This window comes from Aplidium turbinatum, chromosome 4 (genome assembly GCF_918807975.1).
Source record: "Aplidium turbinatum chromosome 4, kaAplTurb1.1, whole genome shotgun sequence".
NCBI lineage: Eukaryota > Metazoa > Chordata > Ascidiacea > Aplousobranchia > Polyclinidae > Aplidium > Aplidium turbinatum.
Genome location: NC_137475.1, coordinates 14,030,176 through 14,174,354, shown reverse-complemented (window position 1 = coordinate 14,174,354; position 144,179 = coordinate 14,030,176). Strand labels below are relative to the sequence as shown.

General features: G+C 38.7%; 3 protein-coding genes across 3 annotated transcripts; 1 reads left to right on the top strand and 2 right to left on the bottom strand.

Moving 5' to 3' along the window:
* Window positions 1–2,778: 2,778 nt before the first annotated feature.
* Window positions 2,779–3,968, bottom strand: LOC145768923 (uncharacterized). The gene is made up of 3 exons (XM_082580528.1): window positions 3,770–3,968; window positions 3,304–3,389; window positions 2,779–3,146 (listed from the first exon to the last, which is right to left on the bottom strand). Exons 1-3 carry the CDS (start codon window positions 3,966–3,968, stop codon window positions 2,880–2,882), a joined length of 552 nt encoding a protein of 183 aa, XP_082436654.1. The 3' UTR covers window positions 2,779–2,879.
* Window positions 3,969–16,646: 12,678 nt separating this feature from the next.
* On the top strand, window positions 16,647–70,329 carry LOC145768576 (histone-lysine N-methyltransferase EHMT2-like). Its single transcript, XM_082580101.1, has 30 exons — window positions 16,647–16,835; window positions 21,444–21,623; window positions 28,669–28,838; window positions 29,175–29,273; window positions 33,016–33,127; window positions 33,333–33,393; window positions 42,734–42,842; window positions 45,914–45,951; window positions 46,184–46,292; window positions 48,811–48,916; window positions 49,527–49,612; window positions 53,383–53,520; window positions 53,910–53,945; window positions 54,545–54,679; window positions 55,324–55,412; window positions 58,148–58,255; window positions 58,930–59,097; window positions 61,720–61,890; window positions 62,384–62,450; window positions 62,790–62,954; window positions 65,461–65,545; window positions 65,768–65,964; window positions 66,226–66,315; window positions 66,382–66,510; window positions 66,740–66,880; window positions 67,048–67,182; window positions 67,511–67,704; window positions 68,546–68,711; window positions 69,235–69,410; window positions 70,013–70,329. Exons 1-30 carry the CDS (start codon window positions 16,664–16,666, stop codon window positions 70,245–70,247), a joined length of 3,867 nt encoding a protein of 1,288 aa, XP_082436227.1. The 5' UTR covers window positions 16,647–16,663; the 3' UTR covers window positions 70,248–70,329.
* A 7,526-nt stretch (window positions 70,330–77,855) lies between these two features.
* LOC145768922 (uncharacterized) lies at window positions 77,856–143,833 on the bottom strand. The gene is made up of 21 exons (XM_082580527.1): window positions 143,751–143,833; window positions 139,854–140,011; window positions 138,185–138,273; window positions 125,033–125,108; window positions 124,167–124,308; window positions 123,943–124,085; window positions 117,767–117,852; window positions 112,201–112,300; window positions 109,924–110,072; window positions 104,357–104,456; window positions 98,697–98,772; window positions 98,457–98,605; window positions 97,694–97,779; window positions 93,336–93,435; window positions 88,536–88,599; window positions 87,212–87,357; window positions 86,753–86,838; window positions 82,519–82,618; window positions 80,699–80,768; window positions 80,247–80,405; window positions 77,856–78,045 (listed from the first exon to the last, which is right to left on the bottom strand). Exons 1-21 carry the CDS (start codon window positions 143,809–143,811, stop codon window positions 77,984–77,986), a joined length of 2,202 nt encoding a protein of 733 aa, XP_082436653.1. The 5' UTR covers window positions 143,812–143,833; the 3' UTR covers window positions 77,856–77,983.
* Between the last annotated feature and the right edge of the window lie 346 nt (window positions 143,834–144,179).

Sequence of the window (144,179 nt, the reverse complement as noted above, 5' to 3'; positions counted from 1 at the left end):
TTTTAAAAAGGTTTTCGGAAACTGCGATCAGCGACTTCGGCTTTGTTCGAGATTTTCTCTCGATCTTTTTAGTTTGTTTGTTTGCAAAAACACCCTAACCCTTTTAAAATGTTTGCGGAAACTCCGATCAACCCTAACCCTTTTAAAATGTTTGCTGAAACTGCGATCAGCGATTTCGGCAAACTCTTAGGATCATTACCGGAAATTTTAAAATGTTTGCAGAAAAACGGAAACTGCGATCATCGATGTTCTATTTTTTTCTCTCGATCTTTTCAGTTTGTTTGTTTGCAGATACCGATACTCCGATACCAAGCCTTAAAGCAGCCGTCAGCCATGACCGCTAAGTATTGCTTGAATGACCGCCTGTGCTACCTCCTCCGTCGGCCAAGTTTGGCCGCTGGTTTCTTTTAGCCAATTATTTAATTTCGCAATAGAATGATCGTGGATTAAATGTCGAAAATATGTAGTATCAAAGAGTGAGGCAGAATTAGGTCAGCGCGTCATAATCACCACTGTTGTATTGAATATATCCAGCTGCAATCACCAGCGCTGTAAGTCTTGTTTGCAATTTCCAATGTTTATTTTAACGAAGTGTTAATCCGAAGTGCTAATTTACATCGGCTGGCAATATTGTCGTTTTTATATCGATTCAATGTTGTCGGATATTGAATCGTTGTTAAAAAGGAGAACTAGGTTAGTTGACATCCGTGGGTAAAACACATGTCTTCATAGTTGAGAACGCTGTGGGTGAGTGACTTCACACCCTCAATGTTGACATCATAACGGAATAAATGGTCAGGTTTTATGAAAGGCGGTATGCAGTTGAAACAATTTACTGAGCTGCGAGCAGTTAAAACAATTTAGGGTCGTTAGATGGTCCCGCAATACCGGATATCAATCTCGATAAAGCATTTAATGCGTGGTACAACGATTCTATTGCAGGACATCGCCCAGACTTTAACAACGCTAAGTGATCATTTTAACATTGTTGCAAGTTTAATGCTATTTACTTGTGCTATCGTTATTGTATTTTGGCCTCCAAGCACGCAGATTTGGCCGCCGAGAAGGAGCTCTCGGTAGGCCACGATGGCTGCCGGAAAAAAAGACGAGTTTTAAGGCCTGCGATACCCTAACCCTTTTAAAATGTTTGGCCGGAAACTGCGATCAGCGACTTTGGCTTTTTTTAATTTTTTCTCTCGATCTTTTCAAGGTACGAACTGACGGTACGAATTGTTCATGTTACGAATTAGATTGCACCCATTTCGAAGACTGAAATTGGAAAATAATACTCTAGCGCCATGTGGCAAATAAAAGTTCCAAATAGCAACCGCTAGATGGCGATAGGAAATATCGCGCATTCAAGCAATTTTACCATTGCGCAAGAGCGTCCATGCTTTTATTATATCCGTTTTGATCTGGTCATGGAAAAGGTAAGGAAGTGTAATGAAGAGTTAGCCTTTGCCTAGGATGCAGATTGCAGATATATAATTCAGATATATGCATTAGAGAATGTAGAAACTTATTTCAACATGTAAATTATACAGGCTAGTGTGGGGGTGTTCAGAGTCGGAGGCAAATTTACAAATGTCAATCAATCAATGGTTTATTTGTCAGTAACAGGAACATAGCACATGTTTGAAATACGTTGCAAAATGTCCCGGATGATTTAAATCCCGACATCTCCATTTTCCCAGCATGTGACGTAATATCTGTTGCATCCATGCTGCCTCTTAAAGGCAACAAACGGCAATTCACTAACTATGATGCCATACCGATAGTACGTCTCGTGCGCACTCGTCACGCAGAGTAGGGTGTGGCTGGTCCCGACCAAAAATTAAATACTTTACTAAATCAGCTCTTCTTTTGGCATACTCTGTGGATGGGTGATACAAACTCACCTGCAAAATTTTAGCTGATTTCGACAACATTTAGGTGTAGCACACAAGATTTAAAGATTGCGCAATTACGCAGCACCAAAAATAGTCAAAAATTGCTTGTTTTTTAACATTTTTCAATAATACAAGCTGCATATTTTCAACTATAAAATGTATTATTGGCCTATGTCAAAGTAAGTATTGTTTGCATTATAATATTTGGGTATTATTGTGATAATTTATTTGCTTTTTCTCATAATTTCCATAAATTTTTGGAATTTTTTTTCGTCAAAGCAACAAAAAACTTCGATTTTTGAAAATTTGTCATTTCATACAGACACAGTACCGTGGGGAGCAAGTCTTTTAGGCGCAGACAGTTAGGCGCTGGTCTAATAGGCGCGCACACTGTGGCGTCTGGATATTTAGGCGCGGAGCACTGTGGCGCCCGGTCATTTAGGTGCTATTCCTAGTACAGTCTGCAGATTGTATCAGCTTGCCAGAAAATTATATCATGGCTTCCGTGAGTGAAACTGCTTAAACCGGCAATGCTTTTCACACGAAATGTTATATTGAACAAAAAAATATATTGTTGTTTTATTACGTGTGTTCGGCATTTATTTTTTGTTAGTCCAGGTTTGCGTTGGTGAAAGCTTTATCAATAAATTATTCAAGCTTCCGAACATTATTGGGTTCACTTTTAGTTAAGTCAAATAATAACTACACTAAACATCAGTAAAAAAAAACATACCGTAAGCGGGTGGTTAAAATTTTGGTGCGCAGTGCCTGACTTTGCAAGTAGGCCTAGGCTACAGCAAAGAACCCACAGCAAGCTCTTTTGTTTGAGAAGGTAGGCTACACGAGGTGGAAGGATGAACATTTTTATTAAACAATTAATAAATACGGAAAATGCGCAATCAAACACTGCAAATAAATAAAAAAACACAATGAACATAAAGAAGGTAATTTGAAATGTTAAGGTCCCATGTGGAAGTTGTGGCTCACTCCTCAAAGAAACTCCCACATTGTTTGACTGGGGCCGCCACTTCTCCCGATGAAGCGATTCACCAAAGTTAACAGCCTTTCGTCTGCATCTCTGTACTTTCTACGCTTTGCTGGCGGAGCATATCCAGCAATCATTTGCTCGTACTCCAGATCACGAGATTTTTGCACCTTCCGCAAACTGTCGATCAATTTCCAAAGTGTTGGGTGGTCCATTCCCAGCTCACTTTGGATTCTCCTGTGTGCGGCCTCGGCATGGTTGTTTGTTCGATCCTAAAAACCCACACTGCATTACCATATGAATGATGAGTCATAGTAACCAATTGTAAAGTGACGTAAGCTACTCTACACCAAGGCAGGACGCATTCTTCTGCATAAGTCTGTGCCTAAACCGCGAATCATATCTGGTTCAGTGGTCAGTGTAGCCTACCTGGTCATGAATCACTCGGTCGTGAACGTTCCACATTTCCAATGGAAACATGGGGTTTCGTCTCGCGCCACCGTTTCGTTGTCGGCCTAAACAAAGCAAGCAATGGTTACGGTGAATTAAGCTGTAGCATCAAGTAAGTTAGACTAATTCAAGAAGCAGTGTCGTAAAATTGCGTCGTTATTGCGTTACTATTATTGCTAGCGTGTTTCCTTTACTGTGCTTGTGGCCGGTTGATTACTACGTGACTCTGCTTACTCGATGAGTCTGCTACTCACACTAAAGTGCAGTGGCTAGGAAGCGTTGCATGATGTTTAGTATGAGCGCACCTTTTATTATCATTCTATTTTATGTTCCATAGAATTAAGTTTGTAACTAGCTTATTAAAGCCTTACAAAGGTTAACTTAAACTAAATGTATTTTAGTACAAACAGATGCAATAAATTACCTAAAGCAGCTCAATGCTCACCTGCATAGTTGTCTTCCAACCAATCGATCAGAAAGTGCAATTCTTGTGGCAAGTAATTTTCCAAAGCTGTCAATGCTTCTTCCACGCGTGCAATTGGAACGAAAGCCACCGCCACTAATGTTTTGCAATGGAGCGCGTACTCGGAGTCATTGCGGTAACGTCGAATAGCTCCTGGTATTGAGTTGAGGTGCTTTTGCATGTTATGGGTGAGATGATACAAGCACCCGAATATTTGCGTTGACGGAAATATGTCCTTGGCTGCCTGGAACGCCGCCGTTTCGAAATCCATTGAAATTCCCATTGGCTACAAAAGACGTCAATAAGGTCTAAGCGTAGATTTGCAACTGCAGTCTACAACTGTGCATGAGCGTAAAGCCAGTGGTAACTTAAAAATCAGTAAAAGCTGCAATAAGGCAATTCATTGGACTTACGTTTAGTGTTGGCATCAAATAGCGCATTACTTCAAATAAAGCTTGATAAGTCCGCCTGCTTTTATTAGGTAGTAACGCGTACAGCAGAGGCAGCACCCAACCTTGTCTCTTTACAAGAACCACGTAGAGCTATGAAACCATAAAAAGGGTAAGGATTTAAAAATGTGATTTTTCAAAATCTGATGTTCTGGACAACGCAACATTGACATAACAATGGCGTAATTTACTTTTACCTGCCTTGGTTGTACAGAGGTGGTGTGATGCTAAACGTTCCATCCATAAACAGGTGATTAGCATCAATTGGGTTGCTTGCCCATATCAGATTGCTTTCCCTTCCGAAAACTAGTATTCTCCGGCTTCCTGTAGCGGCACCCGTGTCGTGCAGTAAAAAGTTTTCTTCTAAAAATACACGATTTACAACTAGCTGCGTTGGCAATTCGCCTAGGACATGAAGTAATCAGCTATTAATTATGGGCCTATTGCTTTAGAGAGCAAGCTTACTTACCTCACAAACTGTGCACTGTAGCCCGATAGATCACTCGACCAATTACAGCTTGAATAAAAACCACTTTCATTTGCGTGTAAACAAAATTTTACATGTGAATTAATAGGAAAATTTATCTACGATAATAGTTTTTAATGTAGGCTACAGTTTTTCAGGCTGTAGTTTAATCGCTTTGGACATCTCAAGTTTGCGCACATTATAGCATTAATTAATCAAAGTTGTGGGCTTTTAAATATTTTGAAAGTCATTTAACACACAAGCACTGGTTTACTATTGACCTAGTCAAGAAAAGCATTTATGTTAAAACATACCTGAATGCACTATTACTTAGCGCTGCCTACTCCTAGAAGACAATTTCGCATCCCGTAGCCTAGGCTACTACTAGAAAGCCTTGTAGCCTACGCAGAGGTGGGCAATTTTTCGAAAGTAGCGGTAGAGGCGCTACTTTTTGCCTACCTCTGAGCCTACGATTGCAACATGCCTTCTTGCTAATAGACTACTATGTTCACAGCAATTTATTTAGTGATAGCCTACTGCTTAGCTTAAAATATCTTTGTTGATACCAATCATCTTTCAGTGCCTTTTGAAGAACAATTTCTAGGGAGAAAATTGCAACATCGATAAGACTTTGTTTAATAATAGTTAGGCTACGTAGCCCACGCCATATTACCGTAGCCTACCTCGTTTGTTGTAGTATCCGTGTGAATTCGAACTTTGCATCCCTCGTTTCGACCAACACAACGCCAAAACTTCTTAGTTTTATCGACACTCGTTTTATCAAATGTAGCCTATACATGAAGCCATCAGCAGCAATATTTTCACGATTACGTGAAGTTGAAATAGTCGAAGCTGCCATATCAATCTTTGCTTTATGATGTAGCAAACTTACCAAACTTTTCGGTGTAAATGAAGTGCTCAGATCCAACATGAGCTTATATGCAGGGCAATTGTAGCAGTAGACTACCTGATCTCCACAGGACACGTACTTCTGGAGTAGCAAATTACCAAACTTTTCTATGCACAAATGCAGTGCTCAGATTCAATGTCGGCTTATATGCAGGGCAATTAGAGCAGTAGACCACCTGATCTCCACAGGACACGTACCGGTACTTCTGGAGTAGAAGTTGCCGGTTTAAAGGCACAGCTTTGTGCAATCTGTTACCTTTAATAATTACTTCTACTTGGGACGGATAGATCGTGTGGAGATGAGGTGCGAGACAACGCTCTACTACTCTTGATATTAGCACATCTCTACAGGACATTTGCTATGCATCCTGAACACAAGTTGCAGCCAGATGGAACTTGACTTGATCTGTTATCTTTCGCAATTGCTTCTACTCGGGATGGATTGGCCATGTGACGAGAACGCGTAAGACGCTCTACTACTGTTCACATGAATACATTTCTACAGGGCATATAGGCTACACCTTAGCTACAAGTTGCAAGCATCATGGTGAGACTTTGCTCGTTATTAAACCTAGTCGGGGTTTTGACGGAAAACTAAGTTACTCTTCACTCAAGCCTACCACCCACTTGAATATAGGCTACGTAGCCTACGGACGGTACGGTATATTTTTACTGATGTGTAGTGTGGTTATTATTTGACTTAACTAAAAGTGAACTCAGACACGTTCAGAAACTTGAATAATTTATTGATAAAGCTTTCGCCGACGCAAGCCAGGACTAACAACAAATAAATGCCGAACACGCGCATTAAAAAAACAACATATTTTTCTGTTCAACAACTTATAACATTTGATGTGAAAATCATTGCCGGTTTAAGCAACTTCACTCACCGAAGCCATGACATATTATTCTGTTCAATATAACATTTTATGTGAAAAGCATTGCCGGTTTAAGCAGTTTCACTCACGGAAGCCATGACATAATTTTCTCTTCAATATAACATTTTGTGTGAAAAGCATTGCCGGTTTAAGCAGCTTCACCCATATATTTTTCTGTTCAATATAAAATTTTGTGTGAAAAGCATTGCCCTACCTACCAAGCTGATACAATCTGCAAACTTTACTAGGAATAGCACCTAAATGACCGGGCGCCACAGTGCTCCGCGCCTAAATATCCAGACGCCACAGTGTGCGCGCCTATTAGACCAGCGCCTAACTGTCTGCGCCTAAAAGACGTGGACCCGTACCGTGAAACCTTACAACTTTGCCCAGATATCATGAGTTAGCTGAAAATTATTTGTTGTAAATTTTGTTGTAAATGAGGTAATTCTTGTTGCAATGGCTTATCTGGTTTGCAAAGACATGTGCTAAAGCATGCAACAACTTAAATTATCAGAAATAATCTTTTTCATTCTTTTTTTTTGTTTTATTTTGCTGGGCAAAGTTGTCCCCAAAGTGGCAACTTTGCCCACACCTAGTTTTTTGGCTATATTTTACACATTTAGTTGTGGATCAAGCAATTTTAACATGGTATCATACAACTTTGCCCACAAGCAGTGTTTTTAAAAATAACTTACAGTAGAAAAATAACTTTCTGCCCAATTGGTAGGGACTTTATACTATTGGTTACCCTCATGGTCGCGATTAGCCACCCCAAGCTTAACGATTTAATATTGAAATCAACTTGTTTATTGAATAGAAATTGCTAACATAAACAGTAAAGAAATATGAACAACTACTGAACGACAGTATCATCAATCATGCACCTTTCTGTGACACAGCGGCAACAGTGGATGTTACAAAAATGAATTTTCGGATACCAACAGCAGAACGATTACAATACATGTTTTACAGTTTGTGACAAATTACACAGAAAAGAAAATATTGTTTCGTCAATCAGCGATTGGTTCTGGAAGAACGCAAGATATGGCATCAAAGTCCACAAAGGTCTGATCCTCATTCAAGGGCTATGAGTACTTGTCACAGACAAATTGTATGGAGGCCTTAAGAATTTGACTTCATAAACTGAATTGGAAACTTTTCTTGTGATTTGGCCTGCATACAATTTGCTATTGTCACCCGTTGTGTTTCGGGAGGTTGAACCAATATTAAATTCCACCACTACCCAATTAGACATCATTAATTCATCTTTGTTTGGTTTTGAAAAAGCTGCTGTTGTTTCCATGTCGGCATTGATATAGGTTCCCATATTTTTTTCTGCACAACGTCGTCAGATGTCATATAGTGCCAAAATGTGGTGATTTGGAACGTCAACCTGGTAGACAGCACTAGTGGGGGTCTGCTACTATTCGGCGAGTCCGATTCGGCGAGTCCGATTCGACTAGTCCGATTCGGCGAGTTCCCTATTCGGCGAGAGCCCTTTTCGGCGAGTGCCCTATTCGGCGAGTTTTTGAAAGGAAATTATCGGGTACCGTAGCCTAATTATAATTGACGTTTTTACATCGTTTTAACGTCGCTAAACGTTGAAATCGTGCAGAAAGGAATAAAAAGAAAATGTTTGAACTATTAAATTAAAATTCTTCATGTCAGTTTAGTTGTTTTTATTTTTGACCATCATATCAAAAACAATACACGTCAACATAGCAAAGGTAGAAGCGACAAAACGCGAACGTTTAAACGTGCTTGAATTCGTCATGTCAGTTCAGTTGTTTTTATTTCTGATCATGATATCAAAAACAATACACGTCAACATAGCAAAGGTGTAGAAAAAGGTAGAAGCGACAAAACGCGAACGTTAAAATGTGCTTGTGACCGAAGTAAGTTATTGAGTTGAAAGAAATTTGGCACGGTCGCAACACTTTCAGAAAAATTTAAGATATAAAGGGAAAATAACACAAAGAAAATGTTACAAAAAAAAAAAAGATCATGTTTATTTCTATAAGTTAGTACTTTTGAATAGTTAAAATGATTAGTTTGGACCAACAAATGTGTGGCCTACAGCTTAGATTGAAAGGAAGTTATCGGGTACCGTAGCCTAGTTATCCCGACCAGCAAAAATTTGTTCCAAGAACACAGTTCATTTTTACATTGTAGTAACAGAATGAAAAGGCTAAACAAATGTGTGGCCTATCGTGTTAACGTCGCTAAACGTTGAAATCGTGTAGAAAAGGGAGCTTTTGCTGACTAGGATACTTTGAAACTGAGAAACATTCACAGAAGCCCTACGATTTGTTCCAAGAACCCATTTAGCATAACATTTCATTTGTACATTGATTCAACGTCTGAATACATTATCTTAAAAATGCAACGTATCGTAGGGCTTCTGTGAATGTTTCTCAGTTTCAACGTATCCTAAGCACCCTTTTCTACACGATTTCAACGTTTAGCGACGTTAAAACGATAGGCCACACACTTGGTTAGCCTTTTCATTCTGTTACTACAATGTAAAAATGAACTGTTAGGCTAACTGGGTTCTTGGAACAAATTTTTGCTGGTCAGGATAACTAGGCTACGGTAGCCTAACCGATAATTTCCTTTCAATCTAAGCTGTAGGAGTGTAGGTCACACATTTGTTGATCCAAACTAATCATTTTAACCATAGGCGCCTAAGCCGTGGGGACCAGGCCCCCACGCATATTTCCGCGTGGGAGCAACTTTTTATGCGGCATTGATACATAAAACAATAGATGAACTAGCGATCGGCAGCAGGAAACATTTTTAAATGCAAACCGCAACAGCTTCGCAGTAAATAATCACTAGAACGAGTAGCGATGCTACAATCCCACCCCAGACAAAAAAATCTGTCATTTTTACGTTGATTTAACGTCTGCAGACGTTGAATCAATGTAAAAATGAATGATTTTGCTGCCTGTGACATAGCAAAAATCTACCATTTTGCGTCGATTCCATGTCATCAGATGTTGAATGCACTCAAAAACAACATAATTTGCTACGTTGACGCAGCGTGCGTTTAACTTAATGCGCTTGCAAACTGCCTCGCTGTCGCTTTCGAAAGTAGAAACCTCTGCAGAGAATTGTCGCGGCAGTGAATCGCTTGCTGTGAAAATGAACTTGAAGTCTCGGCCCGAGGTTACCACTAACCAACGTAACAAGGGCTGGTACAAACCGCATTGCCCACAGTCGCACAAGCGGCATAATCAACACAACAACGGCCTCGAGCAAACTGCATGGCGCACACACGTCCGTTGCCATGGAAACCCGATCAAAGGCGGGGAATATGCGCATCTTTTGTTTTCATCTTTACAGCGAATTGGAACTTGAAAGCTGGTCAGCCATAAGTTGCGATATTGTAGTGAAAAGGGAGCAATGTCAAGTCGAAAACTTAATCAAACGTCTCTCTGTAACTATTTTTCAAGGGCTGTTTACGGATGTCAGCAACTTTTAAATTTATTAAAGGTGACGTGCTGTTGAATTGATGCAAACATGAATGATTTTGCTTTCAACAGGTATATTTTCAAGCATATGATCAAGTTAGTATTTTCATTCCATTTACAGTATACCTTTTAGTAAACCTTTTCGTCTCTTGTTTCATGCTAATAAATCTAGTTCGTTGCTAAACTTTATGTTGTGCTTAGCTTAAAGAGTCGCAGTCCATCAACCGCTAGCCAACGCAGACGCATAGCATGTGTTTTGGTCGAGCTTTGTTTATAATAATTAACGGCAGGTCGAACGTAGCGATAACTCCGAGTGTGGCAATAAAAGCAATCCTAGTGTGACGACATAATTACGTCATCCATCTGCGGGACATTTCGCTGAATTTACGTTGCTGCTGATGAAACACGCTTTCGCCCCCACGGCCAATAAAATAGTTAGGCGCCTATGATTGTAACTATTCAAAAGTACTAACTTATAGACATATTATAAACATTATTTTTTTTCTAACATTTTCTTTGTTTTATTTTTCCTTCATATCTTAAATTTTTCTGAAGGTGATGCAACCTTGCCAAATTTCTTTCAACTCAATAACTTACTTCGGTCACAAGCACGTTTTAACGTTCGCGTTTTGTCGCTTCTACCTTTTTCTACACCTTTGCTATGTTGACGTGAATTGTTTTTAATATCATGATCAGAAATAAAAACAACTGAACTGACATGACGAATTCAAGCACGTTTTAACGTTCGCGTTTTGTCGCTTCTACCTTTGCTATGTTGACGTATATTGTTTTTGATATGATGGTCAAAAATAAAAATAACTGAACTGACATGACGAATTCAAGCACGTTTTAACGTTCGCGTTTTGTCGCTTCTACCTTTGCTATGTTGACGTGTATTGTTTTTGATATGATGGTCAAAAATAAAAATAACTGAACTGACATGACGAATTTTAATTTAATAGTTCAAACATTTTCTTTTTATTCCTTTCTGCACGATTTCAACGTTTAGCGACGTTAAAACGATGTAGCACGATTTCAACGTTTAGCGACGTTAAAACGATGTAAAAACGGCAATTGTAATTAGGCTACGGTACCCGATAATTTCCTTTTAAAAATTTCAAAAACTCGCCGAATAGGGCACTCGCCGAAAAAGGCTCTCGCCGAATAGGGAACTCGCCGAATCGGACTAGTCGAATCGGACTCGCCGAATCGGACTCGCCGAAACGGGCCATTCCGCACTAGTGGAGCAAGCTGTAGCTCTGAAACGAGAGCTGTGTGCAAGCTTAATATCCTAAAAGTTATAACTAAACAACAGAAAAAAAATCATAGCCATCAATCCAGCTTGTTTCTGCTGATTTAAAAAGTGCTAGCAATTAGAGATTTAGCTGAATGGGGTCTCATGGCTCATATTCATGATGCTATTTTAACCAATCACAGCAATGTGTCTCTTGGTGACCTGTAATCAGGTTCATGACCTTAGGTACAAACTTTATAAAAGTTATATGCAAGAAATAGGCAGCTTGTGTTCACTGGAGTGATCGTGAGGAGTGGGCAAAGTTGTACCCAAAGCACAAAATAAGGGGTCACAACCATTAAAATGCCCAAAAAAATATCAAACTTCTTTGAATTTAATAAAAACTCATTTGCACATACTCATGAATAAATATAGAAGCTTTGCATATGGAAAACACTCTGCATGGGTAAATGACCTTTGACCCCCATGTGAAATTTCCGACACATAGTTTTTGCATTTTTTTCCCTTGTATTTTCATTTGGAATTAACTTAATGAAAATAATCTTAAAAAGTTATTTTTTTCTGCTGAAACAATTGATAAAATATTCATATTTAACAATATCACCCATTAAACAAAACCAATAAATCATGAAAACCGTTTTGTGGTCGGATATACAAGTCACAAATTTTGGGCAAAGTTGTCCACCCGGGCAAAGTTGTAAGGTTTCACGGTACTACACAAACACAGTTAAAACCAATATTAAATATAATACACATTAGCATAGCAACAATGTTTATAATGTATACAGAAACCAGGTTTTTGAACTATCTCCAGAGAAACGTTTATGCTGGTTAGGAAGAACCTTTGGATCATTCTCAACAACTTGGAGAATGTTCTGATACTTTTCTTCAGTTTTGGAGTGATGTAAGAAATCAGAAGCAAGCTTCACCCCTCTTTCAGCAGTATCATTTGAAACGTTCACTGTTGATAATAGCTTTATACTTTGTTGATAAGCATCAGACTCCCAACTTTCAACGGGTAGTTCAAGGAATGCTGTATCAATTGTAAACAAATCAAAAAACATCCATGAATCAGCGCCGACAAATTGATCTAAAGAAGATGACGATGATACCTCCTTGAGAAACTGTGGTTTTCCATAACCTTTTTCAGCAGAGAAACCAATTCGGTTGATGAATTTTGTACCTTTATCAAAGCTCTTAAGTTATGTTGCAATTTTTTCCTTTGATGACAAGTTAACCTTTGAACTAAACAGGGAAAATGGTATCAAATCTTCTGTAAAGTACCAATGATGCTTTGCAAATGACGCGATTGCGATAGTGGAAATTTTTTCATCAACATCTTTATATGCGAAAAATTTACTTATTAGTTCCAGGTCATTGTAAGGTGCATCAACTGCAATTTGACAAGTAAACCACCATGGCACATACACAAACACTATGAAATTTACAAATCGTTTCAACTTTAAAAATTGTGATAATGACAAAATTACATTTTTTTTCAATTCAGTTTTAATCTTGTTTTCAAAAAGAACAATCTTAATTGCATACAAAACTCGTGCCATCCACCGTGCCTGATGGAGTGCACCAGGCTTTAACATCGTGTAATTATCAAGTTCCGCTAAGTTTGAGCCAGCGTATATCAATGAAAGTTGCAACATCTCTCTGTAGTCATCCCTGCACCGAAATCTCATATTTGCAGCCATCATAGAGGTAGCTGTTTCAATTAGTTGTGCTTTACAGTCGTATAAAAACTCTGCATTATTAACATCTTTCCAATTGAAAACATTTAATTCCGCAAAATCCTGATTTGTAATACTGTCCCAGTTTGTTTTAAAGCGATTAAATAAAGTGTAATTTGGTCCTCTAGATGCTTCAATTTTGAGTTTGTCATATACATGAGTTAATATGATTTCACCAACATGGTGTCTGCAAGCAAACCACAGTAAACCTTTATTCAACTTATCCTGAATATATATACAAGCTCCACTTTTGTGCCCGGTGTTCGATGCAGTTGTATCAAAAACCATTCCTGCAATTGAAGTTTCACTCACATTCCATGTTTTAAGGAGTGAATAGGTAACTTCTGCAATAGAAGGCCCGGTTTGGCCTGCACCTTGGTGTGTGTGCATTGCCGGCACACCAAGAAGTTTGGAATTTCCATTACCACTAATTAAAATTGGGATGCTCTCAATTGTTTTGTCCTCGTTGTTCAGTGTATCCATTAGCTTCCCGTCCCAATGTATTAATCCAACTTCTGGTGACTTCCATGTTTCCCGGATGCATTCTGCAATTTTCTTACTTGATGTAATCCTATAACGATACGACTGAGAACAGTGTAGATTGACTTTTTTGGGATTACCAGAGCAGGCAACAATAAATGACTCAAGCAGCGCAGATAAAGCAGTTGGAGAGATATTGTTGCGAATAGCAGTAGAATTTATTACTGGTGACTTTAAAACATCATGGGGAACAAATATGTTAGTTCCAGTTTTCACCGTTCTATCGTGAGACTTTTTGGGTTCTAAACTAACAGCCATGTCATGAATATCCCAATCATTATCCTCAGCTTCTGATTCCGTGAGTATGATATATAACATAGTGTTGATGTCGATGGTTCTTGGTTCGTAGCTTCAAAGACTTTTTGTTTTGATTCAGTTTGTCTCAATTCTCGCTTCTTTTCAATTTTTGTTTGGACTTTACTTATTCCGGCTATTGTTGCTTTTCGGTTTGACATCATATCCAATAGAAGTGCTATGTCTTCATGAAATTGGACATTTTCTTCAGCCTTTTTACCTACTTTAGATTTGGTCATATTAGCAATAGGGTTTTTTATCCAGAATGGCATATCAATGCACAATCAAGCTAGAATAGATAACAATTGGCTATTATGACATATACCTTAATGGAAATTTACCAAAGCACGCTTGTAAAATTCTATGTAATGAACTATTACCTGGGACATTGTATTGAAAAACTTAAAAATCATGTTTTTTTAATTAACTTGAAAAACTGAACAGTTGGAACTTACTTTGACGACAAAAAATCTATAAAAATTGAGAAAAAAACAAATAAATTATCACAGTATCACCCAAATATTATAATACAAACAATACTTTACTTTGACATAGGCCAATAATACATTTTATAGTTGAAAATATGCTTGTATTATTGAAAAGTGTTAAAAAACAAGCAATTTTTTACTATTTTTGGTGCCGCATGATTGCGCAATCTTTAAATCCCGTGTGCTACACCTAAATGTTTTCGAAATCAACTAAAATTTTGCAGGTGAGTTTGTATCACCCATCCACAGAGTATGCCAAAAGAAGAGCTGATTTGAATAACATAAGGGGACCAGCCACACCCTAACGCAGAGCGAGTCAAAATATTTGAAGACTTCGTTAAATCATTTTAATTCCTCGGTGTTGTGTTCGTGTTTCTTATGCCGTGTTGTTCATTTTAATTTCTTTAATAGATTTCTTTTTTTTCACTGTTGCGTTGTGTAATGGCGTCCGCCCCGATAGCTCAGTTGGTTAGCACGTCAGTTTTGGAACGAAGAAGTTTCAAGATCAAGTGGCGCTGGTTCGACTCTCGGTGTGTGCGCTTGAGCAACGCACGTTAAGGACTGCTCTCCATTCAGCGGCATCTAATGGATGGAATAATTTCCTGGCAACAAGACTTCAACAATCGGAAACTTCACTCTGTCAATCTTGATGACCGGGCCTGCGTCAGTGATTCAAAGCCTCTACAAGTATGCGAAACTGCCAGGATTAAGCTCTGCAAGAAGAGGATAAAGGACAAGAAGGACAAGAAGACGATAAAATAATTCATAGAGGACAAGAAGACGATAAAATAATTCGTGCTTAGGGGAATGACCATAGCTTATTAGGCATGCCCAAAGTAGAATAATTGCCTATTCTAGAATTTATTTTCAGATCTAGAATTTCAAATCCTATTCTAGAATCCTCGGCGTAAATTTTAACCTTTACGGTACTTTTTATTGAGAAAATACACATAACGGCATGAAAAAGAAGCTTTACAAAGCCATCATTTTAACAAGTTCTCATTCGTTTACAACAGTGATGAATTGCAATGTCTGGATTGGCATGCACGACGCACGTGACTTGCAGGCGTTTTGCAGATCGACGGAGCATTTTTTGAAAAAAAATTTTTTTTAATAGTTTTTTCCTTTTACCGTATTATTTCTGAATGCAATTACCTGATAAAAAAGCGGTTTTTAAATTCGATTCTGGATGGATTTGAATCTTAAGGATTCGAAATTCTACTTTAGGCTTTCCTATAGCTTATGTGACACAGTGTGTATGTCACTAGGCTACTCACTACCATATGTCATATGTTTAATGCAATACAATGTGATTGTGATACAATGTGATTTAATGCGATACAGGATTTACAGAAGGCGTCGCTGGATTTTCAAAAAATCTCTGTATATGGAACTCGCCGAAAAAGGCTGTCGCCGAATAGGGAACTCGCCGAATAGTAGCAGACCCCTATTGATATTGCCCTACCATGCTTTTCATATTCAAATATGTCATACTTTAATTTGTAAATACAGTGACATATGCAAGCAAAGAGCTTATATTTCACTAACAGATTGTCTAGGATACCTTAAACCTTGGTTAAGGTATCCTAGGCAATCTGTTAGTATTGGTATCCTAGACTATAAAGTAGCATTAAGTTACACGTGATCAAAAATGTCAAATGACATCGACTGCTCCCTCCCCCAGTAACAAAGTCCTGTGTATGCCACTGAACGCACCCTCAATATGCATGATTCACTGGGTTGAGTTTAAAGCCAATTATGTAAAACATTATAACATTATATTATAATAACGTATATAATATAATATAATAACATTATAACGTAAAACATTATATTATATGCAAGATGTCAAGAGTGTTGTGTCATAATGTTTGTTACAAATACAAAATCTATTCACATGAGTAACCTAGCTGTTGCGTAATCGACTGTCTGCAGTATATATACCATTAAGCACCTAATAAAATAGACTTTACTGGGAATAGCAATTAAATGACCGGGTGCCACAGTGCACTGCACCTAAATATCTTAACACCCCAATGTGCGCATCTAATTGTCTGCACCTGAAAGACGTGTTCTGGTTAAAGAGGCAGTTGCACCTTTAAAAAATCAACATAATATTGTTAACACTGAACAATTACTTATTTCAAAGTGGCAAAAACCTTTCCATGTACAGAATTTACCCACTGAACGACAATCAGTACAACTTATGTAGATATTGATTACGCAGAGACTCATGAATGCACAATTGCACAATGGTAACTAACTCCACTGAAAAGTATATTAAATTTATAAACTAAGATATATTTATATTGTATTTTTTGCAGGTTGCACAAGTGTTTTTCTTTAATTATGTCATCTCATATGTCTTTGTCGGTGCCTGGTATGAAAGATCAAATTGAAATATCATTTCGGACTGTTCGGCTTGGCACTATGCGCACTTTTCCCGTAAAAATTGATTCCACAAAATCATCAGCGTACAATCAAGATACTTCCAAATACAAACCGCTTTTACTCAGTGATAAAGGAATTAAACTTGTTCTTTCTTTAGATCAAAGTGAGTCTGCAGTCAAATATTGTGATTCAAATGTGTATTTTGTGTTTTGTTTAGTTGTAATAATGTAATAAGGCACTTAGGGATGCACAATACAGAATATCTGGCTATTCTAGAATATTCTAGAATACTTAATTTCGAATCTATTCTGAAATTACACGGCAATTTATTCCAAATAGTATCGAACAAAATTTAAAAATATTTGCACTTTATTTTGAATTGTATTAGTATCACATGTCAAACAGAGTACAACATATGATAAAGCAAGCATCATACGATGCATCATCAAGCATCATCATACGGTCACACGGAAACGCACTGCGTGTCTGCAGTTCTGATAACTGCGCAGTGCACAAACCCTATGAAGGAAGAAAAAAGTCGCTTGGAACAAACAGTCCATGAAGAAAAAAGTTGGCGCGCAAGACGGAAAATATCAACTTTACATTTGTTTAACGTCGCACACTGTTCATTAAACAGATTTATTTTCGAATCGTGGTATCCGAAAAGAAACTGCAAATGCGATTCGAATACATTGAGATTCGACTCTCTAAGATTCGATATTCTGTATTGTGCATCCCTAAAGGCACTACACCTATACAGAGAAGAGCGTCATTGTCTTGTTTTTGTGTGAATGGCACTAAAGACCAGATTGACTAAATGACTTTTTGATGTTCCAACCAAAGATTGGTTGCTTTGTAGTCACTTTACTTACAGTATGTATAGTCCAGGCAAATATTAAAGAAAAGCCTGGAGGTTCTGGCAGCATGTTATTAGCCATTAAAATATTTTACCCAAATTGGAACTCTGTAGCTTTCTAGTGGAAATGTTGCATGCCTTTTATTTGTTTGTGATTTTTTATCTTCTTCTTCGTTTGAACCTTCTTCGCCACTCCAAGGGTCGAGGCCCTCGAGGGGCTCTGTCTTTTACCACCCTTTGGCAGTGGCGGCGATGCGGTCTAGATGTTTGGGCAGGTGTCGAGCAGCCATTGAATTGATTTGTCATCCAGTTCACGCAGACCACGCACACCATTTGGCGCATGGTAGATGGCGCAATTACAAATGGTGTGGTCTACGGTTTGTTCCTCCTTGCCACACTCACAAATCGCGGATGGAGCCATCCCCCATTTGTGCATGTTGGAGCGGAATAGTCCGACGCCAGTACGCAGGCGGTTGAGCCGCACCCAGGCCTTCCTTGGCAAATGCATTCCGGTTGGGTGGTTGCTGGTGTCGGAGATGAAACTTTGGAGTCTTGAGGAGTTCTTCTTCCACTCTGAGCTCCATTGGTAGTCCGCCCAGGTAGCCGCACTGATAGATTGGTCTTCAGCAGTTTTCATCAGGAGTTGTGCGGCACGTACAAATGGGCGTCTCGATTTCAGTCGCTGAGGTTTCTCGTTCACAGACTCATAGAGACTTGAGTGAGCAGAGCAAGTGGTTGGGGTTCGTAGCGCGACGAGAAAGAGACAGGATAGCTTCTTCGCGACGAAGCTCAGCTGGTTGGATGCCTGCAAGGACAGGGAGATTTTCCGATGGTGTAGGTCGCAGGCATCCTGTCACGATACGCAAGGCGTCGTTTATGGCAGTGTCGATTTGATGGCAGTGGGCACTGCGGCTCCAGACAGGTGCACAGTATTCTGCTGGAGCATGAACTAGCGCGATGGTGGCAATGCTCAGGGTATCGACTCCGGCTCCCCAGCCTGAGCCGGCCAGACGCCTTAGCAAAGCTGTGCGTGTTGAGATCTTTTTGCGTAGTGACTCCAAATGTTGACGGTAAGTGAGCGACCTGTCCAGGACTACCCCTAGATATTTAGGGTTTGGGCAGAAGGGCAGGGTTTATCCATCGGTGTTGATCTTGAGCTTACGCTTCGCTTCCCGGTTGTTTAAGTGAAAGGCTGTCGTCACTGTTTTGGTTTCGCTGAGCTTCAGTCTCCATCTCTGGAGGTATGCCGAAAGTGTCGACATGTCCTGGTTTAGAGTCTCTTCTAATGTATCCCATTGATTCGACAAGTGTAAAATGGCCAAATCATCGGCGTAGGCGTACTTTGCGGATACCGTGATTGGCAAGTCGTGGATGTAGATGTTAAACAGAAGGGGGGCCAGGACAGATCCCTGAGGGACGCCATTCTTAAGGCGTCGTCACCTGCTTGGTTTACCACTTCCGGTGGTGAGGGTAAAGCTTCTGTTGTAAACGAGCTCCATGATCATGCAGACCATGTGCCTGTCCGGGAGTAGGCGGAGGAGTTTGCAGGTGAGGCCTTGGTGCCATACAGTGTTGTATGCGGCTGTGAGATCAAGGAACACAGCACCAGCCTTCTTTTTTGCCTCAAAGCAGTCTTCGATGTCGTGAGTCATGAGAGTGACTTGGTCTACAGTAGATCTTCCACGTCGAAAACCAGCTTGTTCCCGGGGCAAGAGTGGGTCTATAATTGGTTCGACTCTAGTGTAGATAAGACGTTCGAAGATTTTAAAAGGGATACAGAGAAGAGATATAGGTCGATAGCTCTTCAGATCCTCTTGTGGCTTATGAGGCTTAGGGATCGCGACTACTTTGGCTCGTCTCCAAATTTTGGGGATTTTGAGTTGGCATAAGCAGGAAGACAGGAATTTGCGCAGCCAAGACTTCATGGTGGTGCCAGCATGGAGTACAAGTTTGGGACAGATGTTATTGGGACCAGGGGCCTTACGGGTCTTAGTTGATTGTAGGGCAGCGGTGAACTCATCGGACGTAAATTCACCAGAAATGCTTTCCTCGTCTGGTGTTGGGATTTTCCAGAGATCAGACGTTTCCCTCTTTACAAGTTTGGAGAACTTGCGGTCGCCTATTTTGTAGGTCCCGTTTTTCACTAGTTCTGATGCGATGTTATTGGCAGTAACGAGGCATTGGCGGGAAGGGCGTGCTAGAACGGCCCTTAAGGTTGTTGACAGTACTCCATGCTATCCGGCTAGAGTGTGTAAAGTCGATAGTGTTGACGGTGTTTTTCCATTGCTCTAGCCTCCGTGAGTCCAGCCGATCAAGCAGTCTTGTTGCGGCTGAGATAGAGGCAGCACCTGGTGAGGCACGAATATAAGAGTGGTATAAAGTTTCGCACTCTAAATCCCAGCATGGCGTGTAGTTCTTTCGGCGGCCGCGAAGGATAGCTTGTTTAGTTGCGGATTTGATAGCACGGCAGAAGTCTTGGTAAGCCTCATCCACGTTGGCGGTAGAAGGTGAGGGTAGTTCCGCCGCGGTCTGTCAGGAAGAGAGCTGTCTGTATACATGCTTGCAAAGGCCAGGTCAGGGTTTGTGCCCGTTCCCCAGCGTCCGGACCAGAAGCTGGCTGGATCTTTTGGATTGTAAAGGAGGGCGAGGTTGTTGTTTGCAGCCCAAGCAGCCAGGCATTCTCCGTCGCTGTTGATGTACTTGTAACCCCAGTTGGTGTGCTGGCAGTTAAAGTCACCAGCATAGATACTGGGTGAGGGGAATGCGGGTATAGAGTTTGCAAGCGTCCAGTTTAAGCTCTCTTGGCAAACGTGGCAAGGCCATGCTTCCTGCTTTGGGTAAACCAGCTAGTGAGTAGTGTGGAATTACTAGCTTGTCTGCAGAAGTGCAGTGGGTCTCCTGGAGGAGGATGACAAGAGCTCGGTCCTTATGAGCGAGCTGCTCGATCACATCAATCTTGCTGGATGTGATGCCCTCAGCGTTCAGCTGTAAGATGGTGGGACGACGGTACTTGTCGACAGTGGAACTGCCGCGCTCTGAAAAGAGCGGTTCTCATGGGGTCCTGTGCTGAGCGTTCCGGGTCGAGGTTCGGTTTTGACAGTCTTCATTTCGCATTTTTTATGATGGTGCTTACAGGGGGGACCGCGTGAAGGTGACTGTTCTTCCCCCCCGTGACATAAAATTGATTTTTTATGATTAGTCCATTTAAATTTTTGTATAAATTCAGCGTTGTTGCAATGATATAACACATTACAAAATCATTTGTTAGTTATATATATTGTTAGACTGTCAAGCATCTCTAAAAGTGTGTTTTTAAAGTTTTTGCACAAAGTACGGTACAGTTTCAGTAGCTAGGCTATTCAATATTCAGTGTCACTTCAGACGTAATGTAAGATGATTAGATGAACCTTGCATGACATTCCTTGTCCCTGCAATTTAAGGTTGCTAAATGTTTTTCAAATTTTCAGCCCAATTGTTACCAGTACTGAAAAGTAGCCAAGTCGTCACAAGTCATGAAACAAGCCCAAAAGTCGCCCAAAATATGACAAATTTGAGCAAAATATAGTCAAAATCGAAAAAAAATTGATGAAAATGAATTAAAACCAAACGAAAAAAAGCGACTGGCGAAATATTTACTGCTACTGCTAAAAGTTTCTCACTACTCCAAACAGAAACTAGCCCATTTCCATAAAAAAATTGCAAAACTGGCAACTACTGAAATTTTCTAATTTCAGTAAAGACGAATGCAGATTTGGAGTAAAAATAAGAGTAATATTATAGTACGATGTAACTTCCATGATTTATTGAATTTTTTTTCTAGCAATTGAAATGTATTTTGAGTATTTGCCAAGTAAACAGTGGAATTTAACTTTTTATAGTTTATAACTGCTGAAGGTAACAAGATATTTCTTTCAGGTGGAACGGAAGAAGTTGTGATTAAGATTTCTGCAAAGCGTATTCAGTGTGTTCATGCATTTATGGGTCGAGGATGTCCTGTGCTCTGGATCAAACCAGATAGTATCGTAGCTGAGAGAATAAGAGATGCATGCAATATGCACAACAGAAGAGGTCCATACCTAGACCCTGATTCCGCAGGTAAGCATTTTTAGTGCCTTTGTTTATATTACAGTTACAGGGCTGTGGAGTGTGGAATCGGAGTTGTCAAAAAAAACGGTTGACTCCGGTTTGATAAAAACGATAAACAATAAAATTTTTGTTTGCAATATAGCCTACTTTTGTAAAATATTGTTTCTTATTCTCTGTATTGCGCTCCACATCTTTACCAAAAAATAGAAGTGTTGGTTTTTGTCAGTATTGTGAACCTTGTTTCAACATTGATTACCAATTTAATGAAATTAATTTTTTTTTAAATGAAGAAAATTCAGAAAACTTGGCAACACTAATGTCGGAGTCGTATACTTTTCGCCTGAACAATTACTTACACAGCCCTGTAGTTTGTACAATTAGTTATCAAATTTTAAAATGTTTAGGTAGCTTTATGCTGTTTTTGTCATTACATTATGATTTTTTTATGCTGTTTTTGTCATTACATTCAGCGCAAAATTTTTATGGTGTTGTCAAGTAGTATCCTTAAAAAATAATGAGGTTGTATTGGTATTGCAATGTGTTGATTAGCATAGGAGAAAAGCTTGAAACTTTTGTATACATGCACAATCTCAGAGGCCACAATTTATGACTCTGATGAAAGTAAATAGCTGACACCCTTTAACTACAACCCCTTGGAAATTTTGTTGATGTGATTGATTAATTATCAAACTACTTCTCTCTTTTACTGTAATTTTTCTTGGTGGTGCTTGTGATGGCAATTTATGCTTTGATTTATCTCCATTGAGTGCAATCTATTGCTTTTTCTCACCACAACCCTGCGCTAGAGGGTTTTTCAGTTACTAGATTATTTGTTATTAAGATAAAAATGTAATTTTCCGACTTGAGGAATGTATTAGGTGAAAACTTACAAAAAAATACTAAACTTACAAAGTAGCTGTGGAGTCGGAGGGATTTTGGAGTGTTAGCGTCGGCCAGTTGCAAATCGAGGAGTCGGAGTCGTATCTTTTTACCTGAATCCACAGCTATGTTAGGGCTGTGAAGTCGGAGGGATTTTTGACGTGTTCGGGGTCGGCCAGTTATAATGGAGTCGGCCAGTTATAGAGGAGTCATAATTTTGAACCCGATTCCACAGCCCTATTCAACTACTGTATACTATACATATCACTTGCCGACTATTGTATTTGTAATATCTTCATCTTCATTACCAGAGTCATTAAAGCCACCACCACGTAAATATTGTATAATATGGCCTTATTATACAACATTCAACAGATTGCATTTGCTATTTTGAAACAAATTGTTACTCAAACCTTACCCCAAACAAAACGTCTACCCAACAGCTTTTTCCAAATTTTTATCTTTTACATGAGATAGAAATAGATTGCGTTCAAAATTTAGGGCAGCTAGTGAAAAGCCGCATCAACGCATAGTTTCGTCCAAACTATTGTATGACAGGCCTCGAAATTCACGGCGGACACCGCGGACAGTGAAACTTTGCAAAGCAGAAAATAGTAGTGCGGTAGTGTAGAAGTTTCCCGACTCTTGCCCAGAGCATTGTGACGCAAAAATCCACACGACCTCGTTCGGTGGAAGTTAATCAGTTATGCGGCGTATTGCAACTACACGGCGCTTTAACTCTTCGAGCGCACGTCGTTGGTCTGATGAAAGCCTTCGCTGAAATTTTAAAAAGCCTTCCAAACCGTAGCCATAGCTCTTAAATGGCAAAGAATTTTCAAGATAAAGTGATTAAGCATGACGATCGACGCTAAAACTGGCGTGTCCGCCGTGAATCTTAATTTGTCTGCCGAGATAGCTGCTCAGACCGGACACGTTTGTCCGCCGTTAACAAAAACGAATTTCGAGGCCTGTATGATGTGCTCATCTAACAGATCTCGTCAGCTGCCTAGCCGAGTGGTGAGAGCCCTGGCACGGCACTTGAAAGGACGCTGGTTCGACACCGCTTACAGGAGCATACGGCTGTGTCTTTGGCAGAACACAGGCATGGGTGAACAGGAAGATTGGTCTTCTTGCCTTCCCATTTACCTAATCTGACTCTTCAACCAACGGGCGTAAACCTGAATATCACAACAGAGCTTTATTTTTTACATTCTTGAGAAAAAAACATATCATACACTGATTACAGCTTTTGCCCCTTTCTTGAATCAACGTCTGTGAATGTTAAATTAATGTAAAATTTAATTCTTAATTAGAATAAGCTGAAGATGCTGTTATTATAGCGAAATAAATTCTAAATAAATTACGCTAATGGAGTGAGATTGTTGTGCAAATGCCAGCATTTGATGAATGCAAAATAGCAGCACCACTTTAATTGGATAGAAAATTAGTAATTTCCTTCTCGAACATTGCTTTGACGACGTCTGGTTGTCTGGCATAGAAAAGCAAACTGGTTTTAAAGCTGTTTTCTTAAAAAAGTATGGAGCGTTCGGTCATTTTAGGTAGGCTATTGTTCTTGACCTTCAGTGAGCACGTTTTGGAAATTGCATCAATTTAACGTTTTAACTTGCAACATTTGGCAAAGTTACGAAAACTCATTAAGTGACAAAGATTAATTTGCACGAGCAAGCGAAAAGAGAAAAAACAAAATCAGTCCAAACGTTTTTTTTTTAGTCATCGTTTTTTGTTTTTTATTTGTTTTATTTGTCTTTTATACTATTTTGAATAGTTTCATACGTTTTTTCAAGTAATAACTATTTTCATTTATTATAATAAAAAACTGCAAAAATGTGTTAAATTATAACTGCTGAATATCTTTTTGTAAATTAGTTTGTTACATTTTTTACTAAGTTCTGCAAGTTAGAAGTGTGGTCGCATGCTCAGCAAATGGTAGCAATAAGCCACCCAACTTAAAGTGCCACAATGAAGAGGGTGAGGACTGTTCGCCTGTTCGGTCTCAGTGGTGACCATGTTAAAAGTCAACCCGATATGTTACTTGTCTTACTTTCTTTCATTTCTTTGTTCCATTCCTATAATTTTGTAATTTTTTTTTCGTTGCATATAGCTTATTATGATAAGTAGGATGGAGTATTATGATGCTTTTTAAAGTCTAATTGGTGAAATTTGCAGTCTAGTCCACTGATACAAGTTAACTTATCGACGAAAAAAAAAAGAGTACCACAGAAAATTGGCAAATTCAAGTTCTTTGACTTAATAAACTTGGAATTGCCTATTTACTGTGGTAGGCTATCTACTCTTTTTAACTATTTTTTCACACCACGCATCCTTTTGGATCATTGGTGAAGTTAAAGGAAGATTTTAATAAGAATTTAGTGACGAAGTTTTATTTTGGTGACTTATCGATGCTTTGATTAATTCAGAAAAAATATTTCAGGAAAGTAAAAGTATAAATTTTGCGGTCTACGACTTTATGCGCCGTCCGAATGACGCGAACCCCAGGCCCGAATGACGCAAGATTTGATTATTTCGTACTAAACTTAATTGAATTCGGTAGTAATTCCATTTATCACAGTAGAATTTTCAGTTTTCATTTTTTATACAAACAAAAACTATAAAAATTGTTTTTTTTGCTCAACAAAATACAGATGAGGTTTTTCTTTCTAAACTATTTTTTTTTATGCAGTAGTAATTTTACAGTAGTTTTTTATACAGTAGTAATTTTGTAGCAATTTTATTTGCCATGTCAATTTTTTTTCACTTAACAAAATAAAGACAAAGCTGTCACTAATTTATTTGTTATTTTTTAATCTTATTGGACACATCTGTAGGAAACTCTTACTAATCAGACACGCTTGGCAATGACAAACTCAGTGTAGGCTAAGCCTGGCTTCTGCAGTTCCTCGCTGCTTCAGGAACAACACTGGAGGTCAGTTACACTATTTTGTTTTCGAAGACCGCAGTCTTCGACATTAGCATATTTTACTTCGGCAAAAACGTTGCCGAGGCCAAACAGCAAAAGTTGAAATTGCCTCTGCAATTGCTGTGAACGCTTATTACGAAAAAAATGTACCAAAACATGTAAAACGAGAAAAGAAAAATATACTAGAGTAAAGTATCACGACCGCACTCTTTGATTTGTTATGATGTAATAATACCAAAGGTAGCGATAAAGCGAGCAACGCGATACGCACGCTGTTACGGTAATTCATGTTAAATAACTCACGGGGAAAAAAGTATGTTAATTTTAGGTTGATTCAACGTTCGAGTCAGCACAAATCGATTTAATTTTCCGGCGCGTTATATTGCGTAAGAACAATGCCCAATAAGAAATTTACGTTTGCTTTACATTAATTCGACATCTAGCGACGTTGAAGTATCATAAAATAACGTCACCCCGGTACCGGTAACAAATTAATAGCTCCCTGCGAGAAGATTGCCTCGATTTACGTATATTCACTAACATAATTTCGGCACAATTGGGATACTGCGACTCTGCGAGCAACGCAAAGTCTGTTTGATAAAGAACTAGTCAGAATCGGAATCATCAGATGCTGTATCGGAGGATAAGGTTGTAGTGTCATCACTGGAATCGGACACATCAAGATGCTCATCGCTTGGCTGTAAATCTACACTGTCTTTGCCGTTCGCATTGCAGCGTCCACGTTTTGCGGCTTTTATGCTTTGGTACCCACCCACATGCCTCTTTCGCAGAGCTCCATCAGGGTGTTGACTAAGGAACAAATCTATGAACGTATTTTTCGCTAGGTTAAGCTAGTTTTGGCTAATTTTGCTAGAAGTGGCTAATTTCGAAGACTGAGACCGATTAGAGGAGTAGGGGTGGACTTGCTGTCAAACAGCGCTTCGTGATTAAAACTACTTTCTCAATTTGCGCTTCACGACTTTACGGAAAGATACAGATTTTTCTGTCAAAATAAAACAACTCTGTGAAAAACATTTTAACAGAAAAGCAATAATTAACTCACCAAAATCAGATCTCTTCAAAAAGTCAGATTTTTCATGATAAAATTAAAGCAAGTACTGCAAGTAGTTCCAATATAGCTTCATCAAAACTAAATCCTGCTAAAAATTCGATTAACCACCACGAATGGGTTAGTTAGCTTCATTGCAGCTGGGATAAAATCCTAATGCCAAAGAAAATGTAATCTTTTGGAACTTTTAATTTTTGAAAGCTCTTAGTATGTAAAAATTGTGTATACAACGTGAAGGAACAAAGTTATTTTCCTAAAAAGAATAAAAAGTTGCAATTAAACCTACTTTGTTTGAGTGTATTCAGGAGGGAATGGCCCGTTTCGGTGAGTCCGATCCCTTAACGGGGGATTTTTTCATTTTTTTTTTTAAATTATCGGGTACCGTAGCCTAATTATCATTGCCGTTTTAGGGTTAGGGGTTAGGAACTCACTGAATTAGACTCACCGAATCAGACTCACCGAATCGGACTCACCGAATCGGACTCACCGAATAGTAGCAGACCCATTCATGGACCCTTCAATAATAAAATAGTTCATGGTGTATCTTTCAAACGCAATTCTTACAGTGTTTTACTTTTTACGAATGACCGGGCGATCATATAAAGTTAAATTTTGTTTTTCTTTCTAGCGGTTTATATTGCTTATTTTTTTCTGTATATTGTGCTTGTCTTTGGTTATTTTAAAATGAGATACATGTCTTAGTCAAATAGTTGTCTTTACACAGATTTCAAACATATTTTACGAATATTTAGTCAATGTGCTTGTTCTTAGCTCACGCAATGTGCTTCAATATGAGTAACACAGTGCATCCTGATTTTCCTTCCTGTCATTGTGGGCGGTTATTTTAATGCCACCGATATTTGACTGTTTTTCTGTTGAAGATTGTTAATAAATCCTGTGAGATAGGAAATTAGTATTTAAAAGCACGGTACTGCACAGTGCACACGCACAGTACCGTACGGCTTTTCCAACTTCTCATAGCTTATCAAAACTTTTCATTGGGCCTCATATTTGAATTTTCATTTTCTAGAATTGCAATTTCTTGTGACCATCATGCTTTGTCATTCTTTTTCAATGAATTGGTAACATTGATATAAAGAATGGGGTTGCTGTTTTATCACAAAACTTTCAATTCTCGGAGGATGTGTTATTGTGTATTTGGTATATGTAACAGGTAAATGTGCGTCTCAGAGTCCATGTTGAGCTTGGTTTTTTTGTCTGCGTAGTTCATATTGGTAGTTATGTAGTATAACTGAAAATGCTGGTGCAGTGAATTGTAGTTGCTTTTTGCATTGGTTCAGTTGCAAATCTAAACTCAGAGTAATGCGTAAGAAATGCTTTTTTAAATAGATCTTGAATCAGATGGCATTTAGGTTAATAATTTTTCTTTTTATCTGCCCACAGAAAGATGTTTTTACACCAACAAAAAAGATCTACACGCTAACCGAAACTAACAACCAGAAACAAACCAAGCTGCTTGGTAAAATTTTTACAAAATAATATTTGTAATGGTGTTAAACGTCAGAGCAACTCAACCCTGCGCCAATTGATAGTAGTTTATAAGCAATGTAGCCGCCCAGAACTGGAAACATCAAACTAACACGGAACAATTGTGTTCTTGACGTATTGCGTCATTGTTACACCATAAATATTTTTCAATCATAACCAAGCAATATTTGTGACAGTGCAGGATACACGACTTTATGCCGTAGTCCGAATGACGCAAACACGAATGACTTTGTCAGATTTGGAAAATATTTGAGTCTTGTCCTAGACTAGGTGTGACTCCAACCTCAGTAAATGTTCTTGGTGTTTCAAGGTGTTTTGAAGTAGCTTTCTTGTGTTCAGAAAGCAAAGACGTGCACATTTTAAATTTTCTAAATTTTAAAGTTTTTGAAATATTTTGCGAAGGTTGCCATTTCAACTTACCTGATTTCCAATGGACCAGTAGCTTGCTGAAAGGCGTTGATTCCTCACTGGCAATATTGTTCTGCGAACACGTTTTGCAAGCATGTGCCGCTCTTGTTGAACACTGTTTCTGTTTCAGACATGTAGACGTGTCTACTTCCTGTTGGACGTAGCTTTGTTAAGTGTCCAATATTGTCATCACTAATGATTGATATTGACACGTATTGGTATAATTATTTCAAACACATTTTTTATGTTAGCGAATGCTGAAAACGAAATTGCGGTGATCCCAGTTCAGGACCCCCTGCCTTTTGCTGTTTCTCACAGCATTCAAAAGATTTTTCAACGCATCGCCAGGAAAAGAAACCTTAAATATGATAAATTCTTCGTACCCATTCAAAGCAAGGAAAACAATGACAAACTTGTTCAGGTAATTTTTAGCTTCTAGAAGCAAAAAGAACAAGTTTTAAAGCAATTATAGTAAACTTATCTGTAAGCTATTCTTGCTATGCTTAATTGCTTAGGCCTACTTTGACTTTTTTATTTTTCGTCTACCACTGCCGTCCTCTACAGTAGTTACAGATGAATGAGACTATGTTAGTATATAGGCTATCAGGCTAGTTTTACAATTTCAATCTATTTTTGTTTTTTGATTTTGAGTGAGTGTAACACTTCTGTGTGCGAAATAAAATATGATTATTATTATGTGGCTTGGACAGATCGATTACAACATCTCCTAGCTTTAGTTTTGAACTTTTCTTTATAGTGCACTGTCTATATGGATAATGTGGAAAACCAACGCCATGGACCTGGCCCCATCACTGAAGTAAGAAAGCAACACAAGGAGAATGTGCACCAACAAAGGGTGATGTTAAAGTAGAAAGAGAAATAAAGACAAATTTTACTTACTCTCTGTTTATAGATCTCCCCTTGCTTTTTCTTGGTTTTGTATTTGACTCAAAGCAAAGATGCAGGTTCCAAATATTCCAGTAGTTTATATTTCAATTTATCTATTACAGTAGGGTCATTCCATGTCAACTCAACAGGTTTTTGGAAAAGTGCAAGCTCGACCCTCTTAGATTTTCTTGAAATTCACACTAAAGTTTCATATTGATGTATAATGAACACAAAAAAAATTTCAGCTCATTATCTCAAGACGTTTAGAAATTACAGCCCTTCAAAGTCACCAAGGTCCCTCAAAATACGTTCGCATGTAAATTTTCCTCCATGTTTGGGTCTTCACAACTTTTCATGTAAAGCATGTACAAATCTGAAATTTGGTATTCTGATTAAGAAGCAGCCCTAGTTTTCATATCTACCATCAAAATTGCTAATTTCAAATTAGTTTTAGATATAGAACCTTTCAAAAATTGAAATTTTTTACATTTGAAAAAATTACATCAATTTTTGATGTCCGCTATCTCCCAAACCAATAGTCCCAGAACTACCATTTTGCATGTCATTACTCCATACTAGTTGGTAATTAACCCCCATGAAACTGACACCAAACAAATATGAAATTATTGAAGTTTGGAGGGTGCAAAGATGAAGCCCGAGCAAAAAAGCTCAAAATGCGCCATCTTGTGGTTAATATTTGACCCTGTGGACAGTCATTCAGGAAGTTGAAACTTTCAGAAAAAAATCTTCTTTGCCTAAGCTATAAACAGTTCAAGTTTCAAATATGTAACCCAACTCCTTCAATAGTAAATGCAGCTGTGAAATCATGAGCTTAGCCATCACTTGCAAAAGTCTTGGGGGGGTGAGGTAGTTCTGGCTTACTTGGCAAACATGAAAATGTTTTGAATTTTGCTGAGGACACCCTTTTAAATGGTTAGGTTGTCAGAAAAAATAACTCCTTTAAAACATTTTTGAATTTGAAATTGATTTAAGGGTGGCCCTCTCCCCCTGAAGTTCTGCGCCCTCCCCCAAAATACCAAATCTTCATATCTCAAAAACTGCTGGAGCTAGAGATACAGTTTTTGTGTCAAAAGATGCAGAAAACATGATTTCCTATCTGCTTTCTGAACAGTGATTGTGCCTATCTTGAGTAGAAAAGCAGTTATTTAAAAAAAAAAACTGTTTTGGGTATTCTGGCACAAAACAGCGCTGAACAAGTATTGTGGTCCAAGTTATTCAATACACAAAATTCATAAACTAACTTGTATAACTGGTTAGTTTTAAGATAAAAATGAAACTAAACAAATAAGCAAGCAAACAAAGAAAAAACAAAACAAATGAATCAGTAATAGGTAGTACAGTAGCAGCATCACAGCAGACGATGCTCTCTTGGCCACAATACTCAAGAATGAGTACTGGGTTCCATTTCTGAATATTTTGTGTAGAATAAGTCCTCTACAGTTGCAAGGGCATGGTGGCAGACAGTGTAGATTAAACACAATGGACTATGGTCGAATTATGAATATTTTGCCATCACACTGCAAATAAATTGTAATGACTTGCCACAATCTTTTGTGTCCGTTACTTTGCTTCCAATGTTTAAGTCTTATGTAAGATGTTCTGACTTGCAAATCTCAGTGTTAATTTTTGTTATTATTCCTGGCCGGGGGTGTCCTGTGACAAATATCATATATCCTGTACACTTATGGAGTTATATGATTTTGCTGTACAATATTCTTTGCCTCATACTGTTGAACGTGCTTTGCTAACTACAGTACCATACTTGCTTTGTTGTGTTAATGCAGCTTTATTTTACTGTTACCAGCTCAATGCGCTATTGAGCAAGGCATTTAAAGATAATTATGCTCAAGCACGGAAAAGCCAAGCTATCTACCCGTTGTGATGGTTATGCTATGACTTTAAAAAGTCAACAGTAAATAGCAGAGATTCACAAAAACATGAAGCAATACAACTCTCCTGTTTTGACTTAGTTATTGCTGCAAGTTGAGACTTTTTCTTGTATAATATTGTTTTGAACTTACTACTATTTTTTTATCGCATGTAACATTGTAATTGTGTCTTGATGGAATTCCTTTCACCATTGTGATGTATGTAAATATAAAAATGCTACCTGTCAAAACAATAAAGAGACCGCAAACTTTATTATTTTATTTAAACATTTTGTCTATTTTTAGTTGCTGTCATTGCTGATATCAGTTATATATATAGTACCGGTATATGAATTGTTATTGCATTCGAATCCAATAATGCAGAAAGTAGGTTACGCTATACTTTTCTCATCATACTCAGGAATACTCACAAATCCACACTGCAGATGCATCTTTGTGCTACTACCTATTACAGATTCATTTGTTTTGTTTTTTCTTTGTTTGCTTGCTTGTTTGTTTAGTTTCATTTTTATCTTGAAACTAACCAGTTACACAAGTTAGTTTATGAACTTTGTGTGTATTGAATAACTTGGATCACAATACTTGTTCAGCGCTGTTTTGTGCCAGAATACCCAAAACAGTTTTTTTTTAAATAACTGCTTTTCTACTCAAGATAGGCACAATCACTGTTCAGAAAGCAGATAGGAAATCATGTTTTCTGCATCTTTTGACACAAAAACTGTATCTCTAGCTCCAGCAGTTTTTGAGATATGAAGATTTGGTATTTTGGGGGAGGGCGCAGAACTTCAGGGGGAGAGGGCCACCCTTAAATCAATTTCAAATTCAAAAATGTTTTAAAGGAGTTATTTTTTCTGACAACCTAACCATTTAAAAGGGTGTCCTCAGCAAAATTCAAAACATTTTCATGTTTGCCAAGTAAGCCAGAACTACCTCACCCCCCCAAGACTTTTGCAAGTGATGGCTAAGCTCATGATTTCACAGCTGCATTTACTATTGAAGGAGTTGGGTTACATATTTGAAACTTGAACTGTTTATAGCTTAGGCAAAGAAGATTTTTTTCTGAAAGTTTCAACTTCCTGAATGACTGTCCACAGGGTCAAATATTAACCACAAGATGGCGCATTTTGAGCTTTTTTGCTCGGGTTTCATCTTTGCACCCTCCAAACTTCAATAATTTCATATTTGTTTGGTGTCAGTTTCATGGGGGTTAATTACCAACTAGTATGGAGTAATGACATGCAAAATGGTAGTTCTGGGACTATTGGTTTGGGAGATAGCGGACATCAAAAATTGATGTAATTTTTTCAAACGTAAAAAATTTCAATTTTTGAAAGGTTCTATATCTAAAACTAATTTGAAATTAGCAATTTTGATGGTAGATATGAAAACTAGGGCTGCTTCTTAATCAGAATACCAAATTTCAGATTTGTACATGCTTTACATGAAAAGTTGTGAAGACCCAAACATGGAGGAAAATTTACATGCGAACGTATTTTGAGGGACCTTGGTGACTTTGAAGGGCTGTAATTTCTAAACGTCTTGAGATAATGAGCTGAAATTTTTTTTGTGTTCATTATACATCAATATGAAACTTTAGTGTGAATTTCAAGAAAATCTAAGAGGGTCGAGCTTGCACACCCTGTTGAGTTGACATGGAATGACCCAGTATTATGTTTTAATATCATTAAAGAACTTGTTTCATACAATTAGCTTCATATTTTCTGAGTTTAATTTTAGTTTTGCAATATATTATTCAATTTAAAATGTCAATGATTCACATTTCAATTTTTTATTTTACAGAAAAGTCACACAAAGAAGTTTGATTCTGAGACATCTGACGAGTTCTCGGATGGGTTTCAGTTTGATAACGACACTGACGATTCAGATTTTCAAATCAGGCTTAAATCAGACCGTGAGAAAACCGCATCTCTTTTGTTAAAATTCACGTTTTTTGGCAATAACGGTTAAATATATAAATTAACTTTTAAGGTACCAACAGTATAGGTGTACTCCTGTACTAGGTCCACAAAGTTACAAACTGTAAGTAATGTAAATTACATCACTACAAAAGAGTATGATCTGGTCTGTAGCCGTTGACTGATCAAAATATTCTTCAGGAGAAAAAAGTTCAAGAAATCTTCCATTACGAAAAGCTTCCAAGAAACCATCCATTGAACGGTAGGTTTATTGTGCAATGTGCATTGGTGTTTTACCAGTATAAACTTGGATTGGGGGGTCTGCTACTATTCGGCGAGTCCGATTCGGCGAGTCCGATTCGACTAGTCCGATTCGGCGAGTTCCCTATTCGGCGAGAGCCCTTTTCGGCGAGTGCCCTATTCGGCGAGTTTTTGAAATTTTTGAAAGGAAATTATCGGGTACGTAGCCTAATTATAATTGCCGTTTTTACATCGTTTTAACGTCGCTAAACGTTGAAATCGTGCAGAAAGGAATAAAAATAAAATGTTTGAACTATTAAATTAAAATTCGTCATGTCAGTTCAGTTGTTTTTATTTCTGACCATCATATGAAAAACAATACACGTCAACATAGCAAAGGTAGAAGCGACAAAACGCGAACGTTAAAACGTGCTTAAATTCGTCATGTCAGTTCAGTTGTTTTTCTTTCTGATCATGATATCAAAAACAATACACGTCAACATAGCAAAGGTGTAGAAAAAGGTAAAAGCGACAAAACACGAACGTTAAAACGTGCTTGTGACCGAAGTAAGTTATTCAGTTGAAAGAAATTTGGCACGGTCGCAACACTTTCAGAAAAAATTAAGATATGAAGGAAAAATAAAACAAAGAAAATGTTACAAAAAAAAAAATAGATCATGTTTATGTCTATAACTAAGTTAGTACTTTTGAATAGTTAAAATGATTAGTTTGGACCAACAAATGTGAGGCCTACAGCTTGGATTGAAAGGAAATTATCGGGTACCGTAGCCTAGTTATCCCAACCAGCAAAAAATTGTTCCAAGAACACAGTTCATTTTTACATTGTAGTAACAGAATGAAAAGGCTAAACAAATGTGTGGCCTATCGTGTTAACGTCGCTAAACGTTGAAATCGTGTAGAAAAGGGAGCTTTTGCTGACTAGGATACTTTGAAACTGAGAAACATTCACAGAAGCCCTACGATTTGTTCCAAGAACCCATTTAGCATAACATTTCATTTGTACATTGAATCAACGTCTGAATACATTATCTTAAAAATGCAACGTATCGTAGGGCTTCTGTGAATGTTTCTCAGTTTTAAAGTATCCTAGTCAGCAAAAGCACCCTTTTCTACACGATTTCAACGTTTAGCGACGTTAAAACGATAGGCCACACATTTGGTTAGCCTTTTCATTCTGTTACTACAATGTAAAAATGAACTGTTAGGCTAACTGGGTTCTTGGAACAAATTTTTGCTGGTCGGGATAACTAGGCTACGGTAGCCTACCCGATAATTTCCTTTCAATCTAAGCTGTAAGAGTGTAGGTCACACATTTGTTGATCCAAACTAATCATTTTACCCATAGGCGCCTAAGCCGTGGGGGCCAGGCCCCCACGCACATTTCCGCGTGGGAGCAACTTTTTATGCTGCATTGATACATAAAACAATAGATGAACTAGCGATCGGCAGCAGGAAAACATTTTTAAATGCAAACCGCAACAGCTTCGCAGTAAATAATCACTAGAACGAGTAGCGATGCTACAATCCCACTCCAGACAAAAAAAATCTATCACTTTTACGTTGATTTAACGTCTGCAGACGTTGAATCAATGTAAAAATGACTGATTTTGCTGCCTGTGACATAGCAAAAATCTACCATTTAGCGTCGATTCAATGTCATCAGATGTTGAATGCACCCAAAAACAACATAATTTGCTACGTTGACGCAGCGTGCGTTTAACTTAATGCGCTTGCAAACAGCCTCGCTGTCGCTTTGAAAAGTTGAAACCTCTGCAGAGAATTGTCGCGGCAGTGAATCGGTTGCTGTGAAAATGAACTTGAAGTCTCGGCCCGAGGTTACCACTAACCAACGTAACAAGGGCTGGTACAAACCGCACTGCCCACAGTCGCACAAGCGGCATAATCAATACAACAACGGACTCGCGCAAACTGCATGGCGCACACACGTCCGTTGCCATAGAAACCCGATGATGATGATGGCGTATGAGCGATCTTTCCAGGCTAGATTGGAGGGCAGGAAATCTTCAGCCACTCGGCAGTCTCGTCGTCCAGGATTCTCAGACCATGCGCACCGTGTGGAGGCCGGTGGGTTAGGCAGTGGTGGATGACATGGTCTGCGGTCTGTTCCGTGGCACCACACTCGCATTCTGATGAAGGAGCCAGGCCCCATTTGTGCATGTCCGAACGAAAGCGGCCGACGCCAGTTCGCAGGCGGTTAAGCCTGACCCACGCAAGCCTTGCGAGGGACATCCCTGGTGGACGGGGATCGGCGTTGGGTATGAAGTCACGGAGCGTGGAGGTGTGATTTTGCCACTCCGTGTTCCACATGTGGTTCGTCCAGTGTGCCGCACTTAAACTAAGTTCTTCTGCGTTCTTAAGGAGTTGTTGTGCGGCAGGCACAAAGGGGCGTCTTGATTTCAAGCGCTGCTTTATAGGTGGTGGTCTCTTGAGTGTTGCATGGAGGAGATGGTCGGGGTCCAAAGCGCGGCGAGCGAGAGAAATCGTGGCTCCTTTACGGCGTAGCTCAGCGGGTTGGATGCCTGCTAGGATGGGTAGGCAGTCCGTTGGAGTGGGACGCAGGCATCCAGTCACAGTACGCAGTGCGTCGTTAATGGCGGTATCAATCTGGTGGGTGTGAGAACTACGACACCAGACCGGCGCGCAGTACTCAGCGGTGGAATGAACAAGGGCTAGGGTAGCTGTACGAAGAGTTTTAGCACCAGCTCCCCAGCCGGAACCCGCCAATCGCCTCAAAAGTGCGACGCGTGTAGATAGTTTTTTGCGCAGTGACTTCAATCCGCAGATCCGCACTTCAATCCGCAGACACCCGCTCAAAGGCGGGGAATATGCGCATCTTTTGTTTCATCTGCAACACGAAAACGGGCGTATTACAGCGAATTGAAACTTGAAAGCTGGTCAGCCTCAGCCATAAGTTGCGATATTGTAGTGAAAAGGGAGCAATGTCAAGTCAAAAACTTAATCAAACGTCTCTCTGTAACTATTTTTCAAGGGCTGTTTACGGATGTCAGCAACTTTTAAATTTATTAAAGGTGACGTGCTGTTGAATTGCTGTAAACATGAATGATTTTGCTTTCAACAGGTATATTTTCAAGCATATGATCAAGTTAGTAATTTTCATTCCATTTACAGTATACCTTTTAGTAAACCTTTTCGTCTCTTGTTTCATGCTAATAAATCTAGTTTGTTGCTAAACTTTATGTTGCGCTTAGCTTAAAGAATCGCAGTCCGTCAACCGCTAGCCAACGCAGACGCATAGCATGTGTTTTGGTCGAGCTTTGTTTATAATAACTAACGGTAGGTCGAACGTAGCGATAACTCCGAGTGTGGCAATAAAAGCAATCCTAGTGTGGCGACATAATTACGTCATCCATCTGCGTGACATTTCGCTGAATTTACGTTGCTGCTGATGAAACACGCTTTCGCCCCCACGGCCAAAAAAATAGTTAGGCGCCTATGATTTTAACTATTCAAAAGTACTAACTTATAGACATATATAAACATTATTTTTTTTGTAACATATTCTATGTTTTATTTTTCCTTCATATCTTAAATTTTTCTGAAGGTGATACAACCTTGCCAAATTTCTTTCAACTCAATAACTTACTTCGGTCACAAGCACGTTTTAACGTTCGCGTTTTGTCGCTTTTACCTTTTTCTACACCTTTGCTATGTTGGATGGATGGATGGTCATTTTATTTTTGTTTGGATGCGAAACGCCGAAACACACATAAAACAAAAACTGACAGAGTGCATCCAATGAGAGAGTGCGAAAGACCGTAGCCCTGAAGGCGTAGGAGGTCGTCGAGTCTGCACTCTCTCATTCAAATAGTTACACAAAAGAAAGTATTGCGTTGATAATATTGTTGCAAATTGACACAAAAAAGAAGAAGGAAGGAAGAACAGAAAAAACAAAACAAATACAGATACTACAAACAATAATAACAATTAACATAGTCAGGTAGTGGATGTCGTTTTTATAGCTCTTGATTATTGAAGAAGTGTATTTTGCACATTTTACTGAAATATTTGAAGCCTTTGTTCATGTTTTTTTTCATATTTTGAGGTAAATTGTCCCATACCTTGATTCCCATGCATTTTAAACTTTTTTGAAATAATTGGATATTTGCCAGTTTAGTATAAAGTGAATTGGAACTTGAACGTCGGGTGTTATACGAATGAATAGATGATACATGTGTAAAGAAAGTTTTGAAGTTTTCCGGTAGTTTATTATTATAAAATTTGTACATAAATTTGCTTATTTCTAGTTTATAAGTAGAATTAACAGTTAGTATTTTATTTTCTTGATAGAGTGGCAGTAATTTAGTTTTCATTTCAAATGCTCCTGTAACGATTTTAATTATCTTATTTTGTCTAACCTGAATTCTATTCAAGTATTTTGTGGGTGCGCATCCCCAGTTGATAATTCCATATTGTAGGTGCGAGTGTACAATGCTATAATAAATATTGATTAGAACTTTTCTAGTAGTGAATTTTCTAAGTTTGCTGAGTACGCCTGAAGAAGAGGATAGTTTTTTGGAGAGGCTATCAATGTGTTTATTCCAGTTGAGTTTGTTATCTATTGTGATTCCTAAGTAGCGCGTGTGGTCAACTTCTTTAATTATTGTATCATTTAATTTTATTTGCATATCGGAGAGTGTAGTCTTTTTATTGTTAAAGAGTATGTAGTTAGTTTTACTCAAGTTGAGTGTCAACTGATTGTTATCAAGCCAAGTGTAGAGTTTACATAATTCTTTATTCATTATCGGTTGGAGGTTGCTGGTAGGTTTTTGAGCCAAATAGAGAACTGTGTCATCAGCATAGAGTAGAGTTTTCAAATTAGTTGCATCGGGAAGATCGTTTATGTAAACTGAAAACAAAAAGGGGCCAAGTACACTGCCCTGAGGAACTCCAATAGTAATATTTGAGCGAGAAGAGTTGATTTCCCCGCCATGTACATATTGCTGCCTATTGGTTAGATAGGAATGAATAAGGTTTTTAACGTTTCCCCTTACGCCATAATGATTCAACTTGTCGATTAAGATTTCGTGATTAACTGTATCAAATGCTTTTTTGAGATCTATAAATACTGAGCACACAATGTGATTGTTGTTTAGTTCATTTATGATATCTTCATGGAAGTGAGTAATTGCTAAATTGGTTGAGTAGTTTTTGCGAAATCCAAATTGCAAAGGGGAGAAGAGTTTATATTTGTCCCAGAAATTAGCCAAGCGTTTGTGAATGATTGTCTCAAATATTTTGTTGAAAGGCGATAAAATCGATATCGGTCTGTAATTCTGAGGTTCCTGCTTGGAGCCTGATTTATAGATAGGTATGACTTTGGCTATTTTCAAAGCTTCAGGATAGTGTCCACTAATCATACAGTTATTAAAGACTCGGGTAAGATAAGGAGCTATTAAGAACTTGGAGCTCTTTATAATGGTCAAGGGAATGTCGTCGTATCCTGGGGACTTGTTATGCTTGAGGTCATCAATTATATTTATTACTTCGTTATTATCTGTTGGTTGCAGGCTGACGGAAGTAACAGGGCTAGACCGTCCATTTTTTAAAGTATTTCTGTAATTTGTGCTTATTTGTTTACCTTTGGCTAGTTTATGACCAATATTCACAAAATAGTTATTCATTTCCTCGCAGATTTCTTCTGGTTTTTCTGTAGTTGTGTGATTGTTAAGCGAGATTTTGGATGGTAATTCATTAGTTTTGTTTTGTTTACGTATTATCTTGTTGATAGTCTTCCAAGTATCTGAGGAACTTCTACCTAATTTGAATATTTCTTTGTAATAAGCCTTTTTCGCTTTGGTTTTTATGCGAGTTAGTTTGTTACGAAATTGCTTATATTCATTGTGTATTGTGGGATCCTTATTTTTGAGAAATTTTCGAAAAAGTTTATTTTGTTTTTTGATAAGCTTCAAGATACGATTAGAAATCCAAGGTTTACCTGATGAGGAATGTTGTTTACGTGTTTGTTTAACTTTAGGAAAATGTAGGTTTGTTAAGAAGATCATTTTAGCAATAAGCCATTCAATACTATTACTGCTTATTGCGGTTGAAGTTTGCAGGTTAGAGTCAAGATCAGCTAGATATTTTTCAAGCCTTTGTGCGGTGATTTTTCTAATCAATGGCCTCGACTGCTCTTTATGTGATGCCGTAAAGTTTGTTTTGACCATAATGGGCAAGTGATCCGATACGTCACTTGAAATTACAAAGGGTTTCATTTTATGGGCGTGTAAACAGTTGGTGTAAATGTGATCAATAATTGTGCTAGTAGTTGTAGTTATTCTAGTTGGTATGTTTATTAGTTGTAACGCACCCGCAGCGGTAACTTCATCAAAGTAAAATTTTAATTTATTGTTTTCTTTATACTTTCCAAAGTCGATGTTGAAATCACCTAGGATCAGATACTTCTGTTTAGGTTTGAATGATTTAATCAAATTAATAAAGCTTTCCTGAAAGGAGCCTATGTCGCTAGAAGGATGGCGGTAAATCGATCCGACGATAAGAAACTCATTGTTAGGCAACGAGATTTCAGCCCAGATGTCTTCGCAGTTTTTTAAATTAAGTCGGAGAGTGTCTAAGTTATTGAAAGTTAATTTATTTGATAAGTAGATACCAGCTCCTCCTGCTTTTGTGCTGGAATTCACGTTAATTAATTCGTACCCAGGAAGCCGAACGAGACTTTCAGTGCTAGTCGTTAGTCGTGTTTCAGTCAAACAGAGTATATCTATTGGTTTTAAAATGTCAGAAAGGAGTTGATCTAGTTTTTCTATGTTTTTATTTAGACTCACTATGTTAACATGACAAACAGTTAGATCTGACGTCGTGTTAGTAAGTAATTCTTTTATGACACTGGTGGTTGTGTGTTTTTCACATACATTTCGATAGTTACTACTAAAGTCTTCATCTATTAATTCCATAAGCATACCGTTGTGGTATTTCCAAAACAGTTAAAAACAGGTAAAAGTAATAAGTAAAGAAAAGACAAGAGGAATAACAAATACACCCACCATCACAGCTTTTTTAGATCGTCTTCTTTGTTAATTATAATTGAATCGAAACCATCACTCTTTCTCACATATATCCGTCCATTTGTAGTCCAAACATATCGGTATTCTTTGCTTTTTGCTTTTTGTTTGCAGAGCCAGAAAAGCCTCTTTCGTTGCTGTGTTAAATTTTCGTTGATATACAGTTCTCTCATTCCTTCTATTGGGAATACTTGGTCTCGAGCAGCTTTGCGATTTTTATAGATGCGGTTGCGCACGTTGCGATTGCTGAAGCGCACAATGACCGCAGGTGGTTTCGCATCATCCTTCTGTTGTAGTCGATGTGCTGCTATAATTTCATCTTCTTTTACTTCAACATCGAGTTTGCTGGCCAGTTGAACAACGATATTGCAAATGTCTTCATTTTTCTTCACTGGTATTCCGACAAACTCAAGATTTTGTCGTCTTTCATATTGTTCTAGATTATCTAATTTGATACATTCTTCGTTTGTTTTGGTTTCTAATTTCTTTGCACTAGTATTTAGTTTTTCAATTTCTGTTTCCTGTACCTTGTTTGATTTAACCACGGTCTCGTATTGTTTCTTCATCTCTTCATATTTGTTGCATATAAAGTTTTGGCTGTCTTTTAGCTGCTCAATTTCAGTTTTAAGTGGTAAAATCTCTTCTTCGTGCTTTTTTACCAGTCTTTCCATTGCTTTGTTTATCAATTCTTCAATTCTAGGCATGCATTTTTCAACCATTTTATCCAAACTGTCTTGATTAGAGCTGTCCGAATTGCCCTCTCTTACAGAAGTACCAGACTTTCTTGATTTTTCACTTGGCATTACGCCCGAAGCCAGAGAGCAGAGAGAAGAGAGAGAGAAAAAAAAACACGTCCGTTCAGCAGAACGACAATTTCAGAATAAACTCTTCTCACAGCTCGCGTTGTTGACGTGAATTGTTTTTGATATCATGATCAGAAAGATAAACAACTGAACTGACATGACGAATTCAAGCACGTTTTAACGTTCGCGTTTTGTCGCTTCTACCTTTGCTATGTTGACGTGTATTGTTTTTGATATGATGGTCAAAAATAAAAATAACTGAACTGACATGACGAATTCAAGCACGTTTTAACGTTCGTGTTTTGTCGCTTTTACCTTTGCTATGTTGACGTGTATTGTTTTTGATATGATGGTCAAAAATAAAAATAACTGAACTGACATGACGAATTTTAATTTAATAATTCAAACATTTTATTTTTATTCCTTTCTGCACGATTTCAACGTTTAGCGACGTTAAAACGATGTAAAAACGGCAATTGCAATTAGGCTACGGTACCCGATAATTTCCTTTTAAAAATTTCAAAAACTCGCCGAATAGGGCACTCGCCGAAAAAGGCTCTCGCCGAATAGGGAACTCGCCGAATCGGACTAGTCGAATCGGACTCGCCGAATCGGACTCGCCGAAACGGGCCATTCCGTGGATTGGGTGACGTCACTTTAGCGGTTCGACGAAGGTCTTTCGGAATCCCAGAAACTTTTGGCTACAAGAAAAAAACAACAACTTTGTTAACCAACGCAAGTCATAGAGCATTTTGAAAGCACTGAACGGAACATCCAGCTTAACTTTGACCATATTATTTATGAGATAACGTAATACTATCCAATGCGTAGGCCTATAACGCGAAATAGTTCAGTGGTGCAAATATCTTTTGTCAACTTTAGTAGCACATGAATGTTTTCGCTTCCTTTACACTTTTTTGTGTATGGCATCCTCTTTTATAAATCGCATGATATTTAAGCCCTCCCATATGCAAACTTCCATTTTCGTTTGGGTTTCCCTCTTTTATTTGGCCTCCAGCTGTCACATTATTTTACTTGTTGTACTCTCTCTCCTAGTTTGATGTGTTTCTCTTCCTTTTCAGTTTCCAACTTGCGTTTTCCTGATAGTCTCGTTTCTCACCTTGTCTAGTTTTGATAGCCCTAAACTTATTTCAGTGTTCTTATCCCCCTACTTGCAGCTCTTGTGTCGTTGTTTCTATTAATGCTTCTACAATATTGGCGGAGGTTCCACAAAAGCTTGAACTTCACCAAAAACGAAAGGCAAAACAAAATGGAGGGAATTTTTAAGGGAGGTCACAACTGATCCATCGTGATCAATATGTTGCTGATGAAAGAAAGCTGAAAGATAGGAGAACGTCGCAGGAGTTCGTTAAACAACCACTGTTTTAACATCAATGCAATGGAACATGCCATTAGTTTTATGTTAACTACTTTGTAAATTGTACCACTGCACGACAGCTTTTCATTTTTTGTTTAGTGTTAAAGATCCTGTGGTTTCGTCGGAAAAGCGAAGGGAGAAAGATATGAATGTTGAAAAACGAAAGGAACCACACGTGGAGACAGATGTCAGCACTGATGTAGATAAAGTAAATATTTTTATCTTCATCGTTCATTTCATTTCTGACGATCGTGAAGGTTGCGGCGAATCTTGACGTCGAGAATATATCAAAGCGAATTTTTTTTTATCACTAGTATTGTCGCCTTAACGACTTAACGTGTGTGAAACTACCCAGACAGTAAAATTGTAATTTGTTATATTGATTCCATCAATGCAAATAAAACGTATTTTGCTGTCTCTGGGTATGTAAATCAGAAAGAGCGAATTTGAAACAAGCAACTGGGTCATTCCATGCCAAATGAGCAAATTTTTGGAAAAATTACACCACAATCATGTCATAGATTTTATTGAAATTTGGCATGCTTGTAGATGTTAAAGAAATATTAAGAATGCAAAAATTTTTTAAACATTGGTGAAGTTATGGTCATTAGAAAAATCACCATTTTTGCCTGTTCCGCTTCAGTGATTGTCCAATTTCTTGCCATATTTCTAATTTCTTAACCTACGATCATACAATATGGCTGAAAATTGCTAGACAGACATTTTAAGAGCCAAGGAATCCAAAAATATAGATTAAAAAGTCGTCAGAGAAGTGCTTGATAAGATTATTATAGAGGTTTCAATTTGATACGTGCATTTTTCGGAGGCCAAACTTTGGGGGCCTATAAAAAAATGGGTATAAAAATGAAGAACTGAAATTCACATATTTTATACTTATACCAATACCCTTTCATGTCAAATAAAAAATATGAGTTAATTTTGATAACTACTATGATAAAAGCTAAATTTTCTGACTTGCAAATTTTGTACTTTTTTACACTCATTGTTCAAGATTTTTGTCTATGACATCACAATTTACATTATTGCTTGTTGATGACATCACAATTGTGCTCAGCTGTGCTCGACCTTATAGTGGAGGTGGTCGTAACAATTGTGGCCTATGTTTGGCTGAAAAGCTGGCCATTCTGAAGGCTGATAGTGGCCACCTTTTGAACAAGCGTTCGGAACTGGTCGGCAAATGTCGTCATAGAAACAAATTTAAACTCAAGTACTTCAAAATAAAATAAATTCCTTTTGATTTTCACAGGTTTTTAAAAAAAATTTCATTTGATTTTTACAGGCTATAAATCTCATTTAATTTTTACAGGTTTATAAACAGATTTCATTTCATTTGTTCAGGTCACTACAGGTTACATCATCACAATTCCTTGGGATTTTCACAGGTTATAATTTTGAAAAAAATTAAATTTCATTTGATTTTTACAGGTTATAAATCTCATTTAATTTTTACAGGTTTAAAAACAATTTTTATTCATTTTGTTCAGATTACTACAGGTTGCGCCGATCATCACACCAGCATTTTGCTTCTTTGTGATGTCATAGATGTTGCCATCATGTTGCTTGGTTTCCATTGGGACAAATTGATTGAAAATTTGTCGTGGCGGATGGAGGTTGTCTTTAGTAATTCTGAAGTTTTTTTCTGCAGATTGGATTACGGTTGTAATATTTAATATCTTTTCAGGAATTCAGGTTTAGAGGTTTTTTTTGCAGATTAAATTACAGTTGTAATATTTAATATCTTCTCAGGAAGTACAGGTTTAGAGGTTTTTTTTGGCAGATTAAATTACAGTTGTAATATTTAATATCTTTTCAGAATTATCGATTATTTACTGGTTGCATGTTTTTTCAGACCTTCTGATGATCCGTTAGGTGAAACAATTTGTAAAGGCTTCAGATAGTAATAACTATATTTGATTGAATACTGGTATATATATAATGCACTTAGGTTTAGTGTTGTAGGCCATGCACCATAGTAATATTAGTGGTAACTTTTAAAGTTAATTACCGTACTCTTTTAACTGTGATTCAAGTTTAGGTTGTCCTATTAGTAATGTATTATTCCTAACATGCTCGGCAGATCTTGCAACCAGGAAATATACTTTTCCCACTGTTCAAGTGTTCAAAGCCCATCTATCTGCTTGAAGCAGAGAAATGTCAATGTTCATAATAAACATGTTCATCTGTTTCTGCAAGTCCACCAATGTCCACAAATGCACTGCTTCTAGCAAAGTGAATTTTATGGCACAATTTCTCCATTTTTTTGCAATGTCGCATTGCTATGATGAATAATTGTGTTATTGTAAAAGTAAAACTAATGTAGTACTAATAGGACAACCTAAAATTGAACACTAAACCTAAATGCATTACCAGTATTCAATTCATTCATGAGCTACATAACAATTGTCATAACCAACAATATGTAAATTGTGATGTCATCAACAAGCAATAATGTAAATTGTGTTGTCATAGACAAAAATCTTGAACAATGAGTGTAAAAAAGTACAAAATTTGCAAGTCAGAAAAGTTAGCTTTTATCATAGTAATTTGACATGAAAGAGTATTGGTATAAGTATAAAATATGTGAATTTCAGTTCTTAATTTTTATACCCATTTTTTTATAGGCCCCCAAAGTTTGGCCTCCGAAAAATGCATGTAGCAAATTGAAACCTTTATAATCATATCAAGAAGTTCTCTGTCAACTTTCTTTTTAATTTACATTTTTAGATTCCTTGGGTCTTAAAATGTCTGTCTAGCAATTTTCAGCCATTTTGTTTGATCACAGGTTCAGAAATTAGAAATATAATAAGAAATTGGACAAAATCACTGAAGTGGAACAGGCAAAAATGGTGATTTTTCTAATGACCATAACTCTACTAATAGTTAAAATTTTCCAAAAATATTTTTTGCATTCTTAATGTTTTTTTTGACATCTACATTCTACAAGTATGCCAAATTTCAATAAAATCTATACATGTGGTGTAACCCATTTGGCATGGAATGACCCAACTGTAACTAAACGATACATACTGACAAATGATAAATTGACTACCGCGCTAATTCTCTGAAGGCTATATTATCAAAGTATTGACTCCATGTGAAGAACCCAATATAATTCGTTAAACTCATCTAGAAGATGAGCAAGGAAGAGTATTTCGTATTGTATTCTTAATAAACTTGTATCGAATTTGCCGGCTCTATGTGTTGCAAGATGCATCGTTTGTTTGATTTGTTGCGTTCAATTTTCAAAACCTTTTACAGGGACACCCCCTCCTTTCAACGTCAGCAAGTCCAACGAGGTATAACGATTTTTTTGCGTTTTGAAATAGGGACAATTTGTTAGACTTCATAAAATTTTTGCTGGGTCTGTATTCAGAATACCGTAATAATAAATAATCTAACCATCCACCACATGTTTATTGTTTAACTGTTAATGAAAGGAGTTATCTCACATACGGTACTTGTATATTAAGAAAACTAACAGTTGAAATTTATACAATATAACTCAATCATCAGCTAACTTGTACACAGTGAAACTCCAAGAAAAGTCCATCGTGCCAGGAAGTCCATTCCGAACCGACACAGAGTTGTCAGCATCGAAAGCCAACTGCGCGCCAGGATAGAAGAACAATCGCCGAAGGTATTGTTCCTGTCGTGTCGCAACAATGATTGTCTGTCTCTCTTTCCACTTGCTGACAAAAGAGAATTAACTAGAATTGGTCGTTTTCATCAAACCAGCCTTGCTTTTTCATGTGCTAATAACCAATTGTTGCTTTAGCTGCAGCGGACATTGCGTCTCGGAGTGTCGTCCATTGGTCTTCAACTGTGGAAGGTTTAAATCATGTAGGTTTTTATCAATAGCTTCTTGGAAGAATTACAAGGTGTTGGGATCATGAAACTTGCTACAGTCAATACGGCGATGGGGAATGTTTGCTGAGATGCGTCTAGTTGGTCTACTGATTTTAATGTTCAGACAGCATATCAGAAGGCGATGATCTGTCGAGCAGTAATCTGCTCCTAGCATAGAGCGTGTAATTTTCACGTCTTATCAGTCCCTTGTTTTTGTAAGGACATAGTCGAAGGTGTGCCATTGCTGAGAACGAGGGTGCCTCCATGTAGTCTCACCACCGCGAGGTAGTTAGAAAAGAGTGTTTGTTATGATTTTGTTCTGCTCAAAGACCTAAAAGAAGTTCTCCGTTTGCAATGCATTTCCCAATGCCATGATGGCCTATGCCCTATGACAACCTTTCACATACGATGGTCCCTGCCAACTCTGACATTGAAGTCACCTGACACAACAAGTTTGTCTAGATCAAGAACTTTTAGGATAGTATGCGTGAGCTGGTTATAAAAGGAGATCTTATCTTCACCTTGAAATGTGAGTGTTGGAGTATAGACTGAGGTCAGAGTGAGGTAGCGTTTCTTGGTGAGTGGAATTCTAATAGTCATCATTTATGTATACTTGAGACAAGATTGTGGTGGTTTACAAGCTGGGAACGGATTGCAAAGCCTACACCATGAATGCGCGGCTCGTCAGTACTCTTTTCTTTCCAAAAGATGGTATATTCAGGTCCATTTTTTATCCTGCCCTCTCCAGCAAACCATGTCTCGCTGATAGCTGCTACATCAATGTTGAAGCGTGCGTTTACGTGTGTGATGTTCTGGTCGGTTATTGTTGCTTTTGTCTTGTAGTGTGCAGACATTCCAAGCACCCAATGTGAAGGGTAGCTCACAAGCTTAGTATTCATAGATATATATGTAGGTCGACCGCTAAGTGGGTAATTCGCCAGCCTCGGCAAGCTGGCCAGATGAGCATTGCGGTGTCCGATGTTTAACCCACCTTTTCTAGGGGCTTCCTCATGTGGGGTGAGCTGCGGGAAATCCTAGATAGGCCAGCCCAGACACGGGTCTTGCTATCGGAACCCAATGTCACCGCTGTTTATTGGGACACGATCATCATAGATCCACCGCCAATGTGTGAGACCGTGCTGGAGGCTTCCAACTCTACCAAGCCTGCCGCCGTTACTTGTGATATCATCACCATTGGGCTTTGGTTGGTCCAGGTCCAAATGCCATTCGTTTGTATGGTTGTTTAAGGTGGTCGACTGGTCGTGACTACGCGAAGGCTACGCACACACTCTTGGCCTGCTCCATGTCCACTGTGTGTCAGCTTCATGGGAACTGGTTGCAACGGGCTTTCGGATACTCTGTTCATCGAGGCCCGTCGTACATGATGCTTGCCCGTCAGACACTGCTCTCCCCTAAAAAGAGATTGCTGTTGGGTACTTTTACGTGTGTCTATTTGCCCCAAGAGTTTCTAGGAGTGAGCCTAGTTTTCAGCCTGGGTGCACCTCTACATCGCGTTGAGGCATCTTCATAGAGATGGGGACAACGAAGTCAGCTCCCTAGACACTCCGATTTTGTAGAGAAAATTTCGTACGGGTTCAATAACAATGAATGTACATTGAGATCATTTCGTAGGTGTCAGTTCAGTGTACTTGAGTAATGCAATCATAATGAATTCGGTTTTTATAAACCTTTCTCTTTCATTTTTTAAGTTAATAATCTTGTGTTAGAAGCTTAGTACAATTCGCAGCTACTACTTACTGTGTAGTGTGCTGACAAGGATCGCGACTTGAACGCTTTTTCTATGATCCCCAGGAAAACCTTGAATCGACCCTAAACCGGTGTTAATCGTACTAAATCTGCAATGGTAAAGTGGGGATACAACACTGCCCAGTTACATGTATCTGTAGTACCAAGCCCTAAACAGCGGACTATGTTTTTGTGTGCCCCCAGCTTACCACCCAGTTTAACAAGTGGGACCTTTCAATATACAATTTCGTCGCACAACAATGTATCGATCTGTGGTGTATCAACCAAATTTAGAAGACTCGATAGAAGTCCAGTGTTTATTTGCTTGTGGTAGTTGCAATTATTATCATCAGCATAGGACGATACTAAATCATTTATATAGAAAAAGCGTGCATTCATATAAAATCTAGTGTTCTTTTGAACGTTTTGTTTCGGAAAATTATTAGATCAAATCACTTCATGCTTTTACAAGTTGTTTGGAAAGCTCACTTGGAGGAATTACTCCAGTGCTGAAAAATCAAAAAAAAACTCTATTAATCCGCTACAATGTCGAACCTTTTCAGTCTTCACCCCCCAAGCGGCAGTCGGATCAGGTTGGATCCTCATCCTGCTTAAAGAGGAAGCGCAGTGAAGACAGCGATGAATCTGACCGCTCTCGGAAGCGATCCGGTACGTCTTTGGGTGAATGATCTATTGTTGTACCGCAGTTGTGTTAGTAGTTACGGCACTACAGCAGCTGGCAGATTGTTTTAATATAACTAAAAAATAGCGAAGCGTAGCCATCAAAAAGTATATGGTGTTTGCATTAAGATGTCAATCGATGGATTGGTTCTTTTTACTATTGTGTTACATTATATTATTTTACTTGAAAATAATTTTATTGTTTTCGTTGCATTAGTTGTATCTTAATTACTTTTCATCCTATCATTTGTTTCATTTTTAGTTACAATAAATTGTTTTGTAAGACATGTTTAATGCAGAGTCTGACTCTACGAATTCTATAGTTTTGCTTGGTATCATCATGAGGGTCCATCTCAGGATGAGATCCTTATAATGAAAAATTAAGAACAAATGAAATCACAGGCTTAAAACTTATTTTAAATGGTTCACTCTCCTTCCAAAGTTTTGTAAGATATCACACCAGAAGCAAGCCAAGTCAAAATGTATCTTTTACAAACAGTACGAAAACCACACGAAAGAAAGCGAAATGATTTATCAATGCACAATTGCATATCTGAACATACCTGCTAATAAATTGTAAACTTAGTTTTATTTTTAGGTAGCGATTCCCCGTCACTAGAGTCGCTGCTTGAGAAGAAGAAAAAAACAAAAGAATTGTTTTCATTGACAGAACGCAAGAAAAAGGTATAAACTGCTGATTGTCGCAGAAATGCTGTTCTCTCTATGTTCAAGTGAAAGTATTGATCGTTTTTCACCTAGACCTAGAGTTAAGATGCAAGTTGTACGACAGACGTTGACCAATTCACAGATTGCAATAAATTGTTTTTGCAATAGATTGTTCATTCTATTTCAAGATTGAGTTTCGCTTTTAGCCGCATGATGGTTGCTTACTTCTCAAATGTAGATACAAACGACCTGTTGTAGCCTGATGTTCCCTTGTCATAGCACATGACTCGGAAACTGTGTTCCAAAAGCTAGTGCGAACCTCTACTACCACAGCGAACCTGTAGCGTCCGGCTCAACAGGTTGTTTGTATCTACATTGTGAAGTAATTCACAGATTAATTATATTCTTCGATTTTTTATGAGAACGTTGAATGTTTCTTCTTCTTCTTCGTTGAAACCTTCTTCGCCACTCCAGGGGTCGAGGGGCTCTGCCTTTTACCACCTTTGGGCAGTGGCGGCGGCGCGATCTAGATGTTTGGGCAGGTGTCAAGCAGCCATTGAATTGATTTGTCATCCAGTTCACGCAGACCACGTGTACCATTTGGCGCATGGTAGATGGCGCAGTTACAGATGGTGTGGTCTACGGTTTGTTCCTCTTTGCCACACTCACAAATCGCGGATGGAGCCATCCCCCATTTGTGCATGTTGGAGCGGAATAGTCCGACGCCAGTACGCAGGCGGTTGAGCCGCACCCAGGCCTTCCTTGGCAAATGCATTCTGGTTGGGTGGTTGCTGGTGTCGGAGATGAAACTTTGGAGTCTTGAGGAGTTCTTCTTCCACTCCGAGCTCCATTGGTGGTCCGCCCAGGTAGCCGCACTGATGGATTGGTCTTCAGCGGTTTTCATCAGGAGTTGTGCGGCATGTACAAATGGGTGTCTCGATTTCAGTCGCTGAGGTTTCTCGTTCACAGACTCGTAGATACTTGAGTAGAGCAAGTGGTTGGGGATCGTAGTGCGACGAGAAAGAGACAGGATAGCTTCTTCGCGACGAAGCTCAGCTGGTTGGATGCCTGCAAGGACAGGGAGATTTTCCGATGGTGTAGGTCGCAGGCATCCTGTCACGATACGCAAGGCGTCGTTTATGGCAGTGTCGATTTGATGGCAGTGGGCACTGCGGCTCCAGACAGGTGCACAGTATTCTGCTGGAGCATGAACTAGCGCGATGGTGGCAATGCTCAGGGTATCGACTCCGGCTCCCCAGCCTGAGCCGGCCAGACACCTTAGCAAAGCTGTGCGTGTTGAGATCTTTTTGCGTAGTGACTCCAAATGTTGACGGTAAGTGAGCGACCTGTCCAGGACTACCCCTAGATATTTAGGGTTTGGGCAGAAGGGCAGGGTTTATCCATCGGTGTTGATCTTGAGCTCACGCTTTGCTTCCCGGTTGTTTAAGTGGAAGGCTGTCGTCACTGTTTTGGTTTCGCTGAGCTTCAGTCTCCATCTCTGGAGGTATGCCGAAAGTGTCGACATGTTCTGGTTTAGAGTCTCTTCTAATGTATCCCATTGATTCGACAAGTGTAAAATGGCCAAATCATCGACATAGGCGTACTTTGCGGATACCGTGAGTGGCAAGTCGTGGATGTAGATGTTAAACAGAAGGGGGGCCAGAACAGATCCCTGAGGGACGCCGTTCTTGAGGCGTCGTCACCTGCTTGGTTTACCACTTCCGGTGGTGAGGGTAAAGCTTCTGTTGTAAACGAGCTCCATGATCATGCGGATCATGTGCCTGTCCGGGAGTAGGCGGAGGAGTTTGCAGGTGAGGCCTTGGTGCCATACAGTGTCGTATGCGGCTGTGAGATCAAGGAACACAGCACCAGCCTTCTTCTTTGCCTCAAAGCAGTCTTCGATGTCGAGTCATGAGAGTGACTTGGTCTACAGTAGATCTTCCACGTCGAAAACCAGCTTGTTCCCGGGCAAGAGTGGGTCTATAATTGGTTCGACTCTAGTGTAGATAAGATGTTTGAAGATTTTAAAAGGGATACAGAGAAGAGATATAGGTCGATAGCTCTTCGGGTCCTCTTGTGGCTTATGAGGCTTAGGGATCGCGACTACTTTGGCTCGTCTCCAAATTTTGGGGATTTTGAGTTGGCATAAGCAGGAAGACAGGAATTTGCGCAGCCAAGACTTCATGGCGGTGCCAGCATGGAGTACAAGTTCTGGGCAGATGTTATCGGGACCAGGGGCCTTACGGGTCTTAGTTGATTGTAGGGCAGCGGTGAACTCATCGGACGTAAATTAACCAGAAATGCTTTCCTCGTCTGGTGTTGGGATTTTCCAGAGATCAGACGTTTCCCTCTTTACAAGTTTGGAGAACTTGCGGTCGCCTATTTTGTAGGTCCCGTTTTTCACTAGTTCTGATGCGATGTTATTGGCAGTAACGAGGCATTGGCGGGAAGGGCGTGCTGAACGGCCCGTAAGGTTGTTTACAGTACTCCATGCTATCCGGCTAGAGTGTGTAAAGTCGATAGTGTTGACGGTGTTTTTCCATCGCTCTAGCCTCGCATGGCGTGTAGTTCTTTCGGCGGCCGCGAGGGATAGCTTGTTTAGCTGCGGATTTGATAGCACGGCAGAAGTCTTGGTAAGCCTCATCCACGTTGGCGGTAGAAGGTGAGGGTAGTTCCGCCGCGGTTTGGTTGGTTATGAGGCTGTAACGATTCCAATTGGCCTTTCTGAAGGTCCATCGCTTCACTGGGGCACTTGGGATGGGAGAGACAAGCTTAGGGGCAGTGACAAGCGAAGGTCGGTGTTGGGAACGTGGGAACTTCTCTAGCACACGTCTGTCAGGAAGAGAGCTGTCTGTATACATGCTTGCAAAGGCCAGGTCAGGGCTTGTGCCCGTTCCCCCAGCGTCCGGACCAGAAGCTGGCTGGATCTTTTGGATTGTAAAGGAGGGCGAGGTTGTTGTTTGCAGCCCAAGCAGCCAGGCATTCTCCGTCGCTGTTGATGTACTTGTAACCCCAGTTGGTGCGCTGGCAGTTAAAGTCACCAGCATAGATACTGGGTGAGGGGAATGCGGGTATAGATGATGGGTTCAGGCGTGAGGATGGTGACTTGTATACATTGATGATGTTGTAATTTTCAATGCTCACACAAACGCATTCTATTTCCTCATTGGCGGAGGAGTTTGCGAGCGTCCAGTTTAAGCTCTCATGGACAAACATGGCCAGGCCATGTTTCCTGCTTTGGGTAAACCCAGCTAGTGAGTAGTGTGGAATTACTAGCTTGTCTGCAGAAGTGCAGTGGGTCTCCTGGAGGAGGATGACAAGAGCTCGGTCCTTATGAGCGAGCTGCTCGATCACATCAATGTTGCTGGATGTGATGCCCTCAGCGTTCAGCTGTAAGATGGTGGGATGACGGTACTTGTCAACAGTGGAACTGCCGCGCTCTGAAAAGAGCGGTTCTCGTGGGGTCCTGTGCTGAGCGTTCCGGGTCAAGGTTCGGTTTTGACAGTCTTCGTTTCGCATTTTTTATGATGCTACTTACAGGGGGGACCGCGTGAAGGTGACTGTTCTTCCCCCCCCTGTGTTGAATGTTTGACATACAAACAGAAGAAGTTACTCACACGAGGACTTTGCAAAACTAGTGAAGATCACGAACGTGCAAAGAGAGTGAGAGAGAACTTCTGAGTGGAAATTGTCATTTTATTGATTTTTTTTTATTACATTTTGTCTTCAATTACTTGAATTTACTAATAAAGTTTATCATTTATTTTTTTTTTCCTGATATTTTTCAGAAGAAAACCAGCAATTCCAGCGGGTCGGCCTCTCCCTCTGTAGACAGTTTAGATAGTATCCATTCTATCTGTTTACCAAAGCCCAACGGACAGTTTTCGAGTAAGGATACGTCTGCTACAAGGCCCAGCAAACCAACAGTAAGATTTTATGGTGAAATGTGACATCAGCGACATGCGAGCGTTGATGGTGCAGCGATTAATGATGAAAATTTACACTGGTTGCTTATTTTAGGCATATAGTATGACGTAAACTATCTTGCTTGAAATGGCCAACCTTGTAAATCTTTCATTTTTCTAGAGATGTTTTTTGTTACTGAAAGTGATCAAACGTTAAGTGAAAACACAAAGTCCAAAATTCGGCAGCTAGACTCATAATTCAGCTAACGCTCCGACAATAATGTTGTTTCGTCTTCCTTGTTAACAAGTGGTCGGTTTTGAGAAGATTGTAGATTTTACAATAAAATAATGAACTCACAAACTTCTGCTGTACCCTGTCTTACCTCAATTCTAACTTTTTGTCGTTGCAGGATCGTAAATCACAAGCAATTAATCTCCACATGAAGGTTTGTCGAGCGCGAAACAAGAGTTTTATATTTCTTTATTGTAATGTTCAATGTTATTAACTGATATTTGAGGCCAGAGATTGTATTGGAATAAGTTCCGGCATGCCTGGGTAATGGGTATTGTTTCACTCTAACATGTCAAAGAACGATCTCATACAGTCGAAACTGTGGAAGTGCACCATCTGTGCCATGTGGATTAGTTTGATGTCAAAAACGCTTTAGAAATCCTGAAATGTTTCAATAGAAACATGATTGAAATCTAAATGTTTTAATTGATCTCTTTGTTTGATTGAACGGTCTGTATCAACAACTAGATGTAATCTTCATTTTCAACAAAGTAAACGTGAAATCTGTTCTATTCTATCTGTTCTATATATATATTATGATCTATTATATTGAAAATTATATTGTGGACTGGAAGGTAATGAAGCCAATCTTTGTGTCCACCTTCAGACATATCTTCAAGTGCAACCAAAGATACAGCCACATGCTTTTCAGCGCTGTTGAACCGGCGCCCTTTCAAATGCCATATCAAGGTTCTCACCACTCGGCTATGCAGCTGACAATTAGTGATAGATAAGGATCATTCTACTTTCCAGACCCTTTGCCAAGACGCCGACAGCTTATTAAAGATGACTCCTCTTTGCACCTGCGTTGTCAAGAGTCCGCATAGTTTCAAAATCTCGAGCGACGAGAACGCCAAGTGCATGGCCATCGATCAAGTGGACGGGAGGGTGAGTGAAAATGACGCCTGTGACAACACTTTTCTTTCAAAAACATGAAAAATTGACAAATTTTAGCTTTAGGGTTCGTTTTATCGACGAAGCCAGTTTTATCGTGAAAGAAATTTTACAATAAAGTGTAAAATATGCTGAACTCACTATGGCTTTTGTTGCTTAGCAAAGCTAACACGACCAGTTGACCACCCATATTGATCTCTGGATGAGAATTTGATACAGCTGTTTCACAAACAGAAAATTACGTTTCTTTGTTTCTGAGATTGAAAGACATAATGAAGCTGGCAAGATGGGCCTGTTAAAGTATTTATTTGTGCAATTTGTATGGCTTGCAAACTTTGTCTAACTTACTGACCCGCTATGATATTAATTTTCCATGAATGTTTAAAATCGACTGTCGTCGTATTCCTGTAATGCTATTCTGCAAAAACAAAATAATTGTCAAAACACGAAACAGGTGTGATCAACAGGCATCTACTGACACCAGTTTGTACACAGCTATGTCGGGTGCAAATGTTTAAAAAAACGTGATGTTTGAATGCCAACCATGTGTGAACTGCTCCTAAACTGTCGCTGGTTATTGTGTTGATTGAATAACAGTCCGCTTGTTGACTGTTTCGTTTTAACTCTGTGCTTTTCAGTTGTACGGTTGCTTCCACGATATCCGTCTCCCCGAAATGTTTCGGCCCTCTACCAAGGTTCCTGTCCTCGGATTGTGTGACGAACACAGGTGATTGAATCCTGATCCAAAGTGTTTTCTACTGAGCAACTGCTTTGAAAACATTTCCTCCGTACCCTGCTGGGACTACGTTAAATGAACTATAGCGCTTTATTTGTTGCAGTTCATTCGCTGGTTCAAATGCATTGCACGTGTGTACACTGTACAAACAGTGTACAGCCTTGAACCGCTCAGCTCTTGAATTAATCTATGAGTTGGAATTTTTCCGGAAAAATGACGAATTAGTTTTCATATTGAGAAAAGTTTTACTTCATTCATTTTAAAGTGATCGGCGCTACTGTCAATTTTAAAGATTTTCATTACCAGTTTGCAAAACTTTTCCTTTGAATCGTGTCAGCAAAAGATGCTGTTTTGCTTCACCAAGCAATTATCTGTAATCACCCATTCTATGAGGCATGCTTCTGCCTGAAGCCCTCATGGAATGGGTGAAGGGTCCGATGGTTCGAAGGCATAGCCTGGTTTCATTATAATACAGACAAAGTTTTCAAATTTTGGCACCACCTAATTTTTTTTGACTTAAAACATGCTTCTCACTTTTCTGAGAAGAATGGTGCAAATTTGATGAAAATCAGATAAGCGGCTCTCGAGTTACAAGTGAAATAACTTTAGCCACTAGGTGGTTTCATAGATAAGGAGCAATAGAAAAACGGCAATATCTCAAGAACCACTCAACATATTTGGATAATTTTTAGCTCTACCCCAATGTTTTATGGGGTGGGCTATCTGTCTATGAACACTAAAACAAGTTTTGGCTACTACTTTTTGAGATAAAAAGAAATTGACCTCTTGTCGTTACGCACCAATAAAATCATGATGCGTAACTTTTCAAAAAATAAAAAAATTTAATTAGGTAGAGGAAAGATTCATGAAAAGTTTTGCAAAAACAGTGTAGTGCTAAAGTCCCAACTTTTAGCCTAAATCACATTTAAATGTAGTAAAAGGTGGTTCCCTGAAGAGGTTCAATATTCCATTGTGGTGTCATAGTCATGTTTGTTTTTCCTTAATCACACGATTGTGCTGTCATAGACATGTTTAATAGAAATATGGTTGCACTTAATCCATCTAATTTGAACTAGTTTGCAGGACTTTGAGACTTTAGCACTTTTCTGTTTTGGCAAACTTTTAGTCAATCTTTCCTCTACCTTGCAATACACAGTTCTTGCAATTGCCGAGGTGATTGTAAGGACCACAAGATTACAAGAAAAAACTAATTTTCTTAGACTACACCAGACTAGGAGGTTGATTCAATCTTACTATTGCTAGATGTTTTATTTGGGTTACTTCCTACTTCGCCGGCGCTTAGACACGTGCCCAGCTGGGAGAGTCTTTTATAAAAATATCACCCTATTTGCATTGATTTAACTCCAGTAGACGTCAAATTATTGTAAGCATCTACTCCTTGCTGCACCTCGCTTTCCGTTATCTCGTTCAGCAGATACAGCATCTGATGATACCGATTCTGACTATAGTTCACCAAACAGACTTTGTGTTGCTCGCAGTGTCCCCATTGCGCCGAAAATATGTTGGCTTATAAGCTTACATAAATCGAGGCGATCTTCTCGCAGGGAGCTATTAATATGTTACTTGTACCTGGTTGAGCAATTAACGTTATTTTATGATAATTCAACGTCGCTACATGTCGAATTAATGTAAAACAAACGTAAATTTCTTATTGGGCATTGTTGTTACGCAATATCCCCCGGCGGAAAATTTAAATCGATTTACGCTTACTCGAACGTTGAATCAACCTAAAATTAACTTACTTTCCCCTCCCCGTGAGTTTTTAACGTGAATTACGGTAACAGCGTGCGTATCGCGCTGCTCGCTTTATCACTACTTTTGGTATTATTAGTTACATCACAACAAATCAAACAATGCTTTCGTAATAGACTACTCTAGTATATTTTTCGCTTCTCGTTTTACATGTTTTAGTACAATCTTTTCCTACTAAATATTCACAGTAATTGCCGAGGCAATTTCAAATTTTGCCGTTTGGCCTCGGCAACGTTTTTGCCGAAGTAGAAATATGCTCATTTCGAAGACTGAACCATTGCGAATTTGCAAACATACACATTCAATGAAATCTGTTTGAAAACTCTCGCCCACCCAGAATTCCTCTCTTCTTAGAAAAAATCGACGCCTATGTTTATACCCACATTTTTGTTGAAAATGCTCTCAGAATGCACCAAATTCAAAGTAATTTTTCAAAAATTTCTGGGGGAGGCCCCTCATAGCCCCCGCCGCTGGGTGTCGCCTTCGGCAAAGACGCCGTCAACCCCCCCCCCCCCCCCCCCCCTCCCCTTTCTAAATTCCTGGCTACGCTACTACCAATGTGTATGATGTGGCTCTTTGCGGTTAATACAGTAAGAAATGAGGCTCCTAGTCTCTGACTGGTTGGCCACCTCTGCTTTAGCCTGTAAACTAATTTTAAACATTAACTGCAGCATACATCAACCTTCTGTCCTTTGCGCATCTTGAGCCAACGCCTAACGTGTGGGATTTTTGTACTGAAGACGTGTAGAGTTGTTCAAATATTGTGCAAAATATTTCTTTTTTTTGCTCAGCTAATAACAATTTTTCCGAGCTTTGTTGGTTTAACATCCGTCTACCTCAAAATAACGTAAAGACACGTTTTTTTAAAATGAGCCGCCTCATTGACACTCATTTAAAGAAAACAACCACATTTGTTAAATAAGTTACCGAGACGAAGTTTGTTGTTCCACCAGAGAGAAGATGTTACGTCATGAGAGCTGCCCGGGGTGTGGTACGTTCTGTACAGGCGGTGTCTTCCTCGTGTGCATCAAGAACCCGGAATGTCCGCACAGATTCCACAGGTTGGTTGCTTCTTACATCTTTTTCATGACATCCATGTTCAATCGTTCATTTGTATGTTCCAAGTTTTGTATACTTGCATGGCCAATTGGTCATTGAGTTGCGGATAAACTTTCTACAATTACAAATCTGATAATTTAAAGCTTTTACTAGTGGTTGGAAGAGATATTGCTCTGTTATTCACCAGGAGTGGAGTGATAAGTTGTGTTTGATTACCCTGTTCAAAATGAGGGTACGATGATTGAGTCAGCGTAGTTTGATGTTGCTTTTGTTATTGAGCCACTTTGGGCTGGATTTTAGTTGATGTTGCTGTTTCGTCGACTGCTCAACTAGGTGCGAATCTATGGTTAACAGCATTACTGAACCGCACAGACTTGCTACTTATAGTGGACCAGTAGACGGGGTTTCATCAACTTTGCGCGCCTTTTGAAAGTGTACAACAATGAAAGGAGATGATAAACTGCCACGGTGTGGCAGTTGTACCTAGCTGCAGTTATCGTCAAAAGTCAGTTCTTGCTTTCAGAATGAAGCCAATGCAAACAAGACTTTTGTCTGCTTTAAAGCAATAGATTAACAAGATTGAGCTGTAGAACTCCATCAAAGCTACGTCCCAAGATTGTAAAACGTTGTTGTCAAGACTGTTTCGAATCTTTAAACTAAGTCTATTTTCCTACAGGGACTGCATGGTGCTAAGTGGTCGTCATGGCGACTGTCCGCATTGTGGCGGGGATTTGTCTAACGTGAAAGAAGTGAACATACCTCCAGGTCATGATGAGGATCTGATGTGGATACTGGCTGGACATAATCCAGAGAAAATGCGAACGAAACAATACGTGGAAGAGAGGTACAGAGTAAAGTATCAAGCATCTATTGGTGCATTGCGATATGTCGCATTTTGCAAAGGGTTGCAAACAGTCTGACTGAAATTTTCCTCAATCAAACTCATCATTTGTTGTCTAGTAATGTTATAACCCCTAGAACAGATGGGAGAAAGCTTAAAAATGAAAAATATGCAACTTTTAGTGAATTTTAGTCAGACTGTTAGCAACAGTCTCTAAAAATGTATAAACTGAAAAAAATAGCTGCAGTTCTAAATAGTCATGGAAGAAAATCACCCAACCAATATTCATCTATGCCGGCTTTGGTCCGCAGACTTGCCACATGCTGATGCTACTTTTCAAACTTCCTATTTTCTTAAATGTACCTGTTTCATAAAATATTACTATTTGCTCGGTAAAGGTTTTTAGAGGTTAATCACCCCTGGGCTAAGAATTAATGTTTGGACTAGTTAGACGAACCCAAGATCGCAATACACTGTTTATTAGGGTGTTTCATTTTTTCACCATTTTTGAAATTCAAAATGCATGGGGTCCCATCTGGTGGTATTTGGGGTAAAAAGTTTACACCCCAATTTTTTTCAATATGACGTCATATTGAGGTGGTCCACAAGGTTTGAAATTTTTGGACCTCAAAATCTCGAAATTTGGCCGTATCTTCAGAACCACTCATCATAGATCGACAAAATTAGTGTCAAAATGCGCAGAAGGGTCGGTTTCCTAAACCTGATGTAGAGAATATTAAGGTCTATCTGCTTCAGAAAAAAAGTTATTTCAAAAAATGTAATTTTCGGTCTTTTTTCTCCTGATGCACAGGAATCAGGTGATCAAGATAAGGATTTTTTTTGGATTTTTTCACTCTTGGAAGCTGCTATTGCATAATAAAAGTCCTCGTTCGTTTTGCAAGAGATGAAACGTTAATAATGAAGGTAACCGTTGAAGAGGTATGCTGCTCACCTGCTTTAGATTTTGATTAAGTGTCATTATGGCATTGAGGTTAAGTATTAGTAATTCGATGAAAAATTCCATCAATTGGAGAGAATTGTGTTTCCCCTTAATTCAGATATAGTCAGTCACTATTTTGTCACTATGTTTATCGGTGGCATTCATGTCAACCATATAGAAAAGGCTTTGGAACGGGAAAATCATACGAGGAGGCGAGAAACGAGCAGTGAAGTTGAACATTAACAACCCCCTACATTCTTTTTTAATAAATGATAGTAGTTGTTTACTTGCTGATCGTAGGATGACTTCGGTACGCCAGCAGTCAGATCTTATGAGGTCGGTTCTGGGAAAAGATCAAATAGCTGCATCACCTTCGACAGTATACCGCCAACAACAAAAAAATAAGAGAAAAATCTCTGATGGAAAGTGAGAACCTTCTCAATTCAGCTTCTGCTATGCAGTTATGTTATGATGGGCGTTGTTGATATGGCGCGTTGTCGATAAAATAGATCAATACGTTTTCTTGGGTCAACTTGTTGATGATAATGGCATAAACCACGAAAGTTTGCTTGCTGTTAAATCTTTTCCCAAAAGTGTGTCGGTCTATGCTGAACTGATTTTTGACACCATCACCCAGGAGGCCTGCAGAGTTCACCTGTATGTTCCCAAGTATGTTCAATCCCAAGTATGTTCAGTGGTGGCTAATACGACTGCTTTCAACACAAAAAAAGTCCGGAGTCAATACTCGACTGGTTAATTATTTTAATGATGAAGTTGTTCATGATATTCATACCCTTGAATGCATGTTCCACATAAACGAAATATATTTTTCCCATGTCATTTCTTTTGTGGACGGCGCCAAGAAAGGTCATTACTCCTGGAGCAATGCAAGATGGTGCTTTGCTTAACCAAATAACAAGACTAGACAAGCCAAGTACTTTAACCTTAACACCAACTGATCAGTTGAACGTTCCGATAACAAGAATAGCTGCTGTGCATTTAAAAGCTAAGCACATTTCTCTCCAATTCCTTGAAGTTTTGCATCGACTTACTAATACCGTACTTGACTTTAATGCCATAATGACACTTAATCAAAATGTAAAGCAGGTGATGAACATACCTCTTCCTCAACGGTTACATTATAATAGTAGTACCTTCATTATTAACGTTTCATCTCTTGCAAAACGAACGAGGACTTTTATTACGCAATAGCAGCTTCCAAGAGTGGAAAAATACAAAAAACTTCTTATCTTGATCACCTGATTTCTGTTCATCAGGAGAAAATAGACCGAAAATCACATTTTTTGAAATAACTTTTTTTCTGAAGCAGATAGACCTTAATATTCTTTACATCAGGTATATGAAACCGACCCTTCTGCGCATTTTGACACTAATTTTGTCGATCTATGATGATTGGTTCCGGAGATAAGGCCAAATTTCGAGATTTTGAGACCCAAAAATTTTAAACCTTGTGGACCACCTCAAATATGACGTCATAATTGAAAAAAATTGAGGTGTAAACTTTTTACCCCAAATACCACCAGATGGGACCCCATGCATTTTGAATTTCAAAAATGGTGAAAAAATGAAACACCGTACTGTTTATGGTTTGTGCTGAATACGAAAGGTTTATCTGGTAGTATGATTTGTAGCATTTGGCCATTAACGTGTTGTCATGATTGCAGGGAAAGGAGCGCTCGAATGGGCCACAGACCTGCTGTTTCGTTCGTCCCTGAAGTGGTACCTGGCATCACTGAAGTGCTGCCCGGCGGAGTATCAATCGATTTGTCCACATTGACCCCTGGGTTACAGAGAGAGCACTTGCAAGATATGCTGCTGCATTTAACGGAGGAACGGTAAGCCTGTCAATTTCTATTGCAAATTAATATTTGACATTAATAAAAAGAAATATTTTATCTCAATTGTCTTAGTATGTTTAGCATGCTAACGTACTTGTCTTATCAACCTCTCCCCATACTGTCTTGCTAAAGTTTGACAACTTTTTTATTATTTTAATTTTTTGCGCTTAGAAATGGTTGCGAATAGCGCCAGGAAACTTGTGCAGTAGTGTACAGCAAGCCACTGCCTACAAGCCGAAATTACTTATCTTTAATATATTCACAACGCCCATTTGTGGCTAACGGTTAATTGAGTTAGCGGTTAAATAGTTTAATGAAACAAAAGTGACGTTTATTTATTGTAGATATTTGTTAACGGTAACGCGATTAAAGCGATTGTTCTTAGCTTACCCAAAAGAAATATAATTTTGTATCCACTTTGCTCCACTAAATTCATCAGCAATATATTAACATTGTAAAGCTCACTTGTCATCTTGTCATTGGTTTTAAGGGAACAGAAGATGCGATTCCAATCCAAACTATTCTTGCAACACGTCGAGGAAAATGACTTGGCGAAAGTAAGACGTTTGTGATATAATTACTGTAGTGTCTGTGAACGTTAATACGATGTCAAAGTGAGGTCTGGTTGACCAACCCAAATTTGTTTTCAATGTCGCGAAGCGCTGTAAATGGCGTACCAATTGTGGTTGAGCGAGGAAAGCCGAAAAGAAAAAGCGATTGTGTGACAGAAGATATGGAAGTACTGGGTGTGAAAGAGGAAGATGCTGCTGACAGAGTGATGTGGAAGACTGCAATCTGTACCGGTGACCCCACTTATAGTGGGATTAAAGCCAGAAGATGAAGGAGAATTGTGGTTGCCAGTACCAGACGTCATAATCACCTGATTTCTTTTGCAGGTTCTGCAGATGCTCAGCGATGGCTTCGATTTGTCTGTTCACAAGCCCACTCTCGACAGGGCTCTGTTAGACGCCGTCCCGGATCACAACATCGCCATTATCCATGTCCTTCTGCAAGCTGGAGCTGATGTCAACGCTCGCTATGAAAACGGCGAGACTCCTCTGGTATGCTGGTGTTTGAATGATCATAGGCGCCGGGTTTTGAAAATTGCCGGGGGGGGGGCAAACTTTCTAGCCGACTGATTGCTTACATTCAAAATGCTGATGTTTGTTTGTCAGCATTGATGTTTGTTTGCGTCTATCTGCCATTGTATATCGCCAAGGTTTATAATGTAGGCTCAGGCCTCGAAATTCACGGCTGACTTGTCCGCCGTCACAGCATGTGATGTCCGCGGGAAGTGCCATCTAGATCGGTCATATTTGTCCGCCGAGAAATAACATAGGAACTAGCGATACAAATCGTCATTGCATAGCACGAACAATTGTTGCGATAATATATTTTCCAGCGCATTCTAGCGCGCATCTTAAAATGTGAATACTGTATCCCTTACCGTAGCTTCCATTCAAAGAGGAAAACTTTCGATTTTTACATTGCTTCAACGATTGATGACATTGAATCAGCGTAACAAAGGTGAATTCTTCGCTAAGAATCGATAGGAGTACAGGTACTTCTACACTAATCACGCGCAAGTTAGTTCAAGTTTTACGTCACAATGTCTGGCTTTGATCTCCGAGTAATAATGATACGGCAAGGTTGGTTACTAAATTAGATTACACGAGTAGGCTATTACAGCAAGATGCAACAAAATTTGTTAAGTTTTGGTATTACAGTATGAAAGAAAAGACCCAAGGAAAATTCACTTTCGCTCACATGACACGCAAAAATAAACTTAAAGAATAAACAAGTGAATAAAAAAATAACACTTAACCTCTCAAGTACATGTAGCTCCACACAGAGTGAAATTTACATGCCTTTTGACTCTTTTTTATTTCTTTAAAAGTAATGTATAAAAAGACATTATTGACCCAAAAAGAATGTTTAAAAAGACATTATGAAAAGTAACTACGGACAAAGGCCAGTGTTTCGATCTTCCGATCTCTTCAGCGTAGTAAAGTGAAGGTGGAAAGTTGTCTTGAAGTGTTGGTTGAGGTGATGATTTGAAACTTGAGTGATTGTTGTGAGACAATGAGACTGGATTTAATATTTAATTTCGGACTCGAGCGAAACGTAATTTTACAGCCTATTGGAAGGTGTGGTTTTTTTGAGAGAATTTGTGCTAAGGAATGACTGGAATTTGTTAAAAATAAAAACTAGAAAAAAAGACAAGAATTTGCAACTGAGCTAGGACATAACAATCATCTGAGATGGATCTAAAATACAAGAAATTAGATACAAGCGGCACATAAAAGTATAAAAATTCAAAGAAAATGAAGGGGTGTACCAGCAAACATCTATAGGATTGGCCCATGATACCAGAGAAGGATCCACAGAGGATACAAACTGATATGAATGAATCAACAAGTGAATAAAACCTAACTAATAAGTGAATAATTTTTATCATAATATTAAAGAATAAAGCCTGTGAAACTTTGCACAGCAGAAAATAGTAGCGTTAGTGTAGAAATTTTCCGACTCGTGCCCAGAGCATTGTGACGCAATAAGCCACACGACCTCATTCGGTGGAAGTTAATCAATTATGCGGCGTATTAAGCAGCTACACGGCGCTTTGACTCTTCAAGCACACGTCGTTGGTCTGATGAAAGCCTTCTAAAACCGTAGTTATAGTTCTGAAATAGCGAAGAATTATTATCAAGATAAAGTAATTAAGCATGACGATCGACGGCTAAAACTGGTGTGTCCGCCGTCAACAAAAACGAATTTCGAGGCCTGTAGGCTACTTCGAATTATACGCTGGTCACTTTGAACTTTAGCTCTTAATACGCGTAGATACTAAACTGAGCAAACCGCACCTCGTTATTGACACTCCCAAGAAAAAACAAAGCAGAAGAAATCAAGAAAAACGTTTTTCAATCATTGTTACTATGTTTCAACGGCACCATGCTGCCGTTTATCAGTCACCGTTCTTCTGTTTCTTTTGTTATCTTAGGAGCAGCGCTCTTGTTGCAACAAGTAGATCTTTTAATTGAGATCGATCCGCAATAAAAGTCAAACTAACGCAAATCTGAACTTAGAAACATTTGATTGAGGATTTTTTTTAAATAATTTGCGGGGGGGGCAGCCCCCCGAGCTAAATTCACGGGGGGGCGCCGCCCCCCTGGAGTCGGCGCCTATGTGAATGATACTAACCTTTTCTTATGCAGCGATAAGTAAACACGTGCTTCGGCTTCAGTATTGAGGTTTCCTGTGTAATCATAGTTTCTCGCTGAAGGTTTCGTTTTGGTGCGAGTTTTATATGGGGTTTTCCCATGTATTCCCATGCATCTTTGCAACTCGCAAGCTGTTGCGGCGGTGCATTCTCCCGCAAGACAAGCGCAGCATTGACATCTACTTGCTTTACGAGAATATAGCTCTTTGCGCACGAGAAGATGGTCTGTTGTTTGAACTGTGCACCAAATAATCTTACTGCCGCACATTTGTGAGATGATCTTTGGTGTTTATTACGCGCGGACGTAAATTTGATAACTACTGATAAAACTTTATTCTTATTAGTTTCGAGCGCTTCAGAAACGAAATAAAGATTTGATGTTCTACCTTCTCATCAACAAAGCAGATGTCAAGATTATGGACGAAGAAGGTCTTTGTATTTGATTTGATGATTGCAGAATTGTTGCAAACATTTTAACTTACGTAGCCTTTCAAATGCAAATTAATCATTTATAGATTGCAATAAAGCTTTTATATTGTTTGCAAAGCGTATAACATAATTTCAAATTGAGTCAAAGATTTTACTTTCTCGAACCAGCAAAGACCTACCCCCATGTTGTATTGCGTTCTCAACCTTGAGTTCCTTCAACAGGGATGACGTGTTTACACCGGTGTGCCATGGACGGATATGTTGATGGTTGCTACCTGCTCATGCGTTACGGGAAGGCCAATCTCAACGACGCGGGCGATGGGGGTTACACGCCCATAATGTGGGCCGCTGAGCACAAGCAAGTTAACATGGTGAGGTACTTGCTCCACTACGGTGCCGACGTATCCAGGATTGACAACGTAAGTTGACGTTTAAATATGGCTTGTAACTCAGGAATTTTTAACTGACAGTCCTTCTTGGAAGCGGCTGCTCGGTTTGTTTTGTTTTTGTAGCCATATTGATATTTCTGTTTGAATTCTGATGCGAATGTATTTGAACAGCTTGATGCTTGTGATACTTTAACGAAAAACAGTCCTAAGTGTTGCTGATTTGGAATTAGAGTATTAGCGAGAATTTATTCTGAAGGCATCACGTAGCCTATCAACAATGGTGATTTGCAGGAAGGCAACATCTGTCTGCAATGGGCGGCTCTGTCTGGAAACATCGACATCCTGATGCTCTGTCTTCAACGCAACAGCAGCCCCAACCACGTGAGTACCTTTTGTCTTAATTCAAGTATGGCTAGTTGAAAGAGCTGACCAAGTTGCTATCCACAGCGCAACACCCACGGTGATACGGCCCTCCATATTGCGGCCAGGGAGAACAACCACGATTGCATCTCGCTGCTTCTTTCCTACGGTGCCGATTCCACCATTGAGAACAATGAAAGAGACACTGCTCTTTGCGTAAGTTGTTTTTTTATTTTTGTTTATGACATTTTTAGATTATTAATTTTAAGCTCAAATCATGCAAAAGCATGCTGTAATGAAAAGTGCTTGTGCACATCTTTGTGGTTACTTGAATAAACAAACTGAAAGTCAACCAATCTCACACAACGGCAATAAATAGAAAAGCTTACTGCACAAATCACACAAGTGTCACCACACAAATTGAAACCAACTTTTACATCCACAGTGCGCCCCAGAGAAGAACACATCCTGGATGATGCTCAAGGTCAACGAATGGGTTCGAAAGGCCGGACTTATTGACAAGCGGGTGCTTCCCCTCAACAGAGAGCGTGTGCTATGCGAGGACATGTCACGTGGATACGACAAAGTAAGTCTGTTGGCTGGTGCGAGCTCACAAACAACTATATTCTACCGCTTAACCAACAATCGACGCCAGATTGATTGGTCTGCTTCCACTATTTATCTCGGTAGATTGAGTGAAATGCAATACGAGGACTTCCTCAGGTGATGTGGTATGATCATTTGTGTACGTAGGTGCCTATTCCTTGCGTTAATGCGATTGACAACACTCCCTGCCCCATCGACCCCCCTGGCGGGTTTCATTACGTCACGGAGAACGTGCATACGTCATCGGAGACTAGAATCAACTACATCGTTGCAGCCAATCAAGTGAGAGAATTTTATTTTTGTATGCTTTGTGCAGGTGGAAAATTTCTCTTAACCAAACTTTCCATTTTCCATTTCCCTTTAACAAAAGCAGATCTAATATATGAAGCATCGAAGGTTAAACTCAGTGGATGATGACTACATTGACAATATCACCACAGTCACCATAAACAATGCGAGTTCTCGTCGCACTTCTGTGTTACAATTAAAAGCAAAGAAACATTTTTTTTATCGTCGGATTATGTTGACACCATCGAGATACTTTTCTGCAATCAATCATTCGAGACAGCTTCTTCTTGGCTAGTGAATAGTCATTTTTCTTCCTGTGTAGGCATGTCATTGCAATGATGGATGCAGAGGAGATACTTGTCACTGCGGGATCATCAGTGAGGGATGCTGGTACGCCGAGGATGGGACTCTTCTTCCCAGCTTTGACATCTTAGAGCCGTCTCTGGTGTTTGAGTGCAACAAGATGTGCAAGTGCAGCAGAACATGCAGCAACAGGGTTGTCCAGAACGGCATCAAGTGAGATAGAGTTTATGGAAAACGCAATGTTTAGAATTTTTGACTTTCATCTTTTAAGAACAAATACTTGTGCGCTATTTAATATTGAAATTTTTCCAGGCTATTTACAATTACATAGTTGTCAAAATTTAAAGATATGCCATATTTCTGCACTTACTACTTACATTGCATGTCTTTTGTCTACTGCATATTCAATTATTATTCATATTATCCATTCATCACATTATCTTTTCATTCTGTTAATAATAGCTTGTAGTTCAGTGAATGGTTCTGTTGTAGAGGTCATTTGTTCACCTGCCTTAGTTGAGCCGCATTGATATCATCATGCTCTTCCTCAAACTATTTCCGAGCACTTGTGCGACGTTGCATGTTGCATAGCCTTCTACTCATTGTTGATCTAGATATGCCAATATGTCAACACATTGTTCAGTTTTTTCTCGGCAGTCGATTGTAGCAAGATTTGACAGCAATAGATAAATTTGTTTACCGGTATGGCTGCCGAGAAACATATAGTTGATTGGGTGGTCTAAATGGCTAGCGTGGATGCTACACCGTTATGCTTAGAGAATCGCTGTACTAGTTAGTACACAGCCATGTGCTGATAGGCAGAAAGAACTCTCCCTTATTCACATTGTTCTATTTTTGTTAATTTAGAGGTTCTAAACTTAGTATGTCTGACTGTTTGTCATCCAAATAATTGTGTTGTCTAAAACGCCCTCAGTTCATTATCTTCCTACACTTTATGGAAGAGAGGACCTCAAGTCCGTTTACCGTGACCTCTCAAGATGGCCTTCTGCTAAGTCGTGAGTGTTACATGAAAGAACCCATCTTGTCTCTTTAGGTATCGCCTTCAGGTGTATCGCACTGTCGGCATGGACTGGGGGGTCCGCGCTCTGGAGCCCATACCACGTGGTGCTTTCGTATGCGATTACGTAGGCGAGCTTATCTCTGACGCAGAAGCTGACGTCAGGGAAGACGACTCTTACCTGTTTGATTTGGAGAATAAGGTAGTTACAATCACTTATTTCTTCAATTGCTTTTTAACTGAATTGTAAAACTAATGTTTGTCTGATTTATCAACAACATTTCGTGGATGATCTCAGTAACTTCGTTTGAAAATAAATTGTGTAATCGGTGTGCAAATTTTGATTGATAAATTTCTTTGAGAGCTTTTAAAAGAAAATTCCGTACCAAAGCCCATATTTTTCAATGTTAGCATTACAACTATTTTATATTACTAATTGCTTTGGTTTATCAGTTATATCAAATTTGTTACTTTCCTGTTGTTGTTTCATCCAATTTCATCGTCACATTTGAAGACGCTGCTCTTTTCACAACTTTGTTAATATCGAAGGTTTCCTGACATGGGAAAGATTCACATAACCTCAAATATAAGCTAGTTAGCAAACCGTCTTAGTCATGTCTTTCCATGAAACTGCGTTAAACATCTGTTGGTTGGTAGAAGGTAATCCTAGATCGATTCTTCTGGTTTGTTGATGTGAGACCTTCATCGTATGTTGAAATCCGCAGGATGGTGAGATGTACTGCATCGATGCGAGGAGTTACGGGAACGTGTCACGCTTCATCAATCATCTGTGCGAGCCCAACCTGGTCCCCATCCGTGTCTTCGTCGACCATCACGACATTCGGTTTCCGAAACTGGCATACTTCTCCACAAGAGACATTAACGCTTATGAAGAATTGGGGTACATTTTACTGAATTCTGATGATGATGATGTTCGCCCTTCGTTTCCGAAGATGGCCAATGAGACTGAGATCAAGCTTTTTTTTAGTGTGGGCTTTGGTCAGTGTAGGCTACATGAGTACGGAGATGGCTGATGAGGCCTATCTGTGCGGTGAATTCTAGAACTGAATTCTAGAACAAACCCAGATAGCAAATCAGTCGCTTTTTACATCGATTTAACGTCTGCAGACGTTAATCATAGTTGGTTTTTAATTTGTATGCGCTATTTTAGATGTGTTTACAATAATTATTTTCAATTTTTTTCTGTGGTTTGCTTTCCATTTGCAGATTTCAACAATCAGCTTTCTTCATGTAGCTCATGTCCTGCCTTTCAATTGACGTCAGTAAAGGGCTGTTTGTACAGTAGGCCTAACCTGCGCGCTGTGGTCATAGTACATCCTATTTGTAGCAGTATGCTTGTTTGCTTGCCTGTAGCTTATGTTTATTGTTTAATAGATATAATGCTTGTTTTTGATATAAATCTTGTACTCTGGTTTGCAACAGTAGGAAAAGTGATTTTTAAGCAACCGAAATTATTTGGCTGCATGCTCTACGTTTTCCCAGATTTGACTACGGAGATAGATTCTGGGATGTGAAGTGTCGCCAATTCACCTGCCACTGTGGATCGCCCAAGTGCAAGTACTCGGCCGAGGCTTATAGGAAAAAGGCACTGAATGAAAGTACGGAAGCTTGTACAGTATTTCTCAAACTTTGTCCATTGACACTTTGTGTGGTTTTAAAAACGTTTTCATTTCGTTTTGTTAAAAGGAGTTACCGCGTCATAGTTCACTTTTTTTAAAGATTTTAAATTTTGATCCGACTTGGTAGTAAAGGCTGTTTTTTACGTCTGATAGCGTTGAAGCAACTCACTTTTCACCATACTGCCACGTTTTTTGAATTGGCACTGGTGATTATGGGGAAAATTGGCAATTTCCTCTTTTCACCATAATCACTAGTATTAAATAGTCAGTGAGAGATCACATATTTTCCTTATGCGATGTCACGAAAAACACATGGAGTTTGTGCGTCTTGTTGCTTACAGCTGAAGAGAAGACAAAGCGTGCAGAAGAAAATCAACTAGAGGAAGCGAGCAACTCAGAAGGCGGAGAAAAGTGAAGATGCTTGCCCTTTCCCTGTTTTTTTCAGGGCGGGGAGGGGGTGCAAGTTTTATTTTCCCATAAAAACAACAACTTTTACGTGTTGAGTTTTACTTGTTTTAGAAAAGAATTCAAATTCTCGATTACAAATCAGGAATTTTGTCTTTAATTTGAATTCGCTTTTATATCCTAGTTGGACCTAGGTGGTTCGTGTTGTGAAGCACTGGCAGCAATGCGTCTGCGCTTGTATGACGACATATGATCCCCTAAAATCCTAATCATCCCGAATGCAAATTCCTTGCAATCCCTATTTCAAAATTTCTTTAAATTCAAATTCCTAAATCTCAACTTTCCAATCACGCCCTAAATTGCCCTATCGTTCGGCCAACTGTTTGTGGATGTTCTGTTGAGGTCACGGTTTGAGATAGATCCCGCTCAATATAAAAATACACTCTTGTTATTGATGACGTACAAAAGAACATACGGCAAGACCTAGCGTCAATTTACATAATGTAACCAAGTGTGTCCAGCTAGATTTCAGTAACCAACGTTTTCAAGACGTATATACTCGTTATTATTTTTCGCTTATGTTTTCACTTACAATATTTTTCTGGTTTTTGAGATTGCGATGGTGAAACGTACTTGAACTTTGAGAGCAGATCGTGTTTGTGGTAAACAATCATCTCCTTGCTTATAAGGCAGCAATTCATGCAACAACTTTAACAAACAATCATCGGCCATAGACGCCCAGAAGGTCGTCGATTTGACACCTTCCCTCAGCACCCGGCTGTGTCTTAGCAAGGCACTTAATGACATGCTTGAATATCGACATAGATATTGACATCCTCACCTTCCCGTCTACGTATTGTGAAAGTTTAACCACCAGCCATTGAGCCTGAGTGCGACTGCAACTCAAATAAATTATTACTCTTGCTGCTTCTTCGAGGTAAAAGCCAGAAGTGGTCAAAACCATCATCGCGCATTTTCTTTAAAATTTTGTGTTTATTTTGCATGACGCCTAAGACTTGATGTGTTGGCAGGGACTGGTTTAACTGTCCCCTGTTGTATGTCCGATTCAGTTTTTATTTCACTGTCTCAGCAATGAAGCATTATTACTGTACAATGTACAATTGTACATGCTTGGATAATGGATATTCTTTCAGAAGATACAAAAATATTAAAAAAAAAAGTTTTCATTTCTCAAACATAAGATCGCTGCAGAGATAATCAAGTAAATTGAAATATCTTTTTGCAACGTCTTTGTGTTTGCAACTCTTGCAGCATACAAGGATATAAATCTTGTTTCATGACTGTTTTCTACACTACACGTTTTAAACACGTTTTTTCGTGGAATTTCAATCAAGCAACCAACTACTGTATATCTCCTCACCTCGCGCTGCGTAGGCCTTCTGATCGGCCAGCTCTTTGCTGCTGTAGTCAGGTTGCAAAATTATGTCTTTTTAACGTTCAATTGGTTCTGTTTGGTGATATGTGCATCATCATGAACTCAATTTTGGTCCATTTTTGTCCTATCAGCGTCACAAGATGAAACTTGTCAGTCCTCAATGAAAAGGTGGCGAGCGTGGCTTAAGCGTTTCACTCACTTGTGTGGTTGAGTGGAAGTGATTCAATTTTTATAGTCTTCTGTGTTACACAGCTCGTAGACGTTGATCTTTTTTACATCACTTCAACATTGAATGAATGTCAAACCGTTGAATCATGTTGAATGTAAAAAAGGCAGCTTTTCTTAGTTTTGTGGCACAACCAACTATCCCTGGTCAGTGGCGCCGCCAGACCTTCAACATTGGGGGGGCAAAATATTGACAGTGCAAGACAGTAGCATAATCAAAAATTTTGAAAGGGGGGGTGTTGACAGCCGGCGGGCGAAGCCCGATGGCGTGTTCGCCGAAGGCGACACTTAGCGGCGGGGGGTCTGGGGGGCCTCCCCCAGAAAATTTTGAAAAATTACTTTCAGTTTGGTGCATTCTGAGAGCATTTTCAACAAAATTGTGGGTATGAATATTTCTGTAAAATGGTGCTATCCGGTGGCATAGCAAAAGGATAAGATCATGTTTTCTTTGGCATTTTTCGGAAATAAAGCTAAGTCTCTATGTTTTCTTGTTGCTAATTCCAGACTGAGATATTTGAATGTTTGGTATTGGCAAAACTCGCTCTTTTAATGCAGTTTCGTTTAAAATTAGGCAAACTTTGTTTTAGAGACATAGGTTGATTGCTTTTTTTGCGAGATTATTACAGTTTTATTATTTATCAATTTTCTCCTTGGTTGATTCAAAAAACGATCTTATTCCGGTAAGTCACTAACTTTTATGCTCTGAAGTCAACCCAAAGTTTAAAAAATGTAACGTCATAAAGGTCATACATCTTGATGAGTGTCAAACAAAAAGCTTTGAGACAATGAAGTTACTTTAGGCTATTTCTGATATATTCAAGTTTTGTATAACGAATAGTCGTTTAGATGTTAATCTATATCGAACAAGCGATCTCAGCAGTTGCAGATGGCTTGCATCCTTGCACAGTTTGACGAGAAATTACATCATAGGCTAAAACTTTTCTTGTAAACAATGAATTAACATCCGTAAATTCAATTTGAAAGGTTGAAACCCCCGAACCCCCCTTGGCTACGCCACTGGTGCAAGACATGCAAGACAGTGGTATATTATTTAATTTCTCTTGTTTTCTACCAGGGCTGGAAAAAATGTTTAGCTTCCCGGGAATCTGTTTTTTAGAGAAAAAATTTCCCGCGGCTTACAATCACGATAATGAGAACCTTATATTTTACTGATCTCCGGAGCTGACGTAAACCTTAAAAGTCATGTCGACATATTCTTGATGCCCCCCTTATCGAAAATTGTTCTTTGTATTACCGCTTTGAAGGAGGATTACGACTATGAACAAAAGAATAAATTTTAAACTTCATTTTGAATTGAAAAAACATGACGTAGGAATGTCTTCCGACCTTAGTTATATATTTTTTCATTACGTAACATCTTGTAGGAATAAATTGAAAATCAGTATGATCACTCAAAATGAAAGCAATGTGGCTGCGAATCCTCACTAAACCAATCAATGAATGGTCTTGTTGCACTGAAGATGACAACCTTATTTTTTACTGATCTCCGGAGCTGACGTAAACCTTAAGGCATAGATCTGTTGACTCAATGCGAACCCTTTGTAGGTTGGGGGGGGGGGGCTGTCAATTCAACTTTTCTGTATCAACAGTTGTATCTCTAAAACCACTGAGGCTGCGACTACGAGATTTCTTGACTTTTCCTAACTTTTATTCACTTCTATTGACCTGAAATTTTGAGCGAATAAAGGTTATAAATTGAAAGATATAAGGCATTTCTCAGCACATCCTCTGAAATATTTCATATTCTATTGTGAAACATTTTCCCATCAGCTGGATGAAAGTAATTAATTTGGCCCATGTCTCGTTAATCCTAACTGTTTCACAGCGTAAAGGGCATTGGCTGTGTGTAAAATAATGTAAAAAAAATTAATCACAACATTACTATGCACGTTCTTCATTACTCTACTAAAAAATAATGTGTAAACTCACGCTACAAATTACACTCATAAGTGACCTCAACATTTCAACGTAGGCTATATGAGCAGTTCTGAAATTCACATACTTTTAATTTTCGGATATGCTCAGCGTGAATAATTTTACAAAGTGAATCCCAAATTTTGAAACCGTGCTAAAATAACAGAGATATCACTCCTTAAGCATAAGAAGAATTGACAGCCCCCCCCCCCCCCCCCAAACTGAGCAAGACTCCAGGAGCCCAACCTTCTAAGGGTTAAAAGTCATGTCAACTTATTCTTGATGCTCCCCTTATCGAAAATTGTTGTTTGTAGTACCGCTTTGAAGGTGGATTACGACTATGAACAAAAGAATAAATTTTAAACTTCATATTTGTATTGAAAATACATGACGTAATGTTTTCCAACCTTATCACATTTTTTTCATTACGTAATATTTACCACCACCAAACCACTTTTGACGATCGAATTTGTTAATTTATTATTCGGTAAAATGTTTAGATGATATCACGTCATTACGCCGATTTGAGATATAATTTCATTCATGACGTCGTATGGATGAAAAACTTTTACAAGTTTTATACTCTGCTGAGATTAAAGAAGAAACATAAATGATAAATATTGGAAAAATTGAGTCTCCTTTACAACTTAACAATCGAACAACTCAAAACTGATGAAACAAAACGTTTTGTGTGAAAGAATCACTGCAAGTAACCAATGCCAAAATGCGCGCGGAAGAAGTCATGGGAGTGTGAGGTATCAAAAATTTAACAGATTGTTATTTTTCTACATCAATGTGACGTTAGTTAAAACTTTAAAAAGTCTATATCTTTGCTTCTGTAGAAAATCTTTTTATCTACTGTACAATTTAGTCATCAAGGTTTTCCATACTTTTTTTTAAAGAGAGAGCTTTTACTCCCCCCCCCCCCCCCTTGCAACTTGAGTTGACTTACTTGAGGTTGGGATCCAAATATTAAAAAAATAATATTAATATGTACTAATAAAAAAAAAAAATTTAAAAAGATGATGCCCAAAACATTGGGGGGGCAGCTGCCCCCCCTGCCCCCCCCCTGCCGGCGCCACTGTCCCTGGTTGATTGTGAACATTAGTTTTGCAAACATTGCTGACGACTTACTGCGTGCAAAGTTCGACCTTTTTACGCTGTTTCAACGTTTTGTACATGTTGTGAGTTTTGCATGCAAGAAAGTTGAGCCCATTGAAGTTTTGTATTTTTGTTTCTTAGCCGTATTTTCTTCACATTCTTTCAGTGGACTACTTTTTCGTGTTTCAACAAAAAAAGCACGATTGTTTTTGGAGATTGCATGATTGAGATTTCGTGCTCATTGCAAGGTTGCAACAAGCGCCTGCTTTTCATACTTCATTAAACTCTTGACGTACAGTAGAATTTGTCTAATCCGTATTCGTTTAATTGATAAATTTGTAACATTTTTCTACGTTCCGTCAAAATTTCAATATTTCACGAGCATTTCGGTTCATCTAATTATTTGCAAATTTGATTTTCACATTCAAGTGCTGTTGACAACACTATTGGTTATTACAGCATGGGTACTACCCATTGGGTAGATTCCACCGTGGACGTCGCTATAGTATCATCTTGACTGGATGCTAAAATGCTAGGCCTCATCTTGGCAGCAAACAAGGATTGCCATATTGGCGGTTTTAACGCCAAATTTGAGCGTTTTTTAATGCGTTTGGCAGGCTATTTTGGCTTTGGAATTTTAATATATTTTTGGCGTTTTTTTTTTTTCAGTATTGCACATATTTTAGAAATTATGTTTTATTAATGCGCAGTAGCCTATTTACAAACCATCAGGTTTGAAAATGAATCTTTTCCCGAATCTTGATGATGCTTTTCATAATATTGTATTTTGGGCCAACAGCATGTTTACTACCATAGCCCAAGGTCTTGCGACCGTGCCATATTTTAACTTAAGAATGTATTAAGAAAACGTCAAATTTCTAAAAGTTGGCATTAAAACGGCCAATCTTGCAATTCCGTTTGCTGCTAAGATGAGACTTAGCATTTTAGCATCGTCCACATGCTATTATAGCGACGTTCACAATTCCACACTTGAAATTCCTGACAAACCATAGGTGATAATCGTGTTTACCAGCCTACCTGGAGAAGTTGTTACTATAACACAAACAACGAAGTGTGAGGAAGTTTTAAAACTGCTCTCAGAGAGATGGTAATAAACATTAAAGTCAACTGTTCATGCGGCGGTGTATTTAAACAAACATTTTTCTGAATGGTGTAATTTTAAAGTTAAAGCGTTTTTTTTTCCGTTAATCGTGCAAACTTCAAATTTCCGAAAATCACTGTCAACAACTACCCACGTTTATCACATGAAACAAATTCGAAATTTCATGCATGTAATGGTAATGTGGCAGAGCTAGGAAATGACTTTAATGTTCTGGAAATTCTCCTCAATAGCACCAGAGGTCTTGAAATTAAATCGGTTTTAAAAGTTGAAACATTTTCGAATTGCTGTAGAGTTTTGTTTGCATAACTTGCCACCATTTTTCTAATTCCCTTGTGTGAACAATTAGACAAATTCTACTACCATGTGTTATTGTGTGTACACTTTGTGTATCGTCTTTTGTATTCCAGAAAGAAGACGCTGTAGTTTTAAACAAAATTATTCAATGCACCATAGCTGAACTAGTAATATTAGTAAAGAAGTCTGATCCGATGCGGATAGGCGCTACTCTTCGTTTCTTGTTTTTCAGTTTACATGTGATGGTTGCTTCGGAAAGAAATCGATTCCAGCGCCTTTTTAAGCATCAGAATCGTTACTATTATAATGCTGACCTTTTGTACTGATTGTGTTCTTGGCTTATCATGTGTTAACCAGACTATATTTTGCTGTTTGCGACATCCGGAGTCTACACACAAACATTTCGTACCGTTTTCAGCGCCGCATAATGGCGTCAGTGTATTATTAGATTGTTGACTTTCAAGCACAAGGATTTTGTTGTCTGCTGTTTTTCATCCTACTCACTATCTCTGATTCTCTGTGGTTGCTCTCATTTTGCTTTCGTCCGGTCCAGTTTGTGACGAGAGGATGAGCAGTTAATGCCTTCAACAACGCTGCTATATTTTCAAAATACAATTGACTTTTTTCAAATTTTGTCTTTTGTTAAGCTGATAGCCCAAGTTGTGTGAATGTTGCAAAACTATTAAGGTCCAAACCATCCCTGGTTTAAGCCTATTAGATGATGATTAGACTTATTTAGTTTTATTTTTGACAAGAAACATTTTAAATCCGACGAAAATACTCTCAACTAACTAATACACCGAATTAGTGCCTGACAATTTCGAACGTTGAACGTCTACAAATTTTAAATAACTTTTAGGAGCAGGGCAGGGGTTATCGCACCCTTAAACTTTTCAATTTGTCAAAAATTTCAGTAAATTTGCTAACAATTTAGGCAAAAACGTTCAGCAAGTTTTACAAATTTCGTTAAGACAACTTTTTTTTGATTGCTTGCTTAAATAATTAAAATTATGCTCTAATATTGAATTAAATGTATTATTAGCAAAACCAATTAAAACTGCATTATTTAAGTCGTGATAGTCTAAATCGTTGTGAAAACAAATGTAGCCTATAATTTGTAAAGAGCTTGTCACCTGAAGCTTGAATCAAGTTTCAGCTTCGTAACCTAAAATAGGTCTCCTTCATCTTGCTGTTGTTTACACAGTATGTCTTTAATAACTCATCACAGCAGATAGATGAATTTTTAATAACAGAGATATTATAAATGATTTACTAACACATGCAGCTTCCGGGTTGCACTGATGGTTTCCGTTTCTAAGGGAATCCTTCTTAAACGCACCAACAAAAGAAAACTATTAACTTTCTGTCATCAAATCACTCAGTACGTCAGTGAGGTTGTTTACGAGGGGAAATAAATCTGAAAGACAGAGTGATAAACAATAGTGATACTTTTAATTGTCTTGTCAAATATTGGAAAATGTCATTTGTCGCAATTTTGTAGTTCAATGTGTAAGAGAGAGAGAGAAACCTTTTATTTCGTCTGTTGCGACAATAGTACGGTACAATTATAAACAATACGAATAAAATAGTACCATAGCTATCTAAATACCACAACAGACAGGAAGCAGCGAAAGACTATATCAGTCATCGAGTCAGCTGCTTCCCAGTTCTTAATGTGACAAATGTCAAGCATCGGCAAATTACGTTGAAACAAGATAGGCTGATGTTCAGTAATATTAATGAAAGAAAAAAAAAATCATGTGCTGCTGCGATCCTTAAAGGCATACTAAAGGAAAATTTCAAACCGGAATTAAGCATTAAAATGAGTAAACTGAACATTCAAGAATACATTTCAAAAACAATTACCCAAAAAAATTTGTTTTCAATGGCGCTGGCAAGGCCCAAAGTCCAGTGTTTCATTTATTTTCATTTTTTTCAAAATGACCAAAACGTGCAAACACAGCTCAAGAATACGTCATAAAGTCCAGCAATAACAAAAGCCACGTTACCAATCTGATGTTTTGAGCAAACTGTCTGCTGTTTTGATGTTAAAATGTGCTGTTTTGATGTAAATACATACATAGCCTACAGTCAAATCGCCCGCAGTAACAATTATTGCGTGATCGGTTGATTGCTAGACTTTATGACGTTCTTTACAGTCGCACGCTTCGTTGCTCAGGCCAAATCTCGTTTTGAAAGCTCTGACAAAAGCACGCGCACAATGGTGGTCAGACCGCAATGGGGCAAAATTTTATTGAAAATCGTTTTATGGTAGCATGTTAAACACAAAGAACGTGGAAAATCGTCAAGTCAGGTTTTTCCTTTAATACCCCTTTAAGTGAAGTCCTGTGGTTTTATTCAAATATAAACTTTATTCCGGGTGATTAAAAATAGGAAAAACTTTTGAAATCAATAAACTCTTGTAGCAAGGGCGTTTAAACTTCAGTGCAACCAAGAAAAGTTCAAGCCAATAAATAGTTCAAGGCTACGAGTAAAAACATTTTCAGTAACAGTATTACAATACAAAAATAATCACAATTTAAAAAAAAGGTATAGCCTAGGCCTATTGTTCTGTCATAAAAGAAATGGCTGAGTGACTCTCAGTGGTACCTGTTAGGCTGCATGAAATTAGCGCAATGTGACCATATAATTTGACAAACAAATTGAATAGAATGTAAATGAGAAATAATTGAGTGTAACCGAATAACACAATAGGTCAATAATGTTTTCTTCAGACGAAATTTAACAAAAATCAAATCCAGACGACGTATCATTACAAAGTTTGAGCCCAAAATAACAATTTATGACAATTTTTGTCACTTTTCCACTGACATAAAGCAACAAAATTTAAATTCAATTAAAAAAATCAAACACTTCGCATTGAAATAAAAGCAAGAAAAAAAAAGCATTTTTGTCGATTTAGGCTAAGTGCGATTGATCCAAACTTGTCTGGCAGCCCTGCTTAAAAACTGACTAGGCTTGATTGCTGGCCAACGTTCGATTTTTATGTCAAAAACTAAGTAAATTATCATTAAAAACTCTTGCGCTGGTTTAATTAAATTGATTTATACCGATACAACACACACTAATCCAGAAAAGTTTAAAAAACAACTGAATTTAAAACAAAAAATTTTAGGACAAACTTTGAACCGATTTGATAATGGGCAGCAAACAAGATGTTACACAATAGAATGTAAAACAATTAATCCACATGGCTTACTAATGGTTGTTTGATAAATTTTCTACCGTACTGTACTTCAATTGCTTCACTGGATAATAATTTACTTTCCTCATCCCTATTCTTTCAAAGCTGAGGCTGGCGAGTCAATTGCTTGTTTGTTACATGCGGCACCGCAGACTTGGATTCTTGATATGGGTTTCTTTGAATTGTTCTGTCTTTGCGAATTCTTTATCGATTTCGAAAATTTTTGGACTGAAATGACCACAATTAAATTCCTTTCTAAATTTGACTAAAATTTGCTATTCTCCAGGCCTAAGTTTTTCTTTAATCCAATTTATATATTTGAAGGTATGTGAAGGTATTTGAAGGTATTTGAGTGGTATGTAATTTATATATTTGAAGAATAGCTAAGGTATGTGTATTTTGATCGGACTTACTTGAGAGGATATGTTCTACCGGATCAAAAGTCAAAGCTTCTCCGTCTCTCCTTTTTCGTACATTGTCTGCTTTATTGATCTTCTTTTTTATATTCTTTAAGAGATTGCCCACTTTTCTGGACATGCTCCAAGACTTTCTCAGCAATAAACTGACAACGTCTGCGGAAGGTGCAAACATCTCCGTGGAATATTCGTAACGACATTTACTCAATGACGTCATTACAACATCAGTTAATAAACAGTTGCACTAGTCAAAAAAGGAAAAAGCAATCTAATGGCATTGCAAGTTTTTACACTTATCTGTCCTTTATGCCTTTTATTCCTTTGATATTCGCGTTGCATTCCACCGCAGGAATGACCTTACGAAACGCATTTTCGTTTATGCCGAGCCAGCAAATTAGCCTTTTTGTACGTTAAGTCAATGTTGACAATCGTTAAATTAATGTAATTACCGGTTTCCTTTGTTGTTTCAACGCTTGGTAAGATAGGGGAGGACGTCGTCAGTGTTTCCCCTTCGCAATCCTGCAATTTAGTTAACAATAAATATGAAGTTTGTGAGGTAGGAGGCTCAGAAAAATACGCCGTCAGCTTATCCAAACATTCGTGAATGTTCATAAATCAGATGGAACGTTCAAATTAACATGTTTTAATCCAGGGGCGTTCAACCTTTTTTTACAAGGAAACACATTTTACATAGACCCAGAGGTGGGCATCCACTGCTTTAAAAGTAGCGCGCTATTACTACTTTGGCTAAAGTAGCCACTCACTAATAGGCGAGTCCCACAGGCCTACTTGATCTAAGCATCGGGGGATGAGAAGATAAGGTTCTCACTATACTAAGCCATCGGCACTAACGAGAGTAAGGTGACCAGTTCCTTTCTCTCGGCCGCCTTTCCTTCAGCAACTACGCCCACCCAATTTATTACATCCTGGGTAGAGGTGAGCGGTGTTTTTCAACAATCAACTTAAGCCGGGAGCCGAACCAGGATTGCATGATTGAAAAGCGAGTGTCTTATCCGCTGTGCCTACCCACCGCATGCCACCTGCTAGTAATCGATAATAGTAGCGCGCGCTACCGCTGCTTTTGTCATAACTTAAACTGACTTAGGAAACACTTTGTGACGTCAAAATGACCTTGAAAACGAATGATATTATTCGTTGACACTGCCATTTCAACGTCGTTATAGAAAACACGTTCTAGGACCTAGGTGAAGTGTATTACGCATCTTTCGAAACATGAGCATTTCAAAATGCGAGTCGCTAAGTCCTGCACGCTTGGTTTCAACACCCAATTAACACCTTTTTTTCCAATGGAGTAAAACCTCTTCACCGCAGGAATAGAGGCATTTAATAAATGAGGCGTTATAAATCGGCACTAAGAAAGCTCAAAGACTTGCATCTGTCTGAAAAAGAGGCTTCCACAACTGACTTTTTTCTGTACGGTACTGACACCGACATTTCATGCAATGGCACCAACACACCGAAAAATTCATCCTTGGTGTCGTGACTGGTTTTTATGTCACTCTTGTCGGTATTAATGATCATGTGGCTTGATGTTTCCGCAATAGTCGAATGTTTTTTGCTTTGATGTTTTACGCATTGTTTCCATAAATAATCTCCAAAAACAAGTCATTTTTATTCGCTTTAATTTGGAAATTAGCGGATAGCGGGAGTGCAAATGAAAGAAATGTAGCGCCTCTCTGTTACCGCTACATTGAAAGAAACCAGCGTCGCCACTGTAACCGCGACACCAACAAAAAAAAGTAGCGCGCTACTGCCCACTTCTGCATATGACAACTAACTTACCAAGCAACTGTGCTGCTACAAAAATTTACCAGCTACCACAGTTTTGATTCTTATCATGAATGGAACCAATAGGCCTACTGGTACGCAGATTTGCCAAGGAGAGATGACGTCCTCACCGACCCAACAACGTCTCTTCCAGTATTCCACACAAAAAAACAGACAAGAATGGGTAACAGCTAGCAGGCTTATCAGCAAACACGCTTACATTACGAAGGTGGAGCACTCTCAGTAGCTCTGGATGCCCACACTTCAAATCCAGCATTCAGGATGTCGATCACATGGTCAATAACTGCCCAGGTACCAAAATTAGTGGCGGATGGGATATGGAGCAGTAGGCTACACCTACACGCATGTGGCGACATTTTCAAACACCGGTTAAAGCGCCTAAGGCAGCACATATGAGATGTGCACACAATACGACTCTTTAGCTAAACACAGTGTTATAAACTTGTCAACTTTTACGTACGGTGGAGGGAAGCATAGAGCAGGATATCGATTCCGGCCATTCTAATCCAAATAAGGAGAGGAATCTGTTGGATTCTTCCTGTACTTTTTCACAAACATGCCTATATGAAGATGTGACAAGATTTCATTTTATGTTCTACGTATCATCTGCTGATGTTCGGCAACAGATTTAAGGAAATAACGAAAACCGAAGGAGCTGTTTCTCGAACACAAAGATAAAAATTATCCAACAAGAAAATCAAGGTTCGAATTGATAGTTCTCAATCATAATCTCACCATTAACGACACACAGACGTGATTTGCGGCACTCAGGTATAAACAAACCAGTAGGCCTTGTTGGGAATCCTATAACTCTGATGTAGGCTAAAGCAGGGCAAAACGTTTCCATTTGATAGTGTTCATGTGACAACTGTAGCTGGCTACATGTCATTAATTAACAGTTGAGTGAAGAGTTGCCTAATTAAACGTCTGCACACAAAATTCAATGGCAGGGATATATACAGTATATATCCAGTAGCGTTGACAGGAGGTAGCCTACTTTTGGACCCGAGCCCGAGATAATTTTGGGGGCTTGGGAATTTGAAAAAACCACCGCGTGTTCTTCGAACATAGTGCCTTTTTCTTGGAAGTGCCTTGATTTGGGGGCCGAGGATCTTATTGGTTGCGGGCTCAAAATATCCTCTCAACGCCTTGTAGGCTAGCCTATATATATCCCTGTTCAATGGTAGGCTATAGGAGCGATAAATTTTTGTATATAAACACTTCGATTCGAATTTGAAAATAAGTGCCAGGAGAAATACAAAATCAAAAATAAGTTAGGGAGAAGAGACTGTAAAACGGTGAAAGATGATAGTCTACCTTGGATTTTCAAAAGCAAGAAAAACAGCCATGCACAGTTAGCTGCCACTTCAGTCTACAAAAACTAAGTAGGCTATATTGTAGTCTTTAATTTGACAATATAACACTGTGCAACAGCAAAATAAATTCAAAACAGCAAAGAAGCATTTCTGAATATTTATGATGCGCTGAGCATAAAAATGAACTCCGTTTTTCTCCATTAGGCTATACCCTCCCTTTTTTGTAATTTTTTTTTAAATATTTACAAAAATATACAAATTTGTCTCATCGCAGGTAACCCACTACGTTGCAGCATTTGAAGCAATATTTTCACATTGTTTGCTTGGTGTTTTTGTGCTTAGTGATTTCTGTAGTTTAGGTTTAATGTTTATGTCCTTGCTTCTAAAATTAATAGCGGTGCTTTCTTCAGGAATAATTGTATAAGTTCTAAGCCTAAGTTACTTGAATATAATGTCTATGTCTAAACAACGACGTTCATGCCAAAACAAAGTTGATTCTTTTTGCTATAGGCCTATCTTGGGAGAGTTAAGTTTGAATAAACACAGATATTTGAGCAAAACAATCAAGCGTTTGTATTATGCCTACTTTGGATGTGCGGTTGGAGACCAAGATAAAGATTGGGCCCCACAATTTTGTTGCTTAGACTTTAGTAACAAGCTTAATAAATGGTTTTCAGGAAAAAATGTGTCCTTAGAATTTTCTGTAGGCTTCTTCTTCGTCGTATGAGCTGTTCTTCTGGACTATATGTTTGGGCATGATGTCATCAGCCACTCGACAGTCTCGTCATCCAGGGCCTTCAGTCCAAGCGTTCCATGCGGTGGTTGATGGATTGAGCAGTATCTGTAGGCTAATATTGGTATAGAGAACAGAAAAGTCACATTGCCGGCTGTTATTTCTGCCTCACCAAAATAAAAGAGTATAACCTAAAAACTAAAGAGTATAGGCTATTGCATGCCCAAATTTACAATCTGCTATTTGTCCGGTTCCACATTCTGTGGAACTGCCAATAGGCTACCACAGCCTCCACCTGTTTTCCCAGTAATGAGTGATAAATCTGCTGAATGTTCTGAAGGTCCAAACACTGAGTTTGATCTTTGTGAAAATGAACGAAGATCACATTATTATTACTCAAAAACATTTGAGCGATGTTGTACGTGGTTTAAATTTGTCTAAAGGCAAAAGTGAATTAGCATCATGCTTGCAGTTATGGAATTTATTTACTCTTGGAACTAAAGTTACATTTTACACACAAAGATCTAAGGAGTTATCAAATTTATTTTCTGCTGATGGTAAACTGTTTTACTGCAACAACATTCCTGAACTGTTTGAATGTATTGAGATAAACTATGACTCAAATGCAATTGATTGAGTTTCGCTTTTAGCAGCATGACCGTAGCTTACTTCACAAGGTAGATTTAAACGATCTGTCTTAGCCTGATGCTGCAAGTTTGCTGTGGCAATAGTAAGTTGCGCAAGCTTTCGGAACACAGTTCCCTAGTCATGTGCTATGATTCATCATAGCACATGACTAGGGAATTGTGTTCCGAAAGCTTGCGCAACTTACTATTGCCACAGCAAACTTGCAGCATCAGGCTAAGACAGATCGTTTAAGTCTACCTTGTGAAGTATGACTCAAATGATCGACTTTTTGTAAACAGTTTAAAGCAGTGGTTCCCAACCATTTTATTTTGGCGGATTCCTTTGGTACCTTCGAAGCAGTCGCAGACCCTTAAAAAAAATTGATCTAAAATTTTGGTATATCGCTTCTCCTGTAATGGAATCAAATGTTTTATAAGTTTCGAAGTTAGAAAACGTTGCTAAACTCGCAACGCACTTATGACGACTGTGGACATTGGAAAAGTTATGTTATGAGCTTTATGTTAGCATAAAGCATCAAAAATTCAATTCAAGTTATTTTTTCTTTGTCAAAATTCAAACAATCAGTTACCTATATGTTGATTTGATGTTTTTCAATAAATTTTATCAAAATTCAATAGAATTTTGCGATCGTTACAAACAATTTCTCCCTTTTTTCCATTACTAATCAGTACATTATAATCTTTGTCATTACAAAGCTGTGAGTGGTGATAGACTGCTGACTAACGTTTGCATTTATAAGTTAAGCATTGATCAATAGACCGCTGTCTCAAAAGAATTAAGTTGGACAAAACCTTATTAAAAAATTAATTTATTTACATGATATTTTTTTGCTTAAGAAACCAAACCTTTGAACTTCCAAAGGACATCGCACAAGTTCGTTGGGAAGTACAGTTTGAAAATCACGGTAATATACAAATAAAGCACAACTAATTTTTAAATTTTGTAATTTATCAATCATGCTGCAAACTTGGAAACTTTTACGGCCCCCCTGAAATATCTTCGCGGACCCCTTGGGGTCCGCGGATCTCCGGTTGAGAACCTCTGGTTTAAAGAAAAGCATGAAACTACTACATATGTCTACTACATAATGGAAATATTTTATGATCTGTGCCTGTGGCATTTTCAACAACACTGAAAGAAAATTATATTTACAGCTTATATTGGACAGAATAAATTACAACACCAATAGATGGCTGGATGGAGCTGATTTTAAAATAGGCACTAGTATACCATTAATCCCAAAAGAAAGAATAATCTTTTCCACTTTGCATATCAAACTGGGGCTTTTCAAACAATTTGTGAAAGCTTAAAAGAAAGACTCTTCAGTTTTTAACTTTTTACAATCTACCTTTCCAAGTTTGTCAAGTGCTAAAATTAGAAGGTGTGTTCGTTGGAACGCAAATACGGAAGATATTTCTTCTTCAATGTAGAAGACATTGTTTTGACAATCAAGCTTCAAGACAAAACTACCAGGAATAACCTATCAAGGCTTTGTCAGTCCAAGGATAAAGATTCAAAACCAACCAACCAAGCTTACACTCAGTAGAGATACGTATAGCATATAGTTAGTATCAGCTTGTTCAGTTCATTGTCGCTTAATGCAATTACAATCTGCATCAAGGTAGTTTTAAATGTGCAGTTTTCACTAAAAACCATTAAATACTTCTTTTTATAGCTGCCCATGCAGGTTTACGTGTTTAGCCAAGCAATTTTATCTCTTTTGTTTTGAATTGTGTTGATTAGCCATAGGGCTTACAGGCTACATGAGATCTTTAATTTATCAGGTAATTTTAGAAAAATTAAAAACCCTTTATTTCACAAAAGCCTGACGGATACGTAAAAAACCAAGCCCAGATAGAGAATTAGCAACCCAGAATTAACAAAGTAGGTTACGTAGGCCCACTTATTCTTGAATCTTTTCAAAGTTGAACATTTGTTGCACAGTGTAAATGCCCGATTTTGATGCTATATTTTCTTTCTTCTGAAAGCGTACTAACCTGCAAGGCAGCCATGGCTTGTTGTCTTTGCACTCAGGAAAGTAAATCCGACATACAAGAGCTGGAAATTCAATACTACAGCCAGCCTGAATGCCAAATGTGTAGTAAAAAATCACACAAACAGTAGAAAAACTAAACTAGAATAGTTCGGTCTTGAGCGTTATTTTGAATTTAAATGATGAGCAGTTTAGAGATGTATCAATATCATTATATTAAACCTAATAGGCCTAAGCTAACCCGTGTGTATTTTAGGTGTAAAACACCTTATCTACAGTAATGGAACAAACTAACTAAATATCAAATGTTTTCAACAACGAAATATCGTCGATTCTGCCTTTTCAAAAATTTGTTAATTCACATAGGCTAATTGGTAGCCTGTAATTATGCAGTCGCCCTGTTGTAGAGAATTAATACAAAACATGTTAGCCTATCCAAGAATGATAAGCTATTTTTATGCACCTTCATCAGGAGACTAAACGTTGTAATTTCAATCTCGGCTTCTAGTTGCAGTCTATGACCCAATAAGTTTGGGAAACAAGTTGAGTTGTAATCGATGACGTCATCCGAGCAAACGCTTGACGAAATTACGCGGCATTTGCCATGTCCTGTTGACAAACAAGTCGTAACTTAAGTGCAAATGCACTCATACCATGCCTTCACACATGGTTGAAAATAAAAGCAGCATTAATTTTTGTCTAAAAAATTAGATGATTAAATGTTCAAAGTGATAGAAAAATAGTCATCAACTTTATTAAAGGGATACTAAAGGAAAAACCTGACTTGGCGATTTTCCACGTTATTTGTGTTTAACTTGATACCATAAAACGATTTTCAATAAAATTTTGCCCCATCGCGGTCTGACCATCATTGCGCGCGTGCTTTTGTCAGAGCTTTCAAAACCAGAATGGGCCTGAGCAGCGAAGCGTGCGACTGTACAGTCTACGTAACAAAAGACGAGCAATCAGCTGATCACGCAACAGTTGTTACTGCAGGCAATTTAACTGTAGGCTATGTATGTATGTACATCAAAACATCAGATTTCAACGTTAAAACATCAGACAGTTTGCTCAAAACCTCAGATCTGATGTGAAAACATCAGATGTTGTAACGTGGCTTTTGTTATTGCTGTCTTTTGTGACGTATTCTCGAGCTGTGTTTGCACTTTTTAGTCATTTTGAAAAAAAATGAAAATAAAGAAAACCTTGGACTTTGGGCCTTGCCAGCGCCATTAGCCTAAAAACAATTTTTTTTCGGTAATTTTTTTTGAAATGTATTCTTGAATGTTCAGTTTACGCATTTTAATGCTTAATTCCCGTTTGAAAATTTCACTTAATATGCCTTTAAGAAAATCTGTAAGCGCAAGGCCCGAGTCTTAATCAAGAATTCGTAGCCAACCATCCTTCCCGTGTCCATCCTGTAGTTGAAGCTTCGCCACACAGATAGGCCTCATCCGTCATCTTTGCACACAGACACAACAACCACATAATAAAGCTTGATTTAGAGTCGTTGGCCATCTTCGGAAATGTAGAGCGATCATCATCAAGTGGAAGCTAGTCGAGCGCTGAGTTGTTGTCGATATTGCAACAGGAACAGATCAGCTATTCCGAAATGTTTTTAAAGGAGAAAGATAGCAGTGACTTGACTATTTCAGTAGCCACCGCAATGCAGCTAAGTGACAATACAAAGACAATACAAATCAAGAATACAAAGGAGCTTCATCACAATGACTAAGGCGCTAAAAACAATTTATTAACGCTTGTGAAAAACCATTTTTTGTACATACCCAAACTTTCTGATATCGGTGGCCGACTTGCTTCGGTGACAACATTCAACTGACCACCACAATTCTACAAAGTGAAAGATTAGTTTCAAAAGTATTTCATTGAAAAGGATAAAGAAAAAATTGCATTGAAAATTGCGATGTGATTTTACACAGCTGTAATCATGACAGCGACATCCCGAGCACTGTAGTGATGACCTGAGAACGAGGCCTATATTTTTTGTATTTCAGTTTATTGCAGTAGAAAGAAACGAATCGTCCCCATCAGAACGTGAAAAGAGGCTGACTGGTTTGACACCAAAATTAAATCGTGAATAGAACGCAGAGCAAAACAACACAGATTCAGATAATTTTATATCTTGTTGGTGCCCAAATTAACATGTTAATTTAGACAGTTTCATAGAAATACGAATCATATTCAGATAATTTCATGTTTTTTTGGTTGCCGAATTAAAATGTTGATTTGGCTAATTTCATAGAAAGATTAATCAGACTCAGGTAATTTCACATTTTTTGCTGCTTAAATTAACATGTTAATTTGAACAGTTTTATAAAAAGATCAAGGTGGCAGTTAGTTACTTTTTGAGTAACTTAACATAGTTTGCCCAAATATTAGAACAGTTTTGCCCAATTTAATAATTATTTATACTTTTAAGAGTGGCAACAATACTAGTGATAAAATTTTTTTTGATTTTTTGTTTTTAACTCTAAAACATAAGAAATTTAATGAAGATTTTGAATATGTAAAAATTTTACTGAATTTCAAACGCATTTGTGCAAAAAAAGTAGTTTTCCTTACCCTCAGTACCACTTGCAGAACTCTAAACAAATCTATCATTTGGCATTTTTGCACTGGAATTGACTTGTGATAAGTAGCCTAAGTTCCTTCTAGCATTCAATTTTTAAAATACAATTTAGATTAGAGATTTATCAGCTTTGCAAGCTTTGTCAGAGATGTTAACTTGAGCTGAGTGTTGGCATTCTTAGCACTCTTAGCAGTAGGAAGATGCAATGGAAGACTTCGACTTCGAGGTGGCAGATTTCAGGAGGAAATGTTTTGTTATGATGTTGCTAACTTTAAGTGGCGTTTTCTCAAAATGTTGTTTTTTTTTGAACAAAAAATGTGTCTACTTCTTCGTTTCTAGTTCAACCTGCTTCAAAATTTTCAGGAAATATTCACAGCAGCATTAGCATTCAAATAATGGAACAGTTTTTTAAAAACCAAACTAATACACCTTTAATGAAAAAAAAGCAAAAAAAATACCTTGTTTTGAAGTGGTATACTTTATGACACAATATTTTTTGCCATTGATCAGTTAGGAAAAAATCCTCCCATTATTTCTTGTTTATAGGGCAATATAGTCCTACACTGTAAAAAAGTTTCAACTTGATAGGGTGCACCTCATTTATGTTTTTAGGTTTCAAATATTTTTGCTTTAATTGTTTTTTGTTTTGTTTTAAAGCCAACTGACTAGCTTGTTTGTTATTGTTTCATGAAATTTTGTTTCTATCTTATAGAACATTTCAAGATCTTTTCAAAAATATTTAACTTGTTGGGGTTGTAACAACATCTTGTTTGATTTGGACTTATTTATCCGCATCGTCAAAAAATATTGCTAGCACTAGTATTGTCGCCTTATGTGAGGCTTCCTGTGACACTGGTGCCGAAGTAGAGGGGATGGGGGGGATATATCCCCCCAATATTTTGGCAGCATCTCCCCCAATAATTTAGAAAAAATTATTTGGTATGAAGTTGTACTTCGATTTAGTTGTTTGCAAGCATCTCGAATTGCTGTTTTTCCGTTATTGATGTTTGATCACAGTTCAAAATTGTCTTGGATTTGACGCTAGACAATGAAGGACCTTCACTGAAGGTGTTGGACCAGGCCACTGCACTGCTGTAATGCTTATGAGGGGACATATTGCATTAATCTCCTGTGCAGGCCTTGTGTCTCTTGTATGCAATGGATTAATCTCTTGCGTTTAATCGCAGCTCGCATCTATAGATAACCGCATCAACAACTTCGTCTGGTTAACTTAGGCTACATGCGTGTTTTGTATCATTCTATGCGCTGCAGTGCTTCAATACGTATAAGTCGTGACACTAGGTATTTAAAGGAAGCTGTTTGCCAGGATCTTAATTGTGCACTTGTGCAGACAATTCAACAAGCAAACTGCAGCCATTATGCCCAACGAGATGGTTGTGCAGGGGGACTCCGATACAGTCAACGGTGGTCAACTATCATGTCATCACGAAAACTTTGTCAGAAACTGTTGCTTCTGGTCTACTGTCCACGCTAGAAACAAAAATAAAAACCCAAGGAATTATAATAAGCTTAGTTAAAGATAGCTATTTCTTTTTAGGTTAAAACAGGAACTCAATTGCAGCAATTGTGGGGTTTATGTAGCAACATGTTTACTTTGCCATGAACAATATGTTGGACAAACTGTTAATAAATTTTCGGTTCGCTGGTCAGGCCATCGTGCAACTTGGAACACTTTCGATTTTTCTTCTAATAATGACAGGGCCGCGTTATTAAAACATTTTGCTGTATTTCATGATCTAAGAACTGAACCACAACTTTCCCAATGTTACAATGTCACATTTGTTGAACAACCCAATATTGATAATCTAGATGCTTGTGAAGATAAATAGATAAATAGGATAGGCTACATGCCAAAATAAATATCCAAAAATTAATTCTGCCACAAGTTTAATTTTTTGACGCTTCACTACATTTTTGGTATTTTTTCAATATTTTACTGCCTTATTATTCACTGCCGTCTTTGCCTACTATTTTTATTTTTATTTTTTCCACAACGCCACATTTTGTGTTTGACATGACGCTCCATTTAATTATTTATCGCTGTGCTTAGTTTGTTTATCACTGCCTTTGACTGCCGTGTTCCGCATATAATTTATTTTCTTTGCTTTAATTTGCCACGACGCTACATTTGCAGGCTTTGCTCACCGCTCTTTCATCAATTCTAGTTTATAATTTATATTTGATACGTACTTTACTTTACTGCCGGCTTGGTTTAGTTTTCATTCAGCATTTTTTCAATATTTACGCTTATGCTTTTTCAATATTTACGCTCATGTTTTGACATTATTGCGTCACTGTATTGCTATTTAAAACATTACTTGTAGGCTTTAACTGCCCTTTATCAGAACTGACGATGCACTAGCAAGTGCGAAATATATTTTCTGTTACATCTACTGACTACTGATCCCTGTTACCTTAGCAATTGAGGTTTTAGCTTCGTTGAAGATGAAACATACTTGGGACTTAAGCTGATTTTGAAGCCTTTGGCACTTATGGAGCAATTAGTATCACGTTGCAAGGAGAAAACTTTGACATTGACTCTCGTGAAGAGCTGTTTCAAACCTTGAAAATCACTCTAGAGAAATATCATGATTTGGAATTTGAGAACAATTACAAAAATGCAGCTTCACTTTCGGAAAATTTTGCTGCTAATTTTATCACGCCTTTCCAAGCACCACGGCAAATAAGAGTCCATGAAAGATTGGGTGGAGGCTCAACGGCAGCTACTGCAGACAATCAACTGCATTATAAAACACTTTACAATCAGTTAATTCATGGACAGAGTTATCTTTGAACTGACCGAACGGTTTGAAAGTAGCCTGAATTCCGATTCGGCAAAGTATAAAGAACTTACACGAATTTTCAAGACTTCAATTTTCAAAAATTATCCAGAGCTGAATAGACGATCGAGGAGTTATCAAATTGATCCATTCAGAAAGGCAACAGTAGCAAAATTTCTGTAGCCTAGGCTACTATGCTAAAAGAGCTTACCAGTCATTGTTCGAGTTGGAAAAACCTCTCTATTCTTAAATACTCCAGCTGAATAAGATCCTCTTAGTATGCCCGGTAAGCTCTGCTACTTGTGAGAGGTCGTTTTCCAATCTTCGTAGATTGAAAACCTGGTTGAGAAATACTTTGGGACAGAAAAGGTTGAATGCTAGGCTGCTAGCATTGTTTGCAACATTCACCAAAATATTCTTAATGACATCAGCATAAATGGCATTGCTAATGAGTATTCAATGCGCACTACCGTAAAGATGCAATATGTTCGTTTGTAATAAGTTCTTGTGATGTGTTTGAAAGTTATTATTTTTGTCATAAATTGCAGATGTTCTTCTGTAGCTTCGATTGTTTTTAGTCTCTTGACTAGTGACTTTGTCCTATAGTGCACTAAGTGTAGTGATTCTCGTGAAGGAGAGGACAAGAAGAAAAATATAACTTTTTTTTTTTTTGAAAAAACTAACTATTTATTGGAAGGTCATAGGTTCGAATCCCGCTGGAGGTACCAATTTTTCTTTGCCCGTTTCTTAATCTTGCAGCAGTCATTCACAAGAACACTGTGCTGGTAGCACTTTTATCTGCATGATTTCTTATCTGTATATTGTGCTGTTTGCAGCTAATTTACCAAGGTCCGGTGATTGTTTAATAAACTTAATATCGGTACCACTAAAATTGTGTATAAAAATATGCATCCCCCCTATGTCCAAAATCGTCTAAAGTTTGACATAAATGTTGATTTATCTCCCCAATCCTCAACTAACTTCGGCACCACTGTGTGACAGCACCGAGTATTGAAGACCATGGAGTGAGACATCTCTCCACTGACCGCTACTCCACTCAAATGCAAGGTTTTTTTTTAAAAAAGTTGCCATTACACTGGTAGACATGATTGTCAACTTTACCTGTTAACAGTGTTTTCATAAGTAAACCTCGCCTAAACTTTTTGACAACAGGCAATTTAAATGAGTGGACTTACTGTTACAGGAAAGTTGTCGCAGTTCATAGACTCAGGCCATGGAAAGCCCATACCACTCAATACCGGCTCGCAAGCAGTCCTCACACCAGCGCAGAGACTTCTGCAAATGCATGTGCGGGGTTAAACTTAAGCATAAAAACAGACGACAAAAATAAACGTTGAAAATAGGTAGATTGATGGTCTATCAAAGCTCAAATAAAATTGTTTTTGTGCGATTTTTTGTTGTTGTTGGCTACTTGTGGTTTATGTCATCTTTCAGCTGTAGGCCATACTAGTTCTATAGAAAGGAACGGCTGTTGAGAGGATAACTTGGGCCTGGTAGAAAGATCCTCGGGCCCCGAATTAAGACACTTCTAAGAAAAACGTATTATATCTAAAAATACGCTGTGTTTCCTTCAAGTTCCTGGACCCCTTGGAAAGATTATGAACCACTAGAATCATCCCAGACCCGAGTCCAAGAGTACCCTCTAGACCCCCTGTCAATGCTATAGTATAAAGGTGAAACTACTTTGGCACCCTTTGCTTTTTAGTAAAGTCAGCCTCCACATACCATAGGCCTCGTAAATTTATATTATTGAAATTTAAAGTTTGTTGTAGCCTATAGACTGATGCAACGCTCAAAATTCAGCTGCTGATACATTGTACAGTAGGGTGGGTCGATTTCTCCATTTATCATATAAATTTGAACATAGGTGCAGCTTTACCTTCTGAACATTTTCTCAAAGTTTAAAATCGTTTTGTGCACAGCAACCCATTACCCCAATGACCCCTGTTTCTGTAACAGGGTTGCCAGATTGGGCGAAAAGTTGCGGAAATTTTTGTCATTTTATCTCATTTTTTCGCCCAGTCCGGCAATCCTGCGCAGTGAGCGAACTTCTAATAGTTGTGCGGTTTAACACGCCACAAAAAAACTTTGTAAAATTGACTCTTTATCTTATTCATCCGATAATGATCCGAGTTTCATGGAGAGTGTCTCAACAAGTAGTGCCTACAATACCATCCCAATCCCTTGTGTTGCAAGGGAAGCCCATCAAAAGACTTCCCTACAGACATCATTATTGACCCACGGAAAGTGAGACATAGCCGAGTCAAGAGGCGCACTGGATTGAAACCAACCCAACATGTCGTCAATAACTTATGATCGACGAGAATATGAACATGGATGGAATTCGAATAACAGGTTGTGACGGGACAGCAGTGAACACTGGGAATCGTAATGGAGTAATTGCTAGAAAGAAGATCATATCCATTATCCAGTATGAAGTTCAGTGGAATATATATTGGCCTTTGCTGCCCATCAGTGAGTTACCATACCATTGCAGCATCTATTTGGATTATTTGGAAAGACATCTGGTCCAGAAAAATTTATTGGTGAAATTGGCGATATTCTGTGGTCAAGCCTTATAGCCTTGGAGATCGCATTGTTTGATAAAATTGAAACTCCCCATTTGCCAAAATTGGACAATTCAAAGATTTAAGCACAGATCAGATGTATCTTTTGGAAATCTGCCATGCAATCAGTTCTGAGGAATGCTCTGAAACACTCTTACACAGAGATCCTGTAAAATACAATATAATCATTCACAGGAGCAAAGCGAATGTGCCGCTATTATGTTAGTCAAACCTATCCATCAGAAGCTGTTAAGACATCGACACGATTCATTGCAACTGTATATGGGCCTGTATAGTTTGCACTAAGATGGCCACAGATATCAGCAATGCTCCAGCAGTACTTTTCTTTATGATACAACTCAGTCGTGGACTTGAGCCAGTAGAAGTGCAGTCTGTCATCGACAAATCGTTCGAGCAAAATTCTTATGCAGCTCACCCCGAGAACTTGCTATATGCCATGTTTCATGACAATAGACCTGTCATTCGTGAAGTAGCTGTTAGGCGAATTCTGAAAGCATGAAAGCTTTCATCTACAATAATATGAAGATTCCATCGCCCTGCTGATCAAGTTAATCTTAATGCAATGGATTATATTGATATGATCGACTGGACACAGATTGACGTTACTGAACCACCATTATTATCATCTAAGAAATGAACTTCTTCTTCTTCTTCGCCACTTCAAGGGTCGAGGGGCTCTGCCTTTTACCACCCTTGGGCAGTGGCGGCGACGCGGTCTAGATGTTTGGGCAGGTGTCGAGCAGCCATTGAATTGATTCGTCATCCAATTCACGCAGACCACGCACACCATTTGGCGCATGGTAGGTGGCGCAGTTACAGATGGTGTGGTCTACGGTTTGTTCCTCCATGCCACACTCACAGATCGCGGATGGAGCCATCCCCCATTTGTGCATGTTGAAGCGAAATAGTCCGACGCCAGTACGCAGGCGGTTGAGCCGCACCCAGGCCTTCCTTGGCAAATGCATTCCGGTTGGATGGTGGCTGGTATCGGAGATGAAACTTTGGAGTCTTGAGGAGTTCTTCTTCCACTCCGAGCTCCATTGGTGGTCCGCCCAGGTAGCCGCACTGATGGATTGGTCTTCAGCACTTTTCATCAGGAGTTGTGCGGCACGTACAAATGGGTGTCTCGATTTCAGTCGCATAGGTTTCTCGTTCACAGACTCGTAGAGACTTGAGTAGAGCAAGTGGTTGGGGTTTGGGATGCAATAAAGTCAGTCCCAGTAAAGTCGTCATACACACCACAGACTCAAGCCGTTGATAAAATGATTCGTGTAGTCGCTGAGGTCATCCTCAAAACTCTCGGAAAGGAAAAAAGGAACTCTATGATTTATTCTATCTTAGATGCAAGGAAGCAGCGGCCTATATTTGAAGCAAAGAAAGACTGTGTTGTTTAGTTTAACATCCAGGTTTGGCTTTAACTCATTACATTTCAATTGTGTTTCGTTTTCACTGTAGCCTACCTGTTGAATATAATTTACCGTGAAGTAGAAAACTGTATTTTTCCATACCACCTGGGGTAAGTGGTTAGAAGCACACCATCACATTGAAATTTTAACACTTTATTTAGTATGGCAAGCCTCACCTAAATACCGATTTATGCGACAATCCAACAGTTTTATGTGAAAATCGACCCACCCTATTGTACAGTATATACACCACGGCAGGGGTCACCAACCTTTTTTGCATGCGGGCCATTTTAGCACTAAAGAGAGCTGTGGCGGGCCGCACTAATAAAATTTTAGTTTGATTGACTCTTATGCTAGAAAAGAACGCATTTCGTACCCAGTATCCAGCGTTACATGTTAATATTTATCTTAGAATACCGCAGCAACAAAATTAGTTGAACAACGCTATCGCCAGGCCAAGCTCATTTAACAACACTTTTGATTTCTTTAACAATGTCTAATAAACGAGGCCACTTGTTTTGTGCACTTGTAGCGAGGCGAGCGGTTTCATCAGAATATTCACATCACCAAGCAAGAGTGGCGTTGTCACTTCGCTTCACAAAAGATATCTTGCAATTAACAGTTTCAGTAAACAAGGAAATGTTTGACACATCTCAATACAGGCAACAATGGTGACCTGCAAACATATCAGTGAAAAATAGGCTCCAATAACAGGGAGAAAGAAACCAGGCACCATGAAACAAACGCTTGAGGAAATCACCGAAAAAAAGTTTCTATCGTAACTCATGAACAGTGTGTCTTCTAAAAAAGCAATAAATTGGTTTTTCATCCTTTTTGTGAGAGTCTGAAACCGTCTTTCTTTGATTAATGTTAGACAACTGTCACTTGCGGTGCTTATCAGCATGGCAAGAATTGTTGATTAACAACATTTTTCAGTACTAATACTAAGCTAAATATTTTCGTATTACAACCAGAAAAAATCTTATAAATTTTTAAAAATATAATATTTTGCCAATTTATTAAAAATTCAGTTTGCACACCGACCTATTTTGCCAACAAAAACTTGCATAAAGGGAACACTGCTCATGAAACACAATAACGGTGAAACGCACAATAGAGTTTACATGAAATTTACAAACTTAATAAGCAACTCTATGCTCATAGACAATTTCGAAAACAGACGTTTTAATCAACCACTGGGACAGTGTGGTTGGACATCGCATTGGAATAACGTTAAGCGACCTCCACCTAGATCTACAATCGGATTGGTCGGTCGGTGGAATCGTATGCAAAGCGAAAATATGCTTCCCGGAAAGTATTTTTTGCCTTCTTCTTCTTTAACTCCTCAAGAAAAGTATTTTTGGTTATACTTGTACGCTGATACCTTCCGCGGGCCGCTCATAACAGCGTGGCGGGCCGCCAGTTGGTGACCCCTGCACTACGACATCACAGACTAATGTAGATTGTTTTGTTTGTATTGGTAGCAAATTCATATTTTTTAAATATCAAAGCCTTGATTCAGCACTTTAACATTATCACCTGCATGTTGATTGCACTTTTTTGTTTTTGCATTCTGGTATGAAAAGGCGACAAAGAAGTTTTTCCAGATGCGGACTGCAGTTTGTCTGGAAATACAAATCCTTGCAAATTCAAAGAAAAAGTTAGTGTTTCTGGTTTCAGAGAACATGTTTATGTTTGCAGTAATCTATACTCTATTTCAGAGTATTATGCAGGTGCATGGTGTTGTCTATTTGTTCAGTGTGTTGTTTTGATTATAATATTATTGCATGCAAAAAACAAAGTAGGTCAAGGCTACGAAAGTTACAAGCTTTCCCTTCTACGAGTACCGTAGTCCGTAGGCTTGTAGGCTATCACTAGAGATGTTCAAAACAAACAAGTTGAAAATAAACTAAAACAAAATCATTAAACTTCAAGAAATACAAGTGCACTCTTTATTCACACTTTCTTCACATTACCTCAGACCATTTTTGGCTGTATTACAACAAAACGTCTTCTCAACATTGGTTTGGAGAAAAAATATAAATAAACACGATGACAAAAAGTAAAAGGTAGTCTGTACAAATGCAATAATGGCAAACTCGTAAAAAAATTAAAAACGGCTTAATGAGAGATGGGTGGTTAAACCAATCTGCCACTTCGGTTTGTAGGCTACTGTAGATCCACGAGAAGAAAACCTCTTAAAGCAGCAACAGACAGAAAAAAGGTAGAAGAAACAACGTACACGCTCAGTAAAGTTTGCTAACAAGGAAAAATCTGGTAGCATCGCAACAACCATATTTACCTGAATCAAAGGTCTCATCTGATTTAACATTACTAGCACTTCCTCTTGAGATGCTTGACTAAATTTATTGGGGAAGGAAGTCATTTCGTATGAAAAAGAACTGCAAACGTCCACTCTGATAGCTTCGCAAGTTGCTACTTCCACAACACCTTTGTAAATTTATTAAAGTGTGACAACGTAATTGCTCAGTATCTGGTTTGTTTCCACTCTCAAAAACTGTTTTTCAATACATTTACTTACCATTGATTTGAGGCTGACGAGTGGTATCTGACGTCACAGCGGGTAAGGATGTCGTAAATACATTTCCCCCACAATCCTAAGGCAAGTACAATTTGCTGAAACTTTTTTTTTGTAACTTACTTGAAGTTTGATTGATTGAATCTTTTTCTTTGGACTGAGAAAGCTTCTTTGAGAACTTAATCCTGGTAGCTTTGCATACTTGTAAAGACGACGTATAGTCTGGGAGCCAAACGCCATTTTTTCCCTTAACCTTGCATTGCGGTATTAAGTTTTTTTTACTGGTGATTTTGGTAGCCAAGGGTCTCTATTTTCAGAAACTGCTTGATGACATGTTGTCACCTTTGGGCAATTTGAGAAATTCAAGATGGCGTCCAAGATGGCCGCCATTACCTATAAATGACCATAACTCCCTATCCATTCACCTTAGAAAGGTGATTTTTGTCTCTAAACTTAGGTTGTAGGGGTCAAGCTATCCATAGAACGAAGTATTATCTTAATATCGTATTACATACAAAATGGTTATTTCCAAGATGGCGTCCAAGATGGCCGCCATTACCTATAAATGACCATAACTTCCTATCCATTCACCTTAGGAAGGTGATTTTTGTCTATACCTAGGTTTTAGGGGTCAAGCTATCCATTAGAACTAAGTATTATCTTAATATCGTATTACATACATAATGGTGATTTCCAAGATGGCGTTCAAGATGGCCGCCATTACCTATAAATGACCATAACTCCCTACCCATTCACCTTAGGAAGGTGATTTTTGTCTCTATACCTAGGTTGTAGGGATCAAGCTATCCATTAGAACTAAGTATTACGTTAATATCGTATCACATAATGGTAATTTCCAAGATGGCGTCCAAGATGGCCGCCATTACCTATAAATGACCATAACTCCCTATCCATTCACCTTAGAAAGATGATTTTTGTCTCTAAACTTAGGTTGTAGGGGTCAAGCTATCCATAGAACGAAGTATTATCTTAATATCGTATTACATACATAATGGTAATTTCCAAGATGGCGTCCAAGATGGCCGCCATTACCTATAAATGACCTTAACTTCCTATCCATTCACCTAAGGAAAGTGATTTTTATCTATACCTAGGTTGTAGGGGTCAAGCTATCCACTAGAACTAAGTATTATCTTAATATCGTATTACATACATAATGGTAATTTCCAAGATGGCCGTAAAAGGTAAAGGGGGGTCCCATACTTGATTCAAGTGTCGGGTATGAGAAGATAAGGTTCTCATTGTACTAAGCCTTCGGCACTGAGGAGAGTAGGGTAGCCAGTTCCTTTCTCTCGGCCGCCTTTACTTCAGCAACTACGCCCACCCAATTTATTACACCCTGGGTAGAGTTGAGCGGTGTTTTTCAACAACCAGCTGAAGCCGGAAGTCGAACCAGGTTTGCATAATTGGAAAGCCAACAACGTTGCGCCATCCCACCGCAATTTGTGTGAAATTCATGGCCGTAGTAACACTAAATTATCTTACATACTATTCTATGATGTCAGGTTATAGCAACCCGATTATAGCAGGCGCAAAATATTGTGCATTTCATGTTAGCAGAGTTGCACCTACAAGCACGTGAACTGCATGGAGTAGTACTGTGGCATCCATATTTTATTAGACGTCGTATACCATCTCTGGGGCTAGTTCGACTTCATCAGGTAGGGTGACTGGTTGAAGGGACTTGTTTTGGTCATCCTTTACCCAACCATATTTCGTTTGATCTATTGAAGTGTTACGAATGCAGTAGCCTTCCCAATTTTGAAATAGGAGGCGACGATGTCACAGCCAGAAAGTGCATGTACCGTGAGTAGTCATTTGACTACCTGACAATGCTTCTGTAGACTGTAGCCTACAGTTTTTTTCCTATATCAAGCACCGCGCTTCCTTTGATTGGGGACTCCATCAATACAACATTCTTGAGATTTGCCATGTGATGATAATGCAGCAACAGTACAAAGATGTCAGTGTCATCGGCAACGACAGTGATTTTGCTTTCTGCATTTTGCGAGGCACCACTCAAGACCTGTTGAACAATGACGTTATCTGCTTCTTCGTGTGAAGTTAACAGATCTGCCCGTGAGATGACAATTCCACCTTCACTGATTTTGATTGGCACCGGATCTGCTCCTGTTACCACTAACTTATGATGTTGTGTGTTGTCCTCATGAAACTTCTTATCCTGGACAAAATCATCAACTATCAGTTGCTTCTTGATTTTGAAAGAGGTTAGTAGAACCTTCTGCGCTGCCAGCAACTCTATCAGACACCTCAACTTGGAGAATTTTCTTTAAGGTACATTTAGATTTCACAACCCTCATATCTCCAGTATCATCAAACATGGATGTTGAAACTGACGCAAGTTCATGACCAAGCACAACCTTGTCCCGCCCAATAACCTGCAGGCAAATCACCTTTGCGTAAATCTGGTTTGGGACAATTAAACGACGTGTGAGACTATCACTCCCGAATTCTTTGTAGCCTATGCTTCATGCAACTCAACTGAATTCAGGAAGCCGGACGAGTCTTTGATCATTACAACAAGTGGTTTAAAGGCACAATCAATGTTAGTTTGGCTATCAGACTTGGTTGCAGCTGAAGCCACATTTTTTCTGACAAGAAGCTATTTCGGCAATCCACATGATACCTTGCATCAGCTGCGTGAAGGTCACTTACAGTGATATCTACCCTTTGTCGCACAACTTCTGATAGCTCATCTTGACGCCGTTCGCAGGCTTCACGTATAGTTTGCTTGAGTGACTTCTTGCCACCTGCGCTGCCTATTTCCCGACATGAATATGCTGGTCGCCAACGTTTAGGATGTTTTTCAAGCACACAAGTTTCACCACAAAACAAACAATGTACTTTGAAGATAAACCCTGGCAGTGATGACCGTCTCCTGGTCTTAGGCGGAATGTAAAACGAGTAACTTTCTGGATTCTTCCTTTTATGCCTTTGAACCTGGAGGCTTGAAGTGTATGTTGAAGCACAGTTTTTGTGACATTTAACTGTGCATTCAGGATTTTCACTAACTTTTTCTTCAAGAAGTTCATGATACCTGTCCCCATAGATTTTGCTATGCTTGATAAAGTTTTGAATACTGACAGGACCAGTGGTTGGTTGGTTGGTTGGTTGGTTTTGAATCTTTATCCTCGGACTGACAAAGACTTGATAGGTTATTCCTGGTACTTGTTCGCATACTTGTAGAGGCACTTGACGCAGGGCCGGTTACCGAGATTGGCAGAGTGAAGTTTTCCGATTGTTGAAGTCTTGTTGCCGAGAAATTATTCCATTCACTAGGTGCCGCTGAATGGAGAGCAGTCCTGAAATGCGTTGCTCAAACGCACACCCCGAGAGTCGAACCAGCGCCGTGTGATCTTGAGCCCGGCGCGTAACCACTGAGCTATCGGGGCGGACTTTCAACGGTTCTTTCAACGGACGGACTTTCAACGGTTCTTTCAACGGACTTTCAACAGTGTCTTTCAACGGTTCAGCCTTATTCTCACATCCAAATTTGGACACGAAAAAGCACTGTTCTCCATTCATGTTTCACTATTGGTGATCGTCATACTATATTATAGGCTATGGGCAGCAGGGCTTGATTAAGGCTGATGGGGGCCCGAGGCACAACTAAGTTTAGGGGCCCCTATTGGCAATCGCTTTCAATGCAGAGCAGGAGTGCTCAACTGTTACGGCAAAATCGTTACACAATTTGAAATTGTTACTCAAAAATAACAACTGTGGACACACTGGCACAACAACTTTCACTACCTACGCATACGGTACTAATGTAAAAAAATGGGGGGCCCTAAAACCAGGGGGCCTGAGGCCTGTGCCTCTTGTGCATCATGGTTAATCGGGCCCTGACGGGCAGCACCTAAAAAGACAATAGTGAATTATTAGTGCCCGTCTACTACAATATGATAGTTACATGGGATTTAGGCTACAGGGAGTTATGCTATGCTCATTTATAGGTAATGGCGGCCATCTTGGAAATTACCATTATGTATGTAATACGATATTAAGATAATTCTTAGTTTTAATGGATAGCTTGACCCCTACAACCTAGGTATAGAGACAAAAATCACCTTCCTAAGGTGAATGGATAGGGAATTATGGTCATTTATAGGTAATGGCGGCCATCTTGAACGCCATCTTGGAAATCACCATTATGTATGTAATACGATATTAAGATAATACTTAGTTCTAATGGATAGCTTGACCCCTACAACCTAGGTATAGACAAAAATCACCTTCCTAAGGTGAATGGATAGGAAGTTATGGTCATTTATAGGTAATGGCGGCCATCTTGGACGCCATCTTGGAAATAACCATTTTGTATGTAATACAATATTAAGATAATACTTCGTTCTATGGATAGCTTGACCCCTACAACCTAAGTTTAGAGACAAAAATCACCTTTCTAAGGTGAATGGATAGGGAGTTATGGTCATTTATAGGTAATGGCGGCCATCTTGGACGCCATCTTGAATTTCTCAAATTGCCCAAAGGTGACAACATGTCATCAAGCAGTTTCTGAAAATAGAGACCCTTGGCTACCAAAATCAACAGTAAAAAAAACTTAATACAACAATGCAGGGTCAACCATCCCCGCTCCCGGACTAGTAGGGCTAACGACGTAAGACGACGTAGAGTGATACAGACGCAGGGCCGCTCACCGAGATTGACGGAGTGAAGCTTCTGCTAGTTGTCGAAGTGCTGCTTATAAATTATGCCATTCACTAGGTGCCGCTGAATGGAGAGCAGTCCTTAAACACGTTGCTTAAGCGCACACTCTTAGCCCGAGAATCAAACCAGTGTAATTTACCTGTAATTTTTGGCTCATGAAATCAGGCGCTTAACCAACTGAGCCATCTGGGCGGAAGTCTCATTGTTTTAACATCATCCAAGTCTCTGTTATGCTGACTCAACAAATCGAAAAACTGCTTTGAGCCAAAGAAGAAGGCCTGTGCTGTGTATTTCGACTTTACAGCGGCCTACGACACGTATGGCACCATGACCTCACCTCTAAACTGCTGCGCCTGCTTCCAGAACATGATCCGCATGATCATGGAACTCGTTTTACCCTCGCCATCGAAAATGGTAATCCAAATAGGCTACAAAGCTTAAAAAATCGCATCCCTCAGAGATCTGTCGGCTCCCCTTTTGCTTAACATCTATGCCAACTGGTTAGCTCTGGCTGGAGTGTCACAGTTAAAACATTGCGCACTTCCACTATTGCGCTAGTTTACTCTCTATAAGGATATTGTGAACTTGTCTGGAGTCGTAGTGTCCACTGCCATAAACGACGCTTTGCTTAGTGGACTAGTGCCTTCGACCTACACCACTAGACAACCTCTCTGTCCTTGAAGACACCAATTGTCTGAGCTTCATCGCATTTATTTTTCGCGATGAATCTCAGAAGCCATCATTTTTTCGCGCGTCATGAATCTCAATCACTGAAATACCAGTCAATACAGTGCCTGCTCGACATTTGCCTAAATATCCAAGTCTCCTCAGCTGCTGGTTAAGGGTGGTAAAAATCAAAGTCTCTCGATCCACACAGACGAAAATAAATATTATTCACACGAAGAAGACGAGTATATTACAAGCAAACCGCAGTGCATCTGTTGTTAACTTACAATCGTAGGAAAGTTGGAGCAACGTAAGGAACCAGGCCATGCAAAACCAAAAGACTTCATAATGGGCTCGCAATCTTTTCTGGCTTTTTCGCAAAGACTCCTGAAAAATTGAAACAATAAAGTAAATGTTACCCCACATTGTACAATTCAACAGCAGATCCAGGGAGGCACAAATGAAAAACGTTACCCCACATTGTACAATTCAACAGCAGATCCAGGGAGGCACAAATGAAAAACGTTACCACACATTGTACAATTCAACAGCAGATCCAGGGAGGCACAAATGAAAAACGTTACTCCACATTGTACAATTCAACAGCAGATCCAGGGAGGCACAGCTGAAAAACGTTACCCCACATTGTACAATTCAACAGCAGATCCAGGGAGGAACAAATTAAAAACGTTACCCCACATTGTACAATTCAACAGCAGATCCAGGGAGGCACAAATGAAAAACGTTACCCCACATTGTACAATTCAACAGCAGATCCAGGGAGGCACAAATGAAAAACGTTACCCCACATTGTACAATTCAACAGCAGATCCAGGGAGGCACAAATGAAAAACGTTACCCCACATTGTACAATTCAACAGCAGATCCAGGGAGGCACAAATGAAATATAATGTTTAAGTTTGTTCTTTTTTGCAAAGTTTGTTTGCTCGGTTTGCTCACTCAACCCCATTTTTTGACCTAAAAGGCGACATTAGGAAGAAAGGTTTCAGGAATGGATGGTTTATACCAGTGTTTCCTAACTTGAGGTCCACAAACATTTAGGGTTTCTGAAAAGTTTTGAGGTTGTCCGTAAACAAATAGGTTTCAGGAAACAATTCTAAAATTTAAGTAGCCTGCAGCATTAACCCTTTGTCCTGTGGGGGGGGGGGGGGGTCGAGTGGGACTTGGCGCTTTTCAAAGCAATATCACTAAAGAACTACGCAATCCACACCTTTGAAATTTTTTGACTTTTCCTAAAAATTATTCAAGTATTTATTCCGCTTTAAATGGCATTGCTATTGTCTATAGTTTTAGAGATATGACATGATTTTCATAACATACTCGGATATTTTAGCCTGCTACTAGCTAGTCCTTTTGTTTTCTAATTATACGGATTAATAGGATTACTGAGCGCCGTCGTGCGTGGAACTGCGACGCAGATATCTCGTGAGTTGGCTTTGTTGTAAAGCATTCGACCGTAATGATTCCGTCTTTTGTTTGCAAACTCGAGTTTTGAGTTGCTTTGATTAATCTTTTAATTACATCTGGGTTTCTTTGAAATTATATCAAAGAGTAAGTATACGATAAGCCATGCTGAAAAAGATGTAATTTTACATAGTTTTCTATGGCCAATACATTTTGTTTCTATCTTATAACAAGAAGCCGTACGAAAATTTCTTGACAAAACTCAGTCTATCTCACAAAACAAACAAACTGATGTGGGAAGTTTTTTTGTTGATTTCTTGTCGAAAAGCAACAAGGAGTGCGTTCTTGACCCGCCAATAAACTTCTGCATGTACCGGTACACTTATATTCACATAAATATTTATGGATGTTGTTAAAACGTTTTTATAAAAACGAGAGATTAAAGATATTGAAAAGAACTTGACATCGTCTATCTAAACTGCTCTGCTTTTGTGGAAAAACACGCGCAGCGAAATTGTTGTGCTTTGACAAACATTGCACATACTGTATTGTCGGCAATGAATCTTTACCTAAATGGTAATTTTGCAGTTGCTTGAAAGATTACAAAATTATTTTTTCTCTACGAGGATTGAAAAGTTTGATACATCTCAGCAGAAACACTATTAGGACCAACTCAATAATTTCAAACTTTGTTTTCAAATGTTGATCTTCAAAAGCTTATTTTCACAAAAGCTTACCTCAAAAAGGTGTAGGCATATATCATTTTCTCAATAAATTTGGATGTTTATGTCATTTGGAGCAAAGTTGTTTGCTTGGTTGAAAGAATCTGAAATCAATGCCTTGTTTTTGTAACGTATCGCAACGTAACCTATCAGTCAGCCGCTTTTGAGCCTTTTTGTTTTCGAATACATTTCCGTGACAAAAGATTGGCTTTTGTAATAACGCCATCAACCGCGAAGTTGCATTCTCTGACTGCATCTAAAACGCGATACCATACTCAGCAATTTTTCTAAAAAATTGTTGCACGAAATACATATCTGACAAAATAAGGGAAATATGTTGAATTGAATTATTTTTTATACGGATTGTTTTCCTTGTCTCCTAAAAGTAACTAAAAAAAAATAAAAACGATTTTTATGGTTTGGCATAAAAATATGATATTGAGGTTCACCTTGGTTTGCATGATGAAAAATGAAAATCATAACAAACAATTGTTCGAAGTGATTTTCACAGCTATTTGATCCTTCGCGATGATATCAATTGTAGTTTCTATTACATGAAACCTGTTCAAACTATTTTTTTTTAAAACTGTGGTTGATTCAAGAATATAATACTTTGTAAATATAACTTACTTTATTTTTGTGTTTTTACTTCGACTTTTTCACAAGCAAGACTTTACACAAAACAACTTCAGTGTGAGCCTACCCAATAATGTCGATAAGTTATTTGCAACGTGAGTCGATTGACCAGAGTAGCCTCAGTGGACCAGAAAGCTGTGGCCAAAACTTGATTACTTTTATCAAAAGGTTTGCACATTGGGAACAGCAATCACTTTGTTTCAAATCAGCAAATCACTTTTTGTCATTGGTTCAACGTCTGAACTAATATACAACAAAATTGGTTTTCTGGGTCTTTGGTTCGGAAAAACATCATTATGATGTATTGTTACGTGGTCTATCAGCCAGCAGTAGTTTATGCGCCTTTTGTTTTTGGTTATGTATCAATTACAAAAGATGGCTTTTGCAGTAATGCCGTCAACAGCAAACTGCATCTAAAATGTTATTTCAAAATTTGAAGAGAAAGAAATTTTCTAATGCGTAAGAAATAGCTTGACACAAAATGCATGTCCAACAAATTAGAAAAACATGTAGAAAACCTTATCTTGCAAATCTAGTTGACAACATAAAAAAGCCATTTCAATCGCTTAGACACAAACGTGCATTTTCAAAATATCAAAAACCTTCAATTTTGCCGAAGAAAAAAGTCAAAATTTTAGTGATTTTTTTGTATGATAATAACAATCAGCCTAAAAAAGATTTTTTTTGCAAGATTTGATATCTTGCTAAATGTATTTATTTTTCCTATCGTTATGCCACGACTTTGAGTTTGTCACGCAGAACGGAAGTTCCCTTTGGCAATGTACAAACGACCTTTTCTATAGCCTACCAATACGATTTGACTAAACGATTATTGTCACTTCACTTTATCAAAATTGTTGCAAAATTATTTCATTCAAAGTGATCATTGTTGGTAGGTATGGAAACAAATCAGTTTTGTAATGCATCGTGACATAGTTTATCAGTCAGGAGTTCTAGACACTTTTTGTTTTTGAAGTGCACGAAGGTCCAAGTTGGAACGAGCTCCTATCGAAGCAAGTAACTACCTTTGGATAGGTTGTGGTTCAAACACCATGTGACACCAATAGGCTAACTTACTTTTCTGTATCAACCGCTAGCTAGAAAGCAAATCAGATACTTTTTACATCGATTCAACGTCTCTAGACGTTGAAACAATGTTAAAAACAAATAAATAGCTCCCTGGGATGTGCTGTAAACTGCAAAGTGTTTCTTGATCATGTATAACCAAATTGGACAGTATGAGTGTGAAAAGAACACTGAACTGAACACAATTGTTACAAATAAAATGTTTACTAAAGCTCATTGCTTGATTTAGTTTTAATATCAAGCGATGACAGTACATTTGAAAATGTGTAGACTATAACATATGGCTCAAAAATGACTTGAAACAGTTTATTTTGCCGTGATATTGTCTCATTCTCTGCAGTGATATTGTCTCAATGTTGAGACAAAGCGAAAGATTTTTGCAATGCCTCGGGCAAAACAACAAGCAAACGCAAGTCAGACGCCAATTACGATTTCATTGAAGCGTGGACGACGTCCACGCGTAAGAGATTAAAATCCAACACAATGGAATTATCCCGTTACACTCAATTATAAAGTAATTAAGAAACGATTTCTCAAGTCAAATAAAAAAATATGACCAACCATCAAATTATTTGATTTTTCAAGTTACTCTGTTGAACAAATTGCAAAAGATTTTCGATGCTATGTTGTCAGATAAATTATCTGCATCATGTGAAAATTTGATTGATCTATTTTGCGTGGTTTTTGAGTTACACGAGCTGAAAGTGATAGTGTCGAACCGACCCCCCCCTCCGCAAGTCAACTGGCCAAAATACGTCACAGGAAATAGGGTTAAAATTCATATAGGCTACTTAAGCGTAATTTAGTAAAATCTTCATTCAAGGTTACTAGCTGAACTCTAAGGGTCCACAAACTTGCTAAAGCTTTAAAATGGTCTGTGGCTACAAAAATATTTGAAACCACAGATCCAGAAAGTTAATTTTGGTATTCAAACAAAAAAACAAATTTATCACTTCATCATACATATAAGTCTATACTGAACATAAAAATCTGTAACTTACTTTTTAAAAACTTGAGCTAAACTTGGAACATTAACGATGCTAAAAAAACCTTATGAAAGATTACAAGCCAAACTCTTTTTTGTATCGACTCAAATAGGTTGCATCTTATTGGCGAAAGAAAGAAAATTTAATATACTTGCTTTGAGCAGTTCTTTGCACACTTAAAGTTTCTGCAGCATTATTGAAAAGGCGGAACAATCATGTGGTGTCAAGAACTAGTGTTTCACTAGACAAGTAAAAAAAATGTTTTAATAGAGAATGCATCTAAACAGTAATAGAATAATAATAAGTTATTACCAAGGCTGTTGATAGGATATAGTTTAAGTCCTGTAAATTACTAATGAGTTTTTCGAGTACCCAGACCTACACTTCAAAATAAAAAACAACAAGACATCTTTCCAAAACAGCAAACCTAGGAGAAATTGGCCTTGCCTACTGGTCAAGCGATTGAAAAAACAAGCTCTTAGGTGGTTTTTCTCAAAAAGAAAGATGTCTCAAAAAGGTTAAGATGCAAACACGCTATTTATGAACATCCGATGGTTTCTTTGAAGTTCCCAAGCCTTCTGGAAAGGTTCCGGGCCCTTAAAATCATCGCAGTTCTATATTCTCCTACTACCTACTCAACGCTACTGGCTATCATAAAAAGGTGAGTCCCATACTTGAATCCAAGCATCGCGGGATGAGAAGATAAGGTTCTCATTATACTAAGCCTTCGGTACTAACGAGAGTAGGGTGGCCAGTTCCTTTCTCTCGGCCGCCTTTACTTCAGCAACTACACCCACCCAATTCATTACACCCTGGGTAGAGGTGGGCGGTGTTTGTCAACAACCAGCATAAGCCGGGAGTCGAACCATGATTGCATAATCGGAAAGCGAGAGCCTTATCCGCTGCGCCATCCCACCGCCACTACTACTGGCTATTATACAAAACATTAAAAAGTTGACTATACAGCTAAAACATTGGAATGGTGATAATTGTGATGACCTGCAAGGCATTCGTGGTGCGTTGTTGAAACATTCTGGGAATTTAACCCGACATGCAAACTCCAGAATGTCCTCGCCGCATCCGCCCTGTGAAAGTGAAGCAGCTATTTGTATAATAATACATATCATACGCATTATAGGTAGCATAGGCTACAACATAAAATGCTTTTAGTTTATAATTCAACGTCTTTTGATTGATTTTACAGTAAACTAATATACATTTCGACCGACAAGATACACATAAAGCTGCTTACAATGTTTCGTTTCCCAGTTTTCATAATTTGCAACGACATGGGATAATAAAGTTTTGGTAGAGAGTTTGCTTAGGGTTACTACACGAACCCTAAGCTGGCACAATGAACACTGAAGAACACTAAGCTGAACACTGGCACAACAACTTTCACTACCTACGCATACGGTACTAATGTAAAAAAATGGGGGGCCCTAAAACCAGGGGGCCTGAGGCCTGTGCCTCTTGTGCATCATGGTTAATCGGGCCCTGACGGGCAGCACCTAAAAAGACAATAGTGAATTATTAGTGCCCGTCTACTACAATATGATAGTTACATGGGATTTAGGCTACAGGGAGTTATGCTATGCTCATTTATAGGTAATGGCGGCCATCTTGGAAATTACCATTATGTATGTAATACGATATTAAGATAATTCTTAGTTTTAATGGATAGCTTGACCCCTACAACCTAGGTATAGAGACAAAAATCACCTTCCTAAGGTGAATGGATAGGGAATTATGGTCATTTATAGGTAATGGCGGCCATCTTGAACGCCATCTTGGAAATCACCATTATGTATGTAATACGATATTAAGATAATACTTAGTTCTAATGGATAGCTTGACCCCTACAACCTAGGTATAGACAAAAATCACCTTCCTAAGGTGAATGGATAGGAAGTTATGGTCATTTATAGGTAATGGCGGCCATCTTGGACGCCATCTTGGAAATAACCATTTTGTATGTAATACAATATTAAGATAATACTTCGTTCTATGGATAGCTTGACCCCTACAACCTAAGTTTAGAGACAAAAATCACCTTTCTAAGGTGAATGGATAGGGAGTTATGGTCATTTATAGGTAATGGCGGCCATCTTGGACGCCATCTTGAATTTCTCAAATTGCCCAAAGGTGACAACATGTCATCAAGCAGTTTCTGAAAATAGAGACCCTTGGCTACCAAAATCAACAGTAAAAAAAACTTAATACAACAATGCAGGGTCAACCATCCCCGCTCCCGGACTAGTAGGGCTAACGACGTAAGACGACGTAGAGTGATACAGACGCAGGGCCGCTCACCGAGATTGACGGAGTGAAGCTTCTGCTAGTTGTCGAAGTGCTGCTTATAAATTATGCCATTCACTAGGTGCCGCTGAATGGAGAGCAGTCCTTAAACACGTTGCTTAAGCGCACACTCTTAGCCCGAGAATCAAACCAGTGTAATTTACCTGTAATTTTTGGCTCATGAAATCAGGCGCTTAACCAACTGAGCCATCTGGGCGGAAGTCTCATTGTTTTAACATCATCCAAGTCTCTGTTATGCTGACTCAACAAATCGAAAAACTGCTTTGAGCCAAAGAAGAAGGCCTGTGCTGTGTATTTCGACTTTACAGCGGCCTACGACACGTATGGCACCATGACCTCACCTCTAAACTGCTGCGCCTGCTTCCAGAACATGATCCGCATGATCATGGAACTCGTTTTACCCTCGCCATCGAAAATGGTAATCCAAATAGGCTACAAAGCTTAAAAAATCGCATCCCTCAGAGATCTGTCGGCTCCCCTTTTGCTTAACATCTATGCCAACTGGTTAGCTCTGGCTGGAGTGTCACAGTTAAAACATTGCGCACTTCCACTATTGCGCTAGTTTACTCTCTATAAGGATATTGTGAACTTGTCTGGAGTCGTAGTGTCCACTGCCATAAACGACGCTTTGCTTAGTGGACTAGTGCCTTCGACCTACACCACTAGACAACCTCTCTGTCCTTGAAGACACCAATTGTCTGAGCTTCATCGCATTTATTTTTCGCGATGAATCTCAGAAGCCATCATTTTTTCGCGCGTCATGAATCTCAATCACTGAAATACCAGTCAATACAGTGCCTGCTCGACATTTGCCTAAATATCCAAGTCTCCTCAGCTGCTGGTTAAGGGTGGTAAAAATCAAAGTCTCTCGATCCACACAGACGAAAATAAATATTATTCACACGAAGAAGACGAGTATATTACAAGCAAACCGCAGTGCATCTGTTGTTAACTTACAATCGTAGGAAAGTTGGAGCAACGTAAGGAACCAGGCCATGCAAAACCAAAAGACTTCATAATGGGCTCGCAATCTTTTCTGGCTTTTTCGCAAAGACTCCTGAAAAATTGAAACAATAAAGTAAATGTTACCCCACATTGTACAATTCAACAGCAGATCCAGGGAGGCACAAATGAAAAACGTTACCCCACATTGTACAATTCAACAGCAGATCCAGGGAGGCACAAATGAAAAACGTTACCACACATTGTACAATTCAACAGCAGATCCAGGGAGGCACAAATGAAAAACGTTACTCCACATTGTACAATTCAACAGCAGATCCAGGGAGGCACAGCTGAAAAACGTTACCCCACATTGTACAATTCAACAGCAGATCCAGGGAGGAACAAATTAAAAACGTTACCCCACATTGTACAATTCAACAGCAGATCCAGGGAGGCACAAATGAAAAACGTTACCCCACATTGTACAATTCAACAGCAGATCCAGGGAGGCACAAATGAAAAACGTTACCCCACATTGTACAATTCAACAGCAGATCCAGGGAGGCACAAATGAAAAACGTTACCCCACATTGTACAATTCAACAGCAGATCCAGGGAGGCACAAATGAAATATAATGTTTAAGTTTGTTCTTTTTTGCAAAGTTTGTTTGCTCGGTTTGCTCACTCAACCCCATTTTTTGACCTAAAAGGCGACATTAGGAAGAAAGGTTTCAGGAATGGATGGTTTATACCAGTGTTTCCTAACTTGAGGTCCACAAACATTTAGGGTTTCTGAAAAGTTTTGAGGTTGTCCGTAAACAAATAGGTTTCAGGAAACAATTCTAAAATTTAAGTAGCCTGCAGCATTAACCCTTTGTCCTGTGGGGGGGGGGGGGGTCGAGTGGGACTTGGCGCTTTTCAAAGCAATATCACTAAAGAACTACGCAATCCACACCTTTGAAATTTTTTGACTTTTCCTAAAAATTATTCAAGTATTTATTCCGCTTTAAATGGCATTGCTATTGTCTATAGTTTTAGAGATATGACATGATTTTCATAACATACTCGGATATTTTAGCCTGCTACTAGCTAGTCCTTTTGTTTTCTAATTATACGGATTAATAGGATTACTGAGCGCCGTCGTGCGTGGAACTGCGACGCAGATATCTCGTGAGTTGGCTTTGTTGTAAAGCATTCGACCGTAATGATTCCGTCTTTTGTTTGCAAACTCGAGTTTTGAGTTGCTTTGATTAATCTTTTAATTACATCTGGGTTTCTTTGAAATTATATCAAAGAGTAAGTATACGATAAGCCATGCTGAAAAAGATGTAATTTTACATAGTTTTCTATGGCCAATACATTTTGTTTCTATCTTATAACAAGAAGCCGTACGAAAATTTCTTGACAAAACTCAGTCTATCTCACAAAACAAACAAACTGATGTGGGAAGTTTTTTTGTTGATTTCTTGTCGAAAAGCAACAAGGAGTGCGTTCTTGACCCGCCAATAAACTTCTGCATGTACCGGTACACTTATATTCACATAAATATTTATGGATGTTGTTAAAACGTTTTTATAAAAACGAGAGATTAAAGATATTGAAAAGAACTTGACATCGTCTATCTAAACTGCTCTGCTTTTGTGGAAAAACACGCGCAGCGAAATTGTTGTGCTTTGACAAACATTGCACATACTGTATTGTCGGCAATGAATCTTTACCTAAATGGTAATTTTGCAGTTGCTTGAAAGATTACAAAATTATTTTTTCTCTACGAGGATTGAAAAGTTTGATACATCTCAGCAGAAACACTATTAGGACCAACTCAATAATTTCAAACTTTGTTTTCAAATGTTGATCTTCAAAAGCTTATTTTCACAAAAGCTTACCTCAAAAAGGTGTAGGCATATATCATTTTCTCAATAAATTTGGATGTTTATGTCATTTGGAGCAAAGTTGTTTGCTTGGTTGAAAGAATCTGAAATCAATGCCTTGTTTTTGTAACGTATCGCAACGTAACCTATCAGTCAGCCGCTTTTGAGCCTTTTTGTTTTCGAATACATTTCCGTGACAAAAGATTGGCTTTTGTAATAACGCCATCAACCGCGAAGTTGCATTCTCTGACTGCATCTAAAACGCGATACCATACTCAGCAATTTTTCTAAAAAATTGTTGCACGAAATACATATCTGACAAAATAAGGGAAATATGTTGAATTGAATTATTTTTTATACGGATTGTTTTCCTTGTCTCCTAAAAGTAACTAAAAAAAAATAAAAACGATTTTTATGGTTTGGCATAAAAATATGATATTGAGGTTCACCTTGGTTTGCATGATGAAAAATGAAAATCATAACAAACAATTGTTCGAAGTGATTTTCACAGCTATTTGATCCTTCGCGATGATATCAATTGTAGTTTCTATTACATGAAACCTGTTCAAACTATTTTTTTTTAAAACTGTGGTTGATTCAAGAATATAATACTTTGTAAATATAACTTACTTTATTTTTGTGTTTTTACTTCGACTTTTTCACAAGCAAGACTTTACACAAAACAACTTCAGTGTGAGCCTACCCAATAATGTCGATAAGTTATTTGCAACGTGAGTCGATTGACCAGAGTAGCCTCAGTGGACCAGAAAGCTGTGGCCAAAACTTGATTACTTTTATCAAAAGGTTTGCACATTGGGAACAGCAATCACTTTGTTTCAAATCAGCAAATCACTTTTTGTCATTGGTTCAACGTCTGAACTAATATACAACAAAATTGGTTTTCTGGGTCTTTGGTTCGGAAAAACATCATTATGATGTATTGTTACGTGGTCTATCAGCCAGCAGTAGTTTATGCGCCTTTTGTTTTTGGTTATGTATCAATTACAAAAGATGGCTTTTGCAGTAATGCCGTCAACAGCAAACTGCATCTAAAATGTTATTTCAAAATTTGAAGAGAAAGAAATTTTCTAATGCGTAAGAAATAGCTTGACACAAAATGCATGTCCAACAAATTAGAAAAACATGTAGAAAACCTTATCTTGCAAATCTAGTTGACAACATAAAAAAGCCATTTCAATCGCTTAGACACAAACGTGCATTTTCAAAATATCAAAAACCTTCAATTTTGCCGAAGAAAAAAGTCAAAATTTTAGTGATTTTTTTGTATGATAATAACAATCAGCCTAAAAAAGATTTTTTTTGCAAGATTTGATATCTTGCTAAATGTATTTATTTTTCCTATCGTTATGCCACGACTTTGAGTTTGTCACGCAGAACGGAAGTTCCCTTTGGCAATGTACAAACGACCTTTTCTATAGCCTACCAATACGATTTGACTAAACGATTATTGTCACTTCACTTTATCAAAATTGTTGCAAAATTATTTCATTCAAAGTGATCATTGTTGGTAGGTATGGAAACAAATCAGTTTTGTAATGCATCGTGACATAGTTTATCAGTCAGGAGTTCTAGACACTTTTTGTTTTTGAAGTGCACGAAGGTCCAAGTTGGAACGAGCTCCTATCGAAGCAAGTAACTACCTTTGGATAGGTTGTGGTTCAAACACCATGTGACACCAATAGGCTAACTTACTTTTCTGTATCAACCGCTAGCTAGAAAGCAAATCAGATACTTTTTACATCGATTCAACGTCTCTAGACGTTGAAACAATGTTAAAAACAAATAAATAGCTCCCTGGGATGTGCTGTAAACTGCAAAGTGTTTCTTGATCATGTATAACCAAATTGGACAGTATGAGTGTGAAAAGAACACTGAACTGAACACAATTGTTACAAATAAAATGTTTACTAAAGCTCATTGCTTGATTTAGTTTTAATATCAAGCGATGACAGTACATTTGAAAATGTGTAGACTATAACATATGGCTCAAAAATGACTTGAAACAGTTTATTTTGCCGTGATATTGTCTCATTCTCTGCAGTGATATTGTCTCAATGTTGAGACAAAGCGAAAGATTTTTGCAATGCCTCGGGCAAAACAACAAGCAAACGCAAGTCAGACGCCAATTACGATTTCATTGAAGCGTGGACGACGTCCACGCGTAAGAGATTAAAATCCAACACAATGGAATTATCCCGTTACACTCAATTATAAAGTAATTAAGAAACGATTTCTCAAGTCAAATAAAAAAATATGACCAACCATCAAATTATTTGATTTTTCAAGTTACTCTGTTGAACAAATTGCAAAAGATTTTCGATGCTATGTTGTCAGATAAATTATCTGCATCATGTGAAAATTTGATTGATCTATTTTGCGTGGTTTTTGAGTTACACGAGCTGAAAGTGATAGTGTCGAACCGACCCCCCCCTCCGCAAGTCAACTGGCCAAAATACGTCACAGGAAATAGGGTTAAAATTCATATAGGCTACTTAAGCGTAATTTAGTAAAATCTTCATTCAAGGTTACTAGCTGAACTCTAAGGGTCCACAAACTTGCTAAAGCTTTAAAATGGTCTGTGGCTACAAAAATATTTGAAACCACAGATCCAGAAAGTTAATTTTGGTATTCAAACAAAAAAACAAATTTATCACTTCATCATACATATAAGTCTATACTGAACATAAAAATCTGTAACTTACTTTTTAAAAACTTGAGCTAAACTTGGAACATTAACGATGCTAAAAAAACCTTATGAAAGATTACAAGCCAAACTCTTTTTTGTATCGACTCAAATAGGTTGCATCTTATTGGCGAAAGAAAGAAAATTTAATATACTTGCTTTGAGCAGTTCTTTGCACACTTAAAGTTTCTGCAGCATTATTGAAAAGGCGGAACAATCATGTGGTGTCAAGAACTAGTGTTTCACTAGACAAGTAAAAAAAATGTTTTAATAGAGAATGCATCTAAACAGTAATAGAATAATAATAAGTTATTACCAAGGCTGTTGATAGGATATAGTTTAAGTCCTGTAAATTACTAATGAGTTTTTCGAGTACCCAGACCTACACTTCAAAATAAAAAACAACAAGACATCTTTCCAAAACAGCAAACCTAGGAGAAATTGGCCTTGCCTACTGGTCAAGCGATTGAAAAAACAAGCTCTTAGGTGGTTTTTCTCAAAAAGAAAGATGTCTCAAAAAGGTTAAGATGCAAACACGCTATTTATGAACATCCGATGGTTTCTTTGAAGTTCCCAAGCCTTCTGGAAAGGTTCCGGGCCCTTAAAATCATCGCAGTTCTATATTCTCCTACTACCTACTCAACGCTACTGGCTATCATAAAAAGGTGAGTCCCATACTTGAATCCAAGCATCGCGGGATGAGAAGATAAGGTTCTCATTATACTAAGCCTTCGGTACTAACGAGAGTAGGGTGGCCAGTTCCTTTCTCTCGGCCGCCTTTACTTCAGCAACTACACCCACCCAATTCATTACACCCTGGGTAGAGGTGGGCGGTGTTTGTCAACAACCAGCATAAGCCGGGAGTCGAACCATGATTGCATAATCGGAAAGCGAGAGCCTTATCCGCTGCGCCATCCCACCGCCACTACTACTGGCTATTATACAAAACATTAAAAAGTTGACTATACAGCTAAAACATTGGAATGGTGATAATTGTGATGACCTGCAAGGCATTCGTGGTGCGTTGTTGAAACATTCTGGGAATTTAACCCGACATGCAAACTCCAGAATGTCCTCGCCGCATCCGCCCTGTGAAAGTGAAGCAGCTATTTGTATAATAATACATATCATACGCATTATAGGTAGCATAGGCTACAACATAAAATGCTTTTAGTTTATAATTCAACGTCTTTTGATTGATTTTACAGTAAACTAATATACATTTCGACCGACAAGATACACATAAAGCTGCTTACAATGTTTCGTTTCCCAGTTTTCATAATTTGCAACGACATGGGATAATAAAGTTTTGGTAGAGAGTTTGCTTAGGGTTACTACACGAACCCTAAGCAAACAACGTTACCACACGGTTACCAAATGGAGGACATGTCCTCCTTTTATAAAGACAATAATTTGTCCTCCGAGAACGGTAAGAATTGCCCAAAAATGTCCTACTTTTTGTATTTTAACCAGTTAAACCAAATGTGTGCTTATTTATCCTGCTGAACAATGAACATTTCGGGCTCTTGTTCAACCTTAAGCATCGTTTGAATTTATTTATTTATTGCCTTTTAAAGAACAATTTGACCTAAAGTTTCAAGAAATCTTTTATGTGCAGAGAAAGTTTGATTACCAGGGCAGATGATAACCTGTAGTGATATGTATGTTGCTGTCACAATCAATATGCGTAGCTCGGGCGGTAGGCTACATTTTTGTTCTAGAATGAGTAAACTGTTTTATTGCCTAATTCTGTTGAGGTGTTTCAACGATTAGTGACCGATAGTAACCTTTTGTTATTCAATCTGTTATTATAAAATCTGCTTCTAGAAAGTTTTCTGTGAACGTGACATTTTGGAAACTTGTTGTTGACCAGAAGAGTGAATTTTTGTAATGTAATATTACCCTAGACTTTGAAAGCTTCTGGTCCAAGCAAATCTGTTATAGGCTAAATAGCTGCGTGGTTTAATTTTTATTATTATTAGAGTTGCTACTAGAGTTGTGCTGAAATTTGTGTATTGAGGATCAGAAGTTGTAATGAAAAGGATATTCAAAACCATTAAACAGTTCCAGCCGATATTAAATAGATTGTAAAAGGCGAAGTGATTGCCAATTATAAATAGCTGCTGTTGCAAGTAGTAGCGCATATTTATTTTGAAATCGACGAAGACGTTTGTCGTTCAGAATTTGATTTCTTTATGTGTTGGAAGTGGTGAACCATTCGTCAGTTTAAGCATTTCATCTATTATCTCATAAGAAAACTATTCCACCATTTGTCTGACTGTTTAACGTCTAATATTCCAATAAACTACGTCATCAATCTTTCCAAAGTCTTTTTACTAGTAAGAACTAGAAGAAATTGTGACAGTTGCTGTGTCAATTTTTAATAAACTATGTTTAGCCTACATTTGATTGCTAAAAAACTTCTAAAATAACCACATTGCGTTGAAATAAGATAAAAAAAAATTTAGTTTTATACATTTTAAGTTCCGCCATAAAAAAGAGTTATCTACCAACGCCTTGTATTCACCTAAAACACGTAGACCAAATTGTAGGCTACTCATTTTCAGCAGCAGGCGTTGTCACGCTTATCTGAAGCATACAAATTAGCCTATTGCAGTGGTTCTTAACCTTTACTAACCTGCCGAACCCTTACTCTAATCTGCAAGGTTTCGTTGAACCCCAAATTTTCGCCGAATCACAAAAACAAGAATCTACCACATTTAGTAATAAGACTTCTCTTGTTGTTTTCCTGAGACCAATAGTGAGATTCGAGGCTTTGTCTCGGGAACAGCAATTCTCATGTCCCTTTCGTATGCAAGCCGGTTTCGTTTTTCTGTTTTAACATTCACAAGAACAGAAAACGCAAGCTCGCATAAATAAATGGTTATGAATGGCTTGAGAACTTCAAGGGCAAATTTTGTAATAAGAGGATAACTTTCAATTTGTTGGCATCAAAACGTTTGAAGATTTGTTGTATTGAAGTTTCTTTTTTGCACCTCGCTTTCTTGAAGCTCGATAATGTCAACCAAGTATGGACTGTTTATATCTGCCGTTGCAGTACACTAAGCAAATGGTTGACGATGAACATTAAAAACAACATAATAAACGAATGAACATAATAAACAACATATTATGCCTGGCGCATGAAATGAATACTGTTAAAAGTGTGCTGTCTTCGTGCTTACTTTTATCATTCTTTGTTATTAAATATGTTACATTAAAAAAGGTTACATTTAAAAAGGTGTGGCAATCATGAGCCTTTCTTGTTTCTCTCATAAATATCTGTGTCTTAATACAGTGAAGAAAAAAATGTAGGCCTACCGGTCCGATACTGACTGATGGCTGACTACTGAACACTACCGCCAGTCAAGAAAAAGCCTTAACACTTAGGAGGTTGGGCTCCTGGAGTCTTGTTCAGTGTGAGGGGGGGGCTGTCGATTCTTCTTATGCTTCAGGAGTGATATCTCTGTTATTTTTTAAGGCACGGTTTTAAAATTTGGGATTCACTTTGTAAAATTATTCACGCTGAGCATATCCGAAAATTAAAACTATGTAAATTTTAGAACTGCTCATATACGTTGAAATGTTGAGGTGACTTATGACTTTTGGATTATTTTGCGATTAAAGCAATTGTAGCATGAGTTTACACATTATTTTTTGGTAGAGTAATGAAGAACATGTATTGCAATATTGTGCTTAAATTTTTTTACATAATCTCAATTTGAATCCATATTTTTTATGCAAAATAATAACTTTTCCCACGCTCAAACATAAGCTCGCTGCTTGTCTAAAAGAACAATACTTCATCAGTTACATGCAGTAATGAGATTTCTGAACGCGCGTCACACCAATTTGGATTACGATCTTGTGACCTCGGTTCTTAGCACAGCAACTCCTACGCTTTATTAACAAATGTAGACCAGCTGAAGAAGCAGGGTGGCGTTTATACAATCATTTCGACGTGGATTCAACATCGCAAGACGATGTAAACATGTGCGGGTTTGCAATTAGATTACTTCTCTTCTGTCCTTGTTTGTATAAAAGTCATAAAATCAGCCGTTTTGTCCGTGCTTCAAACCGCATTATATTGATATTTTCTAAATAGAAAATGGATTTATAAAATATGAATACAATACTGTTTCAGCATATAAAAATGCTGAATTTTACATCGAGTAGGCCTATTACGATTAGTTTTATGGCCAACTTTTTATACAAAAAAAAATTGAAGATTTTGATAAGCAATCTAATTGCAAAACCGCGCATGTTTACAAGTATTCAACGTCTTGATATGTTGAATCAACGTAAAAATAGCTATCTGTCTAATGAAAGGAAAAAAGAAAAATCTTTCATTGAGCCCCGCGTTTTATTTAGGCTGTGGTTGAAGCCAAAGTTTATAAAACCGCAATCATTCAAATAGTTTATTCTGCGCAAAAGCAAGCTTGACATACTCGTATGGAAAGTGCAGGGCATAAAGGCTTTTCACAACATTGACATTGGCCACGATTTTTTGGTAGTTTATTTTTTCTGGCTTTGACACCTTCTCCCATAATGGCGTGTTTGCATACGTCGCATCTACGTCGTATCGACGATAGTTGGGGCAGGGTCGCCCTTCTGCCGCTTGAGTTGATATAGGGGTTGTTGAAGGTTGTTTGCCTACTACTGCTTCAATCTTAGGTATGGTGTGATAGTTCAGGCCCTGGAGAGATCGCGACTTTACGAATGGCTTCACGAGTTCCATGGCCAGTTCCCAACCGAAGTCGAATGATTTTCGCTTGCGTGGATCAGTCCCTTCATTTAATGCTAAAACTGTAGATGAGTTGACCTGGCAAGTATCCAAAAAATAAGCAAACGCAGTAGTTGTCCATCGTGGGGACTTCGCTTTGCACATGAATGAACCCATCTTTTGGTCGATGATATCGGTGCCACCCTTTTTGAAGCCGTAAAGCTTATACAAGCCTGGCTTCTTTTTGCCGTCATCCTTGGTAATCCCCAGTAGAGGTTGCATGGTCGTCAACATCAACAAATTCCTCATACCAAAACTCTTTGTTTTTACTACATAAGAATGTAGGCTGAGATCAGCCTCACTCGTCGGCCAATAAATTTCGTAGGAAAATTCTTCCCTACCACTCACTTGCTTCACTTCCAGGGGTATTAAATTATATTACATGGGCCAAATTAATTATTTTCATCCAGCTGGTGGGAAAATTTTGAACAATAGAATTTGAAATATTTCAGAGGATGTGCTGAGAAATGCCTTATATCTCTCAAGTTAGCCTATAACCTTTATTCGCTCAAAAGTTCAGCTCAATAGAGGTAAATAAAAGTTAGGAAAAGTCAAGAAATCTCGTAGTCGCAGCCTCAGTGGTTTTAATAATACAACTGTTGCAGGCGCGGATTTATGGGGGGGGCCCAGGGGGCCCGGGCCCCCCCCGAAATGTTGCGAGGAATTATTGTTGAAATTCTATGTATCCGCATCAAATCGTTTGATATGCGTCTACACAACTGATATTAGTCCCACGGCAGACTTCACTTATCTGGGAGGGGGGGGGGGGGTAATTTTTTGTTATTATTATGGTTAAAATCATCCATCGATCAGACTCCTTTATTCCGTTATACAACTGTAAATGCATTTTAATAGCAACATTTGTTGGAGCTGACAGCTGAAACCAATGCTGAACCAAATGACGTCAGTTGAAACAATCTGAAACCTTGAATGGCTGTTTTATAGTTTTTAGCCTTCATTATAATTTCAATCAATTGCCGTCTATGCTTGCAAACATACAAACATCCAATTGGTCATGGACACTGCATACAGGGTTTTAAACCAGATTTCAAGTTTACTTTGCATGCTTAGCAATTTTTATTCAAGCAAAATGTATTTTTCAAACATTCACAATTGATGAAATGGCTGTTTCTTTTAATGTATATTTTATTTTATGGCATATCGTATATGTCGTAGTATAGTGGCGTAGCCAAGGGGAGGGGGGGGTTACAACCCCCTCCCCCTTTGGCACGCGTGTGACATCACGATATTGAGAATAATGCTTTCAGTCTCTGTTTCTCTAAAATAAAGTTTTCCAAATTTTAAACGAAACTGCATTAAAAGAGCGAGTTTTGCCAATACCAAACATTTAAATATCTCAGCCAGGAATTAGCAACAAGAAAACATAGAGACTTAGGTTTATTACCGAAAAATCCGAAGAAAACATGATTTTATCACCATTTTACAGGAATATTTATACCCACATTTTTGTTGAAAATGCTCCCAGAATGCACCAAATTCAAAGCAATTTTTCAAAATTTTCTGGGGGCTGCCCCCCAGACCCCCGCCGCTGGGTGTCGCATTTGGCGGAGACGCCGACGGGCTTCGCCCGCCGGCCGTAAAAACCCCCCCTTTCAAAATTCCTGGCTACGCTACTGTCGTAGTATCATTGTTAATATCTGTTTTATCTTTTTCTTTCTGTTTAATTGATTTTCAAATTTTCTGGCCCCCCCCGAAAAAAACTCCTAGATCCGCGCCTGATTACTGTTGATACAAAAAAGTTGAATTGACATCCCCCCCCCCCCAACCTTCAAAGGGTTAAGCAAACTTGCCTACAAAAAAGTACAAATACAGTAAAGTAAGCGTAGGCTAAAAAAATTTCTTCGATTTCCTTACAAAAAAGAATTTCCTTAAAAATTGAAAATAGAAGTACCGTAACATGCAAAAAGCAAACGTGAGGAAATTCATGTTTTGAGAAAATCAAGTTTTTCTTACCGATCGTTTTTACAATGTTACGTAATAATATTTGCATTTTGTGTTACATGCAGATGGCACCATTACATCACACGTCAATCACACAGATGTTTATTAACCATCACTTAAGCCGCAATTAAGTTTCGGCTGGACAATATTTTCCAAAAATATTCGCTGATATACCATTCAGTGGGACGTGTGTTAATGTTTCAGAGGACGTTCGCGTCGAACCCCTAAAATAGCTTCGTCGAACCCCAGGGGTTCGATCGAACCCTGGTTAAGAACCACTGGCCTATTGTATGAGTATATATAACATGTAGCTCTTTACAGTAAATGAAATAACCATTTATGACGTGGTATAACTATTTTTCGGTTAAAAGAAAAATATCTTCACCATTCCAACTCGTTTCTTTGATCAAAGCTATAAAGCCTTTAAATTTTACTTGTGTTAACCGAGCAAACACTTGCAGCTCTCTTTCTGCATCCGTTTGCCTGTGACCCTCCCCCAAGTTTGAAAAAAAGGTGACGTTGTAATCAATCGCGTCGATACTTGAGCAAATGAGCGACTGCATTGTTTCACAATGCTCTGAAATATATAAACAATGAAAAGTTAAACCAGTATAAATTTACAGTTATATTTCACAAAAAATATCAGCACTTAAATTACCATTTGTGGTAACTGTCGTTGAAATTTCACCCGTTGAACGATCACTCGTTAAAACGTCTCCATCCGGCCACGCTCCATCTGAAGGGTCAATCGTTGAAGAGTCGCCCGTTAAAGGATTTATCGTTTCTCCACCTTCGCAATTCTGAAAACAAGGTTTGTGTGAAAAATTTTACCTGGAAAAACCAAAAGGCGTTAAAAGATGAAGCATTGCAAAGTCACCTCACAAAAAATCCGTAAAATGCTTTTGTGTAGGCCTACCGCAATATTCTCGTATGGAAGGGTTGTCATGATTGCAAACCACCTACGCCAAAAATGGATAAACCAATTCATTTTAAAGATAAATGAACGAGGAATGCCAAGCAAAGCTAAATATGCAGAACGAAACAAGACAACCGAAATGTTTCGTCAATGCTGTGGAAACACTTTTTTTCAGGATATCTTTCTTTTTCGGCATTGAGAAATCGTGACAACTACCTTTTTACGTTTTGTTTATCGTATCCAGGCTTACACCCGGTGGTTGAAGATTTAGATTAAGTGAACGGGAAGGCAAGGGAGCCAATCTTCGTGTCCACCTTCAGGCATGCCTTTAAGTGTCCTGCCACAGACACAGCCGCATGCTCTTGAGCGGTGTCGAACCGGCGCCCTTTCGATTGCCGTTCCAGTGTTCTCACCACTCGGCTATGCAGCCGACACCTTTTTACGAATAGGCTATAAATAAAAAGTTTTTCAAAAATATCACGTCTGAGTCAATAATAATTTTTGAAACGCTGCTATCAATTTACAGCTAGCAGGCCATAGACATAAGCTAGTTTGCTTGTAACTTATCAGTGTTGGCACAGTTGAATTCAACAATAAAACCTTCTTACTTTGGTTGGAAGTTTGGAGCAGTCCAAAGCTTCAAATAGTTTGGGACACCCGAGTTTAGATTGCTCGCAGAGAATCCTAAAAAAACAAACTTTCTTATTAGTGGGCCTGAAATTAAATGACTAGTTTTCGAATTGAACATTTTTTCAAATTTATCAATGACGCCAACAAATTGTAAACCAACACAAAGCAGTGTCAGGGTCATCACATGGAAATCGTTGTTTGCTCAGAGAATTATTATCACAAGTTATAGCCTAGTTGTTCTGTCCTTTGGTGGGGCTACGTATCAGGATTATGCTCGTATAGCCTACATTATTGTTTGCAACACTAAATCTATTCAAATCGGTTTAACCCTTTAACTGCCACTGGATCTTTAAAGAGCCCGAGCCCTAAAAAAATACACACTGTTTGCAATCACCATAACTCTGGTCTTTGTTTGCCAAACTGCATGGGTGTCAGTGGCGGCTGGTGAGTTCTAGAAATGGGGGTGCTGCAAGCGGGCGAAGCCTGGCAGCGTGTCCGCCGAAGGCGAATACAACAGCGGGGGGTCTCTTTCAGAACATTACATTTGATTTGGTGCATTCTGAGCATATTATAGCTTTTAATTGTGACAAAAGTTTAAGGTAAAACTTGGCTTATAGCTTATAAGTTTTGCAAATGTGTAATATTTTGAAGGGGACGACCAACAAATATGTGAATAACACGTTCTTAATGATAAAAAACACTTGTTTTTTTACCTACTCGACAAAAAATTCTACCGTGGCCTATGTCACCTTACATTGTGGATGTAGATACGTTGCTAATTTTGCTTGTTGCATGACATTTAAGCAGTTTTTTCCAAGGATGGGAAGTAGACCTATCCTAAAAGGTATCAGTTTTTTTAGTGCCTCCGTATTTGCGTTCTTCTTTAACTAAAACTACCGTAATACTAATCAGCAAAAATGTAAACTACTAATTAGTTTATTGCGTAGTATTTAACAATGCGTAATTTCACAACGTAAAGTCGGAATCACACTGGTGTAGCTATTGCGTCGTAAACTGCTTTTGACGTTACCACGACGCCAGGCACAGTGCATCCACTTTTGTACTGGCAAATCAAGAAAACTCGCGGCTCTACGACGTCACAATCGACGCCTCTACGACGTTCTGCTCGTGTGCTGTTTCAAAACGGTAGTCACTTTAACATAGGGCAGCTTTCCGTGCGAATCAGCTGATTTCAGCCATGCGACTCAGCACGTGATATTCTGATAATCACGTGATAATCTACTCGAAAGATTTTGGTACAAAGAAAATTAAGTGAATGTATCGCCACAAGCAGCGTGGCCTAATGGGTTAAGGTTAGGGCAAGGGAATAGTAATTTCGATTGCGTGGGTTCGATTCCCACCCTCTGCTAATGTTCTTTTTTCTTCTGCAACTGAACCTAGTGCAAGAAGGATCTCATTGACTGTCATCAATTGAGTTTATAAAGAAACTTGTCCTACTTTTCTTAACCAATGCGGGTTCGCACGTACGCACGCACGCACAATAGTTGGTTCGCACGGAAAACTGTCCTATGCTAAAGTGCCTACCTACCAAAACGGTAGCCACTTTAACAAGTCGAAATTCTGCCACTAAACTTGACTAGAATGAAACCGCCAACCAATCATAAGCTACGGTTTAAGTGACGTAAAAATGGCGAAAAGAAGATGATAGAAAGCAAATTAAGTGATGGATTTTTGTCAGCTGGTTGGCTTAAGGGTTAGGGCTAGAAAGTAGTCATTTCATTGACGCGGGTTCGATCCCCACCACTGCTATTGCTCTTTTTCTTCTGTAATTACCAAATAAAGTTCAAAACAAGCATTAACTCTCTGGATGAGTGCTAGAAGGGTCACAATTGGACGGTAGCCTCTGATAACATGTTCTGATTGGTTGGCGGTTGCATTATAGTCATTCGCAGTGGCAGAATTTCGACTTGTTAAAGTGGCTACCTACCAAAACAGCACATATTTTTTAGCGCGCAGAGTTTCCAAATATAAATTTTACACTTACAAAATATAAAGTTTCCAAATACAAAATTTACAAAATTCGTTTGTGTTGGCAATTTAAGAAAACTCGTGGCTCTACGACGTCAAATTTTGTTGTAACTTACAGGGTTTCCAAATATAATTTACACTTATAACAGTCAGCAATTCTGTGAACAGAGAACATAAAATACATTTTGGGCAGAAGAAACGCTAAGATATTTGAGAAAATCTTGTGAAAACTTTCATGGGAGTGCTGCAGCACCGCGAGTCGCCCCTGATGGGTGTTACTTATTTAGAAAGAGGAAGACTTGTATTTTCTAAAAGTTGAAAAAAATTGCTAGGTTTGTATTTGAATTTTTTTCTGCAATTTTCAATCATTTACAGCGAGTTTTTATTTTTATGCAAAGTGAAGTTTATGCGGTTCTTTCTTCACATAACGCATAAACATTACCGGACGCAACTTTCCAAAAGGTACCATTAAAAAATCCCCTTTGAGCAATGGTTTGACCAATCAGAACGATGCTGATCAGTGGAGCATGATGATAACGTCCTCTGTTGACGTCGTCATGATGACATCTACTGGTGAAGTTAATCGGCCTGATCAGCATTCCGCGCGTGCTTTTGTCAGAGCTTTCAAAACGGGAATGGGCGTGAGCAGCGCAGCTTGTGACTGTACAGTCTACGTCACTATAGACTAGCAATCAGATGATCGAGCAACAGTTGTTACTGCAGGCAATTTAACTGTAGGCTATGTATGTATGTGTAACATGTACCATGTTTTAACTAACAAATTTATATTTTAACATTTAACTGAAATTTATCAGAATTGCAAAATGCATTTCAACGCTGCAAATTCAAATCCTAAGCTCAGTTCACACAAAACTTAGGTCGCGCTTCCTGTTAACAAACGCCACTCACACAGAATCTGGTTCAACACATCTGTATTTCTAATGCGACATAACTATCTGGTCACAGCGGTAAACCATAATCATAATCTCTTCGTGGGAAAATTGTAACATAAAGTTCCCGGATCCGTTTGTCTGCATGTAGTGACCGAAAAAGAAACACTCCTTGAAACGTCTATTCAATAAGTGTATTCCTGTAAAATTAGCCCGCGGCTATCGAGATGCAACGCCTTACACCTCTAAAAACTGTCAGTACGATACAGATTACTTGGATAAAAGACGGAGAATTTGTCCAGCTAGCAAGCACTAAATAAACCAGTTAAATGTGCGACCGACTTCCAACAAACAACTTCAAGAATGAATCAGAAAATTTTGTGATAACTCAAAGGCACGTCAGCAGTAGTGTGACGCAATATTTCATGTTTAAACAGGTTTCAAACCGAAACAGGTTTCAACAGGTTTGACACAAGTCTTACGAACGATGGTGCAATTTTGGCTCATGTTTTAGGAATTTCCATGACGTAATATTCAGTAGACTTGAACGGTTTTTTATGACGTTTGATTAGGTAAACATATGTCTGGAACATAGCGGCCCTAGTTATGACAGTCTGACATGGCATAACTAAAAAAGAATTGACGACAATTGTGAGCCAATGAATAAAAACACATGATACACAAATTGTATGAATCACTCACGTTTAAGTTAATACGCAAATACAAAGGGCATGCAAAGAATGAACAGCAATAAGAATAAACACGACGATACATGAAATTGGTACCATAGGTAGTAGGTACACGCAAAAAATGACGCTATATACAATGGTTGCGATAATAACCGACTGTTCTGGGCTCAGATAAGTGTCGGCCACCGCAGACAAAACCAGGCTCAAACCCTAACACTTAGGTGTTCTTTACGGGGGCGAGGCACGAAATATCCCTCAACACATAGTCTACTTTCACTTTCCCCGTACTCTCATCATAGTTGCAGACGGTAACTTTAGCTCTACGAACCACAGGCTTCCCTTTCCTAATTTGTGGAACTACCTCATGCACCCTCCCAAGTTGATACTTTCCACGTTTACCAATGTCCTGGAGAGAACCCACCACTACAAGTTGACCAGGCTCCCAAACTCTCGGCCATTTTTAGCCATTTTTTCCGGCCCTGAAGACCTGGCAAGTAAAAATCGATCCATTTACTCCAAAACTGCTGAGAAAGTGACAAATTGAACCGATAATCCCTTCTTAATTGGTCACGATCATGTGGTTGCCCAACAGCACAGTATGGGTCTAAGTATGGGGTCAAAAGTGAGGCAGGGGTGATGACAGTAAAATCCCTAGGGTCGTCACTCAAAGGTACCAAAGGGCGTTCGTTCACGATCCGAACGGCACTGTCTGTGTACGTAAGCAGTTCAATAAAATTGGGCTTACGAATTGAAGAGTCCAAAATGTGAAAAAATGCAATTTTAAATTGTTTAACCATTGCCTCCCAGGCGCCACCTTGCGCCGGAGCATACGGAGGTATAAATTCCCAGTTTATCTCTCTCTGTCTCAGGGCGTTGTGAAATTCAGCTGATTCTATCAACTCGGGTAACTTTATTTGAAAGAAGCATTTAGTCACATCAGCCATGAGACCAGATCTACTAAGCCGAAATCTAGCCAAGACATCTACCAGAGGGTTTAACAAGTCAGGACCCGAAAACATTACATCATTAACACAAGTTACTCGAAATTCAGACTTGCCATCATAAACAATGCGCTTTTTTAATTGTGACGTCACAAAGTATGGTAAATACCACTCAGAACCCTTCACATTTCCTGCTTCACCAGCACGCTCAATATAACCATTAGATTTAAGATCTTTCATGGTGTCAGTAAGGAAATCACGAAGTTCAGGTTGTTTTAAAGCTTTCTTTCTTAAAGCAGCAGCTCTATCTGACGCCAACACAAAATTGTTAGGTAGATCAATATCTTCCTTCAACGGAACAGGTATCTCAAATCGACCACCTTTCAACTCAATATTCGGTTTAACAAGTTCCCTAGCCAAAATGTCATTGCGAGACAATTCACAGGTTTCATTTTGCAAGGTCAAATCCTGAATGACTTTATTCAGGTCTGCTATTTCCATATCGCGAGACTCAATTTTACGCTGAAAGCCCGAGATGACATCCGACTCTGAAGACGTCTGCACTCTGCACACGTTAGCAACGCTTTCATCTAAGGGTGACTTACCACCACAAGCCAAGCAGCCGAGAGGAGTGAGTAAAGCATGTGGTTCACTACGATTTTCACCAACACGCTCTTCTTTTGCACACATCAAATAAGCGTTGTCGTTGCCAATCAGTACATCTACAGTACTACAATCATTCAAATGAAACATATTCACGCCATGAAAATGACGGAAACCATTTAAATCTTGTTTATGCGGTAAAGTTTTAACATCGTCAGCCCAAGCTGGGTTAACCACCGAAGTTATATCACAAAACAGTTCATCTGTCTCTAACGACTGGATGTTGAGTTTGACAAGGTCAGCACAAGTAGCTTTCTGACCAGCCAGGGTATCCATTTTAAACGACGCTTTATCGTACGGTTTAAGATCAAGTTCACACACCAAATCACTCGAAACAAACGTCAACTGCGAACCAGGATCATGCTGACAATACACCAACTTCGATTTGCCAGTCATTGGATTCAAAACACGAGCAGCAGTAACGCGGTTAAAAGCTGCTTTAACATTTCCAATCTTAACATTACGCACAGGAACTCTGGCACGAGCCTCATCTTTCCCAACAGAATCCAGAGAATCACGTGACGTCACATAAAAATCATGCAGAAGAAAATAGTGTTTCCTATCGTTGTTAGGCCCACACTTACGACAGTTATTTGCATGAACGCAATCCCTAACCATATGCTGGCGCAAACAATTCAAGCATTTTCCAGCTTTCACAATAACATCTCTCCGATCTTTAGGTGTCAAGCGCAAAAATTCTTTACAATTAGACAAAAAATGATATTCAACTTGACCACGTGACGAACAACAAATGCATGCCGGCAGGTCTTTACGTCTAGCCTCACCACCGCGCGGTGCGCCAACAACAGTCGAGTACTGCGAACTCCCTGACATCACATCATCATGGGGTTTTACGGACGTCTGCCTAACCGGACATGAAGGCAATTTTCCTTTGCCAAACTTTTTAAATTGCTGCGACTCACCAGAATCGCCCATTAGCATAATGCTAAAATCAGTCGACTTACGCGTTTCCTCCCGTACTACAAATTCAAACAAACTCTGAAAGGTAGGCTCATCAGTGCCACCATACTGATCACCTAAAAAGTCAAGATAACGCTGCTTAGCGTCAAACGGGAGTCGCTTAGCCAAATCCAAAACAAAACGTCCTTCTAATTTATCACGCTGACCATAAGCTTGCGCGTAAAGCAAACACTGCGACAATTCATCTTTAAACTCTTTCAAATCACTGGAAGAGATCGAAGTCAATTTGCTACCATAGCGATACTTTCTAATTTCTGGTTCTGCAAAAAAACCTCCACGAACTCCAAAACGCTGGGACAAGCGAGCTAACGACATTTCTATCCTGTCTTCCTCTGACAAGCCAGGGGTGTCAGAAACCAAATTAGCAATCGTTTGCGCAGCTGTTCTAACACAAGCTGCTTGTAACAAAGTCAAACAAGTCCCCTTAAAGGGCGAAGCTGCCATTAAGGCCGAAACACGATTTTTAAAGAAGATAAATGGCATATTATTACCATCGTAACCAATCAAGGCCGCCTTATCGAAAAACGTCCTACTATTTTGGTATTCAAAAATGCAATCCTGCTGTTGAGAACTCGATTTAGCGGGAGAAGACAAGCTATATCCCTTAAGGGGCTGAGTGGGCTCAGTCACATGCACAGCCCGATCACGATCCTCACACACGTTAAAATCAGGAGACGCGATACGCCTCTCACAACCACCCAAATTACGTGTAGCTGGGCGATCAAAACCTAGCGGCGCAGAAAACTGTGAAGGGGGCAAAGCATGACTGCTAATGGCGGCCCCGTGACCTGTACGCTCTGGGGGAGGAGTTCGGTTGTAATTCGCAGACCTTGGCTCTACAGCATTCGGAAGACCCTTAGTCGCGGCCCCGAGACCTCCTGAAACAGCTGGAAAACGTGTGGATTGCCCTGGTCCACTCACAGGTTGAACGGGCGTTTGGAAAAGGTTATGTAAATTATACTGCGATTGATGTTCATTTCTGGAATGCCTAGAAGAGCCCTTCTTAGAGCTACGCCGAGAGCCCACCTCTGATCGATATTCAGCTAAAACTACCTCTTTACGTTGTTCAGCCCTCAACTGAGCGTCTTTGAGTGCGAACTCAGCAGCTCTCGCGGCGGCCTCAGCTGCTCTCGCTTCGGCCTCAGCTCTCGCGGCAGCCTCAGCTCGAATGGCCTCAGCTCTCGCGGCAGCCTCAGCAGCTCTCGCTTCGGCCTCAGCTCTCGCGGCAGCCTGTTCGTATGGCCTCAGCTCTCGCGGCAGCCTCAGCAGCTCTCGCTTCGGCCTCAGCTCTCGCGGCAGCCTCAGCTCGAATGGCCTCAGCTCTCGCAGCAGCCTAAGCAGCTCTCGCTTCGGCCTCAGCTTGTATCTGGAGCTCCTCTCGTCTTAGCTGCAGGTTAATTTGTGCCACTATCCGAGACGAAGTCCTAGACATCCTAGTGCTTACATTTGAGGCGCTATCCTCAGGATGTATGTCAGCATCCAACATATCTGAGAACTCACTTTCTTTTTGTTCAAAGTTATTTTTTAACGAGTTAAATTCGGGATCTACCCTATCACGAAGTTCTGCCAAGATTGCAGAGTTAAAGATTTTAGTCAAAAGTGCATGGAAATGCCGTAATTCCTCTTCTAAAGTAGATAACTTAGATCTAAAAATTAACAGTTCCTGCTTATCACTCAAAGAACCTAGGGCTACAGAAAGTTCCCCAATTTCAGTCAAAATATCCCTTCTAAGATGCCGAGCCTCTCGAACTGACTTAGCCTCATCGTTACTGGGTCCCTCCCCAGAATGGCCTGCCCGACCGCAAAGAACATCATCAGGCTTAAACTCAGTCGAGTCTACGGCGGTCGAGTCCTTGTCGCCACCGAGTGTAGACATATTAAATGTTGGAGCTAAATTTAACAATTAAAAAAAAATTAAGTTACACAAACACACAAATTTATTAGGCTACAGTAGTTATAAAAAACTTAACTGCAAAGACCGTAAAAAATACAAAAAGAATTTAAATGCACGATACCGTAGCTGTACGAGTATGAAGTCCTAAAGTCCACAAAACTTGCTTGGATTCTTCCACTTGAATCTACAAGTACAGATGGATTGTCTTTAATCTTCTTTCTTGCCAATGAATGTCAAAGTTATTTTTCTTCAGTACCAAACTGAGAAGAAATGTCTTTACTTTTCTTTGCTTCTGTAAGAGTGTAGACTACCAACCAACAAATCTTCTTTTATTATTTCTTGTACTTCTAAGTAGTTCTTCTGCACTAGCTGACAACAAACACGTCGTTTATTTTTATGCCTTCAAGTGCTTCTTGGCCTACCAGCTAACAAAAATCGTCTTTTATTTTTTTATGCTTTAATTTCTTCTTGACCTACCAACTGACAAAAATCGTCTTTTATTTTTTATGGTCACAGCGGTAAACCATAATCTCTTCGTGGGAAAATTGTAACATAAAGTTCCCGGATCCGTTTGTCTGTATGTAGTGACCGAAAAAGAAACACTCCTTGAAACGTCTATTCAATAAGTGTATTCCTGTAAAAATAGCCCGCGGCTATCGAAAATGGGGTGCAACGCCTTACACCTCTAAAAACTGTCACTACGATACAGATTACTTGGATAAAAGACGGAGAATTTGTCCAGCTAGCAAGCACTAAATAAACCAGTTAAATGTGCGACCGACTTCCAACAAACAACTTCAAGAATGAATCAGAAAATTTTGTGATAACTCAAAGGCACGTCAGCAGTAGTGTGACGCAATATTTCATGTTTAAACAGGTTTCAAACCGAAACAGGTTTCAACAGGTTTGACACAAGTCTTACGAACGATGGTGCAATTTTGGCTTATGTTTTAGGAATTTCCATGACGTAATATTCAGTAGACTTGAACGGTTTTTTATGACGTTTGATTAGGTAAACAATTGTCTGGAACACTATCCTAACCTGTATTGCTTTTCCCTTGATTCTTACGATAGCTATTATTGATGAAAAGGCTCTACCGGTCCGGTATATTATGAAGTAAGCGGGGAATTGAAAAAGGCTCACACTCAGAAATAGACTTGCAAAGCGAACAGACTAAACAGCAGAACGAGAAGGTTAAATTCACGACTGGAGAATGTCACTCTTCTGACACCGGTTGATAAAACGAAATTGGCTAGACATATTTTTCAATTCCCGAACTTGTAACTTTTATTTATAACAAATATATTTAATATTCCATTTTGCTTGTTTGATTTTTGTAGGAAATCATACCCCTAGACTAGACAGAAGCCTAAATTACCCGTTTTGTAGCTAGAGACTCAGAGTCTCTCAATAACCAAAAGCCAGCTTCAAATTATAGCAAAACCCTATACTAGGGGATTAGATAAGGTAAAAACCCTACATATGTACATCAAAACATCAGATTTTAACATCGAAACATCAGACAGTTTGCTCAAAACATCAGATGTGGTAACGTGGCTTTTGTTATTGCCGTCGATAGTGACGTATTCTCGAGCAGTATTTCCACTTTTTGGTCATTTTGAAAAAATTAAAACTAAATGAAACATTGGACTTTAGGCCTTGCCAGTGCCATGGAAAATAATTTTTTTCGGTAATATTTTTTGAAATGTATTCTTGAATGTTCAGTTTAGGCATTTTAATGCTTAATTCCCGTTTGAAAATTTCATTTAGTATGCCTTTTTAAAGGGATACTAAAGGAAAAACCTGACTTGGCAATTTTCCACGTTCTTTGTGTTTAACATGCTACCATAAAACGATTTTCAATAAAATTTTGCCCCATTGCGGTCTGACCACCATTGCGCGCGTGATTTTGCCAGAGCTTTCAAAACGAGATTTGGCCTGAGCAGCGAAGCGTGCGACTGTACAGTTACGTCACTAAAGACTATAGCAATCAGCTAATCGCGCAACAATTGTTACTGCGGGGGATTTGACTGTAGGCTATGTATGTATGCAGGCCTTAAAACTCGTGTTTTTTTCCGGCAGCCATCGTGGCCTACCTAGAGCTCCTTCTCGGCGGCCAAATCTGCGTGCTTGGAGGCCAAAATACAATAATGATAGCACAAGTAAATAGCATTAAACTTGCAACAATGTTAAAATGATCACTTAGCGTTGTTGAAGTCTGGGCGACGTCCTGCAATAGAATCGTTGTACCATGCATTAAATGCTTTATCGGGATTGTAATCCGGTATTGCCGGACCATCTAACGACCCTAAATTGTTTTAACTGCTCGTAGCTCAGTAAATTGTTTCAACTGCATACCGTCTTTCATAAAACCTGACCATTTATTCCGTTATGATGTCAACATTGAGGGTGTGAAGTCACTAACCCACAGCGTTTTCAACTATGAAGACACGTGTTTTCCACTCGGATGTCAACTAACCTAGTTCTCCTTTTTAACAACGATTCAATGTCCGACAACATTGAATCGATATAAAAACGACAATATTGCCAGCCGATGTAAATTAGCACTTCGGATTAACACTTCGTTAAAATAAACATCGGGAATTGCAAACAAGACTTACAGCACTGGTGATCGCAGCTGGACATATTCCATACAACAGCAACATATATTCCATATATTCCATACAACATACAATTCTGCGTCACTCTTTGATACTACATATTTTCGACATTTAATCAACGATCATTCTATTGCGAAATTAAATAATTGGCTAGAAGAAACCGGCGGCCAAACTTGGCCGACGGAGGAGGTAGCACCGGCGGTCATTCAAGCACTACTTAGCGGCCATGGCCGCGATGGCCGCCGGCTGCTTTAAGGCTTGTGTATGTACATCAAAACAACACATTTCAACATCAAAACATCAGACAGTTTGCTCAAAACATCAGATGTGGTAACGTAGCTTTTGTTATTGCTGTCTTTAGTGACGTATTCTCGAGCAGTTTTTGCACTTTTTGGTTATTTTGAAAAAAATGAAAATAAATGAAACATTGGACTTTGGGCCTTACCAGCGCCATTGAAAACAAATTTTTTTCGGTAATTGTTTTTGAAATGTATTCTTGAATGTTCAGTTTACTCATTTTAACGCTTAATTCCCGTTTGAAATTTTCATTTAGTATGCCTTTAAAGCATTCTTCAAGCTACAAACGTCTCGCGGACTGAAAGTATGTAGGCCAAGTTTATCTTTCTTTTGTTGTAACATTCTCCTAAAACAGTTCAGAGGATTATAAAGCCTGTTGCCCAAAGCTTGATGTGGCTAGGAAACAGAGTGTTAACTGTTAATGTGATTTTGATTAAAGCTCAAAAGCATCTTGTAATGAATAACGCAACACTCCATAATCAACACGACACGTTGCAAAAGGGAATGAGAGCTTCATTAACACCATCAGGACATCGTCATCTACCAGCTCATCCATTCCATCACCCATCAGGACAAGAAACAATAACTTAAACTGGATTTCAAACCTCAATCGTCGTAGGCTGCTGTGTGATGTGCAGTCTGACCATAGAAAGAGCTCAACACCTGCTCTCCTGGGCCACATCGAAACGGGCTTTTGCCTGAGGATGGGTTTCTTTTATGTCCGGTTTTCTTTCTCCATCCTATTATTATTATTATGACTTCTCATCCACATCGATATTGGGACTGGCAAATTCAATCCACAATACTTTTCATTAAGCTGTCATTCACTACTACATGTGTGCTTCTCTGCTTTTGTTTTGTTTTTTGCTATTTGTTTTTTGGGTTTTGTGGACATGCTAACTACTGACATATAGCCTACTACATGATTTTCCATTCAGGCACGTATTAAACCTTTTAAGGTTTTGCCACCTTTTCCAGTTCACGTGCTGGTAGGTCTATATCGATTTTTGTAGTTACTATCTTTTTCGTCCCAGACGCGTTAATGACGTAAAATAAAATGATTGATTTATTTTGCTGGGGCTTCATATTTGCTTATTAGCCTATACTGTTTGTTTTTGCACTGCTGCTCTTCAACCTATCGTGTCGTAATCTATTCTAGATATGACAAGCACGACGTTGCTCTTCTAAAGAAACAAGTTAATGGCCAATGGTTAAAAGTGTTTGATACAATATAAATGAAAAAGTTTTTATTTTCAGATTGGTCTGGATCAGGGGTGCTCCAACTTTTTTCAGGCGAGCCAGATTTGATAGTACGGAAGTGCCCGCTGGCCAGGGAATGGTATGGAATGGAAGATGGAAAATGTCAACGATGAAAAGGAATGAAAGATCTTGATGATGGGATGGAAGACAATCTTCCATCATTCCATCATTAACTTTCTAACGCTTTATCAAGACATGCAAAATATTACGTTGTTTGCTGAAATAATTCGAACGGTACGTTCAAACAATAATTCAAACGGTACGTAATTCTTAGGAAAATACTGCTGTTAAATTTTTAGCTTAAATTTAGCCTATGGTTTTTAGGTTTATTTGTGGCATAGTCAACGCGGAGATCACAAAATGTGAAGATGGAAGATGGAAAAGATTTCTGAGATGGAAAGGAAGATTTCTAAGATGAAATGGAGATGGAATGGAAGAAAATCTCAGGATGGAAGATGGAAAAAACGTCATCCATTCCATTCCATACCCTGCCGCTGGCCAACAGCTTCTGACAATCTTGTTTAATTTAATGTCCTTTTCATACAACAAAGCAATATGCAGGTGTAAGTATTTCATTGTATAACTTACATATCACCGGATATCATAAATAGTCAAATCCCTACTGTACTGTAGGCCTATGTAGGCTAAAGGTAAACCTAGATCTGAGCTAGCGTGAGATGCACAAAGTATTTTCTAGGAACAAGGAGTTGATGGAACTAATTGTTTCTAACAAAAAATATGGAATGTAATTTGTCATGGCTCGTATAAATGCAAAGTTTGTTTAAAAACGTTTGTTTCGTCTGAAGATTTAATTTTCTGGTGTCCTTATTTTGTGGTCCATGTTGATGGCAACCTATGTTACAAGTGTTAACGTGAATTCGTGCTGCTTAGCTACTTTTGTTACCTGCATGGCGGAATTACCAGTCTGTTTTTTGTACATTTCGGAAAATACATGCGACAGAGCAATTCGTGAAGATGTGGACTGCATCCTGTCTGTGAAAAAAAGTTGAGATTAACCTTACGCAATTAGCATAGGCTGCCCAGTCCCCTAGGAAATATTGCAACTACCCTACTTTTAAAGTATCAAATTAGATTAAACTTTTCTCCAAATTAGGTAGAAACTTTAAAACCTATTGTTTTCAATTTATAACGACGTAAAAATTTGCTTCGTTGTTGGTTAATCTTGGCATAGTTTTAGTACCGGTACTGAGTAATTCGAAGAGAATTGTTTTGTGGTCAATATTAGGTTCAAAATGTTGCAAAATATCTTCTTGAACCAATATAAGAAAAACCAATAACAGAACAAGGTTGAGGTTTTACTGTAGGGTTGCCAGATTTTTTTTTCAAAATAGTAAACATTTTGAAAGCGCGCGACCGCACCCTCAAAGTTCTCAAACACGTGCTAAAATACACGTGACCGCACCCTCTAACGCACGCCACGCGCCTAAATGTGTGCAACCACGCCCAAATATGCAAATTATTATTGCATAATATGCAAAAAATTGTTGTAATACTATGTGGGATATTGTCTGACACAACCAGGGGCGTTGACAGGGGGGTCTAAGTGGTAATTTTGGGCTCGGGCCCGGAATATTTAAGGGGCCCGGATTTAAAAAATTCCCCGCGACTTCAAACATTATCAAGACCTTAATATAATCAGATCTAAAGGATTTGCCATCAGAGGTTAAAACAGCCCTTTCAGCCGTCAGATGGTAAAGTACCGGGCCCCCTTTCTGGGTACCGTGCCCACTTCAGCTTTCTGGTGGTAAAATAGCCACTTCTGCCACTAAACAGTTGAATAAGAATTTAGTCTATTATAGTGATTTCCCTAACCACGAATATTACCCGAAACACGTATTTCAAAATAAACACTAAACAGGCTATTATTTTGTTCAAACTCAAAAACTGAAATGGCACAGGTAAGAAGATTACTATCCCTATTTCTGCACTAAAAATTAGACCAAAACCGCTTTTCCGATTGCAGCAATCAGCAAATGTTTGACCTAGGCCCAAACACCTTTCCGAAATCAAATTGAAAACTTTCTGACTGTCTGCAGTGTTGTAAATTCTCTTCTGGTGAGCCTAGAATGACCAGTGAAATATTAATGGAATCGGGAAGTAATACTCTAGTGCCATGTGACAAATAAAAGTTCAAAAAAGCAACCGCTAGATAGAGATAATAAGTTTTGCGGTTCGGGAAATTTTAAGATTGCGCAAGATTTCTTAAACGACCATACTAAAACGACATCAATAAAAGTTTGTACACAACCTTTATATTCATAACATTGTCAATGAAGGGGGCCCGAAAATAAATTGGTACCAGGCCCGAGAAATCTTGTCAACGGCCCTGTTACGACCTGTTTATGAACACTTACTTTATTAGAACTGGTTGCCAGAAAATTTTATGTTATTACCAGTTGAACGTTTCTGCAAGTAGGCTATTATGTTTAAACAATTTTAAAGATACGTGGATAGCCTACATCTTAAATATTGAGGCTTTCAGCTTTAGCCTTTCAGGTCTAGTAGTAAATCCGGCACTAGTGCGTAGCCTACCTTGCTGCAGGTTACACTACCTGAATAAGCGGAAGATTTGTACGCATTTCTAGTTCAGCGTCTCTTTTTCTTCTATGACCAAGCAGATTAGGAAACATGGTCTTTCGGTAAGGAATCACATCTCTTGGACATAAAGATGCATCCAATCTCTTGCAATTTTGACGAACTCCACAAACTCCTATAAAAGTAATTGCAAATATTTAGTAGCCTAAGTCCATAAAAATAGATCTATTTTTCCTTCTAATTATTATTTAATACATTATACACAAACCACTTCAGATTCGATCAAGATAACAAAAAATACTAAAACTGAGCATATACAGTAGCTTACAATAGGAACAATTCCAGGTCTTACGATAACTTGGGCCCATGATAGATGTTGATGCAAATAATCGGACAATATCATCTACTCATGGATATCCAAAGAAGGAGATACGAATTAGGCTTTTATTACGTCTGACAATAGAAGGGCCTCTGTTTGTCGTAAAATGACAATTGGCACCGATAGTAGCTTAATAAATATCGTTATGACAATCTGCTTTGCGTTATTAGCATCAGGCCTGGATATTCACTGCATGCTCTTAGTTATGGTTACTTGTTAATTCAACTACCCATGTACCAGTGGCGTATCCTTGTTGATTTTCGTAGGCATGCAATGGAGGGAGGGTCATAGCCAGTGTAAGGGGGTCTGGGGGCATGCTCCCCCAGGAAAATTTTGCAAATTTTCCTTAGGTTTTATAGCTTTTCTTGCAATCTGAGCCTGACTTACCTGATAATTATTTGAGCTGTTTTGCAAAAAATGAGGTTTGAAACACATCATGAATCCAATGTCTTAATTTTGGTGTCCGACGTTTTCTTCGTAAACAGTTCTTCGTAAAGCAATTCTTCGTAAGCAATTTTTCGTAAAACAATTCTTCGTAAAGGTAATTCTTTGTAAAACAATTCTTCCCAAAGCATTTATTCGTGCATGCAATGGAGATTTGATGTATACGAAGAAATGCTTTACGAAAAATTCTTTTACGGATTTCATTTCACCAACAACTGTTTACGAACAATTGTTTTACGAAGAATTGCTTACGAAGAAATGCTTTACGAAGAATTGTTTACGAAGAATTCGCCTATAACCCTTAATTTTATATGCCATGTTAAACATTCAAAACCAGTTAGGCTAAAGCTTTTGCAATGCAATACAACGAATACCAGTTTAAAGTTTAAACCTGACCAACTGAAATAGGATTAGATTACCAACCACCCAACCGAAAGATCCCTGGTGCTCTGTGACATCGCCAATGCCGAAATCTGACTGAAAACTTTGACACAGTAGGCTATAGGCCTAGAGTTACAGTATCTACAATAGAAAGCCGCAAGGACTTAAACTATGAAGACCAAAAGAAAAAAAGGCCAAACAAATGCCAATCGGGAAACTAAAAAAGGCCCAGTGGCCAAACAAAAATTGTCCGGCCAAACACTTTTCAAAAGTCAAATTTCTTAAATTTTGTCGTAAAAAAGCCAATCTGGCAACCCTTTCTACAGATTGTGATTTTTGTGTTGCATGCAATTTCAAATCTGCATGCCTAGGTCGCCTTTGCGCAACAGTGTTGTAACAGAGCGGCGAATAGGCAAATTGTATTATCAGCGCATGCTGAGCTCTCCAAAGCATGTAGGGTTGCCAGGGTCAGCAAAGTTACCAAAGTTTGAAAACGAACAGTTGTTTCAAATATTGAAATTAAGAGAGCGAGGAGGTTTTGCTATTAACCTTATCTATTTCTACGCATAAATTCGTTGTCCCTAAAAAATTTCTGATTTCATCAGAATTGTAAGGCATGCAGTGCATGCCTTGCATGCATGGAAAATACGCCACTGCCATGTAGCCTACTTGCTTTATATCTAGCCTACTGCAAAGGCTGCAACTTACTGGCAACTTTTCAACTGTCTTTCCAAACAAGTATTCTTTAAATATGCTCTACGTAACATTTGCTAACTGTCGTCTGTAGCTGACTCTACCAGCTGCACTACAAAACTTTTTGCAATTAAAAACAAAAATGCATGTTTAATGCGCTACAAACTACCGCCCTGGTAGTGTTATGAGAATAAGGCAATCGCTGCGAGCCTTCGTATCCCCTTTTTAGATATCCCTGCATCTACTATCCAAATTACTTCTGTTTTATTTTTCATAATAATTGCTTTTCAAGAATGATTTAAGAGTTACGGTAGGTGCGTGGCTGATGCTAACAATTCACAAGGAGTAGCCTATAAGCTATGTCTAAACTCTAAACAAAATAATCAAAAAGCTATTCTCATGCTTCTTGATTTGAGCTTGAGGAAAGGAAAGTTGAAGAAGGTGCAATCGAGCCCTTGACATAAATGAAATAATTTTGCATTAGTCCCTTTTTTTCACTCTCTCTTTGCACTACGTGTCGCATCTTTATCTAGCCTAGTGTTTCTCAACCTTTTTTGGCCCAACACCCCCTTCATGAACTGGCAAAATTTTACCGCCACCCTGGGCCCCAACAAAAATGAGCCATTACGAAAAGCGAATATAAAACAATAAATAGCCTACTATTAATACTACAAAAAGTGCTCAATGCCAAACAGAGTGAATTACATTAAATATAGGCTAGTTACCAGTCGCTAAAACCCTTACAGCCTGTTTTACCCTAAAAGGGGGATCATCAGAAGGTCCTTATTCAAATAGAATTCTCTTTCTATTAGAATAAGGACCTTTTGATGATCCCTTGTTTAGGGTGAAACAGGCTGTAAGGGTTTTAGAGACTAGTAACTATTTTTGATGAAAAGCAAACATAGGCTATATTTGCGAGCATGAAAATAGTATAGGCCTACTGGTAGTCAGTATGAACGATGGGCTTGGTGAGAAAATGCCAATTTCTTCACATCCGGTGTAAAGCCAGAGAGAAACATTCGAAGATCATCTCTTATGGATATGCCAAGTGGGTTTCGCTGTTTGGTATGTAGCAAAACAACACAGCTGAATCCCTTTTCCACCAAGGTAGGCCCAGGGATATCTAAAGAAAGGGATGCGAAGGCTTTTATTACGTCTGACAATAGAAGGGCTTTTGTTTATCGTAAATAATCTGTGTTTATCTTAAAATGACAATTGGCACCGATAGTAGTTTAATAAATCTTGTTATGATAACTTGCATTGCGCTATTAGCATCAGGCCTGGATATTCACAGCATGCTCATGGTTGCTGGTTAATTCAACTACCCATATACTTGCTTTACATCTAGCCTACTGCAAAGGCTCTGTTAAAAAAAACAGCTTACTGGTAACTTTTCAACTGTCTTTGTAAACAAGTATTCTTTAAATATGCTCTACGTAACATTTGCTAACTGTCTTCTGTAGCTCATTGTACCAGCTGCACTACAAAACTTTCTACGATTAAAAAAACCCACATGTTTAAAGCACTACAAACTACCGCCCTGGTAGTGTCATGAGAATAAGGCAATCGCTGCGAGCCTTCATATCCCCTCCTCTAGATATCCCTGGGTAGGCTTATGAGGTAGGAAATGCTACCACGAAGATACGAGCTCTTTGACGAAATCGTTACGCTGGGCGGTTAGATGGGCTAAACCAGATGCCCTCTATGCCCCCTAATAATCAAAACGCCCCCCTGAAGCCGAGGTAATCATACCGCCCCCCTGCAAAATCAAAACGCCCCCGTTGAAAACCACTGATCTAGCCTAACTGAGGCAGAAAGTTAATCAAAAGAAAAAATCTGTCAGTTTCTCTTTCCGCATTGTGTGTCAATCCATCTTTCTCCAAAGCTAAATAAAAAGAAGTAGCCACAACACAATAAGAAGACGATCAGTTATAATTTTGCATGACACTTATTTTCAGATTTTTTTTATGTTGAAACATGGTTTGTAAAATGTAAACAAATCTACTTCAGCGCTTACCTATGGAACAAGAAATGAGCATTCCACAAACCACAAGGCAACACAGCCACATTTTTGCCATAGTTTTTCAAAGCAATTACACAGACAAATATCACTGAGAAACTTATTTAAGCCACTAAATCACCAAACTAATTGAAGAAACTGCTGTGGCCGAAAGTAAACTACAGAAAAAAACGACGATAAGTGGTATTAATACCACAAAATTTTGCTCAATGCCAAGCGCAACACCAGTGGCGTAGCCAGAAAAAAAATTTGGGGGGCCAAATATTTGATGAATTGAACGAAGAGAACGACAAAGTGTTTGATTTAAGCCAGCGCCACCTGATGTGCAGTGGCCTGGCGTATCCTGGTGGCTTGAGCAAGGGAAGCAATGAAACTGGGGTTATTTGCAAAATTACACTTAAATAATGAATTATAGCGGTTTCTGGA

What these genes read in the sequence shown, in the direction of transcription:
- LOC145768576 (XM_082580101.1), top strand. Translation starts at nt 16,664, where the DNA reads ATGAAAGATCAAATTGAAATATCATTTCGGACTGTTCGGCTTGGCACT. An exon ending in CAAGGCCCAGCAAACCAACA is followed by an intron (nt 53,521 to 53,909) that starts GTAAGATTTTAT and finishes TTGTCGTTGCAG; the next exon opens with GATCGTAAATCACAAGCAAT. An exon ending in TCGATCAAGTGGACGGGAGG is followed by an intron (nt 54,680 to 55,323) that starts GTGAGTGAAAAT and finishes TGTGCTTTTCAG; the next exon opens with TTGTACGGTTGCTTCCACGA.
- LOC145768922 (XM_082580527.1), bottom strand. Translation starts at nt 143,811, where the DNA reads ATGGCAAAAATGTGGCTGTGTTGCCTTGTGGTTTGTGGAATGCTCATT. An exon ending in CAAATCTTCCGCTTATTCAG is followed by an intron (nt 138,274 to 139,853) that starts GTAGTGTAACCT and finishes TTTTTTTCACAG; the next exon opens with ACAGGATGCAGTCCACATCT. An exon ending in GCGACAACTTTCCTGTAACA is followed by an intron (nt 88,600 to 93,335) that starts GTAAGTCCACTC and finishes TTCACTTTGTAG; the next exon opens with AATTGTGGTGGTCAGTTGAA.
- LOC145768923 (XM_082580528.1), bottom strand. Translation starts at nt 3,968, where the DNA reads ATGCAAAAGCACCTCAACTCAATACCAGGAGCTATTCGACGTTACCGC. An exon ending in GTTGGAAGACAACTATGCAG is followed by an intron (nt 3,390 to 3,769) that starts GTGAGCATTGAG and finishes TGCTTTGTTTAG; the next exon opens with GCCGACAACGAAACGGTGGC. An exon ending in ACCGAGTGATTCATGACCAG is followed by an intron (nt 3,147 to 3,303) that starts GTAGGCTACACT and finishes GTGGGTTTTTAG; the next exon opens with GATCGAACAAACAACCATGC.